This window comes from Beta vulgaris, chromosome 4 (assembly GCF_026745355.1).
Source record: "Beta vulgaris subsp. vulgaris cultivar EL10 chromosome 4, EL10.2, whole genome shotgun sequence".
Lineage (NCBI taxonomy): Eukaryota > Viridiplantae > Streptophyta > Magnoliopsida > Caryophyllales > Amaranthaceae > Beta > Beta vulgaris.
Genome location: NC_079205.1, coordinates 46,442,000 through 46,586,178, shown reverse-complemented (window position 1 = coordinate 46,586,178; position 144,179 = coordinate 46,442,000). Strand labels below are relative to the sequence as shown.

Below are 144,179 nucleotides of genomic sequence, written 5' to 3'. Positions count from 1 at the left end.
GTTGTTGTTGTTGTTGTTATTTCTTCTTTAACTTCATTTCTAGATAGAAATTGTGAGTGATGATGAAGAAGATGAAAAGAAGCATCAAAAGTTGGTTGTGGAGGAGAAGAATAAGTAGCAAAATTAGAATGATGGAGAGAAAAAGGAAGAGAAGAAGCAGCAATAACACTATTAGTTGATGAAGTTGTTGGTGTTGTTCTTGTTCTTGTTGATGTTGTTGCTCCTGCTCCTGCTGCTAAGAATTGATAGAACTGGTCAGTCATTCCATCAAACATTTTTTGTGCATTCTCTATTTTCAAATTCTTTTCTCTAAAGAACAAAAAGGACTTTACCACCTTCTTCTTTACTTTTCTATCTTTTCTTTTTTTTTCTCTCAAACAAGATTATAATTTTTATCTTCCTTACCAAAATTTCTTACAAAACACCAAAAAAGAGCCCACCTTATTACTCTCCTTATAAAAGGGCCCCCTACCAACAAGGGTTTTGTCATCTACCTATGCCCTAAATTTATGAGGAACTTTAAGGTAAGTGAAGGGCACTTCCTTAGAAAAAGACAAGAAAAGATGGGATATGATTTGGGGGTGTCCTACAATTTTAGGGGATGTGGGTGTGGGTGTGGGTGTATATGTTAAGGGATATGGGGGGCTAAGAAAATGATAGATTATTTCATTTTTGAATTTAGAAATTAAAAAAAAAAAAAAGTTTTGGGTTACATTTGTGTGTAATAAGTAATAAGAATCCTATGCAAGAAGGTGATGGTGATGATGGTGTAATTAACGGCAAGAGATAGCAGAACACGTGAAGACATGCAGGGCATGGGACCTATATATTTATGTTTGGAGGGGTTTTTTGAACATAGTACATACAATAACACACCCTTGTTTATTTTCTGTTCCTTTCAATATTTTATTTGATGATATCTAGAATTTTGGATTCAACTCTTATGTGGACTGAGGGAAGCACCTAGACTTTTCTACAATTATGCGAATAATAAGATTTGTTGATGTCAAATCTTGTATATATACGAATTACCTAGTGACCCTTGTGACTATGAGAGGTTTGTTTATGATTTTGATGATGCGAAATCAAACTATAGTATTGATGCTTATATAAGTTTAGTCTATGTAAGATGAGTCATTCCTGTCAAAAAAAAAAAAAAACATCGTATCAAAAAAACGGTCTCGAAAAATTTTAAAAAAATCGATAAATGGTTCTTTAGAGTAAAATACAAGTAAAAAAAATAATAGAATAAAATTCTTAATTGAGAAATCAAAAGAGAAGAATAGAATTTCTAAGTGTGATCGTAGAATTATATTAGATACTATTAAATTTCATATAAGGAACTGTCGCGATGGCTGTCAAGTTTTGTAGTTTAAGTTGTGTTCGTGTTGTATTGCTATGCGTGCCTCTCTGATGTATTATACAACCCTATAACTTAATACCCACATGGGCCAAAGAAAATAAAACATATTACATACAGACCTAAGGCCCAAAGCTATATATACTCAATATCTCTATTATATAAACCAAGGGAGGAGGTGTGGTGTCCTCTTTTGAAGTGACTAAAATACCCTCTAATAATTTAAAATAATATTGTTCTTTTTATAAAAAATTGAAAAATGAGAATCAATGAAACTTGCCATATGAGTAGGTCAAAAATGGAATATGCAATACCATTAATAACAAACTAGATTGATACAATCAATTCACAAAATCAATTACAATCTTCAACCAAAAAAAGTTAGCAACATATCGTGATAACATAGTATTTCATATTTACAAAGTTCAAACAATATTGTTTATTAACATCTATAATTGTTAAAGAACTATACTAAAGTCGCTAAAAAGAAAATTATTAAATCATCTACCAAATTTTACAATAACGGTATTGAACAGTTAAAAATCATTCAGCATTAATTTAAAAAGATAATAACATCTATAAAAGAACCTCAATAATTTACATGATTATCAAAATAATTTTAGATAAAAAAACATGTGCATTTGTATGTAACTACATAAGATTATCGATGCACGCATCGCGTGCATATGCAACTAGTATATACATATATAATCCAACATCCCCCTCAAGTGGGAGCATGAAGATCACCAATACCCAACTTGCCAAGTAAAAACCGAAACTGACGAGTCCCAAGAGCTTTGGTAAAAAGATATGCAAGTTGCTCGATATTAGAAACATGAGAGGTAACAAGGAGACCTTCCTGAATGGCATCACGAATGTAGTGGCAATCAACTTCTATATACTTTTTACGCTCATGGAATACCAAATTTGAGCAATGTAAAGAGCGGACTTACTATCACAGTAAGGAGAGCAAGCCCCAGAGTGAGAGACACCAAGGCTACAAAGAAGAGCATGTAACCATGTGTTTCAGCAGTGACATCCGCCATAGAGCGAAACTTAGCTTCCGCGAAAGAACAAGATACAGTGTTTGCGAGTCTTCCAAGAGACAGGAGAGGAGCCAAGAAAGACCATTCAACTGGTGACAGTGACATAACGATGAGTCAAAGGGCAACTAGCCCAATCAGTGTCACACCAAGCAGTCAAATGTAAATCGCAAGCGGAGGACAAAATAATGCCTTGACCAGGACACCCCTTTAAATATCGAACCACCCTAAGGGTGGCCTCCCAGTGCCGATGACGAGGCTGATGCATGAACTAAGCAAGAACATGACAACATATGCCAAGTCAGGACGAGTAAATGCAAAGTAAATAAGACGCCTCACAAGACGACGTTATTGAGTAACATCCAAATACAGAGGCTCCTCAGCACGTGGCAAGTTATGATTCTGCTCTAAGGGAGTGTCAGCAGACTTAGCCCCAAGGAAACTAGTCTCAGAAATAATATCAAGAGCATACTTGTGTTGAGACAGAAAAACCATCAGGACTGCGAGCAACTCACCAAGATATGCTTTGAAAGAAAACAAACCATCAGGATCATTATAAAAAATAATGAGATCATCAACATACACAAGCACATTCAGGCGAACAGAATCACGGTAGTAGGTAAAGAGAAAGTAATCAGAATAAAACCGAGAGAAGCCATACTGGCGCAGAGAAGTAGCAAGTTTGGCGAACCAACACCTCGGGGCTTGACAAAGACCATAAATAGACTTTTGGAGCTTACGTACATGTCCAAGATGGTTAGAATTGAAGCCAGAAGGAAGTTTCATATATACCTCTTTATCAAGATCACCATGAAGGAAAGTATTATGAACATCCATTTGATAGTATTATGAACATCCATTTGATGAACTTCCAATTATGGACAGCAACAACAGCAAGAAAGGCCCGAACAATGACCATACTTAGCCATAGGAGCAAAGGTCTCATGATAATCAATCCCTTCAACTTGATGATTGCCCAAAGTAAGCAACCAAGCTTTGAGACGTTCAACACTACTATAAGAATGATATTTGATTTTGTAGACCCATTTACACCCAAAGTTTTCTTGCTAGGAGGAAGAGTACTCATAACCCAAGTCTGATTATCCTCTAAAGCACTAATTTCTTTTTCCATAGCCTCCCTCCAACCAGAATACTCCATAGCCTGTTTAAAACTTTGAGGCTCAACACCCTCATCAACTTCTGCAAGAAAGGCACAGTGGTAGATAGAAAAATTATCGTAATTCACATGAGCTATAGGATAAGGAGTAGTACCTGAGGGACAAGGAGCATGTGATGAACCTGGAGGGGGGCTCGTAGCATCCACATAATTCAGAAAATAATCTTTCAAAAGAACACTAGGCTGTTTCTCCCTATGGTTGCGACCAAAAAGAGAAGCGGAATAGGTATCAGAGCCCAAGGTTGAACCCGGACATTTAGTAGCAGTAGACCCAGAAAGAAGTGTGCCAAGACAAGATGTAACCGGGTCAAGAGGATGTGGATCAGAATGTGCTGAAGGCAGCGCAGGGTCAAGAGGGAGAATTGGGCCGTTAGGACGAGATGGGCTGGGATTAGGGGACGCTGAAGTCAGCGTTGGGTCATGGGAGTTTGAGTCTGTCGCGGGAGAATTAGGTGTGCTGGAATTAGGTGGGGGTTGGGGTGGGCTAGAATTTGAGTGGGTTGGGTCATCCGAAAGAGGGGGAAACGAACCATTTGGGGAGGACAAGCCATTGTGAGCAGAAGAAGTATGAGAGGGAGTAGAAGAGGAAAGATAAGGAAAAGAAGACTCAAAAAATTGCACATCACGGGACACGAAAATCTCTTCGGATGTCAAATCATACCCTTCCTTGCCCATAGGGTACCCCTAAAACACACATTTACGACTCATAGGGGGTAAACTTATCCCGTTTGGATTTTTTTATTATGAACAAAGCACAAACATCCAAACACACGCAAAAGGTCGAATTCAAGACATGACCAAAAATCATCTCATAGGGGGTTTTATTTCCCAAAACACCAGAAGGAGTACGGTTAATCAAATGCACAGCAGTAAAAACACACTCACCCCAAAACCCAACAGGTAAATTATCCTCAAACATCAAAGCACGACTCACTTTCCATATATGTTGATGTTTGTGCTCCACTCTCCCATTTTGTTGAGGTGTCCCAGTACAAGAAGTTTGAAAGAGAATCCACTTTGTTGAAAGAAAGGTTGCATAAAATTAAACTCAGTATCATTATCACTTCTCACAATTTTAACAGTGGTGTCAAATTAACGGGGTATCATGGCAAAGAAAGAGACAAAGTAATGCTAAACCTCGGTTTTATTTTGCAATAAATACACCCACAAAGCACAGGAGTAATCATCAATAATTGTCAAGAAATAAATAGCTTCACAAGAGGAAGGTACACTATATGGCCCCTATAGATCACAATGTATCAATTCAAACAAACTACTAGCTTTATTGGAACTAACAGGAAAACTCTCACGTGTTTGCTTTGCTATAGGATAAACATTATAAACGTTATTCGATTTCTTCCTAGAAGTACTAGAATGAATAACAGGAAGCATCTTTACAACTTTCTCTGAAGGATGGCCTAACCCTTGATGCCATAAATCAAACTCACTCACATCGGGAACCCCAACGACTTCCACCACAGCCACCTTGCGGAAATAGTAGAGGCCCCCTCGTCGTTCACCTGCTCCAACCAGAGTCCCTGAAGGTCGGTCCTCTATAGCACACAAAGAAGGAGTGAATTAAATAGTACAATAATTATCATACACCAAATGCGATATAGAGATCAGGTTACAATGAAACGCAGGAACAAACAACACATTGCGTAAAACAAGAAAATTAGAAAGGTAAACATCAACCTGTTTTGTAGCAACAACTGAACTCCATCTGGGAGCCCAACCGGGGGACCCTTAACATCACGCACACTACACAAAGAAGACAATGTGCCAGTTCCGTAGCCCGTTCCGTCGCCCAAGTATTATCTCACAATCTCACCCTTTCTCCCAAGCTACTCAAAGGCTTCGATGCTTTCTTCATAGCTTCTCTCCTGCCAGTGTTCACCCTAATAATGCTTTCACCCACTCCCCACAACCCCCTTTTTCTCCGTTCACAAATTCCAGCCACTCACACCCTGACAACTCTCCACACAATGAGCAAGATCCTTCTAACTCACCTCAATCACTTGGAGCCCACAATGCACCTCCTATTATTTTCACTCTCCAATCCCCAAGGTCGATGTTATGGCCTCGAAAACGTCTTAATCGTGGTTAGTTACAACGCAACTAATCCTTTAATGATATTGAGTATATGGATGTACGTAACTTTCTAGCCACTGACTGGGGATACAAGGGCAGAGGGTTGAGGTGGGAAGGCTGGGAACGAAAAGGTGGTTTCAACTTATGGAACAAGGAAGGGTAGGACATGGTGCTGAAATAAAAAAACTATAACAGATCTGTCAATAGCAAGGGATTTTGGGGTGGAAGCAGGCGATGAAATCACATCTAGAATGTTACACAAGCGTTCTCCTTCAACTGTAATTTCTGCAGCATCAACCAAGAAGTTTAAGTCCATGAATGGTAGTGTCATGGGAGATGATGACATGGAGATGTAATTCTCCCTTGTTCTGTCACTTACCCCACCTTCTGGTGTGGAGGCTAGCCCTCACAACCTCCCATGGGGATATGAAGTTTGTCTTCTGGAATGTAAGGGGCCTTATGATGATGATACCCTTGCCATTCCATATGCAAAGTGGTTATTAGTCCAGAATCATCATCCTTTTTTCTTGTTTTTGTTTGAAATGAATTGTATGGTTAGTGATGCTAGTAGTGTGCTTAAATACTTAAACCCAACTTTTGTTCATGGCGTGGATGCTTTTGGGTCTAGAGGTGGTCTGTTGTTATTAGGGTGGTCTAGTAACCACGTAGTTGTTAATCAGTCTTCTAAATTTTTATCCTAGTCTCTGTAACTGAAGTTAATAGAAAGCAATGGAGTGTGTGCTTTGTGTATGGTGCCCCGTCTTTACAAGATCGCCAAGAATTTTGGGAGCAACTATGGTCTCTTCTTGTTTCTTTTCCTTGTTGTTTGTGTCTTGGTAATTTTAACCTACTGCGATATTATGAAGACAAGTTGAGGGGAACCATTCCATAAGAGGGTGGGATATGTTCACACAATGGCGAATACAAACTCATTAATAGAAATTCCATATAGAGGAGCACGTTTTACCTGGACAAACAATCAAACTGGTAATGGGGTGATTTTTGAAAGACTTGAGAAAGCTTATTGTACTCTCGATTGGGACAATAATAATCCAACGAAAATTCTTCTACATGTACTAATCATTACATCAGATCATGCAATAATCATTTATGAAGCTAACAAGGTTAAGTGTGGCAACTAAAGACCATATCAAATGGAAAATTAGTGTCTGAATTTGGCAGAATTTCGTACCATTATTACTTCCTTATGGTCCATGCAAGTCTAAGGATCATCTATGTATGTTATTACAAAGAAGCAACAAATTATTCTAGATTCACTCAAGAAGTGGTGTCTTGATCATAAGATATATCAAGGCATTGACTGGAAGAATATATGTGATAATATAGCTTTGCAAAATTGGGATTTGGACAATATTAATGATGTTACTTCCTATGTCCAAACTATTCGTCATACTCAACCCTTTTTACAAGAGGGAAGACACTTTTGGCAACAGTGTACGAAGTCATTGTGGACCTTGTTTGGTGATATTCCTTCCAAAATCTTATATTCTAAGGTCAAGAAAGGGCCGATTGGTAAAACTATCTCGTTCTTGTAAAATAATGAGGGGGATTGGGTATCGCATCTAGACGAAATTAACAATCTCATCCTCAAGTCGTTAAAGGGTGTTTTTCAAGTTTCGAATTCCTAAGCATCTCTGGATGAAACGGATATGGTTTTTTGTGAGTTGGATCTCCCTACTATGCAGCAGGCTCATTTAACTTTACTAAATCGACCTTTCAAGGATGAAGAAATAAAAAAGGGAATGTTCGCAATCGGTAAATGTAAATCACCAGGACTAGATGGATACACTACAGAGTTTTTTCAAGAGCACTGGATATAGTGGGTAAAGATGTCATCAAATCCGTGCAATATTTCTTTGCTACTGGTCATCCGTTAAAGGTGTGGAATCGAACCTTTCTTATTCTACTTCATAAAGTGGAAAATCCCTGCAATCCTAACCAATTGCGTCCAAGAAGTCTTTGTAACACTACATAAATGTGTGTCTAAATGTCTTGCATGCCTCTAGAATTAATATCATTTTGCCTGATCTAATTAATCATAGCCAACATGCGTTCGTTCCTGGTAGACTCACGAGTAATAATACTATATTGTCTCATGAGCTTCTATATTTCATAAATAAATAAAATATCAGGTCCAAACACCTTTGATGCAGTTAAAATTGATATGAGTAAAGCATGTGATAGAGTTTATTAGCTGAAGAAAGTCCTCCATGCATTTGGATTTCCTGTTCATTGGATTAATCTCCTCTTTCAATGTGTGAGAAAGACAACTAGTTTACCTAGAGGGTTGGGAGGTCTTGGGATTCGTACCACCAGAACCCTCAACACTTGCCTTCTCATGAAACAAGTCTGGCGGTTTTATAAACTTTCGTCCCTCTTATTATCTAAGATTTATTTCTCAAAGAACTCTCCTGATTGTCAAGTTCAACTGCCAACGAATAGAGCACTGACCCTCTACTTCTGGGGGGTATGAAAGGCTTAAGGAATGCTAAAAATTCGCTTTTCCAATGCGCGTGGAAGATTGGTAATGGTCGTAATGTGTCTGCTTTTTATCATCGATGGGTTAATAATTGTATCCCTCAAGCCAAGTCCTCTATTACTTTACGTTAAGCCCAAAGTGTACCATGTGATCGATGCGAATACTTAGATTTGAAAACAACAGATGGTTCAAAGTTTTTTTTTCTTTTCATGATGCACAATCAATCATGGCCATGGAACTCCCTCCTATTGCAAAAAATGATTTCTTATTTTGAAGTGCTCATTCGTCGGGTAAGTTTACCCGTAAAACAGCTTATGCAATGCTTGCTAAGGAGTCTATTGGTTATAATGAGCAGGTGGTAATTTCCATCAATGTGTTCAAAATCATTTGGTAGATTCCTATACACCCAAAGTGGAAAGTGTTCTTATGGAAAATAATTCAAAACCGTCTTCATACTCGTGCCAATCTGCTTATGAGAGGCTTATCTCTTGACCCACATTGTTATCAATGTCGACAATGCTTGGAGGATCAAAATCATATCTTTCGACACTGTACTCAAGATAGTATGTTTTGTAGTTAGAATTCCCTTCAACTTAACATGATGCTTATTTCCAAATTAAACAGAATGGATCATAACATATATCCTGCACTTCCGAAGCGGGGATGGTTTCAATGGTGACCGTTTAATCAAGTTCATTATCTTTCTATGGTCTTTATGGCGTCATATAAATGACCATGTTTTTAGGGATGGCCAACATATCCCTATGACATTATAATAAAGAGTTGAGTATTTCCACTCTTTTCATCTGAAATGGTCCACTCAACAACATATCTCGGGACTTAGTGTTCTCCATCCCCTAAAACCTAATGACAAGTCACTCCCAGGATTCTTTGTGGCCAATATGGGAAAGCAAGAGTATAATACAACATGACAGATTATACTAGTTGATGGTGCTTGGACTTCTAGCAATGCTTTCATGGGAGAAGGGTGTTGTCTTCAACACAGCTTTAATTCTACCCCTCTGGTCACTCGGGGGGGTGGGGGTGGGGGTGGGGTGAACTTATGGGTCTGCAACTTTGGCTTTACATGCTATAGCTTTGGCTTGTTTTTATGCTTTAAAGTGGGCTTTTAATAATCGAATTCAACATATCAATATTTTCACTGACTCTACTAACCTGGTTAAAGCCCTGTAAGACCATGCTATTACCCAGACAGATCTCATTTGGACAATAGAAAAGATACAGATCCTTGCTAACAATCGCAACTCCTACTGCATTAATAAAGTTCCTCGCATAATGTCAAAGAAGCTGACTTGATTGCAACACTAGTGGACAATACCCCATCTGGTGCGGTCAAAATCCGGGTTACGGATGTGGTTTTAGTCCGCATCAGATGGACCCGCAGCCGCTAACAAAAAAAAATTGATGCGGTTTTGTAACAATCTGATGCGGTTTTCAAGAATGGCAGCATCAAATTGTTTGTTTTTTGAAAAATAAAAAAAAAAGTTCAGCAGCGAAATCCGTTTAGCCATTAGAGACAACGAAATGGGGCATTACAGACAACGAAAATCTAAAATAAAGTAAATGAAATTATACAAACGAAAAATAAGAAACTAACTAAATGAAATCAAATGAAATTTATACAAACGAAGTTAGTGGATTTAATTTATACAAACGAAATTAAATGAAAAAAATAAAGTAATTAATCAAATCTGAATTACATATATAAACTAACTGAAAAAAAAGAAACGAAAAATGAGACTAGATCTGAAATTATACAAACGAAATTAACAAATTCAACTTAAAAACGAAAAAAAAACCGTGATGTGTGGATGGTGGTCGGCATTTCGAGGAGGTGAAGACTAGATCTAGGCGTTTCGAAAAAAATGCGGTTGTTTCGCTTCGTATTTGGTGATGTTGGTGGCGTTGGCGGAATGTCGTTAGGGTTTCTTGGCTTGGCGGTGTGTCGTGGCTTGGCGGTGGCGTTGCCTTTGGTGGTTGGCGGTGTTTGAGAACGACAAATGTGTGGTGCTGGTGTTTGAGAACGAGGAAAGGTAGTGAACGAGAGAGGAGAGAGAGGATAGAGGAGTGAGGAAGAGCCGTGAATGAGTGAGGATGAGTGATGAAGATTAGGGTTGAGTGAGGAGGAGGGGATTTAGGGTTTAGTGGGGAGAGTTATGTGGGCTAGGGCTGTAAGGGAGGGAAATGGGCCGCACGTTTTTTTGAGAAAATCTGATGTGGTCCTAGGAACCGCGTCAGATTCTCAAAAACCGCATTAGTTGTTTTAATCTGATGCGGTCCACAAAAGGACCGTATCAGATTTTTTTCAGCTTTCCTTCCTAGTTTTTAATTGATTTTCTGAAAACCGCATCTGTTACAAAGTGACAGATGAGGTTTTTTCCACTAATGCAAGGAGATGCCTTGCAACAACGATGTCGTTTTCTACTACCATGTTTTAGTTTTCTTCTCAGCCGGTGTCAAAAAAAAAAAATTTGTTATGGGAGTTTTTAAAGATGGTACATCGATCATAATATAATTTTGCAAGTTCAAACCTATGCTGATCTGCATCACACAAAAGAAGAAGTAATACTACTTCAATTACGCTTTAACCAGTTCTAGGATGCAATAGATATGATAGTGCTAGAACTAGCATCAAGTAGCTCTCAAAATTTGTTTGTTTGTGAAGCTTACAATCAAGCAAATGTATTATCTAGCTCGATAGAAGCTTAAGCACTACGCCTATTTTGTTCACTTTATTTTCAGTTCTTATCATAATAAGTTAAGATTAGTTCAATTCAGCAAAAATAAGGTCTGACAATCTTACGAAATAAGGTCTAATAAGTTCAGATTATGATAAATTCATATAAGTTTAAATAGACAAAAATAAATTGAATAAAATATAGAAAAAATTCACAAGAGAGAGCTCAACTATTACTTATTTTCTTTTATAAGTCCCAATTATGGTCTTTATGGATTATTCCCTACAGGTCTCAAGTTTACTATCTTGTGATTTTTATAAGTCCTGAATTAGTTATAACTGGTTTAGAAGGTAAGATTTTTAAATGTTTACCATTTTCGAACACTTTCAGCAAGTGGCAAAGACCTATAAAATAGGGCCTACATTTAAAAACTTTACATTTTAAACTGTTTATAAGTACTTCAGGACTTATAGAAATCACAAAATGCTAAACTTGAAACCTGCAGAAAATAATCCATAATCAAGACCTATAAAAAAAATAGATAATACTTGAACTCCCTCTTGTGAATTTCTCTTAAAATATACCCATATACTCACGAGGCTTGGTTTTGAGCGGGATGCTCTTAGAATTAAGTCAATAATTAAACTACGACATGCTTATTATAAGACAAAATAAGGACGCATTATCATCTTAATTTACGAATAAAAATCGGTGATCAGATCTCAATATTTTAGGACAAATTTTGGAGGCGAAAAAGAATGCGTAAATTAATCAATCAAGAGAACAAATGTTTCATCGAAAACAACGTAGGGAAAATGAGATTAATTATTAATTAACATCCACCGAAATTCTTGTTTTTTCACACTGTTCTTGGAAAAGTAAAATCTGATAATTATAAATTCAGTGATGAGCCAGGGGAACATATAACATGCATGTTCTTCCTGGTGATGTCGTTAATTTATAACTCTGAATCGTGGGGTCTCGATTTCATCAACTCACAATTGTTATTATTGCTATCGACCCCGATCTGGTACTTCATGAGGTAACGGGAATAATGCATATAAAAAAAAAAACTAATACATACTGAGGTGGAAATTATATGGTTGAGAATATGAGGTGGTAGAGTCATGACATAATTTTTCACTTCAAATTTCTAAGATTTTGGGATTAAATTTAATGGAATTTATTTAAAAAAATACGTACTTCTGTATCATAATATAGTGCTTATTTGGTTTTTGCATTCTCCAATATATAACTTTGACCTTAATAATATCCTCAATTCGTATTAATAAAAAAAATATAAAAAGTTGATATTATGAAATACACATTGAGGCAAACCTAACAAGATCATACATGAGTATGTTTTTTGTATATATTAATAAAAATATTTGGTCAAAATTTTAAAGTTTAACCTCAAAGAAAGACAAACAAATACTATTATGAGACGAAGGAGTATTTCTTAATAGCTCACCACTTGAGTGTAACCGTGTAAAAGGACGTTTTAAAAGACACTCGCTCTCATGTAGTTGAAGTTTTTTTTTTAAATGCTCATATGGTTTAATGTTGTATTTGAAGATACTCATTTGACATATTGGTCCATATATTACGGGAATTCAGTACATAATTGTTTGGCCAAATTTACATTAGCTATTAAGCTTTTGGCTCCACCTATTTTTGTATAGTTATTTTAATTCAATTTTACAGTTATATAACTCTCATAACTTACTTCAATCTTATATTTTTCACTAATATACAAAACAAACACCCATTGAAAAGACAAATAGTATCATTTAGGATGTCGGATTTGATATAACAAATATTTCCAAATTTTTTTTTTTATAATTTTAACTAATTTCATTGAATAGTTAAGGTTGTGCACGAATTAATATCCAAGTCAAAGGGAAAAAGTGAGCATAAATGATGAGGAAGTATTTGACCAATGGCTTTTCTCATATTCTCCCACTCTATCTGTTTTTCTAATGTCCGATAAAGACTCAAACTCGATTATTCCCTTAACAACTAGAAACTAAGCTATCCTCCACTCCAGTGGCACAAAGCTTCATATGTATAAATATGGGGAAGATATGTCAAATTATCATACCTACTTTCACCTAGATTCACTAATTTAACAAGGAAAAGTAATGTCAATTGAAATACTAAAATAAAGCTAGACCGACAATGTGAGACAACATACAATCAATTAGATGCTTTTGTTTGTAGTTTCAATGTATGTTGAATTATGATATCACTGCCTCACAAGTCGCTATACATATACAAGACTTGTCAATTATATTGTGATGTGCCATCCTATATGGTTTTTCAATTTCTCAACAACACATGTTTCCATTGAAAAAATAACTTCTGTCCCATATTTATGTGTATCATCATTTTTATGTCACTCAATTGTATTGGTTAATGCTGTTATTTTTTTTTTCTTAATTTCCTTTTTAAATAAGAAGTTAGTTTAAAGATGGTTAACTTCTTTGAATTAAGGATTAAACCAAGAAGAAATAAAATGCTCAAACTCCATTGATAAAAAATGTGAAGCTAAGCTCATAAGATTTTTCTCTCTCTTGTTACACTGTCCTTATTATAGACTATATGAATTGAATTATAAATCTAAACTGATATGTCTTATTTATACATATGATAGAATAACAGTGGTAACACATTATTGACGTGACATAACAACGTGGGAGGAGAAGCCAACCTTTGTTTTTGAGTGGACAAATATGGGAGAAGTGACCACCCACAAGAGACCACTTTGATGACATAAGTGATTATTTAGCAAAAAACACCTAATTTCTTAAACAAGAGGTCTCTTATATTATGATAAAAGACCTTTTTAGACACGTGGTCTTTTTGCACATCCTTAAAATCATAAATATTAAAGAAAACACTTATTTTTATTAAGTGGTTATTTTGATTCCATATCCTTTTAGAGAAAATATGGATTTTTAAAATATATATATTAGCGGGTATGGTGATGAATTGTAAATTGAAGAGGGAAAAAAGACGCCTGAATTTTTTTAAACAAGGAAGTGACGAATAAACTTATTCGAACTTAAAAAAACCCTAATTAAAGGAATACTTCATTTCTTCCTTAGTAATTACAATTTACATCTCGTTCTTCTTCCTAAAGCAGCGATAGCACAGTAGAACCGCCAAATTTTGCACGTGAACCCACCCCAAATTCCTTCGCCAACTACCATCGCCAGTACTCGAAATTCGCCGGCCAATATTCCTCGCCAGTCTACTCGTCTTCGCAAGCCATTTATCCCGCCGGTATAACTTTCTCTGTATTCTACACGCTACCTTTCTCTCTCTCCTCTCTTCCTTATCCCCTCCCTCTGAATCTCTCTCCTCTCTTCGAGCTCTTGGGTTGAGCGTCTTCAAATTTTCCCGAACATTTTTTTTCCTTCTTATGTTTTGGGACTAATTTGGTGCGTTCAATTTGGGTGGGGATTTTGCAGTTATTGGAGCTTGAAGAACGAATTTCTAAGTTGGAAGGTTATTTGAAGGTATTTTTCTTGTCTTGGTTCTTCTTAGGCAGACTTAGGATTTTTACGATAAATTCTTTGCTCTGAGACCTTCCATTATCCACTCCCATGGTTGCGCTTCCACTTTTGCAAAGCATGCCCTCCTTCGCCTGCGCTTCTTCCTTCGTGTCTTATCTAGGTTTTGCCAAGTCCGAGGAAGATGTATTGTCATCCCGCCTGCCGCCTGCCGCCTGCCTGCCTCGTTGCTAAACGTAAGGTGAGTTTTTTTTTTTATTTCTTTTGATAGTTCGAATACAGTTTTATTGATTTTGTTTTTAGTTTTTAGAGATTTAGTTAATTTTGTCATTCAATTTGTGTGTTAATTATTGTTTTTTATGCTTGATTTGAGCTTGGAGGTTTCTCGCTAAATGCATGCTTGCTTAGATAATTGCTTAATTTGTGTGTTAATTGTTGTTAATTGCTGCTTAGTTGCTGCCTTGCAATACTGGTAATGGTAATTGGTATTATAGTCTTGAAAACATCCAACAGATGACTTGATTACTTGTTGATTAATTTGTACAAAGATTGTGAGAAATTAAATATCAATTAATACCTATAACTCAATATGAGCAATGTTTCTAAAACACTTAGAGTTCAAAACTTCATTACCTTATAGATTTACAGTGGCTTATGGAATGAATGTTCAGGTTAGTTTATATTGTATTATATCATTTATTTAGTAGATTCCTGTAAATTAATGAGTGCTTGAATACAAAATGGATTCAATATGGAATTATTAGTTTTAGAATTGGGAAGCGAGGTATGTCTAGCTCTTGGTTGAAGGTGAGAGCCCATCAACTGATTTTAGAACTGCATTGCACTGAGAATAGACTACCCTTAGTTCAGAATTATGGCTGATTGAACTAGAAAACAAAAAGGACACATTTCAGTAAAAGCTTAGAGCTCAATAACTGAAAGTGAACGCCTGTAACTAAAATATGGGAACACCTTATGGAACTGAACTACGGCTTCCTAATGTTTGTCTCTCTTTGCCCTTGTGGCGTCTTCTTATGGATTTTCACCTCTTAAGACAACTCATACAAATCAATGCTTTTGATAATGAATAATAATCACATGTTTCTAAAGCTGACGTCCTACTTCCTGTTGTTGTACTCTAGAAGTGATCTGGGATTATGTGCTTAGATGACTCTTGGAACTTGTCTTTACGCCCTTCGTTCAAAATTCCGGTTAAAACAGACTTAAGAGTAAAGTTCGAAAGAAAGAAGGAGAGAGAATCTTACCCTTTAACTTGGCTTTCAAAGACTTACATCGCCCTCCCCCCTATAGCTACTATGCAGGCTTCGGGAGCAAGTGCTTCGGGAATTGGGGTTCAGAGACGTATTTAAAAAAGTGAAGGTACATAGTAGGTGCTGCTATCTTTTCTCTTCCATCTTTTTTTGGGATCTATTCGAAAATCTAGGATAATCAAATAAATTCTGCATATTGAATAATCAACATCAAGTACTTGAACCTTATCCGTATATATCTACCGATCTATTTTTCCTGTTTTATAGTATGATGAGAATGCGAAGGCTATATCTTTATTCAGCAATGTGGTGAATCTCAATGATGCTATTGAAGATCTAGTGACACGTTTAGAGCATCTCCTTAGAGGAATCTTTGCTGGAAATATATTTGACCTTGGCTCTGCATAGGTACCAATACTTTGTGCTGGAAAGATCTTACAAATACAAGCCTTAGAGCTTTCCCATCATCCTGTGTAATAGCATGTATATACGAATTATGCACCAACTGCTGATGCGTTTACTCTAAACATAAGTCTTAGAAGTTGAAATTCTCCATCTATAACTAGTAGACTGTAAAATGAATCATTGCACACTATATTGGAGGCCTGGGCCTTTTTTCTATTACTAGTATATTTCAATAAGGGTTACATATTAATCCGGAATCTCTTCTTAGCTAATTTTTCAATATGTGATGTTGGCGTATTAAGTTTATGTGCTCTATATTCTGAAGCGTGCAAAGGTATTTTCAGAGGATGGGATGTCCTTCCTGGCTAGTTGTCAGATTCTTGTCCCTCGACCCTGGGTTATTGAGGACCTTGAGACTTTCAAATTGCAGTGAATATAAGAAGTCCTGGCAAAAGGTGATTACTTTTGTGGCTAAGTAGATGACAGTGATGGATCCAAAGTTAGTCTTGTGTAACTCATAATTCCTACATTGACCATTTCTTTCCATATGGCACGCTGTGATTTTTGTTAATAATTCTGGTGTAGATATCATCTTAGGAATTTTACCATTTGCAAGGGAATTACTGCGTCATGGTACACAAGTTTATTTTTGCAGGACTTGCATGTCGCAATTACCATACATACAAGTTTTCGAGCTCAGAAAAAGAATAGGGTAGTCGGTGCTAGTGAGTGTGTGTTCACTTCATCATCTGAACTTGTATCAAACTTGGATGGGTGAACCTGGAACTGATTTGAACTTATGCAAACTTTACTAAACTCATCTGAAGTCTGAAACTCTTTCTCGCAAGAAAGTTTTTGTAAGATGGAGAGAATAGAGTCTAAGTGAAATAAATCTACTGCAACTAATTAGATATTATTCCTTCTTTATTTAGGGCAGTAGTATAAAGTATAAACGGAGAAAGAATAAGTCTTGTGCTCACACTAGTCATTGGATGAAAAGTGTCATGAAGACTATATAACATGGCAATAGGTGTGATTCTATCCAGCATTCTTCTTTTCTGTACAATCGATTATGTCCTCGAAAACCATATAACATGGCGACAAGAAAACTTAAGAGTAGATGCCCAGCAACAAGAGGGATGATCATGTGCTTGCTTATGTAAAATCAGATATAATATTTGATGACCCTTTACTAGCTATGATATGTCCATTTGGTGACAAGTAGTTGAGAATATCACTTACAAGTTATAAACTTAAGATTGGATGGTAAATATTGAATATATTAGTTTATAATTATAAAATACTTTCAAGTTCTAAATTCCTAAAGTTTGCATAATCAGAGCTCTAGATGGTTTCTCAGTGCATATCAATGAGTAATTGGACTATCTTGTGATGCTTCTTTGTTAACCTAAATAAAAAATCTACACTGTAAGTAGTTTATTAATAAGTAATTAGACCACTTCCATTCTTCATCCTGCCAATAGTGAACTATGCAACACTTTTGCAGTTAGATTAGGATATATTTTATGCATACCATCTTGTTTTAACAAACATCATGAAGTTTATGCTACTGAGTTAGACCCTTGACACTTCCCTGTACTATTAACATGCAGAGTACTGAGCCCATAACAATCTCCAAGCGCTAATGATGATCTGAGGTACTACCGTACTAGTTGTTCGTTACTTATAAAAATACGTGTTTGTGGTTGTAGTCCAATTAGAACTCTTCTAGTCGAAGATAGTGTGCAAAACCTCACTGCCTTCAACTGCAGAGGCACGTTACTATAGTTGAAGCTAGTTGCAAGGGGGTGGTGAGCTGTTGCCTGAATTAGCAAATCCAAACACTTCTTGCAGGTGTGATGATGGATGCTGTAAAATCATGTACCTTTGGCCTTACTATTCAGTTTTCTTTTTTCCTTCTTTTGTTGCACGGGTTATTAGAGTTAAATATGGAAGAAAAGTTATTTTCGTTTGTTTGAAAAAAAAAAAAAGAAAGGCAGGAGAGGGTAAAAATCTTATAGTTCAAATTGCTTGATCTTCCTTGTTGGTGTGATTATAGTGAATAATTAATAGTGTAATGGATATGATGAGGGAGTGTTCACCAGTTGGTGCTTCACAAAGGCGTAAGCAATTTGATGTGTTTATAATGCTATCTCAAAGGAGAAAAAAGTCTTTGGTAATTTGGTGTGTTTTGAAGCTTAGATTCTACATGCATACATCAGAACTATGTACCTTAAATGTTCAGGTTTGCGAATATAGTTTTATAAGGGTGTAATTGATGGATTTAGATTCTGATTGTGTGTGTGTGGGTGGGGGGAAGAGAGTGTGAGAGAGAGGCTGAAAGGCATGTGGATATGCATCAATAATTGAAAGGCATGCGGATACTCCTATTAATATTCTTTCAAGCCTTTTGATTGTATTACCCCCGTCAGTCAATACTTTACAAGTAAGCATGACTTTTTTTCTATAATTAAAAGTTGTAATCTTGTTGCTTTACTCCAAGTGCTCTGAGAACATAAATGTAGGCGAGTGTTTGTTATTGTGTCTTCTCCTTAACTAAAGTAAAGAATGTATAAACTGTACATAGGAGAAGAAATGAAAACAGGCCTAGATGGATAAACAAAGTGTTTTGTTGTAAAATATTTTGCAGCTTGTATGTTTATCTTTTTAATGTTTTATACTTTGCAGTACTTTGGCGGAGTTACAAGTAAAATTTTCTCAAAATAAGCTTGATGAGCTCAGAGACTTGTGGATCAAATATGTGGATGAATATAAACAAGTGGATGAAGAATAATCGGAAGATAATGACCATTTTATTAGGATGTGTGTGTATTTTCTTTTTAAGCGGGATTAGTGAGTGCTTCTATTTTTGTGCACATGAATTGGAAGAAACAGGCCTAGGTAATCTATTTTTTTTTTATGACTTAGTTGAATTTTTGGAATATTCTAACATTATATTGATATGCATGTGATTTTGTAGTGAATGATATTGAATGAACGAAAAGGTATTCCAATTTTAAAGTCATCAGAATTATCTCGATATAAGTGCCTAGATGTTCTATATATATGTAAATTATTTGTAAATTATGAAAGACACGCATGGAGAAGGTGAAATGCATTGGAGAAGGGTATAATAATATTGAAATATTGTTTTTTTAATAAAATAAATAAAAAAGGTTAAAGAGACCACATTTTCCTTTCAGGTGGTATTTTAAGGAATGATTAAAAAGACCACCTACATATTAAAAATGATTTCTTTGTAAGACAGAAAAGACCACCTATCTGTAAAATGTGGCGCCTTATCCTTCTTTATTTTCCTATTTAAATTCATAAATAATCACTTATTTTAAGGAAGTGGTCTCTTCTATCAAATTAAGAAACCATCCGCAATAAGTGGTTACTTATCCTGAGAGACCTATGAGCTGAAGACCACCTCTCATGTGGTCTTTAAATGAGATTTTAGGGGGGGGGGGTCTCTTTAGGCTTTTTTGTAGTAGTGTATATATATAATATATAGTACATAATTAACGATTTGCGTCGGACATCGGTCCGACGGCACAGGTCTTGACACAAATAAGGAAACAGTCATCTGTGTCGGACATTAAAACGACGCAGTTGATGATATATTTGCGTCGAACGCAGCGCAACATGCGACGCACATGACGCCTCTTCCATGCATACAACAGTCATTTGCGTCACTCATCTGCGTCGCATGCCGAGCAACGAGCACAACATTCGAAGCAGATGATTACACCAAGACAATGCCAAACAACACTCATCTGAGTCGCACATTGCACGCATGCGACACAGATGAGTGATGCCAAACTATGCCAACAATCCAGCCTCAATCATTTCCGTCGCACGTGACAAAACATGCAATGCAAATTCCCATCATCTGCGTCGCATGTTTTTCCATGTGCGACGCAAATAAGTGTTTTTTGCTTTTTTTTTTTCCAGCTTCATATTTCTTTTTTTCCCAGCTTCATATTTTTTATTGTTTTTTTCATATACTAAAGTTTAAACTTCAAAAACTAAATGAATATTATATTAATAATTATGAGCAGAAAATTCGGCAGAATCTCCTTTGTAATTTGGACAACTCAAGAAATCGTTAGGAACATTTTGCATATATAACCAAAACATGTTCCAGTACATATCAAGCAACCAATATTGCAATCAAGCAACCAACAAGGTTCAATCAACAAAATATTGTTCAACCTACAAATACATATACTAACTAGTTAGTTTGCTGCTTTGACGACCGCTACAAAGTATTTTGCAAAAAATTCTTTGAGTTCATCGACCTCAGTTATGGAGTATGGCTGAGAACTTGGTGGAAAATTGTAGAAATATATTAAATTAGTCAATGTACTTGAAAATTCTATAAGTATAAATAACGAATTTACGACATACATATACCTCCTGTAAATTATTTGAATCATAGTGCAAGTGGACGATTTCAAGCCTGTATCTCATCAAGAAATAGCGCATTTCGCTCCTCTTGCTTGTTGAGCAGACTACCCCAAATTTATTATATATATTAGAATCGAAAATAAAATCCTAAATAGAATTATAAAATATGTATCAAACATGCATGAAACCATAAGAGTTTTACCGGCATAGTTATCCAAGACAATATAATTCCTTTATTGGATTCTTTAAGGCACGTGAAACTTGTATATGCACTAAGTATAGAAAATTTATAATAATTAATTACTATAAACATTTATAAATTATTCAAAATATCTTAAAATGCATGTAAAATAATTAACATGTATAACAACTATGAACTTATGTATTCAACGGCATCTTGATAGTTAATTTTCTTTCTCTCTGGAGCGAATCAAACATATATACCGCTTTCTTAGATAGACAAATGACAAGAAGAATCCAATAGTTCCTAAGGCATGAAAAAAAATGTGATGCTCATATAACCACAAGTTCATAAATAGTTTAACTAACATACTTTTGAATATACGGACATAGGATGAAATGCATATCTTGATTCACTTTCATTGTTTGCCATATAGTTGATCATGACATCTGGTTGATTGCGTATCATGGTCGTCGAAATCATACTTGCACACATGAAACCAATCGTACCATCTGGTTCAGACTCCTCTTCCAAATACTTACACTCTAAATACTTATAGTAGAAGAAACAATAAAAAAAATTATCAATGTTAATTAGTTTAGAGTTTGAGAATTCTCACATCATAAATATTCGCAAAACGGATACATTAAGCCATGATCCCGTGAGAAGTTAAAAAACATCTTGCCGCGAGAGAATGATCATTGGATCACTATTATAGTTGAAGACGGTACCCTTCATAACTTGCATACTAAAAAGCTCATATGAGGGTTGGTTACAAAATAATCGGTGCATATCCTTGACAATATCATCCATATCCTCCACTGACAAGTCGATAAAAAGATCTATGTACCTATGTGTAGACTCATCGGTGCAAGGATCACTACCAACATTTTTTCTTCTTCTTCTACATCACACCTTCCTTAGGCAAGTGTTCCTAATTCAATTCGACTTCTATTTGATTCATACTATATATGTATATAGATTATTTCATATATAAATCAAGCTTACCTAGTATATAAATCAACATATTAAACATAAGTTACCTGATTATCCGAGACTAAAAATACTAGCTCTTTCGGGCATTCTATGAGTGAACCGATAGCTTGACTGAGTTGCGTGATGAATGGAGTAGGTAGTGGAACTGGAACATCTGCATAATCTCGGAAAAAATCATCAACACTCAATTTCACGGTCGTAGGATGTGATGATGACTCTATTAGTGGATGAACGGTACCTTCAGCTATAATGATAAGCCCCGAGACATTTGCTAATGCCAAACGACACGAAACTAGACTCTTAACATCCAATGAGAACACAATGTTATTTATAATGTCATAGAAGCATAATATCATAATTTTAGAATATATAAAATAAATACATACCTGCAAAATCACAAATGGATCATTTGCCCCTAAGTGACAGATACTAGGATCAACTGGAGTGTGAGGACTTCGGATCAACGCATCTTTCCTTGTTTGATTTGGTACTTGAAGACCTAATTGCGCCGCCAAAGCCATGAGCATTTCTTGAACTAATGCATCTATCTTCGAGTTCATCTCTTGAATCGTCTGTTCTCTAACTCTTTGGCTCACTCTAGCCTCAAACTACTCCATCTCTTGATCGTCCATTCCCTACCTTTTCGAGTAGTACTACTCCGACCAAGATCTCCCCAAACATATGTAATCCCAATGCTACCCCCAGCTGTTAACACAATGGTCTGGAACAAACTCTCCTTTTTTTTCCAATCATCATTTGTCCATCATAGTCTATACCATGAATTTTCCTGATGAATCCTTTTGCAACGAGTCTTGCTTTGTAGACATAGATATTAGACATAGATATTTCCATCTTTGTCTGTTTTCGATTTGAACACCCACTTGCATCCAATAGGGTTAAACCCATCAGGCAAGTCGACCAGGGTCCAAACTTTATTCTCAGACATGGAGTCTAACTCGGACATCATGGCCTCTAGCCATTTCTCAGAGTTTGGGATCGTCAAAGCTTGTTTGTAGGTAGTAGGTTTCAAGTTCTCCAAAATCATAATTTCAGAGTTTTTTCGTTAACAGGAAATCAACAACCTCTTATTTGGAATTCTTGGTCTACTTGACCTATGCGGGGCCCGAGCTTTAAGAAAAATGTTTTCTTCAACTTCTTGAAGATTTTCGCTTGAATTATATTCAAGTGGGACGATAGGAGGTTCACGCGTTGAATACATCATCTCCTGAACATGACTTTCGTCTTGTCGGGCCGTCACTGACATAGTGTGAATAATGTCCAGTTGTCGCTCATCTCGAATTATTTTACTCCCACTTGTCTTTATAGAAACAAATTCCTTTTCAAGAAAAACACCATCACGAGCAACAAACACTTTGTTCTCTTGACGGTTATAGAAGTAATAACCACTTATCTCTATTGGGTATCCCACAAAGAGACATTTATCTGACTTGGGTGCGAGTTTGTCTAATAGTAACCGCTTTATATAGACCTCACATCCCTAGATCTTAAGAATAGACAAGTTTGGAGTTTTTCTATTCCATAACTCATATGAAGTCTTTTCTACAGCCTTTGTCGGGATCCTATTTATTAGTGTGTGTGTAGCTGTTTCAAGAGCATATCCCAAAAAAGAAATCGGAACATCAGCCAGACTCATCATTGATCGAACCATATCTAGCTAGGTTCGATTCCTCCTTTCAGATACATTATTTCACTGTGGTGTACCTAATGGAGTCAATTGTGAAAGAATTCCACAGTCCTTCAAATGATCATCGAAATCTTGGCTCAAATACTTGCCACCATGATCGGATCACATTGCTTTTATTGTCTTACCAAGTTAATTCTATCCTTCACTAGCTTTACAGCTCTTTGAATCTATCAAAAGAGTCTGACTTATGTTTCATTAAGAACACATATCCATATCTACTCAAATCGTCAGTGAAGGTAATGAAGTAATTAAACCCTCCCCTTGCCTTTGTGCTCATAGGATCACAAACATTTGTATGGATGAGGCCCAAGAGATCGTTGGCCTTTTCACCCTTTCCAACGTTGACTTTGTCATCTTACCCATTAAGCATGGTTTACATACATCAAATGATTCGAACCAAATGATGGAAGAATATACCATCCTGTTGTAACTTTTGGATACGCTTTTAGTTTATATGACCATTCGACAACGCCAAATGTAGGTTAGGTTTAAATCATTTGATTTCTATTTCTTGCTATCTATGTTATAGACTTGTACAGACCTATCAAGCACATATAAGCCATTTATCAATTTAGCACTGGCATAGAAAAAATTATTGTAGGAAATGGAACAACACTTGTTCTAAATTTCAAAACAATATCCTTCAGAATCCAAAATAGAAACAGAAATTATGTTCTTAGTTATCAAAGGAACAAAATAACAATTATTCAGTTCTAAAACAGAGCCAGATGACACATGCAGACTATAGCTTCCCATGACAAGTGCAGCAACCTGTGCTCCATTTCGAAGGCGCAGCTTTACCTCGTCGTTTGCCTGCTTCATACACTAGTGAAAAAAACCTTATCTGTCATTTAGTAACTAATTCGGTTTTTGTAAAACCGCATCTGAAAATCAACATTAAAAATGGATGGGAAAGTTGAGAGGACAATCTGATGCGGTCCTTTTATGGACCGCATCAGATTTTGGGAACTGATGCGGTCCTTTTGTGGACCGCATCAGATTTCAGTCCATGAAACAGCCCACCGAATATTTGGTGATGCGTGGCCCAAATATTTCTAACCCTCCGTTTCTAACTCTCCTCATTTCTAACCCTCCTAATCCCTTCTCTTATTTCTCTCTCTTATCTAAACCTAAATCTCATATTCAATCTAAACCAAAATCCTCTTCAGTACATGCCTTCTTTGTCCTCCTCCCAACTCAGCGATGAACCAACCACCAATGTTTCCAGATCTAAAACGAATCTGCCCTCCTCACTTCAAAACATCTCTTTCAATCTGCCTTCCCCATATCACTCAATCCGCCCTCCTCACTTCAAAACATCTCTTTCAATCCGCCTTCCCCATATCATTCAATCCGCCTTCCCCATATCACTCAATCCGCCCTCCTCACTTCAAAACATCAAGATCTAAAACGAATCTAGCTAAGGATGAAGCTAGGAAAAGCGAAAAGACGCAAAGAAGTTGCGCGAGTTAAATTGCTCGATTTCGTTCCGTTCATCATCGACCACTCTAGGTTCTTTTAATGAATGTAGTTTTGTAATTAGGGTTTCAATTGAATTTTGCCTTTTGTATAATAGTTTCGATATAATTTAGTGTTTATTATTTGGGTATTTTTGTGGTTAGGGTTTTGTTTGTTTCTATTATATGTTTTTTGGATGTAATTTTTCTGTCCTTTTTATTTCGTATTTTGCAGTTCATATGCTTAAATTTTGTCTGATGTAACTTTGGATTTCTTTGGTTTCGTTTGTTGGAGTTATAAATTTCGTTTGTTTCATTGGTTACTATTTTGAATTTCGTCCGTTGATTTAGTTGGTTTCATTTGTTTGTTGATTTCGTTCGTTCGTTAGTTACAGCGTTGTAACTTTCTTTTTTATTTTTCAAAACACACAAAATTTTATGCGGTCATTCTGGAAAATTGCATCAGTTTTTTACTATACTGATGTGGTTTTTAAGCGCATCAGTTTTTTTTAGATGTTGTTGGACCATCTGATGCGGACTAAAACCGCATCAGTAAGCCCGATTTTGACCGCATCAGATGTGCTTTTTTCTACTGGTGCTACTTCTTTTTAATCCCTTCACATCATTAGCTATATGAGAACCATAATCGGTATCAAATGCCCATAAAGAAGTAGAAGTCAAATCAATTTCTATAACAAATATACCTGAAGTGGAAGCCACAGACTTCTTTTCCTCCAAGTATAGAGGACACTTCCTCTCCCAGTGCCCTATCCTGTGACAGTGGAAGTACTTGCTTTTCGCGACAACCTTTGGCTTGTCGGTTGGCTTGGGTTTTTTAGTATAACAACAACTTGCTTGCCTCTGTCGTTTCCTGCCCATTTCTTCTTAAAACCCTTTCCTTTTTCAACGATCAAAACCTCTTTCTTTAGTTGAATCTTAGGGAAGTTCCTCTCAGCATTGACCAACAATCCATGCAGCTCTTGCAAAGTCTTTTCATACTCATTCATGTCGAAGGTCATCCTGAACTCATTGAAATTGTCAAGCAATGAATGGAGAATGATGTCAGTAGCCAAAACAACCCTATAAGGGAATTCAAGTCGTTTCATGTTTTCAAAAAGACCCATCATAGCGAAAACATGGGGGCCAACAGTTTGACCCGGCTTCATGTGACATTCTAGTATCTCCCTATTAGTCTCATACCGCTGAACTTGGGCATGAGTTTGGAACATGGCCTACAAATCTTGCATAATGGTATAAACATCCTTGGTATCGAACCTCTTTTAGAGGTCTGGCTCCATGGCTGCTATCATCATGCAAGTGATTGGTATAGACCTATCATTGGCCTGCTTAGCACGACGTTTGTCTACTTCAGTCGATTCATCAGTTATGACAGGAAGTGGGATTTCTAAGACACCCACTCGACCTTCAAACCTCAAAACGAGTCTTAAGGTCCTTTCCTAGTTGATGAAGTTTTCAACATTTAGCCCGTCCTTTTCGAGAAAAGGACGAATGTTGAAAATCGAGTTGTTGTTTTTGTTGTTATTAGACATGGTATCTATTGACAGAAAATAAAAATAAAGTTCAATTTTAATGTTTATAAAGCAACCTAAAACATGAAAATTATTCTAGGTTGAATACCTATTCAATTCTAATGTCCTATTTGAATAAGTAAATGACAAGATCCTATCAAGATGTAACACTAAGCCGACGGAGGCCTTATCTTAACGTTACATTTTCAAGGCAAGTAAACTCTTTTACTAATCATAAAAATTTATAATTTTTGTTTAGATTGGTAAACATCACATGTTTTAACCATCTCTTGCTTTAAAATCCAAAACGCTTTTGATGATTTTGTTAAGGACAACCAAACTAAGTTGTAAACTTCGCAATTTTACCTTATTTCCAAAATTAATGATAATAACCTGCGGAGGCATGACCTATTACTATTAATTAAGGGTTTAACAAGTACTTTATGTTTGGAAAAGCTAACCTTAATATTTGTGGGACCTAACTTTATTATGTTGTTGTGAATTAGTGAACTCTAGCCATTGATAACCAACATACAATAAACTTATAAGCATTTTAAATAATAATAAAATCCAAAAATAAATATGATGTAGCATGGTCCCTCACCGTATGAACTAAGCATCACGGGCTCCTTCTTGGACTTTCATGGATCTCCATCCATTATCTTAGCCATGGGCCTTCTCTTCATGGGCTCGTTTTTGGATTATATAAGTATCAAAATAATTTAAATAATACCTAAATTAAATAAATTACAAAAAATACTTAACAATACGCAAATCTTATTTAATACAAGAATACAATCACGATACACAGATTGTATTTTCTAACTTAAATTTGGGTCATACTATTCATTCATAGCAATTATATCAAAATATAAAAGCCACGTCATAATATCAGATATTATACTCCCTCTGTTTTTTATCGTTCTCACTTATCATCTTGATACTGTTCATACTTAGATAAAATCTTCTTAATTTTTTTTTTAATTTATAAGAAAAAATATAGTCATGTGGGGTCTTGCTTGATTAGTTTCAATTAGTACATTATTAATATTCAATCGTTATAATTTTTAGCATTCTGTAATTAAAGATATTTAAGTTCAAAGATGTACATTGCGAGATGTGCACAGAAAAGTGAGAAAGATAAAAAAAAAAAAAAAAAAAAAAAAAAAAAAAAAGGAGGGAGTACTTGCCAACAATTAAAATATCAAATATTCTTAATTAAAGGAAGAGGATAAAGTATTAAAGTAATTCCTAACTACCTAAAGATTCTATCCTAGAAAATCTAGCCTACTAATTTTAATTAAATTGAAGAATAAAATTATGAAACTATTTAACTGAAATCTGCTTAATATTCCGAAATTTTGTTTTAACGATTTTTTTGATTTTTTTTTTTGAAAATAATAATGTTGGGTAGCTGCAAAACGTGGCTAGCAAGCCACATTGTTGCTGCTGCAGCCACTGGCTGCTCTTCTAGACCGCCTGGAGCAGCTACTGTGTCCTCACCAGTCGGTGGTTGCGCCACCCAGCCGTGGCTACTCCTCCTTCCCCTTTAATTGTATTTTTTTTGTTTGTTTGGGGGAATTAAATTAAATTACAACTTCTTGTAAAATAATTTAGTATTCAAAATATATTAAACATAAACTCTGTTATGCCTAATTCTAAAAATTAATTTAAAACTTTATTTTAATTAATTTTAGGGCTATTATATCAATTAACCTAAAATCATATAAAACTCCTTTTACATGAATCAATTTGTCATATATAAATAATTTAAATATGAAAATTTAGATTAATTATATGACCAAAAAATTTCAATTTTTTTCATAAAATCTCCATTTTGTTTAATTTTAGCACTATTCACTAAATTAATCTCTAATTCATGTAAAATTTTCTTTCACATGTATTAATTTTCATACATAAACACCTTTAAACATGAAAATTAGATTAATAATATGAATTAGACTCTCTAAATTTTCAAAAACTTTGAAATCTAAAATTGCAGTTGAATTTAGAAAATTAGGGTTTATATTTTAAAAAATTCGACCACCAGAATTAAATTTCAAAAATTAACTTAGGTCGAATTAATTAAAAAAATTCAGCCAATATCAAAATCAAGGAAATTAAATCTCCATTTAATTAATCCAATTAAATAAAATAATCCATAATTCAATTCCTCTCCCTTAATCAAATTAAAATTAGTCATACAAGTCCAAATAAAACTAAATTTTATGACCAAAAACCTATATGCAAGAGGCTAAAACTAATACCACTGTAGAAATTTAAGTAGTATAAGTAGAATTTCATGAATCATATTCATAAGCACTTAAAATAGGATCACATGCATATACAATCAAGGATCACACAATAGTTTAGAATTAACTTTGAAGCGTGATTTCCACGAAACTTGTAATAATCCAGAGATAGGACCGCAACGTACTGTGATTCCTCTACTTGGTCTACCAATCCGGATCAACACTCCATCAATACTAGTTGGAAGAAAGAATATTTTTTCTTCTATTTCTTGGGAAAACCGTGACTTTTTGGAAGAATAGGAGAGAGAAGAATATTGAGAGAGATCTTGTATCTTTTCCTTATGATCGCCTAACTAAATATACAAGTATATTTAGGTGAGAAATCTCCTTATTCCCTCTCCCCTCTTGGTCGGCCACCCTAGAGCCCTTTTGGGCTCTAGGATTTTTCTTTTGTTGATCCGAATAATTATGTGTGACCTAATATGATCCATTTAATTGGGCTTTCGAAATCCGTCTCTAAACTTAGAGACGGATTTTCAAAATCCGTCTCTAAATTTAGAGACGGATTTGCAAAATCCGTCTCTAACTCGAATTAGCGACAAGGGTTTTAGAGAGGGACAATATCCGTCTTTAAATCCGTCTCTAAGCCCATATGGCGACGGATTTGACCTATTTAGGGACGGATTTTGTCCGTCTCTAAATCGACTTTTTTTTGTAGTGTACATGATGATTTTGAAAACTGACAACTGAAAAGTGAAAACCACTTTTTCTGGTTTTCAGTTTTTTGTTTTTTAGTTTTCAAAAAAAACTAAAAATTGAAAACCAAAAACGATAACGAACGAGTGCGTGTTTAATTTTGCAATTTGTTTGTTTATTAAACTTTAAAGATATACTTCCTCCATTCTGAAATAAATGAAACACTCCCCTCAAAAAACTCTTACATAAAAGAAAGAAATGTTTCATTTATTTTAGAATGGAATGAATAAAGAGTTAATATTTTAAATTCAATGACTCAATCATGAGAAAACATTATCAACCTAAAGAAGGAAAAAAAATATATAATAATCGGATTGGATTGGACTGACTTATGATTCAAGATAAAAGTTTCATACTAGAGTGGCCTAGACTCAGAAAAAAGTTTGGATCGAATTTGGACTTAATTTCTCGAATTCAAAAAACTTTGGACTAAATTAAAATTTGACAAAGTCCAATTCAATCCAATTCACTTACCCTCTTACTATTTTCAAGGTGGTCACAATTGGAAACTTCATAAAGAATGCTATACTAAGTAAGAATTCGGTCTTTATGATACTTTCTTTTTATGCATAAGTTTGGTAGGTTTTGTTTGCATATTGAAAAATTCTAAAGCATTTATACTATAAAAAAACTAATATGAACCCGGTGCACACTAATTAGTGTGCACCCGATCCATATCACGTGAGTTTAGGATAGTGTATATTGATATGATATAGTGTATGTTAAATGATATAGTGTATGTTAAAATGATATAGTATATGTTAAAATGATATAGTATATGTTAAAATGATATAGTATATGTTAAAATGATATAGTGTATGTTAAAATGATATAGTGTACCTATGTATAATATAATATATCTATTTTTGATATAGTGTATCTATTTTTGATATAGTGTATGTTTCTGTAATGCGTTTAAGTAAATATTTTCCTACAGGATATAGTGTACCTAGTTATGATATAGTGTTCCTATAGGATATAGTGTACCTAGTTATGATATAGTGTACCTCTATATGATATAGTGTACGTAGTTATGATATAGTGTATCTATTTTTGATATAGTGTACTTATGTATCATATAGTGTATCTATTTTAGATATAGTGTATCTATTTTTGATATAGTGTATCTATTTTTAATATAGTGTATAAGTGAATACTTCTTAATCCGTCACGTGCCTAGGCTTGGTCCACACTATTTTTAGTGTGAACCGGGTCCATACAAGACGGATTGTTTATACTCTATGGTGGAGAGTTGCTGGAACATTTATAGTAAACCGACTTAATTATATTACATTTACCGTATATTTTTTAGGAAGTATAAATTTTTAGGAGTTGTGAATTATGAATGTATTTACACTAAAAGATATTTGAAAGCATTATTTTTGTGTTGCTCGGTTGGGATGATGAGACATAATCATTATATCTTTCATTACATAACTATTTAAAAATCATTATATCTTTCATTACATATTAGTTCAGTTCAGTTCAGTTCAAATCATGCTTATATTTAAAAATCATTATATCTTTCATTACATATTAGTAAAAATTATAATAATTGAATATTAATAAAGTACTCATTGAGACGAATCAAACAAGACCCCACATGACTATATTTTTTCTTATATATTGAGATCAATCTAAAAGATAAGATCTTGTTATCTGATCAGTTCAGATCAGATCAGAAAAAATAAGTTCAGATCAGATAAGTTCAGATCAGAAAATTTCAGGTGAACTAAACATAGCCATAGTCACATTTTGCGAGGGAAAAGAGTATAAAAATTCTTGTTAGAATAGTTCACATTAACGATTACTTTATTATTTTCATCTTCGTATCTAGTACATTTTACCGTAAACTATATCATGCTGTTATTTATTAGTGAGTCGCTAAATAACTTCTAGAAAATCATATCAAATACTTTGACTTTCAAAACGTTGCAAGTAAAAAGAAACGAAGGAAGTACTTGATAAGAAGAAGCCGAAGAGCTAGCCGGCCGGTCACTCAATGTACATCAATTTCCTCTATATTTCTAAGATCTACTAGTATTGTTTCAAAAAAAAAACTAGTTATTAGGCCCGGGCTATGCCCCGGGTAAGAAAAATTTCATTTATTAATATTTTACTTTGATATGATAGCACTAAATACAACTTGGTCTAGTGGTTAAAACTTTAGTACACGAACTTGAGGTCACGGGATCAAAACCTATACTATGCAATTTCTAATTTTTTTTATTGTACATAGATTACATGAACTAAAACTCCTTAGGGAGAGCGCCACGTGGCACCGTTTCTGGTTTCCGCACGCCTTTTAATATATTAGTATAGATTCTATAGTTTTATAATAGCTATTTGGACAAAGCTACCATTTGAATGTTTTTTTACAAAATTTCCAAAACTTTACTAAAGTATACAGTTTCTTGTTATATACTCCCTCCGTTTCCTAAAGATCTTCCCTCTTTCCGTTTAAGGGTGTTTCCAAAAGATCTTCCCTCTTTTGCTTTATTCCTTATTTGGCAAAACAAATTTCCCTATTGACCCTCTCATGTCACTATCATATGGTCCATCATTACATTATTAATTCAATTTTACTCTCTTTCTCTCTCCTACTTTAACCCTTTTTATTTGTTTATTTATCTTAACCCCTTTCTCTCTCCTACTTTACTCACACCATGCCCCCACACAACTTGATTTTCCTTGGTATCTGTAGGAACAGTAAGTGGGAAGATTTTTAGGAAACGGAGGGAGTAATACTCTATTTCAAATAAGAAAGGTACCCAACCTGCACGCAATTAAGAGTGAGTCTACCTTTGTTGGAGAAGTTCATTCGTTTAAATGCGAGGAAGAAAAGAATAACTTACAAAAAGTTTATTCTCATGAAAGGGATTATTCGAGGTAGATTGATTTGGATTAAAAGCAATAGTAATAACTTGCAAAAAGTTCATTCACTTAAAGCGAGAAGGAATAAATTGTGAAATATTCATTCGCTTAACATCGATGTTTGGGCCCATTTCATGGACTAGTCCATCTACGGTGAAATTACTAAAATACCCCTACCTCTAGGGAACACAATCCTCCACCAGCTGGAGCTGACTAAAATGCCCTCTTTATTGGAGGTCATATCCTCTATAAATAGGGGTTGTCACATCAGTCAAAGGTATTGAACGAAGTATTCAAGACCTCTAGCCGACATACCACATTTAACACCCCGACCCATCCGGGGTCGAGTGTATTGTCACCAATACGCATACAGGGCCAACAACAATCCTCAATAACCAACACAAGTTCTTTCGGTGCATTTTATCCTCACTCATACGCACCATGAGAAAATTCCCATGAGGTAACCTATCCCTGGACTACTCCCAACTAAGCACACTTAATTGTGGAGTAACTAAAGAAATGAGCTCTCTAAAAGAAAGATGCATCTTGTTGGAATGAGAAGCCTGTTAAATCCCTTTAAAGCAATCACTCAACCGACACAGACTAACTGTTGCACCTTGTAATACATGTCTCGTTCATTTAGTTTCTTTAACTTAACTTAATAGTACCAGTACATATGTTCCTATCAAAGGAACAGACAAACATTCTCTTTTCAATTTGTAATTGTTCCTTACCATAACTTACTCGTTCCTTACATAGGTTCCACAAGATAAAAGTCTCTCTTGCTTCTTTTGCTACAATGCATCTCAAGTATCAGCTTCTTTTGCTACAATGCTAAAATCATATCCATATGAATTAATTCCAATGGTTTTATGTTGCTCACAACAGTTTTATATTTGAAAGATGATCTAATATGCTTTCCGTTTGCATACGCCTCACAAACTTGATTAACATGAAATTTTATAGATGGTAATCCCAAAACTAGATCTTTTGATCGAAGTTTATCAAGTAAGGAAAAAGCTTGTATTTACAAGGCTTTTGAACCACAAAAGAGAATCATCTTCAATAATACTAATGCATGTCAAATTATTTTTAAGAACAAGATCAAGATTCACAATATATATGTTCATTTTCCTTGTTCCTTTCAATCGAGGCAATCGTATATATTATAGTTAGAACTCTTTGTAAACACTTCCATATTATTCTAGGAACAGGTAAAGCTTTTTGTTTTTCAACTTTACATATATTTGTTCTTATCAACTTGTAGCTGGCCTTCCCCATGCCAGATTTTCACGTAAAATGAAATAAAATGGCAGTACCTTCAAAAATACAGTTGTAACTGTACAAACATCCAATAAGACCAACAAAATGCCAAAGAAGACAAGAAGTAGAGGAAAATTTATGAAAGCACCAATTCCGCAAATTTGCAGCTTGATTTGCCAACTATATACTACCTCCGTTTCTTTTTAATTGTTACACTTTGACATTTTACACTATTCACAAATTGCACTTTGACCCTCGTTTGTGATTTATACGTGAACAAAAACATAGTCATGTGGGATCTTGTTAGATTCGTATTAGTATGTATTTTATTAATATGTAGTTTTTATATTTTGTACAAATACAAAATTAGAGATATAAAGGCTCAAAGTAGTGCATCGGCATACGTGAAAAGTGTAAGTGTAACAATTAAAAAGAAACGGAGGTAGTATATACAACTGGTGTCTGGTAGCAATTGGTAACAAGGAGAATTACCAAAAAGACATATAGCATAGAGAATCTAAATGTGTAACAATACAGTATACAAAGTGCATAAAAAAACTGTACGGTGACTTTTACTATAGAGATACTAGCCTTTTGTGCACGCGATGCGTGCGATGATATTTTTAGGCCTAATATAAAGTAGTAAACAAACTGAAAATGCAAGTTAGTATGTAAGTTCACCTCTATTTTGTGAATAAGATTCTTCCATGTTCTTTTTCTGTTGTCATTCATTTTTGTGATTTTGAATATTTTTTGTTTCTCAAGTCTTATATGCGCATGTTCTTTTATAATCAGTATGATGTTCTTTACTATATATCGTCATGTTCTTTTTTTTTGGTTTTATTCATTTTTGTAATTTATAATAGTTTTTTATATGGATTTCAGTAATTTCTCTATGATCCCAAAATTGTAACCGAAAAGTATAATACAATTTTAGTTTTTTTTCCTTGTCTAACTTCTAAATTCTGATTTCACGAATTGATATTTAAAAAATTTCATCATTTTAATTTTTTCTCCTTTTCTAAATTTCACACTTTGAGTTTCAATTATATTTGAAAGGAAATTTAAGTTTTTCATACACAATCTGATTTTGCATGAAATGGTCGTTTTTAATTTTTCTCCTTTTCTAAATTTGAACACTTTGATTTTCAATTATAGGTGAAATGAAATTTCAAATTTTTCATACACAATCTGATTTCGCATGAAATGATTTTTGCAAAGCATTTTATAGAAATAAAATACCGTTATTTGTTCATTATTTATACTTATTTATTAAAGTGTTTTTAAATAATATTTGATTGTAGTTCAAAGAATCTTATTTCTACAAAATGGAGGTGAACTTAAATACTAACTTGCATTTTCTTTTTGTTTACTACTTAGAAATAATTAGGCCTAAAAATGTCATCGCACGCATCGCGTGCATAAAAAGCTAGTATGTGTAGTCGTCAATGATAATAACATGAAACATATTTGTTGATCAGTGAAAGTAGAAGCTAATCAAGCAGGTATTTTATTTCTATAAAGTTATAATAAGAGGAAACTTTAATTTTCCTCATATAAGCTAATCAAGTAGAAGCTAATCAAGCAAGTATTTTGTAATTTAGAAAGGAAAGGGGGCAAAATAGTCAGTTCAAAAAAGGACACCGTTGCTCCCCCCTTCCCTTATGTAATAGAGATAACTTATAAGTAGGGGTGTTCAATGTCGGATATCGGATCGGATCCGATCCGAAAATTCGGAAATTCGAAAATTTCGGATCGGGGAAATTGCGATCCGAATCCGATCCGAAAATTTCGGATATCCGAACTTTTTGGATCGGATCACCGGGTTTTCGGATCGGATACCGGGTTTTTGGATAGGATCACCGGATTTTCGGATCGGGTCCGTTGAAATTTTTGACAAATCCCGATCCGTATCCGATCCGAAAACCCGATTTTTTTTCCGGATACCCGATCCGAAATATCCAAAATCTTAAAATCGGATCGGACATCCGAAATTTCGAATCGGATTGGTGGATTTTCGGATCGGATATTTTTGCACACCCCTAAATATAAGGATAGTGAAAAACTGAAGATAAACGGCATAATTTTTTTTTCCTACAAATAATTTATAATCAATTACCATTATAAAATCACAACAATAATCTATACAAATATATTAAAAGGCGTGCGAAAGCAAGAAACTGTGTCACGTGGCGTTCTCCCTAGGAAATTTTAGTTACGTAATCCATGTACAATAAAAAAATTAAGAAATTGCATTGTATAGGATTTGATCCCAAGACCTCAAGTACATATACTAAAGTTCTAACCATTAGGCTAAGTTGTATTTAGTATTATTATCATAAAGTATTATGTTAATAAATGAAATTGTTTCTTACCTGGGCATAGCCCAGACCTTTATTCTAAAAAAATGTACTACCCCCACCCACCTATAAATAGAAGAAGTGCAATGTCTATCTGATATATCTCAAAATTTTGATTTATCAAGCACTATTATAATATAAAAAAAAACATACTCCTAATTAATACTTAAAATCCCTTTTAATTAGTGCTTCTGTAGCATCAATTTGCATTTCTATGATACTATTGAGAGATATATGAGTACCAAAATCTTTTTAAAATTTTTAAAGGTTATCCTTGAGATCTTTTAGATAGAGACTTGTAAAACCTTCATTTAACGGCTAGATACATCGTAACTGTCGTGTTCATATAGCACAACATCCCTTTAGAACTCAAAGAATGACAAATAGATCTTATATAGAAGTAGTTATCAGAATTGCATTTCTAGGCTACTCTTGTAAATATATTTATGCTCAGAATATATATGTGCTTCTGAGAAGAACATTCACTATTGCACAAGATTAGTGTACCAATATATTTTTCCACTGATTCAGCTAAAAGAGCTTTCAAAACTTTGAATCGGCTAGATACATCGTAACTGTAACAGCCCGAATTTCCCGACCAGCTTCCAAAGGATTAAGCACAGCGAAAGAGACTCTAGTCGAGGTGACCCGGACTATTACCATCACACTCACCGAACTATATCGGAGAGTGTGGAACTCAATTCCCAACTCTATTCAAATAAATTAACTATTATAACTACGCTCTGATTCTCAGACTCTATTCCCACAAATTTCTACAGAAAATCCGGCAGAGTTTCCTTTGAAAATAGGACAACGCTAAAGCGAAATAAATGATTTAAACCTGTTTGCAAATTCAATTTATAAAATATTTCCAAATCCCAAAGCTCAACAACCTCAACGCTTTCGCGGAGCAACAATCAATAGAGAATCAGGAGCACTAACGACTCTTAAATGGAAAGATATATTATAAATAATAAACGACTAACTATTACAAAGTCAAACGTCCTCACTTCGATAGCAACTATAATACTGCTCCAGCTTGTATTAGCTTCAACTTGCAAAGGTTAACTTTCGGCTTCACCCTGAAACATTTAGGAAAACTGCCACCCACCAAGTGACAGGCCACAGAAATGACAAAACAACATATACACATCAGCAAAGCTGAGAACTAACCCGTAAACAAGAGTAACACATGCTTTGGTGGTTTTTACTTGAAAACGACTCTCACACAATCAACATAAGTTCAACAATCACACCAATCATCGCATACTTAGCAGCAAAATTCTTGTTGAACATACATATTACATTTCCAAATTCCACGTTCCATAATACATCATCAATTACATAGTAACAAACACAATAAGGTGGCTCTCAACAATGGCCATGTTTCTATATTCTCATTTAATCAACTTTTCAACTCAATTACTATATTTTCACAAAATCAGATCGTTTCGCATGAACGCGAGTGGAGAGGGGTACCACGCAGTACCAGCTGTCTCCAAACTACTGAGGGTCGTCACCCTGCCTTTTATTGTTCTGCTTGCAAGACTTACCCGGACATGTCCTATAACGCCAGGAATTCGCCCTTCCTGGAAGGCAACAGCTAGGGACTCTATCCGCCCTAACTCGGGTTGCCTTTCATGCCTCACTTTCATATTTATAAAATAAGATATTTAATGATTCATACTTGAATCCTCAATACTCATAACATAACACCATATTCGACCTTATCTAGTCTTAACTCATATCTGAATCATTTCCTCATTATCATACAAAATCATATTTTAAGAAACATAGTATTTTCGAAAAACTCCAATGACCGAACAAAAAGGATACTTTTATAATAATCCAATAGCAATTCACAACTAACTCATAGAGATGCATCGATAATCATGGGAATTACTATAAATGATATATGATATTTAATATTCATATAACGCACACAGGAGCATTTAAATATATATTGCTGAACATAAAGGTTCGTTACATCCACTCTATAACAATTATGCGAAACCTCCAAGCATGATGACTTGATTTCCCATATCATCTTGAATTATATACGCCTACATAGCCATCCTCCAACAACCACCTCAAAATAACATCGATAATCAATAACCAAACTTAGACTAATCTGAACTAGAAACATAATCATAACTAATTCCCGATTTAGAAATTATCAACCTTCAACATCCCAATTCCATAACCATAACTCTAAATTATATAACTAAACCAACTAAACATAACTCACAACCTTACCTAAATGAAGAACATAATTTGGCTACCAACAAATATATTGAGAATATAAAGCTAGCTCGACACATAAATAAACCTCAATAAACTGATTTCTATCTTGAACTCAAATCCTTAACCAATCGAATAATGATTCCAATATTATAATCTCCTTCATAATTCCGAATCATACTCCATCCCAAAATCATCCTCCAATAATCCAGACTATTAAAGTAATTAGCAACTTGTATCCAACCTAGTGATTTCCCCCATAGATAACCATAATCATTTAACATATAACTATTATAAATACTTATTTGAAATCGACACATATATGCTTTGCAATTCCAATTACCAACATAAACACAACTGGTAGGAATTAATCATGTCAACAAATATCTACAACAATATTACTAAGTCTCTCAGTTAGAATTAACTAACGAGAGTTAACCAAAAACACACGACTCAAGTTTCATCGATCATAGGTTAATTATAAGTAACAAAATATAATCCAAGTTATACCATTAGCTGAGTTCTTATTAACATAATCAGCAATAAAACCAAGTAGAGATCATACTCATGGTCATACATAGCGAGTTTATCTCATTAAAACAATTTCATTATCTAAGTGGAACTTCTTCAAAGTAATTCATAACTTACTTTGATTTATGTAGTTAAACACACACACTAATTCGCTTTAGTGAATCACTAGTCAAATAAGCCGACTTTAATATCTTATTCCGTGTATAGTTATTAAACCAAAATACTTTATCAACCACATCTTCATTAATCGAATCCATAGTTATAAAATTAACTCAAGTACTCTTCACATTACTAATAAGGACTAATTAATTCTCTTTCTAAGTTAATAGGAGAAAACTAATTAAATTAACTCAATCAACTTTCTTAACTAAGACTGTTTCACGAGTTTAATTACAAATCTTTGATAAGGAGACAATAACACTAATATATTCAACTACACTAACAAATTCCATTAGTCGGATTAAGTTCAGGTTATAAAGAGTCAATCAAACTAACTTACTCATTTAGTACTCCCCAATATAACTAGGATAAAGATTAATGGTAAAATTATGTAACAAAAATAGCTTGGAACTTATAACGTCATTTCCTAGATTTCAATTTTAATAAACTCAACTCCGAACGACATACGTAAATGAAACACCCACCAACCATGACTTCTCTTTACTCGTTTCAAGAATAATTAAATTAAAAGAATTAATTGTAGGCAAAATTGATCTAGTTTACTAAGGCTACAAAACCCAATGATACCATAAACTGATTTTATACTCCAAAGAATCAAATTAGTACTTAGGTACTCTTAGAATTGACAACAACAACAGCACAACAACAGTATACCACCAAGCATTAAAACAACAACAATATATCTTCCTCATCATCATCAACAACCACAACAACAACCAAGACAACACTTACAACCACTAGGAGTAACACAAACAATACCAACAATGACAAATAACAACTTGAGCTTGAATCACTAATCAAGAATTCTGAAATTTAAAGAAAAATAGACAAGAGGTGTGTACCTCTGCTCTTGTGAGCAGCGAAGAACAGAGAAGCAGAAGGATGGAGGGGTTTCGAAGCTTCGGCACCCAGCGGTGGAGCACCGACGAACTACTAAGCACCGATGAGAAGAGGAGAACGACGGCAACAGTAGCACCAGCGATGGCAAGGTGGCGCGGGATGACGCGAGGGCAGCGTCGAGCAGCGCGAGCAAGGGAGGGAATCAAATCTTAAGGAGAGCGAAGAAAGGACGCAGCAGCATCGAAACAGAGAAAGGAACGGCACGAAACTCCGGCAACCTCAGAAAACGCCGGCGAGGCGCGACGCAGGTGAGAAAGAAACACAGGGGTCAAGGTTTCACCGAGAGAGGAGAGAGAGTGTGAGGTTTTTGAAATTTTGGGGTTTCACAGGTTTGGGTTTTGGTTTTCGTGGGTTTTCTCACGGGAAAATGACGAGGAAGATCAAGATAAGGATGGGTTTATTTCTTTTTGGGTTTGCACTTATAAACCGACAAGGGAAAGAAAATTGAAGAGAAATCGACTTTGACTTCCTATTTGACTAAATACCACACAATTTAATCGCACATAAGACCCAAAATAATTTTAATAATAATAATAATAATAATAATAATAATAATAATAATAATAATAATAATAATAATAATAATAATAATAATAATAATAATAATAATAATCTCATATAATTAAATTAATAAATACATTACAGCACGGCAAAATAATTCATACTTCAACTCAAATAAAATAAGAATTTTCGAAACATAATTAACTTAATAAATATAATTAATATTTAATAAACGCTCTTAAAAATAGGGCTATTACAGTAACGAACACGGGGCCCCAAAATTATAAAGGCCCCAAAATATATTATTTTGAAAATTTTACTTCATATTTAAAGAAATCACATTTGTTTCCCGCCCTTAATAAATTTGTCAATGATTTATCTTTAGATTTTTAACGTTCTATCTTTAGAACTCTAACATTCATCTTCATTTTCTATAAATTAGGGGTCCAATTTTCATGTTAGAATCGGGGCCCCAAATTCTTCAAAACGGCCCTGGTCAAATGCAACATACTTCGAAATTGTAGAGGACTTATATAGTTATATCAAGATAAGGGGTGGCACTTCTCCTTGTCCATTGAGCCATTATAATAACTAAAAATTGTGTTGGTTGTCCATATCGTGACCTAGATTACTAGTCTCAAAACCTATCAGTGACATCCCATGATCCCAAAACTAAAATCTTGTTGGATTTGCCACAATCGTAGGATATGCTAATAAATAACTTTTCTATAAACATGTTGACCACTCTCATATCTAAATTTAATTCTAAAAGTTCCAATTATAGATTTCAGTATCATTTGCCGAGACAAGAGCTCCATTTGCAGTCACGCGAAATAACATTCTTCAAATAGTTTTTGTAAATATAATTAAATTCATTGGTGATAGATATAGTAGTTACCCATGTCCAAAAAAAAAAAAAAAAAAAAAAAAAAGATATAGTAGTCCACTAGCTCTTATGCAATTAAAAGATGTTTATAAGTGATGGAACTAATTTATGAATAAAACACACCTAATGTTGGATCATATTTACGATAAAGTATTGTCGTCACATTTCCATGAATTTTTTTGCAAAAACTACTAAACTCATTAACATTACCGTCATTAAATCTCCTCTACCAACAAACCATCAAAAATCAAAAAAATTGCTTACATCATATGGCCCTAAAGCCACTCTAAGACCTCTTCTATCAATGGTTATAGCTTATTAACTTCTTATTAATAAGACCCTAAAAGACTAAAACCCCTCTACTTTCACTTTTTCCTCTTAGGGAAAAAAATAACATCAACTATGGATGAATATTTTGCTCACGTAATTCAACCCCAATATACAGAGAATACAATCCATTCCAACATGTACACCTAAATCCAAACCCCCTAAGTACATTCATCATGTTCATACATCACGTGCATGGTACACCCAAAGCTATTTTTGCTAATTTGTTCATTTGGAGCTCTATCTCCCCACATTCAACTCTATAATTTTCCCATTTCCCCAGAACACCTTTCCGAAGAATAAGGCTTCCGACCTCGCGTAATAGGAGCAATTAACATCATCACCTTCTATACAACACCCGTTGTTTCTAATAAGAGGGGTGGTACTGATGATATTGTAGGAACTACGTTGTCGAGTTCCGGAACTAGGGTGGCTTACCATGCTGTGGTGGGTTTCCGCAGGCTGTTGCGAGTGTTTTTGGTGGAGTTGTTGCATGTTAGTTCTGTCGTTTCTAAGAGTCAGTTGCTCAAATATTATGTGCGCATCTGATTATTTTTTGGGTGATTATTTGGGTGATTATTTGGGTGGTACGTCGTTGTCAGCTATGAAAATTTGGACGGTAGGATTGCTTCCATATGATAATGCTAATGTGGAAATCCCTTTTTTTTGGCATATAGGAGTATTCATGAAGATAATGGTATCAATTCACTCCTTGATCATCTATTAAGTTTGTCCCATGTGTTGCTTTGATCTGGAGAATATATAGAAGTGGATTGTAAGATGACAAGTTTTGGCACAAGTAGCAATTCTTTGATGACTTGACATTATTTTTTAGTAACTCTTTGTTTCAAATTTATGATTGAGAAATATCAACATTTTTATGCATGAACAAGCTCCAAATGTGTTAATAGTAACAAATTGGAATTTGATTGATTGGTATTTTATGTTGTTATTCTATAATGAACACTAGACCAACTACAAAGAGGGGGTGAATTGTAGTTGAGGGGAAATTTTCGAATTCAGATTGCAGAATTAAAGTAACTTAAAAACAAAAGAGAAAAGGCACACGAGATTTTTACAAGGAAAACTTCCTAGGCCCAATAGAAAGAAAAACCTTGACCACGAGAGATTTTGACTCAATACTCTCTTTACTATAATAGGCCAAAAGACTCTCTTTTACAACCTATTAATGGACCCTTCTCTGTTCCTCTAGGGACTTGTTTCCAGTCACTCAGTTTCCCCTGAACTGATGACACTCACTTGACTTCACTCGAAGTCTTCTCTATTCTCTCTTTCTTTCTCTCTCTTGATTACAAAGATATTCTTAGAATTTTCTCTCACCCAAACACTAATAATATTACAATGATATGTGATTATAGGAGAAGAAGAAAATATAAAAAAAACTTTCTAAGTTAAGATAAACTTTTAAAGCTTGAAAGTCCTTTTTAATTAATTTCGAACAAGCTAAAACTTTCTCCTTAAATAGCTTCTGTACTATTTTCTTCACTCCACGTTCTCCCTATTGTACACTTGCTAAGTTGTGGGAATCATGGCTTTTTTTTCGCTGCACATCCTCCATGATCTTTGCAACGGGAACAACTGAATTCCACTATCTGTTAGTGGACACAAATCCACAGTAAGTGGACGTTGGTGGTTAGAGATCTTTAAGTAGTTTGTTCCACATTTTTAGCCATGCTTTACTCCACCTATGGCACGCAACAAGCAATAACTTTGCATCTAATAACACAAAATATTTTTCACAAAAGATTCTCAATTACTAGATTTATCAATAATACCATATAATATAAATCAAAGTGTGAAAATAAAATATCTTGATTAGATTAACTAAATAATCTCTCTCCACAAGATATATATATATATATATATATATATATATATATATATTAACATTACATTATTTTTGGATTTTTTATATTCTTTTAATAAAAACTATATGACAACCTAAGTATTTGGCATTATCAAAACATGGAATACAACATATGTTGTAATAAAGGATCATACAATAGTTAATTGCAAATTCTTAGGGCTTCTCTGTTGTAGTTGTTGATATATCCAAGATAATTTATCAACTCATTGGCTCATTTGAAATAATATTGACCAAGACATGATGTAGAGAATACAGTGAGGGTGGATCATGTACATAATCAATGGAGATTTTTTCAACCGTGATGTATCTCTAAGTTTAGGGATAATTTATAAGACACTAATTAATGAGTATTATTATGTGAGTTCAAATACGTAAAATTAGGAAGGTACTTTAGTTTCTCATTATCTTAATTGATGCGGATGTATCCCACATCAGTCGCCCTCCTCATATAGAGGAGAGAGAAGCTCTTTGTGGAACTTAGCTCCCATGCACATGATTTTAGGGTATTATATTACTAGTTTGATTGACAATTTATTCACTATAGTGTTTAGTTGAAAAATGGTTTCCCTCAAAAAAGCATAAATTAGATCCTACATGGACATGATTGTAGAATAATGAGCATCGTATGGATAACTCAAAACTCATGTAAAATATAATGAAACACACGTATCAGTAAAGAAAGGCAAAATAAAAGAACATCCAATGAACATTTACGAGTTCTTCAAAATTGCAAGTCCATTTCAAAATTCAAATTTCAAGCAGTAATTGTAGGCACATTTTTATTACCTACATGGATGAGTGTGTACTTCACTAACTCATTGTAAAGATTTTTTAAAAAAACATTTTCGAAATCGCCATTTAATCATCTGTAAGAAGAATCATAAACCTACTTGGATATTTAGATAACCATACGACAACTGAGGGACTCATGAAAAATAGATAGTTGCTATAATACGAAATTAATTGGAATTCCTTTGTCGCCTGGATCTTATGTGATGATCTGCATGAGGAACAATCTTAAAGCTTGAAATACGAAATTAATAGAGATTCGAATGTGTTTGAATGAGTTTTCATGTGTTTGAAGTGCTTTTGTAGAATGTAAGATATCGTAGGAAAGTCGTGGTCAAAACCATCGTCAAAAAGGCATGTCTATTTATAAGGAAATAAGTCCAAAAATCACACAGAAACGGTAACATTAAGCTTGTGTTAGGCGCAAAGCTGGTGAATGTAGCGCTTCACCATGTGCTTGGCCCATGAAGCCTGCACCTAGCGCAACACTCTCACGTCAATGCAAGCTGCTTTTGCGTTTTTTGTTTTGTTGACTGTTTCGACGTTGCGCGAGCGTATCCTGGTACACGTGACGCTATGCAGATCTGAGCGGTTTTCTGATATTAAAAGATTTCTTTTATCTTTGATCAAATATTATATTTTAGGCTCCCAAATCAGTTTATCAGTGAAAATCTTAGTTACATAATACTCCCTCCGTCCCATAATATAAGTCATGATTCTGTTTTTACACGGGAATTAAGGTAAAGTGGAATCTTATTTTACTTGAATAGAAAGATTCAATTTTATTGGGAAAAACTTTCATCGTTTTTTCTTTTTAACAAAAAATAAAAACTGAACATAGATGTTGCATGGTTTAATGTGTAGAGGAGTTCAATGGGGTAAAAGATTTCATGTTATCATTAATAATGGTGCATTGAAAGCTGAAATTATGAGAACCTTTTGGAAATTAAATTAATTTAATGAGGGTGTTTTGGGCATAAAAATTGATTAAAAATAGAAACATTACTTATGTTTTGGGACACTTTAAAAGGAAAGGGGACTTCTATCATGGGATGGAGAGAGTATATTTTAGAAAATAATTATCAAGAACAACATTTATTAAAAAGACAATTAATTATCAAGAATAATAAATTGGGCTTTATGAAAATGGGCTTTAAAATACAAGTAACTATCATAATAATTAAGTGATCTTTTAGAAGTGGTCTTGAAATTATATAAATCAAATAAATAGACTTTGACTTCTTAAAATAATTTTGGGCGCAACTTATCATATGATGTTCCTTTGTACCGGACCAATAAGGACAACGACATGTTTCATCATTAGGTGTTAAATGGGGAGACACGGTTTTGTGTCTACAGTAATGCACATCTAATTATTGTTAGATAAACATGTGATATTGTGAGTTGAACATTTGCGAGTTATAAATGATCATTGCAGGATTTTCCAAAATCAACATGTTCATTTCTAAAATTCAAAAAAAAATAAACATTAATGAACATCTACTTATCGTTGGATGAAGATATATTGTTGTTAATTGAAAATTTGCAACTCATTAGTGAACATTTGTGATTTTTTTTCAAAAAGTTTGTTTCTAAAATCCAGAATATTTATTAAGTGGATATAACGTTGTATTGTTGGAATGAACATTTTGAAAAGCTTGAAAGAACATTCGAAATAGATCTAATCCTTAAAAATTAGAAACGTTCTTTTTATTTGACTTAATGTTTCAAACTTGATGTTCATTTTGTTCCGGTGATTCATGCACGTAGTGCTCGTCCTATTACCATGTGTACCATCTACACTTTGTTCAAAACGTAATATTGATGAAGCGAATTAGTTTTTCTAAATGCAATCCCCTAAAGACCATCTACATCTATACAAATATATTAAAAGACGTTCCTATTAAAGAGACCGTTCCATGTGGCACTCTTCTCAAGCTTCTGATACACATGTTTATAATCTCATTTAAAAATATTTATAATGTGTAGTCACTAGGGTTTGAACACATGATCTTTGAAATGAAATGGAAGAGTTTAACCATCAATCCACTACAATTTAAATGATTAATATTTGGCAAAGCAAGGCTTGTCTAGAGATGCTGAGTTCCTAGCATAGCTTTGAGAACTTGTGTTCGTGGAAATCCCTTCGGCAGGCTTAATTTCTTTTTTAGGGCCCTTGATTGTATGTCCCCTTTATCACTTTGATAAGAGCTGTAATCTTGATTTTTTTTTTTTTTGATAAGGAAAAGAAACTTAGGATGACCTCTCAATCTGGAGGCCAACCTAAAACATCCTTGCGGACGTACAGGGAAAAATCAAAATCAAAAGGGGGATAGATGTACTGGAGCCCAGACACATTATGGCCCCTGCTTGCTAATAGATCAGCAACTTTGTTGGCTTCCCTAAAGCAATGCTGAACCTGAAAAGACCCAAACAAAGTCATATTAGCCCTAATATCAAGAATAATATTATTGATTTCCCAAGGAACCTTCCAGATTTTTCTAACAGCGTTAATAACAGCCAAATTATCACCTTCAATTATCAAGTTAGAGATATTAAGGGATAAGGCAGCAGAAATACCCTCCTTAAGGGCCCAGGCCTCAGCTTGGATAACAGAAGCACTATAGCCAATCTGCTGAGACCCAGCAAGAATTGCCTCACCAGCAGCATTTCTAATGACAAACCCCAGGGAAGTCGAATTGGAAGAAATTTTAGAGCCATCAAAATTCAACTTAAAAAAATTCTGGGGGGGAGGGGACCAGACAGTTCCAGGCTCAGACCTGGCAGAAACCATCCTAGCCTGCGGCCTAGGAGGAGGGGAAGGACTTGCAGGATCAGACAGCAGGGCTTTGGACCAATCCGAAACAAACTGAGCAATGATAGAGCTTGCTTTTCGAGAAGAGACCACCTCTTCATTGAAAATAAGTTTGTTCCTAAAAAACCAAACAAACCACCAGACAAACAAGAAACTAGCCACCTCAGCTTTGCACAATAAGGAGAGACAAGCTTCTAAGGCAGAACGAAAAGAAGATAAATCAATAGAAGCTAAACAAGGAGGAGGTTGGCCCATCCAAAGGAAGCTTTAAGATGGGAAAAAATATCTGCCGTGAAAGGACAAGCAAAACAAAGGTGGCCAATTGTTTCACTTGCATTGGAACAAAACACACACTGTTGGGGAAGAAACACATGACTTTTCTCGAGCCGGACTTTAGTCGGGAGACCATCATTACAGGCTTTCCACAGGAAATTTTTGATTTTTGGAGGAATAAACAGTTTCCAAATCCAATTATATTCAACTTTTTCTAACTCAGTGCTAATCAAACCTTGAGCCAACAAAGCTCCACCTTTAACAGATTATTCAGCATCTGCAGTAAGACCCCAAACCAGAACATCCGACTGGGGAGAAGACGACAAATAAAGAGAAGCTATATGAGACACTATGTGGGGGGGGACCAGAGACAACAGAAGCTGAGAGTTCCAATGACCATTTGCTGTTAAGCAATCCTTAACCAAGAAATTTGCGGTCTCCGGAGTGGGGGTAATGATAGAATTCAGAGGGTATTGGAAAGCCCAATTATCAGACCAGAACTTAACGCTAGCACCATCACCAATCTGCCATCTTAAACCTTTTTTAAATAAATCACGTAGTCGAAGTAAATTACGCCATTGCCAAGAGGCTGACTTTGAGATTTTGACTGTGAAGAGAGAGCGATCTTTAATATAACGTTTTTGGATCAGGTTAACCCAAAGATTATTGTCATTCTTTATAATGCGCCACAGTAGCTTCATTTAGAGAGCTTGGTTATTGACTTCCGCTTTCCCGAAACCCAAGCCTCCTGTTACTTTTGGCTTACAAATTTTGTCCCAGCCTATGAGGTTGGGGGATTTAGAAATAGGATCCTTGTAACAGAAAAAATTCTGGTAGGTTTTATCCAACCTAGAAAGAATTGAATTCGGTAAAAGGAAACTCTGCATTTGATAACTTGCCTTCGACGCAAGATTAGATTTTATAAGGATTGACCTACCCGCTTGGGAAAGAGCATTAACCTTCCACTTTGGGAGTTGGGCAACCGTTTTATGAACCACCGAGCTAAAGGTTTCTTTTGAGCTTTAGAGTGAATAATTGGGCACCCCCAAGTAATCTCCTAAATCGAAAGTTTCTGTCATTTGTAGGATAGAAGCAAAATTTGATTTTTCTTCCTCCGAAACATTGGATGTGCATTGGAAGGAGGATTTATGGTAGTTCACTAATTGTCCTGACATAGAACAGTACTTATCTAAAATTTGTCGAATAACCAGACAGCTATAATTAGTAGCTTTGGCAAAAATCATTGTATCATCTGCAAAGGTGAGAAAAGGCACCTTCATCCGTGACTTACCAATAGGTCACTAGTACAGAATAGAGGATTTGCGTCCCCTGATTTGCGTCGCACAGACACGGAAACGACGCACAGTTGGGATTTGCGTCGCATGTAAGAGGAGTGCGACGCACAACATGACCCATTTGCGTCGCACCTGCTTTACATGCGTTGCAAAACCCAAATGTGCGTCGGATTCCCTGACTCATGCGATGCAAATCGTCTTTACATTAAAAAAAAACTGACATTAAAAATATTTTTGGAAAAATGTGCGTCGCACATACGGAGCATGCGACGCACATTGCTCATGTGCGTCGCACCTACATAGCATGCGACACACATCAAACGTTTTCAGCATATAACTAGCACCTACATAGCACGCGATACACATTAAAATGCCTTAAACCCTAAAATTTCTCTCACCCTCACACTCACACGCACTCTCTCTCTCATTCTGGCGTCTCTCTCTCTCATTCTGGCCTCCCTCAAATCCTAAAAAAATCTCAGTTTCACCACATACATGCTCTGAATCTTTCTCCATTTCCGCCGTCAATGTGGCCTATCACTTCCTGCGAAAAAACCTCAAAAAAATCTATATCTAACTTGAATAAATCTGGATTCGCAGCAACAATTTTCTGTGAAATTCGTCGCCGAAACAATCTTTCTCAGTTTCATCCCTCTCTCTCTCTCTCACCCTCACCCTCTCATTCTCCCACTCTTAACCGCCGCTCCGTGCCGTGCCGTGCCGTTTGCAGATTCTCCGGCGAACAACGAAGAACCGCAACGTGCGTCTCCGGCGAACAACGAAGAACCGCAACGAACACTCTTTCTCTCTCACTTTGACTGGTTGTTTTTTTTTCCTTTTAATTTTTTAGATCTAATTTTATGTTTTAATTGTCAAATCTGAAAATTCTGTTTTTCATTTGGAGATTTGTGTTTGATTCTTCTCGAAATCTTCTTCGTTGGGAAACGTATTTGAAGAAAGAGATTTGAAGAAGAACAAGGTTTTAGGCGATTTGTATTTTTTAAAAATATATTTAGTGAAATTTCTGTCTGTTAGATTTTGTTTTTTTTTTAGGTTTAGTATTTTAGATTTGAAGAAGAACGAGTATTTTTGTTTTTTTTAGGCGATTTGTATTTTTTTAAAATATATTTAGTGAAGTTTTTTTTATTATTATCACTTGTTTCCTCGAATGCAGTACTAAAGCATTATGCTTTGGTCCTGCTTTTTTTATTTTGTACAGTACCTTATTTGCGTCGCACATGGCGTATAGTGTGACGCAGATGCCTGATTTGCGTCGCACTCCGTGCTATGTGCGACGCAAATTTCCCCTATATCCTGCCTGTAGTGTGTAGGTTGTTGGGCTTGAAAGACCAATTTGCGTCGCACCGTATACAACGTGCGACGCAAATAGCTAAAACATTTGCGTCGTTTTCGCATACGACGCAGATCAGTTATACGTCATTTGCATCGAGTGCTTTGGCGTCGCACCAGAGTCTGACGCAAATAGGCGCCTCACATCTGACGCAAATTGTCTTTTCTGTACTAGTGGGTACTCCAATAGGCTTAGTAGGACCAGTGGCAGCCGAAGAAAGAAACCTAGCAAGTAACTCAGCACAAAGAATAAATAAATACGGGGACAAAGGATCACCTTGTCTAATCCCACGGGATGGAGAGAATTTATCCCCCGGAATCCCATTCACTAAGACCGAGAAAGAAGTGGAAGTTATACAGGCCTTGACCCAATTCACCCACTGAGCAGAGAATCCCAGCTTTTCCAGAGTGGTGAAAATATAATTCCATTCCAATCTATCATATGCTTTTTCCATGTCAAGCTTAATTGCTATCCACCCAGAGGCACCAGATTTAGCCTTAAACGATTGAAAAATCTCATGGGCGATTAAAATATTATCCTGAATTAACCGGTCTGGGACGAAGGCCCCCTGAAGAGGGTGGATGATTTGACCCATAACCTCTTTAAGACGCGAGGTTAAAATCTTTAGAAATGATTTTATAAATGGTAGACCACAAGCTTATAGGTCGGAAATGATTTGCTGATGACGGATTGTCTATTTTCGGGATTAGAGCCAGAAAAGTATGATTAATTTCTTTTAAGATTCTACCAGAGTAAAAAAAAAGGCCTGGACCGCTCGAATAACACTGTTTTCAACTAGAGTCCAATATTTTTTAAAGAAAAAAGGGGGAAACCCATCAAGTCCCGGGGATTTATCCGGGGCTAGACTAAAAGTAGCACTTTTTATTTCATCACCAGAAACCAAAGAGGTTAGAAAAGTGTTATCGTCCATAGATATTATCTTATCTAATAAGAGAAAATCATAATCACTATGAAATGAGGTGCTACTATCGGAAGAAAATCTCTCCATAAAGGATCTAGTTAACTCTTGCGAAATATCGTCTGAATTAGTGATAGATTCATTATCTGAGTTAGAAATTTCTTTAATTACATTTCGGTTGCGACGAATAGTGGCATGCGTATGATAATAGGAAGAGTTTGTGTCACCGAGGGTTAGATAGTCTATTTTACATTTTTGTTTCCAATAATCATGACTAAAGGAAAGAAGATTAGATCGCTTTTGGAGGAAAATATCTTGTTTACAATTGAGCGATTCATTAAGCGGATCTGTTACAAGAAGATTTTGAATATTTTGTAATTTCTCATCCACTTTTCTTAATTGGCGAAAAATATTACCAAATTGGCTTTGATTCCAAATCTTAGATTTTTCTTTTAATAATTTACATTTTTGAGTGAGCCTAAACATGTGTGAGCCAATAAACTGAGTACACCAAGTTTTTTTAACTAGGGTATCATAGTCCTTTCTACTGCACCACATTTTCTCAAATTTGAAGGGAGGAGCTTTAGATTTTTAAAAGGAATATATTCAAAGTTATCTGGCAGTGATCTGATGAAGTAAAAATATTATGACAAATCTTGGCCTGAGGGAATAAACCTAGCCATGAAACAGAAGCTACTCCTCTATCCAGGCGCTCATGGATGTTATTAGCTCCACCTTTCTTTTTTCTCCACGTAAAGGATGGCCCTGAAAAAGGTAATTCAATGCAAGGTAGACTATTAACTAGATGATGCATATTAGAAAATCTAGCCATAGCAGGAGGAGAGCCCCCCAATTTATCTGAAGCATTAGAAATCTCATTAAAATCTCCTAGAATAACAAATGGCAGAGAGATAGTGTGAACATAAGAGATCAACTCAGTCCAAAATTCTTGTTTAAAAGCTTGTTTAGCAGGTGCATAGATGAAAATAATAACGTAATTAACATTAAGACTTGTGATAGTAACTAAGCAAGATATGAACCTTGAAGCTTTATATAAAACAGAAAAATTAAAGGGATGGATATTACAATTCTTCCACATTATCCACAACCCACCAGAAAAACCTACAGTTGGAACATAATCAAAAGAGTGGAAGCCACATTGCTTAACTAAAGCTTGAGTAGGGGGAGATTGAGATTTGACTTCACATAGCATAAGGATCTAACATGGTTATGAGAACAAAAGTCCCTTGTTTCTACTAAAGCATTTTTTCTAGCACATCCACGGATATTCCAACAAGCAATAGTCATTATTTAAACACAACAAAGGGTTAAAGAGTTGTCCATGATCATAAAAGAGAAGACCTAATTCCTCTTCCTCTTCAGGGCAGATGAAGCATCATCTTCATCCTCCTTGTCTTCAATTCTCCTTTTAACTGACCCAGATTGAGAAGAGAGCTCAACTGGGTTAGCTGCATCAACACCCATCCTGCCTAATTCCTTGATGATTGAGTTATCAGAATGAAGGGAATGAAAAGAGTTCTCAGCCAGGGGATTAAAACCACTAGCAGAATCATCATCCTGCTCATCTATACAGAAAGTTTCATCATCATCAGCAGCACAGAAATAACCATCATCAGTAGGAACTTCAGGGGGGGACAAGAGCAGAGAACTGATTGTCATCAAATAGGTCAGATGGACAGAAGACCTGAATAGGAGGGGAAGGTAGGATGAGAGGTGCAAGCCCAGATGCACCTACAATCTTACCCTGAGCAGGGCCAGCAGGAGAAGAGACTAGAGGTTTCAAATAGGGAGCCTCATCATCAGAGGAATCATCAGAATGCAGAACTTGAGAGACCAACATCTTACCCTTAACTTTTCCATGAACATCAGCAGGCTTATTTGGGGCCCTTGGGTCAGATCTTTCAGCATCATTAATTACCACACCTTTAGCTACAGGGGTGGGGAGGAGACCAGCAGCAGATAGCTTAGAAGGGGACTTCTTGGGAAAAGACTTTGAGTTAACAGTCTTACCAAGGTGCTTGGGCTTCACATGCACCACATGTGCTGTCTCAGCTGTGGTGGCATGTAGTTGTTGCCCAGCAGCCTTGGCAAGAGTGTCTTAGAGAGCTTTCTGTTTTGGATTCTTAATAAGTTGGATGGTAAGTTCCTTTTTAGGGGAATTCAGCAAGGGACATATATCAATAGCATGATCATACTCACCACAAAAAGAGCAACCAGAGGAGAGATCCTCATACCAGATCACATAACCATGCACAAAATCTCCAACTCTACTAACTTCAGCAAACTCTAGCAGAAGACCCTGGATATCAACTCTAACACATGCTCTAGCAACGCGAATTTTATTTCTAAGCAAGGAACGTTGGTCCAGTTTGATAAGAGCACCAATGTCATTAGAAGCAAGCATATTAGCAATAAGTTCAATAATTCTGTAGGGAGTCTAGGTATTCTAACCCATAAATCAACCCACTTAATCTCTTCTAAATAAGGGTCAAAATTACGTTTCCAGGGAGAGAGCACAAATAAATCACCTTGAATGTGCCAGGGCCTCTCACTCCAAACAAGCGAGAGGTCCTGGGGGTTAGCAGATCGCAGCAAAATCCAACCATTACCCATTTCTAGGTAATTAACCTCACCTTTTACAACTCGCCAGTCAGCCTTTGTCCTTGCAATGATGGTGCGCAAGTACAAAGGTGCATACAGCATTTTACCAAGCAAGCAAGACTTAGTTAACTCATCAATGTCTTTCTGAACTTGAGGGAGGTTGTCAAGAATGAGGGCGTCATGAAAAGGGGGGGAGGGTGGATCATTTTGAAGGGGTGGGGAAATAACAAAAGGAATAACAGGGAGGGAACCAGCTAGCCCATTATCAGATAAAGACTTAGTAGACATATTTTTTGAATTAGGTTTAGTGTGTGAGAGAAGAGCATCTTTAAAATTACTCGGATTCGCCGTAATAAATGAGAACGAACTTGCAGACAGATTAAGAGCTAAAAAACAAGAAAATGAAAGGCAAAGGAGATACTAGTGTGAATGGAAAGAAATGACCTGAGGATTCCTTAAATAGGAATTATGCGCCAATGAATTATGGAGGCCAGAACCTGTTCCTTCAGCCAATTGAATGACAAATTCCATCACATTAAATGCACTACCAAAGAACTGCAGGTAATTAACACCAAGAGGAGCACGCTTTCCTTTAACCAAAATTAGGGGATTCGCCAGAGAAGTTAACAAGCCACCTAAACTCACTCTAAACTGACAAAATTCAAGAGAGAAGCAGAGACAACTCTCACTCACCATTAATGCAGTAGATCATAAAACCCTAGGGAAGCTAGCTAGATCTGATTTTAAAAAAGGAAAACCAAATCCTTTAACCCAATTAAAATTAAATTGGGAAGATTTATTAACAAATTCAGGCAGAAAACCAGAGAAGCTGAAAGGATTTGGGGCAAAATAGGACAATTGCCATGATTTTGCTATATTATAGTTATAGCCTTCAAATTGAATTGGGGAAAAAGTAGACACCTCACAATAAATGCTCGAAAAGTAGCTGACGAGAAGCGAAACAAGGAAAAGTAATCTCGCAAATGATTTTCGGGGAAGAAACTGGTGATTAGCTGGAATCACTTTGAGAAGGGAAGAAATTTATTTGAGGAAATTTCTAGGGTTTGTATAGTTATCGTGGGCTTGGTTTTCTTTTGGGGCTAGAGTGTCTCTTTCTAGAACTTTCTCTCTCATCTTTTTGCTCTTAGAGGAGGATAATAGAGCTGTAATCTTGATGTACTTGGGCCTGAGGCCTTATAAGCTTAAATGCCGAAATAAAAAGACATCCAAATTATCAAAAAAAAAAGTAAAACATAATAAAATCTTACACCTATATATAATTATAAAGACATAGACAAGCTTTTTGATCTCTAATAATTTTATTATGTAATAACATTATCTTACCCTAATTCCATTGAAATTGTTATTTTTATCTCCAATTCCTTAGAAGTTTTATCTAAAAACAACTTAGGCACAACGTCCATTTTTCAATTTTCCATTTGACAGAATATTATGAAAAACTAATAAAACCAATTATGAAATTTATGAATGATAATACATTTATAATTGTAACTGACTCGAAGTATCGCCCGAATACTAGTTATTATTTATAAAAATAGTGTCACATATCCTCCATATTGTTATTACCTTCCCATTTCTTTTTTTCCTATGTATTATCATTTTTCCTTCTTTGTAACTTTATTATGGGGGAAATAACGATATATCATTCCAGTTGAATATCTATTGAAAAATGATTTTAATTACTAGAATATGTCCAACCAAATGGAGCCTACACATATATTAAGTGTTTTCTCATCAATCATGAATCTTTGTTATATACGCCAAGTCTTGAAAAGTTTGATATCCATCTAAACTAATTTAAATGTCTTTTTTACTAATTCAAAATTTTATGTTAATATACTATGTCTATTATACGGAAGGAACATTTTTTTTTTTAGGTAAAATGAAGTCTCTTGCAAGGAGAGGGGGAAATTGGGGATCCCTCTTCACAAAAGATGAAACTCGATCCAAGGATCTCCGGGATCAGATGTGATATCAATACCACTAGGCCCCTCACACACACATTAGGATCCAAGGATGCTCATTACACGGTTACATTAGGGGCCCCTTTCGGGAACCCCGTGGTAAGATGAATTTCCTCTAGGCTACCCTCACACAGGATCACTGACCCAGAATCCCAACAAGCTCCAAACACACACACACAACCCCCCCCCCCCTACAACAATATTAAAATTTTTGCTTCCGCCAAGATTTGAACCTTGGTCTCCCATCTGGGAGATAGGAAGTCATACCATTGGACCCAAATATATGAGGCCAAGTTGTCAATTTACCCTGTATGACTTAAATGTGAGTATTTTTCCAGTAGTAAACTTGTTGATAATGACTTCTCGCTTCACAAATACAACAAGATGTGAGTAATTTCCTTTCATCGGTGACCAGTGGAGGATCCAACGTGCGTTCAATGGGTTCAACTGAACCCACGAGGATCCGGTAAAAAAACAGGAGAGAATTGGGGAAAAAAAGGAAAATAGATAAGATGTATATAGGAACATGAGGAGTATTTTCATGGAAAGCAATTTGGGCTCAGTTGTAAAGCGCGATTTGTCTTCTATCTCACGTCGCGTATTCGAATACTATAGTGTTGCTTTAATTCATTGTCTTTCTTTTCTTTTTCCTTTTTTCCATTTTTTATCTTTTATAATACAACTTATGTTATATTCTTGGTTGTTTATATATATATTCTCCCTTTAATTTTTTTACTCTCTTTATAGAACTATAAATCTCTCCATCCTAAGTACAATTAAAATAAAAGACAATGAATTTGGAAGAATTCTATAGATACAAATTAAAATTATTGATGAGCTCATTATCACTCAAACTAAAACACAAAGATCTAGTTAGTGTTGAATCATTGTTAATTACTCACTTTAGATTTCAAATTTGTACTAGTCATTAAAATTTCATATTTTATTTCATAATTTTGTGTCATCTATGTAGTTTTGAGTATTTAACCTTTAATACTTAAATGATAGGTTAACTTTATGAAAATGTCTTGAATGTCAATTCGTAATTTGTAACACTTTGTAGTTTCCTTAGTTTAATAAGAAATTGATAGCCTTTTGTTAGTACTACTTTTAATTATATTTTTTTTAATGTTGTAATCATGAATATAAACTCCGCTAAGTATAATTATTGAAAGTTTTCCTTTTTTAAAAAAAATTGTAACTCTAGATAGTAAAACTTAATTGGGCACTTATATTCAAATACTACGAACCCACGTAGCTCAAATTCTGGATCCACCACTGCCGATCACTCAAAGTGCGAGACATTAACGAAGAGTTTCACCCAAACCATACTCATCAGGTACTTCGATGTTGGATTATGCTCCAAAACTAGTCAAATAGTTTTCCTAATAGTTAGGATTAGTTGCTAATAATTAGTTAATGGATTAACAAGTAGTGGTCTACATAATGATCTATTTAGTGGGATAGCAAGTAGCTAGTGGGTTAAGTAGTGGGCATGTTATTAGTAGTGTTTTATATGCCTATTTAAAGGTTATTTTGTTTAGTTATTGATGTACATGAAAAATATATTTAAATGTAGTCTTTCTAATTCTCTTCAAGTTTCTCTTTCCTCCTCTAAAAATTCTACATGGTATCAGAGCATCAGGTTAGATCCAAAAAAAGAAAAAAAAAAGTAGAGAGAAATAAAGAAGAAAAAGACGAAGAAAAAAAGGGGAGAGAAAGAGTGTTAAAAAAATTTAAATAGCTTACCATGAAACTAAATCTCCCATAAACAAGCAACTATCTAACAACTTGAACGTGGAGTGCTTATGCTAGATTAGTGCCTCCACTTCTTTAGCGACCAACTCACATGAGTAAATAACTATTAAACTGGTTTTCTAGAACCCACTACTTAGCACTAATTAATTAGAAATATGCATAAACATAGAATAATATTTTTGGAGCATAATCCAACACACCCCCTTGCTCCAAAATTTCTAAGAGCCAACATTAAACATTCTGTCACAATTTTCTTATCTCTTGCTCTCTCCCTTTCTCTCTTTTTTTTATTATTTTTTTTCATCTCTTTCCCTTTCTCGGATCTAACCTGAAGCTCGTGATACCATGATAAACTTATAAGAGAAGTGAAGCAAGAGATAATTAGGAAGTAATTCAAAGTTAATTGATGGCGGCCGGTGATTATGTGCACCGACAAAATTTGGAGATGATGAGATGTGCATCATATTTGAAGAGAAGTGCTTCATATAATTGTTTTATTAACTTTGAATTAAGAGGGTATATTGGATAATTAGGAAGTAATTCCAAGTTAGTTGTTCGACTTCCCTATATTTTAGGAATAAATGTTTTTGTTGATTAAGTTAGTGGTCAGTTTAGATTTCTAGCTTAAGTTTAGTATTTATTTGTTGAGTTTCATGGTATAGTTAGTGGGACATGTTCCTCAGTTATGTAGTTATGTTGCTTTCCTTAGTTTAACAACTTAAGTGTAAGTGTCTATTTAAAGGCAAGGTTTCTACGTAAGGAATTGGTGTGCAAGCAAGTATTTCCATCTTATATATCTTCCATTTGCATATCTTCTTCCTATATTCTACATGGTATCAAGAGCATCAAGTTAGATCCAAAAAAAGAAAAAAAAAGTAGACAGAAATAAAGAAGAAAATACGAAGAGAAAAAGGGGAGAGAAAGAGTGTTAAAAAAAAATTTAAAAAAAAACAATAGGAAAAAATTTATGAGTGTTTTATGTGTTTAACCAATGCAAGTAATGGTTTTACATAGATGTGTGGATGCTTTCCTTTTAGCCCATGGAATTAATTTTGGTTACTATAAAAAAGAGAGAGTAAATATTTCGGGTGATGGGGCAACCTTCACAAGAAAAACAGATAATTGGCAATCTGATAATGGTGGAAGTCCATAGTCAATGTAGACACGGTTTTCGGAATTTTAGTATTGGATGTGGTCAAATTTGCAAAACTACGTCGAAGAGAGTTTATGGAGAGAAGTGTTTCATTCATTCATTGAAGGTTGATGAGAAGTACATCAACAAATTTGAAAATGGTAATGAGAAGTGCATTACATTAGGAAGAGAAGTGCTTCCATGTTAACGGAGAGAAGTGCTCCATGAAAATTAAGAGAAAAAAAAAATCGAAAGTCCATCCTGCGGGAAGAATTACAAACAAGCAAAATTGTGACAAAATGTTTAATGTTGACTCTTAGAAATTTTGGAGCAAAAAAGTGTGTTGAATAATACTCCAAAACTAGTCAAATAATTTTCCTAATAGTTAGGATTAATTGCTAATAATTAGTTAGTGAACTAACAAGTAGTGATGTACATAATGGTCTATTTAGTGGGATAGCAAGTAGTAGATTAAGTAGTGGGCATGTTATTAATAGTATTTTATATGCCTGTTTAAAGGTTATTTTGTTTAGTTATTAATGTACATGAAAAATATATTAAAATGTAATCTTTCTAATTCTCTTCAAGTTTCTCTTTCCTCCGCTAAAAATTCTACATTCGAAACAAAGGCATGCTAAAGAAAAGACAATTTCAATTGGCCACTTGTGAGTACTTGATGCATCCAATCACGATTCCATAAAGGAACAGTTATAATTCTTTTCCTTGCATTCTACTTTGTCACATTATCTTGTACACTTGCAGAGTTACATTGCTCATAAGAACACGAGATTATGAGCACACAAAAAAGAATGGACTTCACTTAGCACTTGAACTTCTTTAACAAAGTGAAACCCCGGTAATGCTTACATGGGAGAAAATAAATGAACGATTACAAAACCCCTGGCCATCCATTACCATCCCCTGACAAGTAAAATACATGTAATCATCTTCTTGGCAAGTTTCAGAGTCTGGGTGATGAAGATGGCAGAAACTGCCGAATCTTAGTCTGCAGTCTGCAATATCAAGACACAACATACCATCAAAATTTACTCAATTGAGCACAATTTATTTACTGTTGTCGCTGTTCAATTTTGAATTGATCACAATAAAACAAACTAATAAAGAATGCCGAAAAGCAGAACCACAAACATATTTCAAACTCGAGTTGGCTCATGTGAGCTTTGAAGTGATTAAAGCATGATATCCATCGAGCATGATATCAATCCAGAAAGTATTACCTGATTCTGCGCATATTCCCCTTAATTAATTGCATCTAATGTATACCGTTGCTTCATGCAGCTACACTTGGTCATTCAAAGTCTTATGAAATGCGACCTGTAGTGATATGGTTCTTGTGAGGTAAGATACAAGCAATTACTAATAAGGATTGCTAAAGTATCTCTATTGACACATTGACCTTGATAAGGAAATTAAGAGCTGATAGGCATAAAACACAAAGATTTTGCGGAAATAGTAGAGCAAATAAAAGAAGGTAAGTGTCCCTCAGATTGACATCAGAAAATTGAACTACGTACAGATGTTGATGTTTTTAGAAGCTCCCTTATAGCCATTGTCGCATAGCAAGATGAGGGCAGGGTTAAACTGAGCTTGAGAGCTGTCTGCATGACCTCTAAATCAGAGCCCTCATTTGCACTATCTGCCACAGTGTCACTTGGGGCTCGATCATTGCATTTATCTGATACATTTATGGGATCAGATGAATTGACCTCACTGCCATGGGCTTTTCCCTCCATTTGAATCCGGTTTCCAGACTCGGACTTTGCTAGAATGTCCAAATCTGTATCTGCCAAAGGCGCACTGGGATCCCTGTACTTCAGTAATTCCCTGGAAAAGGACCATGTAAATTCTTCATATACACAACAATTCTGCTGCTACATAACAGACCCACAACTTATCCAAAATGAACAAGAACACAGGATTACCATTCAAAATCAATTGGTTTCTGGAGAACACGTCTATAAGCTCCACTCATACTTGTTATTGAGAACTCCCTGCGAAGAAATATAAAATCTTACCAGATAGAAAATGTGGGACATGTGAATTCACTGGGAGTTGTTCTGATTTCTACTAGTATGCGATGCAAGCTCAAAAGAGTTTAATAACATACTTGACATTGTGCGCACACTCTGCCAAGCTGATTTCATCCTATCAAAAAAAAAACACAAAAATAGATTTAACTAAAAGACCGTCCTATTATTGTTATAACAGAATGCTAATATGGATATACAGAACTTCAAAAGCACAGATACCGAAAAACACCTGTCACTGATCCAGAAAGAAAACCAACCAGAACCCACCCAACAATCTAGTCCTGAAAAACAATTTTCGACCCGCTATCTCAAACTAAAATTAATGGAAAATTGAATTGACACATAAGCAAACCGCTAAATAACCTGGACTGAACCAACTGAATTGACCCATTTGACAAGTTCAAGAAAACCCATTTCTATTTCCCTGAGTTACAAATTGAGTGGATGAGGACAAAAGTATAGACCAGCAGTTGGTCTACTCTATTGCATTTGAAAGAAGGGTAGACAGGTTGGTAGCAAGAGAACACAGGAAAGCTACAGAAAGGATATGCAAAAATTTACAAGGCATTCTTGGTTTCATGTGGACATGATATCTTTCCTCATCAAGCATTATGACTACAGATGGAATTACTTTAAGTATTTACTATGGAAGAAGTAAAACTTGACCACAGATACAAATCAAATATTTACTACCCTGGAAGAGAATGAAGTATAAGAGTCAGAACTAAAGCAAGAACTGACGGTTGCTTTAACTCCAAATGAACCAGAATGCAGATCAGAATACAGCACTCAAACAGCACGACTAATTGTCACACTAACGCAAAGCCAAAAAGGAGTCTAGGACAGGAGAAATCGGGCCCTACTTAAGCCAAACAATGGCACGTGGATATAATTTTGGCAGCACCATCAAATATAAATTTAGTCATACATTATGAACCACTCTGGAGTCTGGACAGAGCAAGCTTGCCATTCAAGCGTGACCACCAGTCGGGATACGCTTTCTTGGGTTTATTTTTGCCAAGTGTATATTTAACTGCATAACGAAATCATCCAAATTCTTTGCCAGACATCAGAGTCTTACGCTAAAGAGAGAACTGAAGTTACAAATACTTCAAATTAGCAAGGTATGAATGGCAATTTATTTTGACATGCTTATAATATTCATATGTTTTCACTTTATTCTATTAGAAAGAACCTGATCCATGAGGCCACTTTGTCTGGGATTATCAATTGAGTAGACATACCTTCCTAGCCAGGTCATGATAGACATCGGCAACATCATTTGCTGGATACATTACCCTTGAACTGTTACAGTATGTGTGTTAATGGGGATAGCATATCACAATCTCATGCCATACCAGATATAATGCAGATCTACAAAGTTAATTAACATGTAACTTACCCAGGCAGTGGAAGAACAATATCATCGATTGTATACTTTTGTTTGAGCAAATCTTCCTCGTCAACAGCCTGGCCAGAATTTAAATTATTATGAAACTAGACAGAGCACACAACGATAAGCTTATTGACCAGTATAACCACTCAATCAAAAGAGCCAAGGCAATAATTCAACAATCGCCACGATATAAAACAATATAGGGCTGCAAAAATGTCTTTAAGCAACAAAGACTCAGTCAGGAGTAACAGCAAGTTCCTTATAACAAATAAAAACTTAAATGTCAGGACTGGGGGAATGTTCTAGGCCCTGCATATGGCACAACATTTGATCACATACTTTTATTGCTTACATTTAAAGATCTTCAACAAGCTAGCATTCATTTTTAGTCTGTAATTTCTTAACTCTAGTTATATAAACCAAGGCAGCTTCATAGTCACTGACAATGCGCTCTTCCCTTTACTTTACCCTGATTATCACTTGTCAATGATTCCCACTATCAGAAGAACCACTACACAACTACTACCAATGAATAATAATTTGTTCGTCTCAATTAATTTCCAGTAAGTAAACATCCAAAACTTTAAGATTCTTGATGTCCTTGATCTGCAACCTCTTCAAGCTATTCAAGTTCAGTGTAAGGAGAGACATATTTGTCTTTCTCATTGTGAAGTAGAAGACAGTCTTAGCATTTTAGATACAGGGTGAACTCTCTCCTCATTACAACGCGGAAAGAACCCAAGTGAATACGTATCACAGATATAAAGGCATTTAATGACAGGATATCAACATCGACATATGCAATGCAATATTTTGGTATTTAAATATATCCACAATACCAAGTTCGAACACAGATTTTGTAGAAGTAACACATTGATTCAAGAAGATTGAATTCTCAACTAATAATTCACTCCATATTAATATTAAAGAAAGACACATAAGATTCCTTCTTTCAGATAAGATTGGTTGCATCCAATGAGTCACATCTTAGTCAATATCTCTATCCTTCTGTAAAACTAACCCAAACTACCTAAAACACTCACTAATGGAGAACTCCTTTCCCAATGTTACTACATCTTTCATTACCTCCCCCTGATTAGTATTACTAATGTTTACAGCGTAAACACTACACTCTCGAGATTTTGATGTTGGCCTCCATCGATTAATCATTAAATGCAGCATTAATCCTACCCCTGCTTGTCTACCAAGGCACCAATGCAATATCATCCAGAAACAATATACATCATGGTATCTCATCCTGTATAGACCATGTTCTTTCACTTACTAGTGTTGTGAAGAGGAAAGGATTCAGTGCAGATGTGTGATAAAATCCTATTGTAGTAAGGAAATCCTTCAGTCTCCTCTACACAACCTTGCATTTATTTTCCCGCCCCAATACATATCGTTATCTAAGTCAACACAATTACATGTTATAACCTTCTTCGGCATTTTCCATGTCTCTCGATACCTAATTACAAACCTTCTCTAGGTCAATAAAAGTCACATGCAAATCCTTCTTACTCACCCTGTATATGGCTTATATGGTAGATCGTCCCAATATAACACAAACTGGTTCTCCAAAACGCTCGTACGTTTCCTCAATCAATACTCTGTCCCTCTCTTCCACAATTTCATGGTATGACTCATAAGTTATACCCCAATAATTGCAATGGTCTAGGGCATCTCCTTTGTTTTTGTAAATTAATACCAAGGTGTTTTTCTCTGATCTTCCGGTATTAGTTCGTCCTCCAAATCTGGTTGAATAAGTCTGTCAATCAACAGCAAAATATCTAGGTATCTTCAAACCTCGATAAGAAGAACACCATCTTGACAGTTGTCTTTAATTTCATTCTCTTCAATGTCCTCTGTACGACTGTACCTCTATTCTTTATGTCTATGTTTACGCATATACTCCAGTTGACTTCCTACTTCTCAATAGAGTAGTACTCCCTCCGTCCTTTATTAGTTTACCCCTTTTGACTTTTCACATTTATCGATGTAAAACTTTGAGTAATAATATCTCTTATTATGTATTTGTAAAAATTATAAAAATTTAATATTTCAAAACTACATATTGAGACGAATCAAACAATATAACATGATTATATTATCCTTACATATAAAGTACAAATGATGGTCAAAGTAATAAAGATGAATAGTGTTATAAGTCAAAGTGGGTAAACTAATAAAGGACGGAGGGAATATCTTGCAACACTCATTTAACATATGCTTAAGAACTCCTCGAAATGTTCTCTGACATCCTCCATCTTTCATTGATCTCTTTATCTTGGATTAGAATCCTTCGATTTCTTTCACTCACCACCATACGGAGATCCTTGTTCAGCACTCGTCTTCTTTTTCACCATCCCTCAGGTCTAGTTTTTCATGTACCTTCTGATATATGTTTGACTTTTCCTATTGTATGGCTAAATTATTTTCAACTTAGCGTCCTCAAATTTTGCAATGATTCATTCCTACACTTTCCAATGGCTTTTTCTTTTCTAAACGACTGCTTTTACATCATCATCCCCATGTTGTGCTCCTCTGCATTGTGTTCTTTTCCCTTTGATTATTCTGGGAGCTATTGAACACTCCAAATGCTTAAAATACTAATTGAAAATCAAAAGTTTGATTGATTAGTTTACTTGGATAATGGATACTATAATCTACGTAAGAATTCTAGGTACATGGTGATTCTAATTGAACCCACATTCAAGCGACACTTTACAAGCGTAATACAATCTGCCAACTTTGGATTTAATAGGTTGAAATATATATTAAATCTAAAAAAAATTGACCTGAACACAAAACCACAATATTCTTTTGATAATTCTAACACAAGCGTCAATATGTACTTCAAGAAGAAAAGAAAAGGTAAGGGCACCATTACCATGTAAGATGTCTCTATATTGGAAGCAAATAACAACCATAACAGAACACAAAAGGATATCAAATGGTTGCACTTACTTTGACTGGAATATTCTTTTCATCAGGGACATCAATTATGTCAACCTCTTCCAGATTGATATTGTTTTCTGCCTCATTAGATAGTTCATCCTCACATTCTGTAGGCGCAGAAATTATCTCACTGGAATCTTCTTTGCAATACACTAGATCTCCGACAACAACACTTTTTGATCCTGGCAAAAAGTTGGGCAGTAAAGTATATAGTGTAAGAAACAAATGATTATCAAGGCAAGTAGGATACGACAGAATTTTCTGCAAACATAACATACAAAGGTAGCAAACCACATACCATACTTCTGCACTCTAATGCTTGCTGCGTGGTTCCACAGGTAGCTTTGGTAACTGTGCACATACCTGAACAGCGAAATAGTAGAACATATGTCACAGTTCCAGTTTTCACTATTATGGAATATGACATAATTGCAAGGTTAATGACAAACCTCCTAAAACTAGCACATGAACCAGAAGATTCGAGCATCTATATGACCCTCAGCTTTATACTACCCCAAGGATACAGAAACAACCTTCCATACTTGTGGTTACAGCATTTTCCAAACATATAAACTAGAAAACATTATGTCATACCATTATACCATTATACCATTATACCATTATAACTTAATAATGGTATAACTTAATAAGGGACTCAGCATTTTCCAAATTAATTGCAGCATTTTTGTATTTGCCAATGTATCCTCTCGATCTCTCTCCTCATCACGTGAGTCCCTCTCCTTATTTCTCTCTATCTCTCTCCTCCTCATATGCACTCCTTAAAATTTGTGCCTCCACCCCCACCCTATGTTGCGACTAATTTTGGACAGATGCAGCAAATTTTAAGAAAAAGAAAATATGAAAAAGAAGCGAGTTGTAGCTTTAAATTAAGTTGATAGGCATTACTAACAACAGAAACACAAATCAGCTGGCAATTCCAAGGCTTCAAGCAGCTATAGGCCTATAGCAAACCAACATATTAAAAATAATCAGGAGAAAATCATACAATCGTCTCCCCCTCTCCCTGCCCAAAAAAAATTATAATAAGAAACACAAAAGGAAGGAAGCTGTAGCTTTGAGTTAAAGGACATTGATAACAGCAGTGACACAACTCGGCTACAATCAATAGAAAAGAATTGTTATGTAGATAGAACCAAGTAATTAGTTGGACAGCCCAGAAAACTACTTTGTAGCTAAGAACTAAGGATGCCTATATTAGAAACTGTCAGATCAGCAGCATACATCACAATTCACAGCCAGCATTACTAAACCTAGATCTCCCCCCCCCCCCCCCACACACAAATAAAAAATTATTAAAAAAAATCCTGGAACCTTGTGATGTGAACATGCCTACTATTAAAGTAGTATGTGCCACATCTTGCAGTGGTACACCTAAAAACAGAGTAGCAAATTTAAGTCCACATAACAAGTTACATGTACCAAAACATACTGCATTCCTACATTTTGGTGTTACTAATCACAACATCCGAAGTCATGCAATAACCATTTAACATAGGTAGAAGATACGCTTTTTTAAGCTTTAGGTTATTACATATTACATCCAGAGGCTCATATAGAAATATGAGCTTTTCATGATTGTAGAAGCTCATTGCATTTTGGATCAAGAGTCTAATGGAAAGAACATCTACATTACTAGAGCAAGGCTGTGTCATCCAGTAAACCTGAATTGGCTTTAAGCAGGCACCTCTTCAAAGGCATCGAGATTATATTGTCGTACAATTTACTAATGTGCTAGCTGCTTAATGTTACAAAGCATTGTCAAAGTACATTATTCAATCAAAAGGCGTATATATTATTCACCGGAAGCTCTACCCGTAGAGTCTTATGTTGACAGAATAACAGATGATTAATCACAAGCCTGCATAAATAGATATACATAAGCCGGCTTTAAAACTTCTCCACAATACAAATTTCTGACAGAGAACAGTAAATATTGGACACACAGTACCACTTACATCATTCTCATAGTTCTAGGGATACCCTTTAACGCCTGCAGATAATTTCCAGGACATTTCTTTAGACATAGCAGCTGTAAAATTTGAAAGAGGGAGTCAGATACTGCTGTAAAATATGAAATATTGTAGCAATAGATGTTGTAATAGCAGAAACCATCGATAAAAGAGAAATAAGTAACAACTCATAATATGAGAAAATAAAAGGATCATCAGACTTAATTAGAGCAGGCAAAACTAATTTGAACTGGAAACCAACCAAAATTTTAGACTCTAAAACAGAACTTTATGACCTGAACCAGATTAAACAACCCGCATCTGGTAAACAAGGAAAAAATTGACTCAACCCCAAAGGCCAAAATCAATCTGAACAACAATGTTTTTACCATGATTTCAGACCACAATTAAACCCGGTCTGAAACCTACTTAATCAACCTGCTTAACAGATTTATAGTTATGCAATAGTCTCTTTCAAGTCTAAACTGATTATTCTATGAAAGATTATTTTATCGAATCACACTGCAAACAGCCATACAGAAAGAATGACAGGGATGCACCTTCAAGGTTGGAGACATGGAATTAAGAATCTCCAGCATGAGATCATAAGTCAATTTTTAACATTCAAAGAGGTTTAAATTTAGCAATAAAAAACACAAACATCTTTTTAGTAGCATCAAACTGTTCGTCAAACAAATAGAAGAGCATCCATCATCCCAAACTAATGCACACCTGTTGAAAAAGAAAATTGAACAACTACATAATGTAATAGAGTAGAATATATGAATCCAGTCAGGGTTAGTAAGCATGCACTTACAACAGATCTTTCCGCAACCATATTATGTGGTAATCGCCTCAGTGCTCCTTCAACATCATTGCTTTCCTTGTAATGTTCTCGAACCTTTCTTACAGCTTCCCTTTGTAATGCAATATCTCAGTCAAGGAAGACTCCTGTTGTTTCAAAATATAGTACAACTGAAAGAAGTTAACAAGATCAATTGTCCAGTAAAATTAAGAATTAAAAGCAAGGATATCCCCCTCCCTTGGATCAAGAATCAAATCAACTGCAGCTTTCCACTCTCCACGAAGTAAAGCTGCTCCGATAAGATGAGTTGGTACTGAGCCTCTTCCAAACCTCTGTAATTATACATGGATATGTTGTTCTAATTAGTTTACATATCATCAACATTAATAGAAAAAACAAAAGTGTAACATCTTTCTAGGGGAAAAAAGGTGAGCCAAATAGTTCCTAGAGATAACAGTGTATGAGGGACTTCAGCTCAGCAGTCTACAATATCACTACCTTGAGAAGAATTATAGGAAGCACACAAGAGAAAACCACGAATGCAAAAAAAAGAAGTGAGTTAAGCAGTAACATAGAAAAGCAGCAGAAATACCTGTAGACCAAAATAGTTAATAAATCCATGCTTTCCCAAGGCATCTGTAGATGCTCTGATAGTGTCTTCAGAATCAGCAGAAAGGCCTCTGAGAAGATCAGAAAATTCTAACACAACATACTTGAAGACAAAAGGACAAAATGAGAGCATAAGAGTCCATAAATGACATCTTACCTAAGAGTTATTGTGAATCTATTGCCAAAAAGCTGCCCAAGCTGAAGCCCTTCTTGGACATAGCTAAAAGGTTAAAGATAAGTATCATTACCTACAAACAAACATATTAAAGTAGATTCAAGAGAGAAAAACAATCCCGAAAAATATATATACCAGAAGTCGCCAACTCTTATACCAATCAGCTTTGCATTGAGGGATGCCAATCTACTAGCACGCTGCTTGAACATAGTTACCTGTGAAGCAAGATGAAATCAAATACATTGTCTCAAAAATATGTTCCTAATTCAATTAGCCAACATATGCTCCAGCACTGTGAAAAGGAAACAACACACCCAGTCGACAGTATAAGCAGACAGAAGCAAACCTTTTCAGCTAAGGAGTAAATCAGGCAATAGAGCAAGCACAAGCACAAAGATACACATGCACCCCAAGCTCAGTCATCTGAACATACTACCTCCGTTTCCTAAAGATCTTCCTTGTTATTGTTACTACAGATACCAATGAGAATCAAGTTGTGTGGGGTGTGGGGTGGGTAAAGTAGGAGAGAGAAAGGGGTTAAGATAAATAAACAAATAAAAAGGGGTTAAGTAGGAGAGAGAAAGGGGGTAAAATTGAATTAATAATGTAATGGTGGATCATATGATAGGGACATGAGAGGGTTAAAAGGGAAAAAAAAATTCAAATAAGGAATAAAGTAAAAGAGGGAAGATCTTTTGGAAACGCACTTAAACGGAAAGAGGGAAGATCTTTAGGAAACGGAGGTAGTAGATTGCTAGTGTGACATAGGAGACCACATGGATTAAAAAGGTTTACCTAGTAACTGGATGTCAAAAAGGAAGCAGATGCATAGACAAGATGTCTAGAAAAACGTTTATAAGGAACAGTTTAGAGTGAAAATGACAGAACAGATGCTGACATCCTGCAGTTATGGACAAGAAAGTTCCCTCCATGAGAGGACTTCACCTAAGATGGGAAAATTCTACACAATCTTACACAAATGGATAAAAGGGTTGACCCATGCACAATCCCAAAAATTCCGTCCATGCTTGTCATTGTTCCGTTAGATGAAATTGTAAGAGTCTATTTGCATGGACTTAACTACGAAAATCAGATCCCTTCAAAAAAAATTGAAAGAAAATGAAAAACTAAAACCAGATATGGGTGCGGATCCAAGAGTCTGATGCAGTAATGCTTAAACTTTTGGATACGGGAACACCATTCCGAAATTTTGATACAGGTAGGGAGATACTTTTCACTTTTAAGATATACCCATCTTAAAGATAGTTGTATCACGGCTCCTTAGACTGCTGCTTCAGGAGCATAGAGCTTTACTAACTCACAGTTTCACTCACGTTGTTTCTTAATGGCATAAGGAGATGATTTTAATTGTAGGGAGAAGCTAAAAAAACTTAAGGAGTTGGAAATCTGGAAGTCAATTGCTATGTGAAGGACAAAGCGGTAGAAATTCAAGAAAGCAAAGTAAAAGAAAGGAGTCCATCATGCTTGAAAAAAACTGAACAGGAATCCCAAATCAAGTCTTCCGGTGAGAGATCTAACTTGCAAGTGTCGTAGAGGTGTGGAGTCTGCAGCTCTGCAAAAAACCAAAGGAGTAGAATCTAGTAGAGTTGTACTGAATTTGGCCTTAAAATATGGATCTTTCATTTGAGTATAGAAGGAAAGTATCAACTAAACTATCAAAGATTTCCCATGATCAGGCATCGTACTAAGAACAAGTTGCATAAATGAACCAGTTGCAATCTCACTTGATAAAGCTAAGGACTATTAGAAATTAAGCATACACAGTAATGACCTAGATGAGTCTGCCAAAGCATAACCTACAAGACAACCACACCGGAGAATAAAAAAAGCATACACAGAAAGAGGACCTAGATGAATTTATCAAAGCATAACATACAAGACAACCACACCTGAGCATAAGCCAGAAACTACACATTAACCATACCAACAGCACATCTACCACATGATTAGGTACCATAAAAAATAAAAATTATATATAAAAAAAAAAGAGACCCCTGAGTAAAACCAGCAAAGATGACAATCCAAAATAGCTAACAGTCATTTGAAGGTCCAACAGAATTGGTCTCATGTGGACAGAGTACGGGGAGATGACACTGGCTTTAAGAACATTGAAAAGTAGCAAATAATATCTCATTGGTTTCATGTTTATAGAAAAAAAAAATACATAGAGCTTGAGAAAAAACCTGGTAAATAGGTTTTCAAACTGATTTAGTTTGTGTCATATTGAGTCGTGAAATAATGAACTCGGTTCCAATACAATTCGGAACATTTTGATTTTGGTCAGAGTCTATTTCCATATAGTTTCAATCAATCAATAGTTTTAAGGTCATATTTGCTTATTGTGCTTCTCTTTTTAGGAACTTTTTCCTTAATTTCGCTTCTTGTGTTGTTTCCTTCTCTCTTAATTCAATTCATATTTTAGTTAAACAAGTTACATGTTGAAGTAGGTTTTGTCTCCCCCTCCCCTTTGATCTTTGTGTGTAGGAATTCAAGTTCCTACAAACCTAAAGAGGAGCAAAAAGGAGAAATAGAGCATGGAGCTCACACAGGAAGCAAAGCTCGCCGGGGTCTTAAGAGCCCACCCAGTGAAAAGCGCCCGCACGGTGAAAGCTCCCACCCTACCTGTAGCCGAACATCCCGCGCGATTTCTCAATTTTACTTGTCTAGTTTAAGTTTAATAAAAACCTCACCTTTTGTTTGACCTAGCATACTTGTAGTGAATTTACCTTAGTGAGACCCCGTGAGATTCAACCCTTACAATATGATTATTTTAGGTGGGTAGTTAGGTTATTTGTTTAAATAGGATTAGTAATGACCCAATATCTCTTCTTCTTCACATTCTCTGAGCTCACTCAAATTTGGTTTGGATCAGGTTCATTTCGGTTTGGGTCAAAATGGGATTATGTTGTCCCGAGTGTTGTACAAGTTGGGTTTGGATAGCTTGGATTGGGTAACGGTATACAGCTTAAATTCGCCAGACCTAGAAATTAGAATGGGTTGGACATAACTCATTCTAAAAGTATACAAGTCAGTAATATCTACAAGGTCAAGGTGTATTGCCTAGTAAAAATTACCATTCAATACCAAAAATGTTCGGTACATCGCACTTTTAACTACAATTGCTCAAATAGGGTATTTGCAATCCAATACCCTATGATGATACTCTATGTGCTTTTAACTACAATTGCGAATATCCAATCTAATACCCTATGATGATACATACCACTATTTTAATTGGTCCCACCCAAAGGAGAGCAATTCGAAGAGTCAGGCCCAAAATTATTTTAAAATCATAAAGCCTATTTATTTGTTTAAAATATTTAAATCTCATTTTAAATCCCAATCAATTATTCTAATAATCAATTGTATCGAGCCCATAAATTAATTATTTTGAGCTAAATCCTTGAAAAGCCCAATGATTTATTCATGAAATTAATTGCATTTATTTATTATTTTATTAAATAGTTTTTGAAAAAAATAAATATTTTCAAGGATATTATAAAATAAAGGATTTTTGTTGAAACCATATTTTATCTTTTTAAGTAGCTGGTTTTCGGATTTAAGAAGATATTATTTGATAAAGATACAAAGAATCTTTCCCCTCAAAAAAAAAATACAAAGAATCTTTAGAAAACCCAGTTAAACAAAGAACCGTCCAGATTAGAGCTCCGTCGGGCAGGACTTCACGTACACGCAAGCTCTTGAATTGCGCTTAGCGCAAAGCTGTGTGTGAGACGCATTCACGCATAGCCTTTGCGTGTTATGCAAAGGCATTGCGCGCCGCGCAATCTTTTGCACGATGAACATCTTCCTTTCTTTTTTCTTTTTTTAAGTTTTCCTATAAATAGGCCAACGTTATCCACATTGGAGACACTCTCAACTCTCATACTTTCATATTCAAACACATAAACACATACTCATACTTTAATCGATCTTCATAAGTTTTTGTTGAAGGCTTCACGATTGCTCAATCCGAAGGTTGTTATTCTCTCATACCCAAACCACACCGCCATATTTCTTAGGGTCATTAATCCTTCCTTTCTTATTTATTTATTGAAGTTACTAACAATTTTTTCATGATGTAGATCTTTAATAAAAAATCGTTATTTGTATATTCTAAATCTCCGCTCCTTTTTGCTTATATATTTTTATGGTTGTCATGCTTATGCATTCATCACCAACATATTACTATTGCTAATCAAGACCTAAGAAATTAATCTAACGCCTAATAGACAATTGGACAATTGAGTTAGGGACTAATTGCTTAATAACATGCCACTAAAAAAGTAGTTTTTTATGTGTTATTAGAGTAATCTTTTTTTGGATGTTGAAATATATTATTTGGTTGTTCTTTTGCATAAAATTTGCTATGAATCGATATTTAGGGTCTGTTTTCTTCGGCATAAAACAGCTGAACTGAACTGAACTTATTGGAGCTGAACTGAACTTAATTGAATTAAATTAAATTGAATTAAATTGAATGTAATAAATATACAAATAATATTTTAAACAATAATAATATGAATATTAAATAATAATTATAATGATAAGTAATAATAATGATATAATAATAGTATTTTGGATATTTTTAAATGATAGTTATAAATAAATAATATTAATAATCATAATTTAATAATAATAATAATAATAATTAATGATAATAATGATAATTAATAATAATTATTTTATATTATTTGTATTAATATTTAATACTTGATGACGATATATAATAACAATAATATCTAAGAAGTAAATTAATATTACTATTTTAATAATTATATTTAATAATATAAAAATATTTAGTAATAAAAATAATGATTGGGTTGGACCGCGAAAATTACATCATAAACCGTCTTGACACGATTTGATTGGTTTATGGGCTAAAAAAAGTGGATTTATTTGTGCTTTGACCTAAACCATGTTCCTCCTAATAATAATAGTAATAATAATGAGTAAAGCTATCATAAACAAAATAATATATAGAAACAACAACAATAATAATAATAATAATAATAGTTAATAGTAATGATATATATTTAAATAATAATAATAATAAGAGTAATTAGTAAAATAAATTATACCAACATAATAATAATATTTAACAAAATGGTTATAAAAGAATGGAGTTGAGCTGAACTGAACTGATTGGAGCTGAACTGAACTGAAAATAAGTTGGGGAGAACAGGCCCTTAGTAGAGGTCAGCAATGGGCGAACTCAATTTTTGGTTCATGACTACTAATGAAATTATGACATGGAAATCTACAATATTCTATATTGGATAAGTCTCAAAGTTGTCCCTAAGGTTTCCCAATATCAAATTAGGTTTATGAGCCTTCCTTTATAGACTTGTCGGCGACATCGAAATGTTTTTCAATAAAACCCTTCCATGAAGTAGTCAAATACGTAATCACGCCGCGTAGACGAATAAAAACACGCCTACACCCACCAATTTGTCTGAAATTACATATACAAGTAAAATCGTGAGGCCTTGGCACCTCTAAGGTTGCATGTAGCACCAATGAATTACTTATGGAGTCACCAAACTTGTTTTTTTAAGCTATTGAAAAGAAAAACAATATACATAGAAATTTCTAAAGAATTTTCAAATTTGGAAAGATGCCATAGTATAACATTGATTTTAAGTGACCCACCATAACAATTCAAATGAGTAATATATCAAGTTCAGGTGTAAAGGAAATATACCTGTTGAGTAGACACGGAACGCTTATCTTTTGTACCAGAAAATCCAAATGTCTTAGCCTACAAAACACAGAGGTAGTGAGTCTTAGTAAAGATTTGATGCCTCAAAATGTCCAACATGTATAGAGATGCAATTTGCATATAACTTAACATACTCTACACAACTATACTCGTTCATAAAAACTGAAAATCTTCAATTTGTCAAAATATTACATGCCACTTAAATGTCATTTAAGCAAATGGAATGGAAAAAAAAAGGTAATGATACCTGGACTCCTAGCATCTTGCCAATCAACCTGAGGACCTCTTGAGTATCCTTGTTCTCCTTGTAAAGATGAAACCTACATGTAAAAGATTAATAAAGGGTTTTAAAAAGCACACAAGAAGAAATAAATCATACTCAGGTGGAAACTGCAAGTCCCTGAATGCAGATTACAGGGAAATATCTTCAAGTCCAATCTTATCAAAGGGATAGTGATGTGACATGAAAACCCAATTCAAGTCAAGTACAAGAGTCGGGCGAGTATAAAAAAGGGTATAAAACCAAAAGGCTTCTCTTGCAAAATCCAAATTACAGATGAAACTAGCGCTGACAACCAAAAGCACCAATCCTCTCTCTTAAAGTAAACTGGATTTATGGTCCGGGCTGTATAATTTGTTAGGTTATCCAAATGAATATAAATATAATTAATATCATGTACAATGTACATGTAATTTAATAAAAAGGTTTTATAATTCTTTCATCCTTTAAAAGAGTTATCAATTGTGTCAAATGACAAATCATACTTCCTTTATTTTTTAATAGTTACAACATTTTGATTTTCACGCTTGTCAATACACAACTTTGACAATTACTATTCCTAATTATCTCTTTGTGAAAATTATAAAAAGTTGCAATTATGGTGTCAGTATAGGTTGGTAATTATGGTGGACCATTGTGTGCGTTTAATAACTCAATTGAAAGGCACCCTATATTCGTTTTTCTCGCACCAAGCTAGAGAGAGAAGAAATGGCTGAAGTGGGAAGTGTGATATTTGGATCCAGTTCTCCTTGATGATGACTATAATGTCAAAGGTGCTCCAACTTTTAGCTATCTCGCTCAAAAAATGGCGTTGATGATTTTTAAGTCAATATCAGCAGCGTCTCGGAAAGCACGGACGAGCCACATGCAAAAGAACAAGAGACGAACACATGGGTGATCTCATTGTTCTTTTGATCTAGCTTTTCATGGTAAAAAAAAAAAAACAAAGAAAAAAGAAAATTGCTTAGCAAGTCAAGAGTCATGCAGGACCACTCACGTAAAATTTGTCTCAAGGACTCGGTATAGAATAATCAATAGACTTTTGATCAATGAGTAACTATAATTTGGACCAGTCTCATCAATTTTTCCAAAAACATATCGACTTTTTCAATATATTAACACATCTAAGCACAAAAGTGGGAAACAAAGATCATCAATCACTAGTTCACTACTCACTCACGCCAAGTCCCCAACACTTTAAAAATGACACTCGTTGCATTATAAATTTTTATAATAATCATCACGTTCATGCATGCATTTGAATATAAAATTCCAATACAAATAGATCAAATCATAACATATTTCCATTTTTTATAATAATCATAGAATTTCATTCATTTCATTAGATCAATTATTTTAATACTCCCTTTGTTTCTTATTGATGTTCCTACTTTCACTTGCACATTTGCCAACGGATATCTTTGACTATAAAAATATTTAATCACGTATTAGTAAAATATTTTAAAGTGTGACATTGTTAAGGAAAAATTCATATGAATATTCTAAAAGTATGGCTCATTATCTCATAATAACCCCAACTATTGGAGGTGTCTTCTCAAAATAATCCACTAACCTGAAAAAATCTATTTAAAAGGTCAAAAAATAATGAGTTAAACTCTAGTCGGCTAGATAGCGGGAGGCAACACAAGAGAGGAGCAAGAAAACAAAAAAAAACTAATAAAAAACTAATTAAATATGTTGATGGACACATGAGATCATTTTAGGAAAGTATCCCTCATAGTTAGGATTACTCTAGAATAATCTATAATTGGGATTATTATGAGAAGACACTCATAGTTTAGATTATTCTTATGAATTTTTCCAATTATTAAAGTACTTGATGAGACAATATAAGACCTCACATGACTTTGGTTTCCTTATAGACTGGAAAAGATTTAGAAGATTTTATGTTGTATTCCATGTTTTGATGATGCAAAATAATTAGGTTATTATATAGTTTTTATTTTGAAAAATACATATAATCCAAAAATATTGTAATGTTATTTTTGTATATATCTTGTGGAGAAAATTTATTTAATCTAAGTCAAGAGATTATTTTTATGCACTTTGAATTTTTATTATAAGGTATGTTTAACATTCTAGTAATTAGAATCTTTGAATAAAAGATTCTTCAAAGTTATTAGATATTTGTGTTGTTGTAATTATGCAAATTTCAGTTGGAATAAGTGTGGCATAAAAGGTGGAAAATAGATTGAAGTGTGTGGCTGAATTTGTGGAACAACCTGCGTGAAGTTAGCGAACTGTTTCAACCCACGACTTACATGAAGATAGCTAATTGCTTGAAACTCTCCAACCTCCTGAACCACGTGCTGAATGTAAGCAACTAACGGCTGGAAATCCTCCCAAAGACGGATAATGGAGGTTGTTAGTTACCGTTGGAATGTTCATGGAGAAGATCTCCACAACACTACAAGCATGCTAATAGGAGAACCTGGAGCATTATATTTTCTGAAGAATAAGATTAATTGCAGCAGCTATACAAGGGAAAAATTACCGAAAGAAAACTTAAGACTTTCTTTGAGCGAAAATTCAATATCAACTTAGAAAGTTTTCCTGTAATTTCCTCTCATATTCTACGAACATACTTTTGTAATATTCATAGTGTTTGGGCGAGAGAAAAATCATAGCATATCCTTGTAATCAAGAGAGAGAAAAAAGAGAGAAAGAGAAGACTTTTAGTAAAGTCAAAGAGAGTATCATTGATTCACGGAGAATTGAGTGACTGGGAACAAGTTCCTAGAGTAACAGAAAATGGTCCATTAATAGGTTGTAAAAGAGAGTTTTTTGGCCTATTATAGTAAAGAGAGTAATGAGCCAAAATCCCTCATGGTCAAGGTTTTTCTTCCTATTAGGCTGAGGAAGTTTTCCTTGTAAAAATCTCGTGTGTTTTTTTTTTCTTTCGTTTTTTAAGTTATTTTAATTCCGCAATCTAAATTCGACAATTTTCCCTCAACTACAATTCACCTACGTTACTCCGACACTCTCTTGCACCCCTCGTGTCGCGTGTCGACTCGACACGACGCGCGACACGCCTGGAAATGGGCGTCGATACGGGTATCGGAAAAGTGTCGCCTATCGAACACTCATTTGGCAAAAGTGAGAAAGAAATGTAGAGAGAAAAGGAGGAAAAAATCAGATCTAAGGTTTTTTTCTCAAAATTTTCGAACTCTTAAACCTAAACTAGAAACTAAATCACCCAACGTCGTCGACCACCATCTCCGGCAACTCATCCTTCGTGTTTTGTGCTTCTTCGCATCTGCTGGAGATTTCTGCCATGAAAGGAGCTTTTTGCTGTAGAAAAAGATGCGTGGTTTTTATTTTTTGTTGTAGGTGACCTAAGTGTATTGTACTATATTTTTACAGAAAAGGAGATGGAGTACACTTTTTGACAGTTGTACTTCTTTTAAAAATAAAAAAAAAGCAAAAGGTGACAGCTTTCTCCTTTCTTTTTTTGTGTACTTGTTAGCTTTCTTCGCTCCTTTTTTATCTAATCTTTGAGTTCTCAACCCTTATAATAACAATTTAGTTATTAAATCAAATCTTTTTTTTTAATTTCATAATTTTTTTAATATATTAGTTATTACAATTTAACTTTTTTTTTATCAACATAAGGTGTCGGGAAATTTTTCCTGACACTTTCAATGATAGACGTGTCTATAATATTGGTCAAGACTAGGGGTAGGAATGAGCCGAGCCCGAATAGTGTTAGGCTGTGCTCGAGCTCGAATTTCGAAAACAAGGCTCGTCGAGCCTCAAAAACGGAGCTCGGTTGAGCCTGTGTCTTTGAATGTGAGGCTCGCCTCGAGCTCATTTAAGATTTGGCTCGAAACCGACTTGGTTGAACTTAGAAAATCAGGCTTTAAAATTTTACGGCCTAACTTAATCTTGTCAACTCTAATCTTTTATTCATTAAAGATTTAGATGCTGAAGAGTCAGTCCTAACAACTAAGCTAGGCCCAACATCTAAAACTATCTAAACATTTGTAGATACATCCATATTTATACCTGTGTCTTTGAATGTGAGGCTCGCCTCGAGCTCATTTAAGATTTGGCTCGAAACCGACTTGGTTGAACTTAGAAAATCAGGCTTTAAAATTTTACGGCCTAACTTAATCTTGTCAACTCTAATCTTCTATTCATTAAAGATTTAGATGCTGAAGACTCAGTCCCAACAACTAAGCTAGGCCCAACATCCAAAACTATCTAAACATTTGTAGATACATCCATATTTATACCGTTGAATTCCCAATACACTTGTTATTAATTCCTTCGATGTGGGACATATGGAAGTTAAAAAGCAAAATCATCCAGGTTAAGATTTGTAAACTACTTCAGTTTGTTATCCCAACCACCCATTCTAAAACAAACTTTCCAGCTACCTTAGTGGATCGTAATAGTTTTATATTGCATAGTAATTAAATAGTGTTTAAGTTATCACAAATTCTTATATACGGCCGGCCACACCAGAAATTAGCATTTCTTCTTCCACGTGATTCTCTTGTTAATTACATATCAAACTCTTCTCTCTCATGGTTGAAGCCGACGATGACGTTACTTCTCGAGGACCTCTTCAAGACTCTTTGACATTTTCTCTCTCCTCAATTCATTTATTCTATTTTCTCTCTCCTGAATTCATTTCTTCTATTTTCTCTCTCCTCCATTGAAGGAAGCTTCACTCATTCTCTCTCTTCTTCTTTTCTTTCTTTTCTCTGAAAAACTCTTGCATTTGATATCTATCTTGTATTTTCACTCTCCTCTTTCTAAATGTTATCTTTGAGGGGAAAAGAGTTTAAAGATTGAATTGGATAAGTTAATTTGGGGATTTTAAATGAAAGTTAGTTTACGTTTGCTTCGATTTGGGGATTTCATATCAGTAACCTTATTTATTCATACCAATAATCTCATTTGTTCATATGAGTAACCTTAAAATATTGTTGGAATAACCTCATTTAATCTTATGAGTAACCTCGTTTAATCATACTAGTAACCACATTTATTTATACGAGTAACCCCAATTGTTCACACAATTAACCCCCCTATTTATTAATACGAGTTACTAACCTCATTCGTTTATAAAGAGTAACCCTATTTATTCATATCAGTAACCTCATTTAATCATCGGAGTAACCTCATATTGTTCACATAAGTAACCCCATTTTATTCGCATCAGTAACCCTAATTGTTCATACTAATACAAGTAACCTCATTCGTTCAACAAGAGTAAGCCATTTATTCATACTAGTAACATTATTTAATCATATGAGTAATCTCATTTTGTTCACATAAGTAACCCCATTTTATTCGTATGAGTAACCCCAATTGTTCATACTAAGTAACCCCCACTTGTTAATAAAAGTAACCTCATTCGTTCATAAGAAGTAACCCAATTTATTTATACTAGTAAACTCATTTAATCATATGAGTAACCCTATTTATTCACATAAGTAATTCCATTTTGCTTATAAGAGTAACCACATTTCTTTATAGGAGTGACACCCTTTTATTGTTTAAAGTAACCACATACTCATACAAGTAACTCCATTTGGTCATAAGAGTAACTCCATCTGTTCATAAGAGTAACTCCATTTGTTCATGAGGGTTTGTGCATAAGGGTCAACTTCAAAAAGTCATATCTCACAGCACACTAAAGATTCAAGTTAGAGATGAAAATTTGGCTCGATAGATTTCCAACGCATGGTCAAAAGCTCGATTCTGATGAGAAACGAGTGATATATGACCATTTGAGAATGAGCTGACAGGTTGTCATGGTGTCGCGCGCGGCGACACCTGTAATTTCGCGTGTGGTCGGCCACACGCAAGACGCGTTGTTAAGTTATTTATTAGAAGCTTATAAGATTTGTGCGGTCTATTAATTGTCAAATATTGTCAAAGTATAAATAACTTTCATCAAGAAAAGTTAGACATGGCAAACAATAATTAAGGGAAAATAAGGGTGTTGTTTGTCTTTGAATAATGTGGGACACTTGATAATTTGCATAAAAATTACCTAAGTAAGAAGTTTTCGAGCATGCTGACGAGCTTTCAAGCCGAGCCATATACGGCTTGGGCTTGGCTCATTTATATATTGAGATCCGAACTCGAGTCGATCCCACTCGAGCCGAGCTTTGACCGAGCCAAACTAGAATGGTTCGCGAGCAGGCTTGGCTCATTCCCACCCTTAGTCAAGACACTCTCTTGATCGTGTCGGAACATCGGCCAAATTTATGGAGTAGGGTGTCGGATCCTCCGATCCCTACTTGGATACCACCCGTATCTGTGTCGAAGAAACATAGCAATTCACCCACCCCCTCTTATAGTTGGTCTAGTGATAAGTCGGTTTTTAGTTGCATATAGGTAGGTATTAAGTCTCATTTTCATGAAGATTTTAGTGCACATTAGGTCTAATTGCATGATTTTGGCACTCTTCTGAACCATTGTGTTATTTCGAGATACTTTCGGGTTTCATGTGATTTTCATGTTATTGAGGCCGATTGTGACTAAGAGGAGCTAATATGGTTCGTAGATGGTTTAGATGGCGGTTTCCGAATGCGAGAAGATGAGTTTGAGTGCTTTTGGAAAAGAATGACGATACAAGGATTATCCTCTTTGCGGGACCAAAGCTCCAAGGTGCACGCCCAAGCAAGATCTCGCTTGCCCACGCACCAAGGCGCACGCCCAAGCGAGATCTCGCTTGCCCGTGCAGAATTGTAACAAAATCGACCAAAACATTCTGTTTCGCGCGCACGCCCAAGGAACTTCCTGCTTGCGCGTGCGCGGTGCTGCACGCCCGTGCAACATTTGGCTCGACCGTGCGTGCTGCTGCTCGGTTAATACGCGACTTTTAATTATCTTTTTTTTAGTTTATGTAAACGATATATTAGGTTTTATAAAACATACTTTTGAGTACCTTTTTATTATTAGAGAATAGAGTATCACTTTTTAAAGAGCTTTTGAGAGAAAACTCCATTATTGAACATTGATTTCTACAAGTTTGATTTCTACAAGTAAAGACTAAGTTTTCTTGGTTGTGTAGCTCAGAAATAGCAGATGCCTCAATCATATTCAATGCACAAACAAGTCAATGAGGTCTCAAGGAGTATCAATGCAAGTTCTAGAGAATAGTAGTCAAGGAAGAGCATCACACATGACAAGAAAGACTAAAAAAATGTTAGTATATTAGGCTCAAAATAACCTCACTAGGTATATATATTTGGCTAACAAGTAAAGTCAAGTCTCCCTTGGGAGGATCAAACCGTCTTACCACAAACCATTCAAATCACAACGAGCAAGGAAAGATCAAAAATAGTTCAGAGTTATTCAAATCATGCTTAGACTTCACATAGAAACGAGCATAGAACCAAGCTTGGTGTGTACTATCAGCAGAGATCGATCCTACATGCAACCTAGAATGCAACTAAATGATGAAACTATGTGCAAAAAGGAAAATAAAAATGCCTAAATGATGAGTATGTACAGATGATGTGGTAAATCCCTCCCCCAAGCTAAATGACACAGTGTCCTCAATGTGCAAGAAGGAAAAACATTAAGGAGAAGGGATAGAGAAAACTCATGGATGAGGAGGAGCATCATGCATGGTGTGATCACTGGAGCTGCCCGGCGTCCAGCATTGGGAGATGTGCCATGCGCGAAGATCGCGAAGTAGCTCGGGAACATCACCAAAGGTGGCTTGGAAACGCTGCATAGCAGCAACAAAATCAGAGTGAGACTCATGAAGCAGCTGAACCTGAAGGCTCCCAATATCCCCACGAAGCGCCTCAAGCTGGTGAGCATAGGGGAGCACAGGAGGGTCGTCAGCCTGAGTGGACGACTCGGGAGCATGACTAGGCTCCCCGCTCTGGTCGTCAGCAGGGACTCAAGAGAAATCAGGAGCAAAAAGCCAGTTCTCCGAGTCGTAGATGACTGTGCGCTCCGGGTTTGGAAGGTAGGCATAAGGGCGTTGCCCAACCTTCCAAACATACCCCTCCGCAGTGACCTCAGTGGCAATCCAGCCCATGATTTGGAATGCCTTCAGATCAAGGCGTGTGCTACCTGGGATCACTTAACAAATCAAGACCAAACGAAGAAGCAATAATTGAGATCATACCACCAATAGCAATATCACCACGAGATAGAGTGACCTCATCCAAAGGGTCCATAAGCCACATAGTAGGGTTCAGAAAACTAACCTCATCCACAAGACACCACACAATGTAAAGCTCATGCGAAGTGACAACCCCAGCACTATAGCCCCGGGAAAAAATGGTCAATGACAGGAATCGTTGTGCGGTGCGTAGCCGGGGCTAACAACCCCAGAGGCCGGATAGTAAACTGCCTGACCGGTGATGAGATTCCAAAAGGCGTTATCGTCATATCGCTCAGAGCGGCCGGAATGGGGGCCGTGAGATCCCTTAGTAGGCCAACCAAAAATAGCGTTTCGGTTTAGGTGGCGAGACTCGTTCATGAGTTGGAAGGTGATGGAACGAGGGTTTTTGGTGTTGGAGCGGACGACCTCTAGTGTAGAGAGGAATTCGATGGTGATGCGTTTGTAGGATAGGGCACGCATGTTGAGGAATTGGTGTCAACCTCCATAGTAGAAAAGTTGTTGAAGGTCACCATCAATGCCTAGTTCAGTGGCTATGTTAGGGTCGTAGAAACGAGTGGGGCGGAGGCGACGACCGCTAAGGATACGAAACCGCTCAAGGTGAGCCTCACATGTGAATTGTATTACTCGGGTGTCCAATGGAGGTGGGTTAATGGCGGGTAATGGGGGTGGGTCACAGGCATTGCGGAGGTGGGAAGAGGAAGTGCGTCGGGAGGGGTTCGCTCTAGATGGTCTAGGAGGCATGATGATCAGTTGAGTAGCGGACCAATAGCACCTGTTTGAGTTGATCGGGGTATTGAAGTCGACAAGGCAAAGATAGAGGTCATTGAGCGTTTACCACCTCCTAACTCTGTCAAAGGAGTAAGGAGTTTTCTTGGTCATGCGGGCTTTTACCGCCGCTTTATAAAAGATTTTTCGAAAATTGCTCAACCTCTAACTGAGCTTTTAGGCAAAGATGTCCCCTTTGAGTTTACTGATGCTTGTACTGAGGCTTTTCGAAGGTTAAAAGCAGCTCTTATTTCTGCTCCTATAATTCAATCGCCTGACTGGAATCTCCCATTCGAGATTATGTGCAATGCTAGTGACTATGCAGTGGGAGCAGTTTTAGGTCAGAGGGAGGATGGCAAATTTCATGCCATCTACTATACAAGCAAAACCCTTAATCCGGCCAGATGAACTATGCCACAACTGAGAAAGAATTGTTAGCAGTGGTATATGCGATGGAGAAATTTCGATCTTATCTAGTGGGGTCGAAGGTGATAATTCACAGTGATCATGCAACCCTTAAGTATTTGATGAGCAAGAAAGATGCTAAGCCTCGCTTGATTAGATGGATCTTGTTGTTGCAAGAGTTTGACTTGGAGATTCGAGATAAGAAAGGCGCTAAAAATGTTGTTGCAGATCACCTTTCTCGAATTGTCGTGGATGATGAAGGTGATGAGGCTCTTCCAATTGATAATACTTTTCCTGATGAGCAACTCCTAGCTCTAGCTACTGCAGAGACCCCATGGTATGCTGATATAGCTAACTATTTGGCTAGTGACACTATCCCTCATGGCTATTCGTCTCAACAAAAGAAGAAATTCTTTAAGGATGTGAGGAGGTACTTTTGGGATGATCCCTTTCTTTACAAGTCTTGTGCAGATAGGGTGATTAGAAGGTGTATTCTTGGAAATAATGTATCCCCTATTATATCTTATTGTCATGATTTGCCTTGTGGAGGCCATGCTAGTACTGATAAAACTGCAGCGAAAATTCTTCAATGTGGATTTTATTGGCCTACTTTGTTCAAGGATGTTCATCATTATGTGCATCCCTGTTATCGCTGTCAAAGGACGAGAAATCTTTCCCGTCGGAATGAGATACCTCTCAACACTATCCTTGAGGTGGATATATTGGATGTGTGGGGTGTAGATTTCATGGGTCCGTTCCCTTCTTCTTATGGGAACAAGTATATTTTGGTTGCTGTGGCCTGTGGATTATGTCTCCAAATGGGTGGAGGCTCTTGCTTCTCCCACTAATGATGCTCGTGTGGTTAGTAGATTCTTCGAGAAAACTATTTTTCCTCGCTTTGGAATTCCACGGGTTTTGATTAGTGATGGAGGTAAGCATTTTCTGGAAAATAAATTTGAAGCTATGCTTAAGAAATATGGTGTGCATCATAGGGTGGGACTTTCATATCACCCAGAAACTAGTGGCCAAGTGGAGATTTCCAACCGTGAGATCAAAACTATTTTAGAGAAGACGGTTGCGAGAACGCGAAAAGATTGGGCTGCTAAACTTGATGATGCATTATGGGCTTATTCAAGACCCCTATAGGTACCGCCCTTTATCGTCTTGTTTATGGGAAATCATGTCATCTTCCAGTTGAGTTAGAGCATCGTGCATTCTGGGCTATCAAGAGCCTCAATTTCGACTCTCAAACGGTGGGTGAGAAGAGACTCCTTCAACTTACTGAGCTTGATGAGCTTCGTCTTGATGCTTATGAGAGTTCTAGACTATACGAGAAAACTAAAAGATGGCATGACAAAGGCATTGAGCGAAGAGAGTTCAAGGAAGGGGATTTGGTTCTCCTTTTTAATTCTCGTCTGAAGCTATTTCCCGGTAAACTTCGTTCGCGGTGGTCGGGTCCATTCAAGGTTTGTAAGGTTTTTCCTTATGGTTCGGTGGAACTTTGGAACTGTCAAGATGGCACTTTCAAGGTAAATGGCCACAGATTGAAGCATTACCGAGCTGGAGATCCCATTGCTGAGAGAGTTGACATCATTCTCTCCACCCCTTCATCTGCGTGATACCTGAGGAGGTCGAGCTAATGACCTTAAAAACTAGCGCTTATTGGGAGACAACCCAATTTACTATCTTTTCTTTTCAATTTCTTCTCTTTTTAGTTAATTTAAAAACAAAAAAAAAAAAAAAAAAAAAAAAAAAAAACAAAAAAAAAAACTAGAGAGCACAAGTTTTATTCGACTAATGTTAATAATCGTGTGCCAGCAGGTAACACGCCCGAGCGACAATTCGCTCGGTCGTGCAGTCGACACATACGTGTAGGGATAGCATTTCGTCCAGCGTGCACGCCCGAGCGCTCAGACGCACGACCGAGCAAAGGCACGCACGCCCGAGCAGTTTTCCGCTCGACCGTGCCATCGAGACAGATGGTTTGGAAGTTTCTTTGGCAAATCTGCACGCCCGAGCGAAATGGTACACGACCGAGCTACAGCCAACACGCCCGAGCGAAACTCTCCTCGACCGTGCGCTCGAGACAGACTGTTTGGGACGAATTTTATGCAGGCCTGCACGCCCGTGCAGAAACCCGCACGCCGTGCGACCTGACGGCCCAGTTCCTTAAACCCCTTCTCACGGGAAATCTCTTTCATCCCTCTAAAAATTTTCGAACCCCCCCCCTCACTTCTCATAACTCTCTCTCTCATTCCAACACCTTCACAACCACTCACCTTTCCCCCCACTTTCCGGCACTCTCACCGGCGTTTTTCGCCGACCGTCACTCTCTCACCGGCGACCGCTCTTTCGCCGGCCTTCTTTCCCTTTCCCTCTTTCTTTTTCCCCTCTCTCTTTCACCCAAAATTCTGAAAACCCTAACCTTGAAATCATATTGGGGGGTTTTGTTGTGGCTCGAAATTGAAGCAATTTGGGTAGCAAGCAAGCATTTCAAAGGTTTTTGGCACTCAAGAACAGATTCATTGCGGGTATTAGACACCCACCTCAAGTTTGGTATAATCTTTCCACTCTTTTCTCCATCTTTTGGTGTTTTAGTTTTTCGCCTTTGAAATTCATTGCACTCTTTGTTTGGCATTTCTTTGTGGGTTGATTACTTGCTTATTGGCTATACGTTATCGATTTCTTGCTTCATATTAGACCTTGTTGTGTTGGCTTGTGGATTATTTGGTTGGATTTTCCCTTGGGTGATTGTGTTATGCTATTGTTGCTTGTCTCTTTGTGATCATCATGCCTCCTAGACCATCTAGAGCGAACCCCTCCCGACGCACTTCCTCTTCCCACCTCCGCAATGCCCGTGACCCACCCCCATTACCCGCCATTAACCCACCTCCTTTGGACACCTTAGGAATACAATTCACATGTGAGGCTCACCTTGAGCTGTTTCGTATCCTTAGCGGTCGTCGCCTCCGCCCCACTCGTTTCTACGACCCTAACATAGCCACTGAACTAGGCATTGATGGTGACCTTCAACAACTTTTCTACTCTGGAGGTTGACACCAATTCCTCAACATGCATGCCCTATCCTACAAACGCATCACCCTCGAATTCCTCTCTACACTAGAGGTCGTCCGCTCCAACACCAAAAACCCTCGTTCCATCACCTTCCAACTCATGAACGAGTCTCGCCACCTAAACCGAAACCAACTCAATGCTATTTTTGGTTGGCCTACCGAGGGATCTCACGGCCCCCATTTCGGCCGCTTTGAGCGATATGACGATAACGCCTTTTGGAATCTCATCACCGGTCAGGCAGTTTACTATCCGCAGCGTGCTAAGGCCTCTGTGGTTGTTAGCCCCAACTGCGCACCGCACACCGATTCCTGTCATTGACCATTTTTTGCCCGGGGCGATAGTGCTGGGGTTGTCACTTCGCGTGTGCTTTACATTGTGTGGTGTCTTGTGGATGAGGCTAGTTTTCTGAACCCTACTATGTGGCTTATGGACCATTTGGATGAGGTCACTCGATCTCGTGGTGATATTGCTATTGGTGGTATGATCCAATTATTGCTTCTTCCTTTGGTCTTGATTTGGCAGGTGATCCCAGGTAGCACACGCCTTGATCTGAAGGCATTCCAAATCATGGGCTGGATTACCACTGAGGTCACTACGGAGGGGTATGTTTGGAAGGTTGGGTAACGCCCTTATGCCTACCTTCCAAACCCGGAGCGCCCAGTCATCTACGACCCGGAGAACTGGCTTTTTGCTCCTGATTTCTCTTGGGGACCAGAGCGGGGAGCCTAGTCATGCTCCCGAGTCGTCCACTCAGGCTGACGACCCTCCTGTCCTCCCCTATGCTCACCAGCTTGAGGCGCTTCGTGGGGATATTGGGAGCCTTCAGGTTCAGCTGCTTCATCAGTCTCACTCTGATTTTGTTGCTGCTATGCAGCGCTCTGTAGATGTGCTGACTTCTCAGCACCAGGCTTTCCAAGCCACCTTTGGTGATGTTCCCGAGCTACTTCGCGATCTTCGCGCATGGCACATCTCCCAATGCTGGACGCCGGGCACCTCCAGTGATCACACCATGCATGATGCTCCTCCTCATCCATGAGTTTTCTCTATCCTTTCTCCTTGCATGTTTTTCCTTCTTGCACATTGAGGACACTGTGTCATTTAGCTTGGGGGAGGGATTTACCACATCATCTGTACATACTCATCATTTAGGCATTTTTATTTTCCTTTTTGCACATAGTTTCATCATTTAGTTGCATTCTAGGTTGCATGTAGGATCGATCTCTGCTGATAGTACACACTAAGCTTGGTTTTATGCTCGTTTTATGTGAAGTCTAAGCATGATTTGAATAACTCTGAACTATTTTTGATCTTTCCTTGCTCGTTGTAATTTGAATGGTTTGTGGTAAGACGGTTTGATCCTCCCAAGGGAGACTTGACTTTACTTGTTAGCCAAATATATATACCTAGTGAGGTTATTTTGAGCCTAATAGACTAACATCTTTTTAGTCTTTCTTTTCATGTGTGATGCTCTTCCTTGACTACTATTCTCTAGAACTTGCATTGATACTCCTTAGAGACCGCATTGACTTGTTTGTGCATTGAATATGATTGAGGCATCTGCTATTTCTGAGCTACACAACCAAGAAAACTTAGTCTTTACTTGAAGAAATCAAACTTGTAGAAATCGATGTTCAATAATGGAGTTTGATAAGTCGGTTTTTAGTTGCATATAGGTAGGTATTAAGTCTCATTTTCATGAAGATTTTAGTGCATATTAGGTCTAATTGCATGATTTTGGCACTTTTCTGAACCATTGTGTTATTTCGAGATACTTTCGGGTTTCATGTGATTTTCATGTTATTGAGGCCGATTGTGACTAAGAGGAGCTAATATGGTTCGTAGATGGTCTAGATGGCGATTTTAGGATGCGAGAAGATGAGTTTGAGTGCTTTTGGAGTTGAAGGAATGACGATACAAGGATTATCCTCTTTGTGGGACCAAGCACAAGTCCGCTTGCCCACGCTCCAAGGTGCACGCCCAAGCAAGATCTCGCTTGCCCACGCACCAAGGCGCACGCCCAAGCGAGATCTCGCTTGCCCGTGCAGAATTGTAACAAAATCGACCAAAACCTTCTGTTTCGCGCGCACGCCCAAGCAACTTCCCTGCTTGCCCGTGCGCGATGCTGCACTCTCGTGCAACATTTGGCTTGACCGTGCATGCTTGCTCGGTTAATACGCAACTTTTAATTATCTTGTTTTTAGTTTATGTAAACGATATATTAGGTTTTATAAAACATACTTTTGAGTACCTTTTTATTATTAGAGAATAGAGTATCACTTTTTAGAGCGCTTTTGGAGAGAAAACTCCATTATTGAACATCGATTTCTACAAGTTTGATTTCTTCAAATATCATTATTATTATGTCTTTTAATTTATTTATTATTTGCTTTGTTATTTCAATTATGAGTGAGTAGTTTTATAATCTAGGGTTAAGTTGAATCCTAGCGATGATTAATACATGAATTCCTCCATTAATCCCAAGTTTATGTGATTAATTATTCTTGCTTGATTGAATTGTTCTTATTTTCATTATCATACTAGGGATAGATGATTTTGAATTGCTTCCTTATATCTTGTTTTCAATGGGAATTGAATCTAGATGGATTTGTTGATTCAATCAAGAGTACGAATATCTCTATGGGAATAAGTAGATAGGATTACTAGGAATTTAATTGTGATGTCATGTTTAGTGTTTGATATTGTTTGTCACTGTGGATTCGACCCTGACTTGCTCTGCTACATAGTTAGGAAGTTAGTTAGGAAATTACTTTTGTTAGGTGCGCGACACGCCTATCATCTAGTTTTCATAATAGAATAACATTTTATGTAATTCTAAGTATTGCCAAGATTTCAAGTAGGAACATCAACAAGATCGGGGGAGTATGAATCATGCTTCCATCTTATTAGGTTTTTAAAATGAAAATATATACAATGAAAACATAAAACTTTGACTCCACAATTGAGAAATATTAGTAAGAACACACTTGAGAAATAATCCCTCGCTCTATTATCAGGGGTAATATGTTAATTGTCACCTGGCCAACATACAACTTTGACTATATATATCTTTAATCATCTATATTCTTGGAAAAAAAATTACGTAATAGGGAAAAATTTTAGTCAAAGTTATAAAATAGTACAAAAGTCAAAATATTGCAACAAAAAAGGAGTATAATTTACTTCATTAGATTAATCAAAAAGGGAGATAGCCAAGATAAGATACAAAATTCTACAATAAAAAATATGTAAAAAATGTAAAATAAAATTAGAAAAAAGAAGATATTGTCGATAATGTTGAGAATGATGATTCCAACAATCATACATATAAGCTAATATATCTTTTTCTCCATATAAAATTGTCGATATATGGTATACCATCGGAATATTCCATCAATCAGTTATGGTTCACCATCTCGACTGTCGCTGACCGTTTTTAAACTCCAATTATTTAAGAAAGAGTAATAATTGAGTAAGTACTAACACTAGGAGATATTTAGCTCATTAGAGAGATGACAATAGTGATTGACAGCACATGGGTTAAGAAAGCAACTTTGTAACAATAATTGTGATTGAGAACACATGGCTTTGTGAAAGGTAACTCTTTAGCGATAATTGTCAATGATTAAAAAACCTAAAGAATAGGGTTAGTATAAGAGAAAGGGCCAAAGGCGAAGAGGAAGGATGAGTACGAGATACAGAAAGAATGATAGAAGATGGAGGAACTCAAGGGGAGAATCTTCATTATCACATTCAAATCAAGTCATAATGAGGGAGGTGAAAAGATGTGGAAGAGATAAGAAAGAAAGAGTGGATTTTTTGATGATTTTTTGAAGAGTAATGTATGAAGTGCACGTGTCTTTTGGGTCTTCGTTGTTAGATACTTAAAATATTGAAAACATATGGAATATGCAACTAAACTATATCCCCATTAAAGATATAAGATTGCAATTACTAATTAGCATTTAATTCAAGAAACATCATCAAGAAAAATGAAATAAGAATTCAGGTAAACTATATCATAAAAATTACTACACAAAAGACGAATGATGCAATACCTGAGAAAATTGCCAAGATGTTCTGGCCAATCATGAGCACCTCTACTATCAAATGGCTTATCATCCCTTTCTTTCCGTTTGCGGCAATTTCTGCCCTTATTCTGATTCCCTGCCGAATTAGGCCTCACACGAATGCATTTTGATAAGTCTTGGGGACCATCTATTGTGTCTGTTATGAGAAATTTCAGTTTCTCCTTGAAGAAGAGGTGCACTGCCTGAAGCATCTCAAACAAAGATGCCATAAGCTTTTGCCCGGAAAAGGGAGAGTGAGAACTTCTTAAGAACGAAGTGGGAGGAAAGCGATTACTCAAACCATTACAAAATTCATTACTAACAGCATCCATGAACTTCTTCAGATCACCTTCGACCCACAGCCATTCCAAACAACAACTTAACTAGGAGGTGCGCCATAGTATTATCCCCCCTCCCAAAAAACAATTACAAAATCTAATATGGACCTAGTTTGCATTAGTTTTTTTTGTTGCTAGAAATTAAAACCAACATCTTAATACTCAAAGATACCTTTTTAAAAATGGTGACTTCAACACATAAAAGGACAACTTTAAAGTCTAATATGGTACTAAAAAACGGTCAATGACAAGGTGAATCAATTTGATACTAGAAATTTTATGATGAATAACTAATTTTCGATGTGGGGTGGAGCCAATGGATAAACATCACTTTTCTTTCTTCAAGTATTAGGGGCTATAATATGGCATCTTCTCTACCTAAATTGATATGGAATTGAACGAACCATAAAGAAATGTGAAACGGCTTGTTTCATTCGAGTGAATATAAATCATAATGTTTGCTTTAGTAAATTAATGTACCAAACAAAAATCTTGACGAAACGAGACACAATGGGTTGGTTTTTCCCACTAAATCTCCCATCATCCAGACATTCAAATCAATTTTGAGCTACATGTCAATAAAAGTGTTTCTCATGTACATTTTTTTGTTAAGTAAATTGTAGATCAGTTTCTAGCTCGGTCGATTTTACTTCTAGACATCTCTACTCCCCATACAAAGTTCAGACCTTCAGATATAAACCCAAGGAAAGAGCAAAATACATGAATTTTCCAAAACTAACATCCTCGCCTCTTAAGAGGCTAAAAGGAGTTCTTAATAAAGCTTAAAGCTCTTAAGCTCGTATGAGCTGAAGTGAGCTAATCAAACTTATGTGATTGAAGTGAACTTACCTAAGCTGGTTGCCCCTATATTCTAAACTGTCCACAAGCTTAAAATAACAGAACTGAGATCAACTTAATTAGCTTATTTGAGCTCATTAGTAAACTTATTTGAACTTGTCTGAACTTATTAGTTATTAGCCATGTACTCAGCTGATTTGAACCTAAAGAACACACTTTTTAATTGCATTCTAGAGATAAATGTGTAAACATAGTAAGGGAAGTCATTTGATAAAAAGCCATAGAGCATAGAGCATACACAAACTAAAGGAACAAGAGGCTAATTTCATAATATCAAAGCTGAAAGTGACCGCCTCGAAACAATACCGTCCGATGACCTTTGTCAGAGCTTGGAGAAAGAACTAACGGAGATATATCATGTCCAGCACCAGAAGTAATTTTCTCAACGAAATCTTTCAGGCGATCAGCATCCACATCACCAGCGAGCGACCTGAACGATTCAATTTCTTCCTTGTAGCTTTTACCTGATTGCTCAGATACATTCTCTTCCTTCTTTTCAACCAACTAAAAACATCAGATGAAGCTCAAATTTCAGAATAAAAAATCTAGCATACATTAACAAAAACACAAAGAGAACTCCCCAAATTAAACATAAATAAATAAGTAAATACCTCAGGAGGAACATTCAGTGAAGTTAAATGTACAACATTTCCATCCAAATCAACTTCATTCACAATAAAATCCGAGTACCTAAAAAACCAAAAAAAACGGGAATACAAACAGTTAAACACTTTGAGCTTCAAAAAAAAAGGAATTAAGCGCCGCAATTGATAAATTGATACCTTTGTTTAAGAATGCCGCGAAAACCAGGGAGATGAGATATGTAGCAGAGAATTCCGACATCTGGTTCTTCCATAGTTTTCAATGGAGCTTTAACAATGGCGTCGAGTGAATCGCCGGAGATTTTTCCGTCAAGTGTAGAACTCATCGACGGTGTTGTAGTCGCCAGAAGAATTGAAAGAAAGGGGTAGGGTTTAAGAAGTTTTCTGCAAAGATGAGTGAGTGTTCTCTTTTGCAGCATTTGCAGGGGGGAAGGGGTTTATGCCCTTGCGCTGCAATAAAGCATACGGTGCGTTGTAGACTTGTGAAGTTTGATACGACCTATTCTATTGGATTGAAATTTGCTTGACTCAGACTTAACTTTCAATTTAAGAGTTATGCGAAACACGATTCTAAAATTTCTTACTATGCTTTAATTATATATTAGTGATATTGATATTACTTTCGATTTCAGAGATTTTGGGGATTAAGTCTCATTCCTTGCAAGAAGGAATCCTCAATTTCCCCCTTTTTTGCAGATGACTTCTACCATAAAAAAGAAAAAAATATAAAATACAATATTTATGTACTTTCAATCTCTTTTTTCACTTTCTCCCCTTTCCTCACTTCCCCTTCCCCTTTTCTTCCACACCACTGCCACACCACAACTGTATCAACGTTGTTGTACCACCACCAACATCGCACCCCACCACCAGTGTTATGCCCCACCATCACGATCACCATACTTTGGGGAAACTCATTTGGAGTTAACTCCCCAAATTAGAACCAAATGTTTAGTGAAGTGGTATAATGACTTACAAGCCTAACGGTGGATCAAAGAGTAGACTAACCTTGAAACTTTAAGATTTTTGTCATACCCCCCACAACACATTCATCACTCCAAAAGCTAGTAAACTTCGAAAAGTGAACGTGTTTTAAGCCATGTGTTTACCTTAGTTTTCATGGAAGCTCTAGCAATCGCCCAAGTTTCCATAGAAGATGGCGAGGCTTCACAACCATATAGGTGAGAATCCATTGTGCTTCTCAATAGCAAAAAATATCTCTTCGGAAAAATTAAGAGTTTAAACAAAAATCAACCTCCACAAAAATTACAACTATGGATTTCTCAAATGCTTAGCTAGAGCACCTACCACGTAAGAATAAATCCATTAAGAATCCTTAGCGAGTTCATCCTTCTACAAGCATTACAACACAAAATGCCATAGGGATATAATATAAGTAATGCTAGTTATATATACTTCATGGGCTTGAGCCCCATCCCTCTCAACAAATCAAGAACTTGGTTCCTTGCCAACCCTTTAGTCAAAGGATATGCCAAATGTCTTTCAAAACTTACATAGTTCAAAGCAATAACTCCATTATTGAGTAGTTGCCTCACCGAACTATGTCTAAGGCGTATGTTCCTCTTCTTACCGTTATAATTGCTATTTTAGCTACACCAATTGCAGCTTGAGAATCACAATGCAAAGACAATGGGAAAGATCTCCCCCCCCCCCAATGGAATGCCGACAAGAAGACTAATCCGCTTCTTGACCTGCCAACTCAAGAGCAATGAATTCAGATTCCATGGTGGAGCGAGCTAAATATGGTTGTTTTGAGGACTTCCATGATATAACACCTCCACCCAACATAAACACATAACCACTAGTAGAGATTATTTCATTATTATCAGATGCCCAATTAGCATCACAAAATCCTTTCAAGATTATAGAAAATCGATTAAAATGCAAACAAATTTCCATGGTGCCCTTAAGATACCTTAGCAACTGATAAAGTGCATTCCAATGTTCACTACTAGGATTATAAGTATAATTACTTAATCTACTTACCGCATAAGCAATGTCGGGACGTGTGCAGTTCATCAAAAACATCACATCCCCTATTACCTTAACATATTGCTCTTGAGGCACACTAGGACCCTTTTTCTTCATGAGCTTTACACTTGCATCATATGGAGTCTTACATGGCTCCACATCATAGCAATCGAACTTCTTCAAGATTTTCTCCACATAGTGAGCTTGATTTATTAAGAAACCATCCTTGAGTTTGGTCAACTAATACCAAGGATCACATCGGCTTCACCTAAGCCCTTCATTTCAAACTTAGTAGAAAGAAAATCTTTAGTGTAATTTACAACCTCAAGGTTAGTACCAATAATAAGCATATTACAAAATGGAGATAAATACACTACTACATTAAAGGATAAATGCAACGCCAAAATTCGTTGCATTAGGGCTTGATAAATGTTGCATTAGACCTAATGCAACGGCTATGGACCACTGCATCCGCGGGCGCTGCATTTGATCGACCTAATGCAACAGACAAAGAAACCTAATGCAACGGTATTCTACAATCGTTGGGGTAACAGCCCGCACTTCCGAGCTGCTAGCTAAACACACTTAAGATACACTAATTACAATTAACGCTTAATAACCTCGAATTACATTCATTCGCAGCGGAAACATAAACTATAAAACGATCCTGGAACCTGTGGGTTATGGGCCCACAACACATCATCCTCAAAACCAATACCTGATTTTATAATACTTTACTCGAATCCCAAAACAATACAATACTGAAACATCAAATGAGAACTTAATATTCAATAATTTATATTCTATATCTAACTTCGAATCACTAATATATTTACAACTTTTATCACCAATTCTTTATTTCTGATCCACTATGTGCTCCCAATACAAACCTGCAAATTACAGAAGAAAATACAAAACAAAAACAAAACTAAAATGAGCGAAAAACTCAGTAACTTTACTTCAGCCCGTCAAAACGGTTTTGGTTCGTAAACATTTTTCATATCAGAAACAACTTGGTAATTGTTCGGAAATAATTCTTTTAAATATATCGCTGGCATAGCTTAATCACATTACATAAATCGCTGGCAAGTACAGGCTTATAACATAACTTAACATAATATTCGACCTTATCTGGTCTTAACTCATACACGAATCATTTTACTCCACCTGTACCTTGCCCACTCTTCATCTCAGTTCATAAACTAAGCCAACTAACCATTTCGAAAACGTTTTCCCATTTTCATACTCAAATCACATTTCTAGAATACTTTATAGTTTCCGAACAATTCCAATAACATAACAAAAGTATTATTCTTTCGTAACCATCAAATATCAATTCACAATTAACTTATAAATATGCATCTATAACCATGGCCATGACTATAAACAATGTATGATGTTGAAAACACAATATAACAGGGGAATGTAAATTCAGTTTGCTGAACATAAAGGTTACCTCAAATGACAATTCAATCCTTTATCGACAACATCCAATATTTCGACATTTGATAACCAAGTATAGCTCAAAATCCGAACATTATCTCCATAGCCATACTCCAACATTAACCTCAAAACAATAATAACAACAATTAACATTCATTCTTATTACCCAAACTTCCTAAACTCTTCTATAAACTAATACAACCCTTATATGCAAACTATTTCGATCCCTAACCAACTCACATTTTCGATGACACCTGATAATTCTAGTTTCCACTCTAATTTACAGAAAATATATTAAACCACATAATTTATATTTTATTGAAATCTGATTTCATAAATAACTTAAGAAATACCAATACAGAGAATAAACCTTAATTCAATCCGTTAACTTAAAGAAAAGATACAATCTTTAACTTTACCAAAATAATTGATTGATCCGCAGATTATAGTTTACTAAGTTCTTGAACTATATTATCTTAGTTATTAAACTATTCTACTAATCCAATTCACTATATCAATCTCTAACTCCAATTAACCTCATTCTAATTCACAGATGATACTATCAAATAACATGGCTTATGATAATAATTTGATTTCATAAACTAACTTAAGAAATATAAATACAATTTATAAACCTCAATCCAACCCATTAAATAAATAGGAAAGATTTAATCTTTAAGTTGAACAAACTTTTATCATATCTGATTTTCGTAACAAGATTAAGAATTAAATTTATTGACAAAACTAATTTATCAACTGATATTCAAATTGTTGTTTTCAAAATATGAAACTAACGAGACTAAATTATAAACTCAACATACTTAGACTTGTTCATAATTCGAAGAGATAAAACAAAGGATGATATAACTTCCAATCTTAAGTAAACATAATTTACATTTGTTTCTCTTATACATCAAAAGAATAAAAATCAAGAACTCAATTTCAGAACTATATTAAAATTGACGACAATTGAAATCAGAAAATTACCGATCTCACAGTAGGAATGACAAAGCGGTGCAAAATCACAAGTAGAATGGCGACGACACACATGCAGCGGCATCAGCCCGCCTAAACGAATCAGAGGAAAGAGAAAGAACACGTGACCATAAAAATGTTGAAGAGAAGATGAAGCAAAACAGCACCACCGACGGTTTGCATCGGCATCGGAATAAGAACAGTAGCGCGGCAGCATCGGTGAATCGAAGAAAGGAGTTTCGAAGAGAGAGAAATGAAGATGACTCCTTATGGGAAGGTCCGAAATTGAGAGAAAATGGAAGAACAATGAAAAATAGATGTTGAGTGAAAGAGTTCAGGTTTTAATTTTGTCAAAGAAGACACAATAACTTGACAAGTAGACACATTGGTGTCTACTCCTTGATAAGCCACGAAGACAAGAAAGTAAATGAGAGATTTGCTTTTATATATTTTTTTTCTTTTCTTTTCTATTTTAAGCTTAAAATCATTTACTAAATACCTCAATTTGATAAAATCCACACCATCATAATTGTATTTAAATAATAATTCTTAGTAATCTCTCTTTGATATAAAGCTTAGTTAAACTAATAAACACAATTACTTAATTTAAAACATGCTTAAAAATACGGGCTGTTACAGTTGCATTAGGCATTAGGTGACTAGCTAATGCAACGACCATTACAATGATGTGAAAAAGCTATTGCAACCATAATGCAACGGTTGTAATTCTATTATACTACCTCCGTTTCATATTAATCTACACACTTTGACATATTACACTATTCACAAATTGCACTTTGACCCTCGTTTGTGATTTATACGTGAATAAAAACATAGTCATGTGGGATATTGTTAGATTCGTACTAGTATGTATTTTATTAATATGTACTTTTTATAATTTTTACAAATACAAAACTAAAGATATATGTCCTCAAAGTTTTGCATTGGCATGCATGAAAAGTGTAAGTTTGTAGATTAAATTGAAACGAAGGTAGTATATAATATATAATAATAATAATAATAATAGTAATAATAATAATTATAATAATAATAATGATAATAATAATAATATATAACTCTCATTCAGACATAAATAAGAAACTTCATTGGTGATAAAAAGTAATGTATTTACATTATTACTCTTAAAAAAAATAACAATTGTAAAAAAAAATTGAAAACTAAATTATTGTCCCCCCAAAAAATATTTTAAACATTAAATTGGATTGCTATGTATACATCAAAATCCAAGTTTTATGAAGTCGGTGAGAGTTTTCATTGTATGTCATTCAATTGTACATCTTTATTTTATCCAATCTCCTCCTTTAATCCATCGCACACCTACAAGTTAAAACAAATCATTTCCGTTAACTATTAGCAAGATACTATACTCCAAATACTAGCTCCTAACACAACATGCAAGGGTAGTTTATAAAAATAACTTGAAGATCGAACTTTATAATCAGCAACATTTACCAAATTAGGTAGAAGCTTAAAAAAGATTTTTCAATTGGTTTAACATGAAATAATTTGGCTTCACTATGCAAAAATGGTGGTGTAGATTCACGGATTTGGAAAAAAGAATAAGTCCATCAACTTGAATGAAAAGAAAATGCCCCATGGAATTGGAATTCAGAAAATATCAAGGACAGAGAATGATGACTTGACAACCAACATAAATCAAACACAAGAAAGGAGAAGATAAGTTATAAACTAAAGACAATCCATGTTGGCAATATAAACCAAGTCATGAAGCAACAAGTTATTAAGACACACTACAATAGTTGCAAATGTAATATGAAATTGATGTTTGCCCCATAGTATTCAACAGATAACTAGCTTCATTGAACCTGGTATATAACAATTCTAACCCAAGATATTATTTCAAACCACCATATGTATGCAGGAATTTAAAATCATTCCACGAACGTTAGTTGCTTTGTTCTATGCAACTGTGAACAAAGCACATAGTTAAGTGTTTCATTGGCAGAAAATGGGCCCATTCAAATTAATCACAATCAAACGTCTATGTTAATGAAGCACTATACCAACATGATTTAGGCAAACTAACCTAAGAATAGGAAACAAGGGATATTACACTTGGTATTTACACAATGTAACCATTTCCAATAACTAATTCGCACAAATGTGTAATAATAATAACTTAGATTGGTTACATCCTACATAAACGACACATGTAGCAAATTCAGAACAAACTAGTTATAACAAGTGTGTAATTTAAAAAATAAAGTGAATCTATTTTATTGCTAATTAAATGTCATAATTAAAGGTGGCGAAATGAGTGGAAGAATTGTTAAATACTAAAAGAGTATTTTTCTTTTTGCAACCGACCTCGTTCCAACTATGAGTAGCTTTGTGAGTATGTCACATAGATAGGCTTATAGGAGAAGATAAAGGGGTGACTTGCGGGAAGCAAGGAGATGATCTTGAACAAAAATTATCCCCAAGATTCAAGAATGGATCTTTCATCAAAACATAGTATATTAACTCCATGGCAAATCCATAAAGTATATGGTCATCAGGAAGTGTATGTTGTTTCTAACAGTTACGTAATTCCTCCTCATAAGCAAGTTTATCCTCGGCACAACAAAAATACTTCTCTTTCAATCTTTCAACATCGGACACTTTCATATTTACGTCTGTAATTGATTTTCCAAAGTTCATGAGCAAGGAAGTGTGTCAAATCAATTCCTCCTACCTCAAATCTCCTAGAAGCAATCTGATGAACCCTTTAATGATTGGTGCAATATATGCAGGTGATAGAAGGATTAAGCAGCATAGTTTATCAGTATTAAGGCACCCTTGAATAATAGATAAATAAACATTTAATAAGCACAATAATATGCTCCATGAAAAAAGATTTAGATACTCAAATGGCTTTCAATTGATCGACATAATATAACTGCATTCTAAATGAGGAAAAGATTTTTCTGGAATAACTATCCATCTATAAATGTGTTGGAATCTTAAGGATATGTATTGAGAACCAGAACATCTTTAGTTTGTTTGTAAATTTGAACAACCCAAAAATTTTGTGTTTAACTTCCAATCTTCAAAGTGATTACTGCATTTTTTGCTAAAAGCCACTCAGTTGACAATTAGGGTAAGGCTAAGATATGAACTCCTTTTAACGCCATCAATGTCAGAATATCGATCATTAAATTCATTCTTCTATAATTTATTGATACATGAGCTGATAATGAGCATGATCTGATGAAAGTTTGATCTTGAAAATTGATGTGACTAACTTTTGGCTGTTAGATAAAAGAGATCATAATTAGAGAAATAGCTTGAAAAGCAAAATAATAAGTTTGACACTCTCTAACTAAGTTATATATATTTGAAGAGATGTACATTATACCCCCAATGCAATTATGAGTAGCTTTTTAAGTATGTCAGATTGCTAGACATATCCTGTAACTCCGAGTTCCACCAAGGCACCAATATAAGTAGACGTTAAGTTTTGCTACCCTTTTTTTCCACATAGCACATCTAGATAATTTTATTGTTTTATCTATTAAAGACCGCCACTTCAAGTTTTGTTCTTTAGTGTGGGTTGAAAGATTGACCATTGTTGGGCCCACTATTTTTTTCACATTAGCAACCAGACTACTATTTCCTATGGGATAAGAGGCATCAGTTATCATACGGAAGTTGTTGCCGTAAAAAGCGGACCCACTACCATAATCGCATGAGAAAAAGAAAGGGAATCAGTTGCAAGGAGTTGTGGCACGTCCTACATTCAAGGAAGGTTGAGCAAAGGATACAAGGGGATTTTTGTTATTGTTGTATCATATAAATAGAGGATGAGTAATCTAGTTGACTACATTAGCTTATATACTCTCACAGTTAACATTAGCTGAAACTCTTTCTCTCTCCATTAATATTTTACAAAAATATTGTATTAATCATTGTACTCGAGCACTTGTATCGACGACGACGTTACAATAGTGGATTGGTGATCAAGAAAATCACCCGTGGTGTTTTCCATCTTTCGTGTTTTTTGCGTCAATAATTGTTTGTGTTCTTTATTCTTTATTTATATTCTTATTACTCATTATTTATTTCATATCAAATTAGTATATTTTTCTTGTTGTTGGCTCCCCAATACCTTTTGCGTACTGGTACAAAATCGACATAAACTACCACTAAATTAAGGTTTCCAAATCCAACTAGCCTCTCATTTCAAAATCCCTTCAACCAACATCAAAACCTATTAGATAATGCAAATTCATCCACTAACTTCATTTTCCCAAACATATTATTCAAAAACAATTTTTCCCCGTAAGTGAGTTTAAGGTGGACCTTCCCTTTGCCAAGAACTCCCGCGGTGCTACTATTTCCCATGTAAACATGGTCTCGGCATCTTCAAATTCCATCATGAGAGCCTTCTTAGCACAAATATGTCTTAATGCTCTCATGTCCAAGATCCATTCCACCTTGTTCTCCACCAAGTTGGTTTCAACCACCACCGCGGTTATCACTTCATCCTTTTCAAAAAGATTGGCTTGGGAGCCACCATTGGAGTTATTCTTGCGGTGGACACATTGATAGACCTTGTGCCCTATCTTTCCACACACATAGCATGCCCCTTTCATCTTTTGAATCTTGTTGTTAAAGTGAAGTTCCTTTTGCTTACATTATTCTTTTTCTTACCCGTGAACCTGTTTCTAGTCATAGGAGCACTAGATTCAACCAAGTTAGCTTTGGAAGAATTCAAAAAGAGAGAATCAAACTTATCTTTGAGGAGGTTAGCCTCTTCGGTCCTCATGTGACCAATGAGATATTGAATGTTCATGTCCTTCTTGTGCTTCAAAGAATTCTGGTATTCATTCCATGAAGGTGGGAATTTCTCCAAAAGCACATTGGCTTGAATAGTTTCACACATTTTCATCCCTTCTCCTAAGATGTCGGTGATGATGTTCTCATAATCATGAACTTGATCCATGATGGATTTGTCGTCCGTCATCTTGAAGTTAATCCACTTACCAACAACATATTTTTTCTTACCGGCATCATCGACTCCGTACTTCTTTTGCAAAGTGCACCAAATGAGCTGATGATTTTAAAAAGTATTACCGCAAGTGCACGATGTCCGTTGTTAGCAGATACTTAGCAAATTGGTCGATCCAACAGGGAGAGGATTTCTATCGATTTTCGCTCTATCGATTTTCGCTTAATTATAATAAACTATCTCAGAAAAACGAATGTTTGATTTGAATAATAACTAAACTAGCTAGAAGTAAGTAATATCAAAATGTTGGTTTAATCAGTAATAAACTATCTCAGAAAAACGAATGTTTGATTTGAATAATAACTAAACTAGCTAGAAGCAAGTAATATCAAAATGTTGGTTTAATCAATAAATTAAAAGTTTATGGCATACGTTCGATCCACCATGCTCATACCATTCGAAAACACAAATTAATTCAATAACAAATAAACTAGAGGGTGAGTAATTAAGGAATTAGTTAATCCATCGGTCGGGTATTAACACTTTCAATTCAACCTATGCAGTACGATCGCTAACATATTCACAATCCCAATTGTAATGAAGCCTCTAAGAATATGATCTTTCAATTCTAATGCCTATTAGCAAATTAATTAACTCTTGATATATATTGGCCAATTAAAAGAATCAAACTATTTAAAACTTATCAATTGGAATTACTCACAACCCTAATCTATAAATCAATCAATTTCAAAGTAACAATATCATGGTATAAACATGGCTTCCCTCCCTTTGCCCTAGAAAAGAGACTACTCGCTCATAATTGAGATAACGAAAGAAAAATCAATAATTAACCTAGAATTCATGATTGAGAGATAATGAAAACAATAATAAAGCAAGAGAAAGACGATAGCAAATATTAATAAAGAAGAAAATAATGGAAGAATACCTCTAGAACTTTAATTAATGGAAAAGAAGCAAAAACTAGGGTTTGAAGGAAAGAGATGAAGAATAAACGTAATACTAGAGTTTTCTAGGAATAAAAGCATGAGAGAGAAATAAAATAAATCTCCCCTTTTATATTTTCCTCTAATCTAATCTTTTAATGAGTCAAAGAAAAGGAAATAATAAAGTAAACTAATAAAAGATGTTTGATGATGGGATGATAGTAGTGATGCCGCACGAGCTTGCGTCCAGCGTCGAACCCGACCAGTGGGTGCTGGCTGGCCAGCGGGCCAGGCAGCAATGCAGGCGCAAGAGAAGAAGCATCTCGTTGGGCGCTGGTTCGCAGCCAGATTCGTAAGGACAACTTTCGATAATTGTATCTTGCGTTTTAGGCATCGTCTAAGATATTCAAGTTTAGTTTCCAATTAAAATTGAATCACTTCCATCCAATTTGTATAATTCGAGTTATGATCAAAAGAGTGAACATGTGTCGGTTTTTATCACTTCGAAAATAATGCATTTCTTCGTTTTTAACTCAATTTAATCTCGAAAGATATGTCGTGATCCTCACATGGAAGCTATTTCACATAATATGATTATAAGAAACAAGAGAAGAATCCACGAAAATAACTTCATCGATCAAAAGCCATCATTCATCAACTCCCTTTATAAGAATTACCCAATTCATCCAAAATTGCTTCGAAAACATCCAAATAGCTATGAAACTGTATGAAACATTAAGAAACTCACAAATGAAGCGTAATATAGCACATAATAGATAATCCATGCTGATGGCAACTAAAATGCATCTATATGAATCAATATGCTTTAAAAATGCAACCTAAATATGCCTAAAAACTCTATATAAAAATGATTTGTCATGGACTTGCTTGACCGATTGATGATAAGGAGGTCAAACAAGATTTCATTCATATGATGGAGAATATGAGCTCGAACAAATTTGTTGTCCTTCTCCTTCTTGGACAATGCATCGGCCGCCTTCTTGACATCTTTCGCGGAAAGAGAGGGATATGGAGCTACCGTCTTGCTTGCTTCAATTGCTTCGATCACATCCTCATAGAGCGCATGATATATTTTAAATTGTTCAAAGAATATCAACAACTTTTGTGACCACCTCTTGTAGTTCTTGCCATCAAGAGGCTCTAACTTAGAGACGTCATCGGGAAGAGTCTTGTTCAACATTGGAATAGCCATATCCATCAACATAATAATCTCGTTTTCAAATTGTTGTATTTAAAGGTTTTCAAGGGCAGAATGAAAAACAAGATGGAAACAAATATTATGAAGTTGTTGTGTAGTAGTAAACAGACCATTGTCTTGAAAATGAGATTCGGTGCAACTGGGGTGCACAATTATAATCAACCGGGATGCACAAATCTCAACACACAATGATACTCTTGTGTGTGAGATGGAGTCACTAAAACTTATGCCCAAAAGAGAGGAAGAAAAGAAGAACAGAGAGAATAAAAATGTGTTCTCCAAAAATAAAAAAAATGAATCATATTTAGAGGATTAAAGAAGGATAAGTAACATGCCAAAGAAATCAAAGTACTCCGAGTAATCCAATGATCATAATCAATCGAATTAAATATATGACAATAAAAAATAAAAACACCATCATCAAGAGAAATTATGAATTATAGTAAATCACTATTATAAGGATAACATCTATCATTAAACCAAGTAATTAAGAGGAGGCTACAAAAGGGACCCGAGCAAATAATTTAAAAAATCTGGAAAACGTGAATTTTGGCCGTCGTCCGATAGGGCCCGGGACAGAAATGCCAAAACATTACAGAGATCCCCCGATCGGGCTAATCAACGACAATGACACGCCCACCCGATGCCATCGGGCGCCTGAAATTTCCCCGATTTTTCCAACTTTAATCCCAACACACACATCCCACAACTTTAAGTGATGGTTGAGATTTTTTTTAGTATAATGGTGTTGCTCCAAAGAGATCACTCAAACCTCCTTATACCTTCGAGTTCCGCCTCATAAACACAACAGTAAGTGTAGCCAACCACGATTTTGGAAATAACGGTGCAAGGGGGTGTTTATCAACAAGTTATGGATTGGGGTTTGTTATGAGTTATTTATTTATGTTAAAGGACTAATTAGCTTTCATCATTATTTATAAAAATTTGGTTTAAGGATAGAGGTTTTAGTCTGCCTGTGTTAACAATCTTTCAGCTACCTTCTTGGGATCATCCAAGATAGTCTATAGCAATATATTAAAAGGCGTTCCTAACAAAGGAACAGTGCCACGTGTAGGGTTGTGTAAAGACAAGGGGCGGACCGGAATCTGGACTGAAATTTTTATAGGACCGGATCTAATCGGAGATCCAGGTTCGGTCCCCAGTCCATAAAAAATAATTTCGGGTTTTCGGTCCGGTCCTATCCAATCCCGTAAAATTTCGGTCCGAAATTTATATTATTTTAGTAAAAAAAAGTGTATGTGTTAAAAAAAGTTTTAAAAGTTATAAAGTTAAAAATCTACTATTTAATAATTTACGATTATTGTTATTAAAATTATTAATTTTAAATATTTCTAATTAATAAATTTATGTAAATAAAATAAAAAATATTTATTTAAAGAAAAATAGATTATGATCTAACATGTCCGAAATTAGACTGGACCGCCGGTCCAAAAAAAAAACTCGAATTCCGGTCCGGTGCACACCCCTAGCCACGTGACACTCTTCTTAAGCTTCTAATACACATGTTTATAATCTCAATCAAAATTATTAACAATGTGTAGTTACTAGAATTCGAACATATATGACCCTTTAAATGAAATATGAGAGTTTAACTACTAATCCAATATAATTTCAATATTTAATTTTTCAAGGTAAAACATAATAAAGTCTCATATATAATTATATGTAATTATAAAATCATGTAGACAAGCTTTCGATACATAACCTTTTATTAAGTAATAGCATTTGCTTACCCAAGTTCCATTGAAAGTGTTATTTTTATCCCTAATTCCTAATAAGTTTTTATTAAACAACTTATCATGCCATAATGCCCATTTTCCAATTTGTACGAATAATATATTTGATAAATTGTAATTGACCCGGGGTAAAACACTAGTTATGCTATTACCAAGTGATTATGTTGAACCGTTGCTTTTTTGTTTAAATCAACAAAGTGTAGGTTCATATTTTCATTGTTGAAGACCTGAGAATTCTTTGATTCATGTATTTGGTATATGTTTTTTAATACATCACAATATCTCTTTATTAGTTCATTTGACTTGTGCTTCTCCTTGTTTTCGAATATATATAGGAATTAAAACTACTAAGTTGTATGACTAAGACTCTTTCAGCAATTCTTGTGCAATCACAAGTTAATGTATTACCTTCCTTTAATAATTGAATAATGTTGAGATTACTCTAATTATGAAACTCATAATATTTATAAATCCCTATCATCCATTATTATAAGAATTAAGAAAAACGGTGACAAGTAGGGAATAGTGATGCATAGGAAAACATCAAATATTTTGTATTCGTTCTCCCTTAAACTTAATGTAATTTGGAAATTAAATAAATCACCTCATATTGGGAATTCTGAAAAGGAAATTTATTTCCTTTTATCATTTTTTTTGAAGATCCTTTACATGTCGATTTTCATTGTACTAATTGATTTTCTACCTAAAACGTTTTATATGCCAAAATCCTTTCACATAGTATTTGAAAATTAATTTCTTGGAATTTTCACTTACCATGATAAACTAGGACCATTATCATTGGTTTTTTTATTGCCACTAGCTGCTCCCACAGTGAATTTACAAAATCATTATACACGACCATACATTTCTCATTCCTTAACAAATTTAAAATAAACTAAATAAATAAATATATATAAATATCAACTTGATTATCCATATTCTACACTTAATGAATATGGATAAATTATTTTTATTTTATACATTTATATAATTTCTCAACTCTAAAGGTTGTTCTTTCACATCCTAGGAAACCTACCCCAAATTTTGACTTTGTGAATGACACAAGCATTTGCTGTCACTACTATATCACTTTTGATATATTACCAAATCAGATTAAATATTTTCAGATATTGGTAACATATTATTTCAAAACAGTTTTAGCGCTAAACTTAACCTTATATATACCCTTCTTCAAGCTTGATACTACCCATACTATCTACATACTTGAATTCATACTAGAAATGGCGAGAAAGAAAGTGAAGCTAGAGTATATAGAAAATGACTCTTCTAGGAGAGTGACATACAAGAAAAGAGTGAAAGGGATAGTAAAAAAGACTCAAGAACTAAGTGTCTTGTGCGGTGTAGATGCTTGTACAATCATCTATGGGCCTTATGACCAAGCTCCAGTGGTGTGGCCTTCTTCAGAGGTAGAGGCAAAGAGAATCATCTCCAACTTCAAGAGAAAGCCAGAGGTTGATCAATCTCAGAGGCGATTCAATCAGGAGACTTTTCTCAAGCAAAGTGTAATCAAGGCAGAGGAAAGGTTGTTGAAGCTTCAAAGAAAGAATCGTGAGATTGAAATGGAGAATGTGATAAGTGACATTTTGCTTGGGAAACCGATACAACAAGTTGCACTTGAAGTTTTTGATGACCTAATTTGGGTGATCGATGATAAGTTAAGGACTATCCAACATCGTATTAGAGTAACTGGTGGAGGTGATAATAATAATAACAATAACAATAACAATAATAATAATAATCCACCTCCTAATGTGAATGTTCCTTCTCATGATGTCGGTACTTCCCGTGCTTCCCCTAACCAAGGTGATGATTGTGAGATGATGGAAGGGATTAATGATGTCATGGATCATACTCCAACTAGACAAATGCAAGCCGGTCTATCCCAAAATCTATATGGATGAATGAAGGGATTTGGATCAATGGAGTAGCAACAATTCATACATTATATGTAGCAACAATTCATACATTATATGTTTCATTGTTGCTTTCTTATTTTACTGTTCTGAACACAATTTTGTTACTTCTTTGTTTTTGTTGTTGTCACTTATTTTATTGCAACCACATGACCAATGAAAGATCTAGTTGCATGCAGTTATCTTATATGTAAAAGAATTTTATTTGTTATGGTATTATTTGCTTCCTAAAATATGTTTTTATTTCGTTTACATATATGATGTTGTACACTAAAAAAAAAGTGCATCCTACAACTTTAAACTTCACAATCAGGTTATCATGCAATAATCAAGTTCCTCTATGGAGTTGATAGACTACACCTCTATATTTTAGTAAGTCATAATAAGAATTTCGACATTATTGTAACTTGTAAGGAACATTTCATCAACCTAATCGACAAGTCCAGATCAAAAGCGATATCCAATTCATAATAATTATAAACATTTCGATTCGATACCCTTGCTTTAGAAGAGTACATTAATTTAATACACTTAATCTTTCAATTCATTATTGATTATACTACCTCCTTTTAAGAAATTTAGGATTTTCCACAATATATTTACCAAATTGCGACTAATACACACGGATTATTCGCAACGGTTGTGAATTGCGCACATCTCGTAAATAATGTGCTCAGTCGACTAGACCAAACGAGAAACAAACAACACGAACAGATATCCAGCTACATAACCTCCGAGGAAAGCAAAATGAGACAGCTGAAGCACGAAAAACAATCGCCGGTGAAGTAGCAGTTGAAATCGAGGAGAGAGACTGAACTTAACCACCACAACATAGCCTTGAAGTCGAGTATTTACCGCATCATCTGCACCATTAGAACCAGCCAAGCATTACTGCAACAGCGTTAACCACACCACCACCTATTATGGCTACAAGGTCTTTTCTTTCTTTGAAAAGTTAATTTTTTTTCAGATTTTCAGAGTAGTATTTTGTTTTATTAGAAATTGCAAATTAGAGTTTTGAATAATGCTAGTAATTTGATTTCATTTTTTCTGTATTAGCAGAATTATATGGTAACTTGATTTTGGTTTAGTCCATTCTTGCTTATTGCTGTTGGAATTTAGGGTTTACGAATGTGTTACACTTCTCGAACGAAATCATAATTGTAGAAACAAAAGTAGGCAGAATGAGAGTAAATTTGAAGATGTTTTTATATTCATTTAAGTTCTGTGCATTTTTTATTTATTGTTGGATATACAGAAAGTATGTAAGAATAAGTTGCGGAATGGTATGGATTAGTTCGTTTCGTAAATGATTGTTAGTCACTTATATAGAAACATTAGTTTCCGAATAATCGATGATGGTAACAGTGGTTACTTTTGTATGGATAATTTTGATGTTTTGATTTAGTTTAAGAGTCATTGTTGTTTGGTTTGTATGAATTTAATGAGTTTCTTTTAAGAATTTTATGAAAAATCATTATTTTGGAGTACTCTAATTATCTATTTTCCATCTCGATGCACAATTCCGGGATCCATCACTGGCCAAGTGTTGAAAATTTCAGTGTTCTAAGGGAGGTAATTGAAAGATATTCAATTACGAAGGTGGATGTTCAAATAAAAGTTAGTTTATATTTTGCAGTTTCTTTCACTTGTAGGCTGTGGCTGCTTATTCATTTTGTATAGATGTCAGACCTTGGGGAACTTGTCAATTAGAGTGCCTCGTGGTAGATTGCGAAAAGTTAAGGAAGATATGAGGGGCTAGTTAATTAAGTGCTGAATTAAACATTTTTTTTTTCAAAAGGATATTTCTCTTCCTCCTTCAAACGGGGAATGTGGTTCTCTAATGTTCTCAATCTCGTGAGTTGTGACATTGCTTTAGCTAATGTGCGTGATATGTTGTTTCTCTTTCATCAAATAATAGGCATAAATGCTCAGCTTGCTATAAGCAATATAAGAAAAAGGAGCATCTAGTGGAGCACATGAAGGTCTCATACCACTCAGTGCACCAACCTAAATGTGGAGTTTGTAGGAAACACTGCAAATCTTTTGAATCTCTCAGGGAACATTCTAAAGGTGACTGGTGTATATAAGATAATATTTGTTCTAACTAAGATTCAATTCTCCTCTTATCATTTTTTCGATCAATTGTTCAGGTTTGTTGGCAAAAGATAATTGCAGTAAAATATTTCATGAGCGTGGATGTGATCTTTGCATGGAAATTTTTGACAGCCCCATATTGTCAAGTGAGCATAAATGGACATGTCGGTTGCCCCCACCCACTCGTCTTGTAAGTCAATCTTTGATTACAACTAAAGTTCTGTTAGATGGTTTGCAAAGGAGGAGTATCTTTTATAATATATATATGTGGCACCATACCACTGCAGGGCACAGTATCATCATCTCTGATGGAACAAGAAATATCTATTCTTGACAAAAGCAATGGTAACATTGGCCCGCAGATTCACGAAGCAGTTGCAATCGACTGTGAAATGGTTGGAGGTGGTAGTGATGGAACTCTTAATTTATGTGGTAGGGTTTGCCTTATCGATGAATATGAGAACATTATTTTCCATGCTTATGTACAGCCGCAAATGCCTGTTACTGATTACAGGTAATTTCTTACGTCAACTCATGTGACATTGTGACCATGTTTTACGTACAGTTTTACAACAGTACCATTCTTGAAAAATACTGCAGATCTGATGTGACTGGCTTAAGTGAAGAGCATCTAATAGATGCGATGCCTCTAAAAGAAGTGCAAGAGAAGATTTCGGAAATCCTATACAATGGTGAGTCCATAGGAATAGCGAGGATTGATGGTGGAAAGGCTAGGCTTCTTGTGGGCCACTCATTAGAGCATGATTTGGATTGTTTAAGAATTACTTATCCTGACCATCTGATGAGGTAATGTCTTATACTCTCAAATTTATAAGCTTTAAAGATGTAGTTTAATAGAACAAGAACATGCTGACTTTTCATACTTAAAATGCTGTCACTTTTGGAGTTCTGTATGTACAGTCTAATTTTTAGATATTGTTACCTGGAAGGGTAGTGTCAGGATCCCTAGTTTCCTTTTGTATCTACTATTTTTTGTTTTCCTTTGTGCTGTTTTTGAACAGTGATTATGGAATTGGTGGAATGAGAAATGGAAAATGGAAGTTTCTAAGCAGTCTCAAATTACATCTGCATTCTATATAATGACAACTCATGAGGAACATATCCATAATGTATCATCCCAAGTGCATCTAACAAGTCTCCTTCTTGGGGCAGATAAGGAGCATGGTTGAGGTTAGATGTATGGAGCATTACCCCTCAATTGCAAGAAGTACGCTTTGTTTTAGATTTATGAGGTACTACAAAATTCACAGATAATGCTTACGCCAGAACTGTTCACTCCCAAAGTGGGGAAGTGCAATTAATCTTTTTGCATATGTTTTAGCTGCTTTCACCTTTTGGTTATATCGCCTGTGTAATTGTAATTTTGAAGAATCTTGGGGAGCTCAAATCTATATAGCTTTCCCATGTAACTTGGATGTTTGGGAGTCTGATTACCTACCATAATCACAAGTGGTGAAACTATTGCTAGTTTGGCCTTTGTTCTTTTGGCTCTTTTTAAGTCGACACCACCCTTAAGGCCTTAGTTGAATTAGGGGTCAGTCCTGACCAACTCCTTATATTTGTTGACAATTTAATTAAGAAAGAGAGAATTCATCAGCAACAGTGGAAATTCAAGTCTTGTTGAGATCAATATTCTTTCTTTTGAATCTTAACTGATTGGTTACCATGATGATGGTTTTTCCATTGTTGACGGACATCTTTCTGGAATTTAGTGACTCAATGCAACTTTATGGAAGATAAGGGTTGGGAAAATACAATACTAAATGAAGATTCACATAAAATAGAGAAGAAAACAAATGGGAAAAAGAGAGTGATGCTATCTATGTATCTATTGCTAATTAAATTCTACTCCATCCGTCCTCTATTAGTTTACCCGTATTCCTTTTAAGGGTGTCCCTTATTAGTTTACCCCTTTCTTTTTTTTGCTATTTTTGGAATAGGACCACAAACTTTTCATTACACATACATTCAACTTTAATATAAAATTATAGTTTCTCTTTCTTTCTATGACTCACAACATCATTTCTCCTAAAACTCTGTGCAAAAGAAAGGGGTAAACTAATAGAGGACGGAGGGAGTAGTTTATATGGACATCTAGCGAAAGGAGGGAAGCACAACTTAGAGTGTTATGTTCCAAGTCCTGCATTGAGATAATCTGCTATACGGCATTTTGAAGGGATCAACTTTTCTACCTAAAACAAAAAGGTCTTCCCATTTGGGGCTTAAACTTATTTGTCTTTGAGGGCCTCGATAGGCCATAGGGGTATTTCTTCATGATTCACAATTTACAACAAATACATATCCTTTTTTGTTATTTCCTTCTTTTCCTTTGTAATTAATGACAGCTACAGGGACTTGAGCAATCACGTATGCTTTATTTTATTTTTTTCCTTTTACGGAAACATATTCTCAACTTCTCAATCTTTGATATTTGCTCATGCTTCTAGGTCCTGGGCGAGGCTGGTATATATGCAATTTTATGTGTTGCAGTTTTCCAATATTAAAGCATTTGAGAAACAAGTAGACTAGTAGGGCAATAAAATCTTGATGTCCGTGGGTGTGGTTATCACTCTCTCTTGGATTTGTCTTTGTTTCTTTATGCTGGGAATGCTCTATGCTGTGAGGTCATGTTATAAAGAATCCATCTTTTTGCCCATTTTGTTTCTGGGAGAACTTTTTAATTGATTAGGCAGCTCACAGCACAATGGGCTTTCTAATAGATACAGATTTGTTCATAACCTAGGTACATGATTCCATTTTATCTGGGTCTTTCTATGAAATCATCCTGCAATTTTTTTTAAATGTATACTGATTTTTCCTCCTATGCAGGGATACCGCAAAATATCATCCACTGATGAAAACAAATTTGGTCAGCCACTCATTGAAATATTTGACGAAAATGTATCTTGGGTAGGAAATCCTCTCTAGCTGGTGTGATTCGTTTGGTTAGCACTGCACTTGTATTCTGCTCTTACATGTGGTGAATGCCTGAATGATGATTACTGCATGGTTTATTTTAATCTATTTTTTGTCTGTGTGAGGCTTATGGCCACACTTTGTATTTCTGCACCCTGCCTCTGAAGTTATCGCCAAGTTGTAATTTGTTGTAATCCTTTGTTCGGGTAACAAAATATGAGGGAAAGGAAAGGGATAGAGGAGGAAGAGGAGGGGAAAGAGAGGGAGGTGGAAGATGGAGCTTCATTTTCCCTCCAAATCTCTCCAATTTGGGAGGGATGATCATTAAAGAGGGAGGGAAAGTGGATCCTTCCCGATTTCCTCTCCCTCCCCTTCCTTCCCCCCAATCCCTTATCCGAATAAGGGAACTTGTTCCCCTCCCTTTCCCTTCCTTCCCTTTTGTCTCCATTTCTTCCTAGTCAAACAAAGTGTTAAACTGACAGTGACATGAGTCCTCTGACTCCTGATTTCTCTGTTACCTGGTACCGTTAATTTGGGTTTGTATATTGTCACCTTTTTTGAACTCTGATCAGCTGTGAAATTGTCTCGTGCGTTGTAGTATCCAAAATATTAATATCTAAGGGTTCAGGGGGGAAATCTTGAGTAATTTCAGTGAAAATGAGCTGGCAGATATTAATTGTTCTCTGGAGTATCTCTGAATGTTGTTCTGCAATGTGTAAATGCAGTTATGATATTCAGATGGGAGTGCATGATCCTTATGAAGACTGTGTCTCTGTAATGAGGCTATACAAGAGAATGCGTGACCAAGATCATCTCAAAGATTTTATTGGAGCATGCTTACCCAGTCACGTTACAGAATTTCTTACCAACGAGTTTGAGTATTGCAAAATGAAGGATCTTGAGAAACTGACACCTGATGAACTGTATGAGATGTCAAGGTCAAAGTATCGTTGTTGGTGTCTGGACCTGTTGCAGAAAGTGCGGCCTTGATAAAGAATTGTTGATACCCCTTTAGTTGAGAGCATGTATTGTCAAAACTTGAAAGCTTGTGAATAGTGACGAACTGATGACTAACGAACTGCTTTTTCTTCATAGTATCAGTTGGAACTTGGAATCATAGGGTTCAGAAAATCCATTTCCAAATTATAGCAAGTTATCCCACTATATATATCAAGTCTACAATTAGGAAGAGCATCATGTAAGCTCGAGGCGAAGTTTTTGATTTAGGACTTGCGGCCGCCTGGTTAACATACCGCTATATGAGAGTTATTAAAGTAAAATTGCGTCTCTTTTTTTGTTCTGTAGTTTCAAATGGGCAGTACTGTGTTTGATCTTCACTTGCTGTTCTCATTGTTGGCTGAATAGAAACAAACTTTTAGCCTTTCTGTCTATGGTATGAGTAAAAAAGCAAACCCTGGAACTTAGAAGGATGATTGTGCATCAATGAGATATGGGTCTGCTGGCTCTCTGAAATGTTATGCATTAAGATATGCTTAGGCGGTTTTGCTAAATTACGCCCTAAATTCTTAATGCTTAGGCGGTTTTGCTAAATTACGCCCTAAATTTTCTTAGTAACGCCCTAAATACAGTATTTTTATATTGTATTTCTATATTTCTATTTCTTCTCTTTCACCCTTTCCTTTCCCATTTCCTTACAACCACTGTCAGATCTGCCGCTGCCACCACCACCATCACAAGAACGTCGCTGGTGCCACCATCACCAACGCTTGAGATTTTCACCATCACCACCTTCTACCATCACCTTCACCATCACCACCTTCTACCATCACCTTCACCATCACCACCTTCTACCTTCACCATCACCATCACCACCTTCTACCATCACCTTCACGCCATCACCACCCGTCCTCCCCTCTCTCTCCTCAAATCCCTCAAAAATACCAAAAAGGCAAAAATGGTGGCTGCAAATTCAAGAAACAAATCTTCAGATTTTTAAACTCAAAAAATGAAGGCTTCAAAATTCAGAAATCAGCGCATGGGGATCACCTTCTTCAAACCATCTTCACACCCCAAAATCGAGATTTTCACCATTACCATCCCACTTTCACGTCATCACCGAGATTTTCACCATCACCATGTAGCTTTTTTTTTTTAAAAAAAAAAAAAAAAAACAGGGAGGCGTCTACGATGGATGCCCCACCACCGGGGTAGACGTCCATGGCAGGCGCTCAATCAAAGGAAAAGGCGCCTGCCATGGACGCATGCACCGGTGGTGGGGCGTCCATGGTGGACGCCTCCCTTTTTTTAAAAAAAAATCGGAAAAAAGGGAGGCGTCTACCATGGACGCCCCATCACCCGTGGAGGCGTCCATGGTAGGTGCCTCATCATGTGGTGAGGCGTCTGTCATGGACGCCTCCACCGGTGATGGGGCGTCCATGGTGGACGCCTTCTTTAAAGAAAAAAATTCACTGTCGATGAAGAAACAGACAAAAGGAGGGTGGGGTTACGGTGGTGGTGCGGCGACAGTGTGTTGGTCGTACGACGCCAGTATGGTGTGGCGGCGGTGGTGTGTTATACCGGTGTCCAATGGTGATGTGGGAGAAGAGGGGAGGAAAGTGAATGTAGAAAGGGAAAAATCTGAAAATGAAAAAAATACGTATATTATATGTATTTAGGACGTTACTAGGAAATTCTATGGCGTCTAGCAAATGAGCATTGTTATTACCCCGTGTTTGAAGAGTAGCATTTGGGGTTAATGTCGCTATCAACATGAAACTAGAACTATTTTCAAGACTCATTACACGGGTTGTTCTAGGTTAACTTGCTAAAATTTTGTTTATGGTAGGGCAAAATATAGTATGCTTATCCAAGATAGGGGTGTGCAAAAGGTAGGGTTGGACCGTAATTTGGACCGTAACGGACCATCAAAAATCAGGATTCTAGGTTTCCGGTCTGGACGTTGAACTTGAATTTCTTTTTTTAAAATAAAAAATAGTTTAAAGGTTAAAAAAATTCAAAATTATAAAGTTTGAAAGCTAAAAACTTACTCTTTACTAACTTTAATACTCTCCCTCTGTCCCATAATATAAGTAATGATTCTGTTTTTACTTGTGAATTAAGCTAAAGTGAAAATGTGGAATCTTGTTTTATTTGAATCATTTTTATTGGGAAACAACTACATTGTTTTTTAATACTTAACAAAAAATAAAAACTAAACATTAATGTTGCATGGTTTAATATGTAGAAGAGTTTAATAGGGTAAAAGAGTTCATTTATCATTAATAATAGTTCATTGGAACCTAAAATTATTAGGATTTTTTGGAAATTAAATTATTTTCATGAGAGTTTTTTGGGCATTATTTTTTAAATGAAAATAGAAAATTTGACTTATATTTTGGTAAACTTTAAAATGAAAGGGGACTTATATTATGGAACAGACGGAGTATTATTGTTGTTAGAACTAATAAATTTTAATGTATCTATTTTATAAATATGTATAAATTTAAATAAAAAAGTCTTTTTTAAAAAAGAATGCATATTTCGGTCCAACGGGTCCAAGACCGGTGCACTCCCCTAAATTATAGGATATGAATTTTTATGTTATTCAAATTCACGGGTCATTAAAGTAAACTTTTGTTTATGATAGCAAAATATACTTATCTAGGATATGAGCTGCCCTATTTTTTTAATGTTATCGTGATTAATATATACGTTTGTATATTCATTCACTATTTTTTTTTATCGGTAAAATTTGCATAACAGAATACAATAAACAAACACTTAGGAGTTAGGACCCACTAATACTAGCACCACTTGCTAGGTTTGGGGAATCCTTGGCTGCTACACCTGCATAAACATGCATGAAAACAAGAATAAACCAGACTAACATGTTTTTGACTTTTTGACATTTTTCCTAATATGATGAGAGAGGGCCGATGAAGGTGGAGTATTGCTTCACCGCTTGGATCATACATGAGAGACGTCACATCTGTTTATCTTCTTCCTAAACCTTCTTTTATAACTAGTGATGGGTATGACATGGACTCATCCATCCGGTCGTTTTCTCCCCATATCCAAGCATTTTTCCTCTTTGCTCGGGCCCTTTTCCTTTCTTCTTCCTTCACTATTAATGCATGATAATACAATCAATCTTTCAATTTTTGAATGTTACATTTTGTTATTCTTTGCATTTGTTATTTTGGCACAAATCATTTTGGTTTGTAAACAGGTGTGTGTAACTAGTAACTAGGTCCGGGCAATATACTGGGTTATTAATTAATATTTTCATATGTTAAATAATAGCATTTAATGTTGCATAGTTAATTGGTTAGAACTTTACTATATGAGCTCGAGGTTATATAGTCGAATCTTACACGAGGCATGTTTCCAATTTTTCAATGTATGTGGATAACATGGAATGAAACAACTAAAAGGACAATGTCATGTGATGTGTAAACTTGCTTAAGAACGCTTCTTAATATATTTGTATAGATTATTTTCCGATTTAGGGTTGTTCAATTTTTAAAGGCAACTCTGTGTCGGGTTTTGCAGAGGAATTTATTAGGATAAAGTTTGAGAACCAGCGCATGGTTGTAATAGTTTATTAAATTGAATAGGGTTGGGATTTGAGTTTCACAATCTCAAAAGTAATTTAGTGCGAAGGTAGTAGTTCGGATTAGTTCATCCAGAGTCCCTTTCGTTGAGGTTAATTTTGTAAGCTGGTCGGGAAAATTAGGATTGTTATAAGTGGTATATGTATATATACTAGCATTGGTACTCGGGCAAATGCCAAAACTTTTCGTGAAGAAGATGTATACTTTTGAAATATTCATATATATACCCAATTTGACTGTAGTTTTTGCCTAATATACAAACAATAAAGTTATTATGTAATATGTTATTGTTTTTTTTATATGTGCTTAATATATTGATAATATCAACACTATAAAAATCTTACAAAATACAAAAACAAATATGTTAATGATTAGAGTATTTCAATGTAAAATATTATCGTAAAAGTGGTGCAACTATTTTGAAATAAAAGAAGTACTCCATAGTGTTCCTTTCATTAATTTGTTCAGAATGAGTATATATTTATAATCTAAAAATTGAACATTTTAGTTTTTCTTTTTGAGTTTGATTGGTCATATGTGTAATAAACTTTAACTAAAATACTTGTAAAATATATTATCTTTAATATTTATTTTAAAGATAATATATTTTACAATTTTAGTATTTCTTGGATTTATACATTTCTTTGAACAGCTAAAAAGTCGTATACTCATTTTTGTATAACTTCTTTGAAAAAATAAATATTGAATTTAACTATTGAACGAACATATGAAATTGTTTTAGTTCACTTCATATTAGAATAAATGTCATTTATTGTCTTTTACAATTTCAACAGCTACTTTTGCCAAACACTTCTAATTAAACAGCTAATTTAATAGTTGATCGCTGACAGCTACTAGTAGACAGCTAACAGCTACCCCTAACAGTTACAGTTACTATAACTGCTAACAACTACTAGAACTGCTAATTTTGCCAAACATGCTCTATATGGCTTTTGGTATACCTTTTTATTGTACTAAGAAGTTTCATTAATCGATGCTTTTATCAACTTCTCTCCATGTTTGTCAAATAGGACAAATGTTTTGATAAATGTTTCATCATTCACTTCAACTTGTACTTTATACATGTTCATTGGGTTTGTGTTGTAACTTAATATGTCTTAGTTCAAATATACTAGGAAAATTATGTACTTGTAAAAAATAGATATTTATAAGATAAATATTAAGATGAATCTAACAATATCTCACATGACTATATTTTTTTCACGTATAAATAACAAAAAATGGTTAAAGTGATATTTGTGAATAGTGCAAAATGTCAAACATGACTAGATTATTTTCCAAACTCGTACTAGTTCCGGGTGTTCAAAGGGTAGGGTTGGACCGGACCGAGGTTTCGATCTGTCAGAAATCAGGATTCCGTATTTTCGGTCCGGTCCAAACCCGGAAACTTCCGGTCTGGACCGGTGGACATATTTTTTTTTTAAAAAAGTTTAAAGGTTAAAAAAAATTCAAAGTTATAAAGTCTGATAGCTAAAAACATACTCTTTATTAACTTTAAGATTATTGTTGTTAGAATTAATAATATTAATGTATCTACTCCCTTCCTCTCTAAATAGAGTGCTCATTTTTCTCATTTATGTTTGTCCCAAATAAATTTCTATTTCCTTACTTGGTATGAGTCTACCAATTTTAATTTGCTTTCAACTTTTATAATATCACCTATTTTCCCATATGACCAGTGGCGGATCCAGGAATTTATGAATAGTTGGTCACTACCGACTAGGTTGCACAGAATTGGCTACGGGTACGGGTACGGATACGGATACGCGTATCCATATAAGATAATCCATGAATTTAAATAAAACTACTTCAAATAAAATCAATTTATGACTAATAATAGTTCATATTCGATAAAATAGTACTAATATACTTATAACAAAAATAGTACTTTAGAAAATATTACATTGTTCTCGACGAGTTTTCATATTTTGATATCGATTTATAATATCATCCTTGCTAACCTTCAAAAACATTTCTTTCTCCACATAAGTAATCAAGCAATCATTCAACATTTGATCTCCCATGCTATTACGCAATTTATCTTTCACTTGCGTCATACTAGAAAATACTCTTTCTACACTTGCAGTTGCAACGGGAAGAACCAACACCAATTTCAAAAGCAAGTAGACCCGATCATGAGTTTCGGACTTTCCCGTCTCAACAAGTTTCATTGAAAGCTCGTGAAGACTCTTTAAATTCCAAAATCTCTCATCTCCTCTAACATCAACAATAAAATTTTCAAGTGACCAATCAAAAAATATCATTTCAGTACTTGAAAACTCATTGGGATAGAACTTGGCAAGTTGAATCAATTTTCTTTTGTCAAAAGAAGAAAAACGGTTAGTAGGATTAAAGCAAGACATACAAATAAGTAGTTCCTTACTTATCTCCGGAAACCGATTCTCAAGTTCTTGCAATTGAAGGTCAATGACACTTAAGAAAACTTCAACTCGAAAATGATGAAGATTTGTAACTTGTGGGCTCTTACCTCTAAACATTCTTCTCCCCGGAACATGATATTTCTCATCCATGTTTGGAATCTCGATGTCATATTTAGACATAAAAGAAGTGACTTTTTCCATATGAGAATCCCATCCTTCATCTCTCATCTTTTGTAGATTGATCTTGGTTACATCAACCATGGCCATAGCATTTACAATGTCTTGATCACGTTTTTGCAAAGCCACATTCAATGCATTTGTGATGCCAAATATAGAAACCATCAAGTGTGCCACAAACACAAAATCAAATGACATCAACAAGTGTGTAAGAGCTTGTGCTTTATTTGAATCAATTGCATCAGAAACTTCACCAATTTTATCAAGTGACTCAAGAATTGAAGGATACAAATCAAGCACATTCAAGATTGTTTTAAAGTGGGACCCCCAACGAGTGTCACAAGGTCTGCCTAAGCCACGTTCTTGATTTAAACCCGTTCCCGATTCAAGTTCACCTGAGGATAGTGCTTCCACAACTCGTTGAGCTTGTTTCTCTCGAAGAAATTCTTTCCTTTTAGGTGAACCACCCACAAAATTCAAGAGAGGTGCAAGTACATCAACAAAAAGCCAACCACAATCTGAATTCTTTTTAGCAAGTGCAACTTGTGTCAACTGAAGTTGATGTGCAAAACAATGCACAAAGTATGCTTGAGGACATTCTTCTAATATCAAAGCTTTGAGTCCATTGATTGAACCTTGCATATTGCTTGCCCCATCATAACCTTGCCCTCGAACTTGTGAGAAAGTCAAAGAGTGCTCCATGAGTAATGACTCAATACCACTTTTAAGAGTTAAAGAAGTAGTATTGGGAACATGCACAACACCAAGAAGACGCTCACATACTTCTCCCTTTTTATTAACATATCTCAAGCAAAGAGCCATTTGTTCCTTATCAGAAATATCGGCGGACTCATCAGCTAGAATAGCAAAAAAACCACCATTCATATCTTCAAGTATTGCTTTCGTTGTCTCTTTTGCACAAGCATTAATGATATCTTTTTGGACAACAGGAGAAGTGAGTTGACAATTGCCAGGTGCCAATTTGAAAACAACTTTGGAATATTCAGGATCATGTTGTGAAAGAAGAGTAAGTAATGAAACAAAATTACCTCTACTCAATGAACTTTCTTTTTCATCATGACCCCGAAAAGGCAACCCTTGGAGTAAAAGCCACCTGATAGTTTCAACAGAAGCTTCTAATCGCGTTCGATAAGCACTCATGGTTTCTTTTGTTTGTTTTGATAAACCAGTAATAATGCTACTCTTTTGGTTCTTGAAAAGTTCCATAGCAATCATAGCATTACTATGAACACTCTTATGACTACCAACATGCTTTTTTATTACATCCAATCTATTCCAATACTTAAAACCATGGGTAGTAAAAGCATCTCTTCCAACCGAATTGTCCTCCTTGAATAAGTAGCAAGCAAAACAAAATGCAGCATCCTTTTCAACACTATATTCTAGCCAAGGCCAAGTATCAAACCAATCCACATTAAATCGACGATTTTTCGGCCCGATAAGTGTTTGAGGAAACACAAAATTTTTAGGTTGGCAAGGTTTTCTATCAAGGTATGTTCTTCTTACTATGCTTTTATCATCAGGATGAAAATCACTCATCTTTCTCCTTTTCCCAGGATCTTGTGGAAGATTAGCAATTTCAAATTCGCTCAATCTGGGAATAAGATGGGTTTTGGAATTGTGTGATGGAGAAGAATGTTGTTCACTTTGTTGATGAGAAGGATTTTGTTCATTTAATTGAGATGGAGGAGGAAGATTTTGTTCATTTTCTTGAGGTGGTGAAAGATTTGGAGGAGATGGTGGAGGAGATGGTGGAGGAGAAGGTGGAGGAGATGGAGGAGGAGAAGGTGGAGAAGGTGGAGGTGGATTTTGAGTTGGCGTTCTTTTAACAAAAAAACTTGAAATATCCTTCGTTTTTTTCCTTTTCATTCTGAAAATTAAATTAATACTTTGAATGAGAATAAATAACACAATCGTAAATGATTTCTAAAACATTCTAATTCCTATCCTTAGTAACATATTTCATAAATCAACAATTGACCATCAATTTCCAAATCACAACACAATCGTAATGACATCCTAATCTAATTTCCAAAATACAACACAATCAAGAATGATTCAATCAAGAATGATTCAATCAAGAATGAAATCAAATTGACAAAAATTCACAAATAAACATCAATTTTCAGCAACAATTTACAACCCAACAATGATTCATGAAGAATAATTCAACAATTTTCAAGAATGATTCAATTAAGAAGGTTGAATTAGAACTTTAAGAATACCTGAAGTTTATGCCTGCTGCCGCCGCCTGCTGCCGGCCTGCCGCCGCCTGCTGCCGCCCCAGCTACCGGCCTGCCGCCCTCTGTTGCCTGTTGGTGTGTTGGTCTGTTGCAATTCGCAAAACAAAGACCCAAATCAGATTTTTTTGAGACAAATATAATATATAAACCCTAACAAAATCAAAACAACAAAATCGAAATGCTAATAACAAAATAAAACAAAACAAAATCAAGCAAATATGAAATAACAATTCACGCCATATTCACCGGAAAACTCACCAACAATTGCGACTTGCGAGTTGCGACTTGCGACTGTTGCGAGACTACACGAACACGGAAGTCGGAACACGGCTGCGGCGCGAACTGCTCGAATGAAGACTGAAGTGCGTCGCGAACTCACCGGCAAACTCACCGGGGTCCGGAGGTCGCGGCTGCGGCGCTGCTACACTTAACCCTTAGGGTTTTTTACTTTCGCGAAGGAGAAAGAGAGAGAAAAAAGAAGGGTTTGGTTAACGCTGAGAGTGAAAACGCTGAAAATGAAAAAAAATTTTTTTTTTTTTTTTTTTTTTTTTTAAATAATAGTTGGTCACGTGACCACACGTGACCAACAGTAGATCCGCCACTGCATATGACCCACATTCTCTATCATTAATAAACAATTCATAAAAGTGTACCAACTTCTATATTTAATTATGATTTAATACAAATAATATCTTACACATGATTCTTCTTAATTTTTGTACCGAAAAGAAATGGACACATCATATAGAGACAGATGAAGTATTTTATAAATATGTATAAATTTATATAATTTTTTTAAAAATACTGATTACAATTCAACAGGTCCAAAATCGAACCAAAACGGAAAAATTCCTTTTCGACCGGTGCACACCCTAGTATTAGTAATGGTAACCTGGCCAACAAGATATAAAGCCCAGCAAAAAAACATTAAAATTGTAAAGAGCCCAGAACAAAACAACCCTAAGATATCTATTATTTTCAGCCGTCTTTGGGCTGGGCCCTAAAACCTGCCTATATATAATAACAATGATCGACTTTTAGGGTTTCACTGAACTCATATCAAAAAGGAGCAAGGGAGAGTAGCAGCAAACCCTCAAACCCTCCTCCTTCATTCAACCATGGCCGTCGGGTATTTTCTCTCTCCTCAATTTCCCTATTCTTCATTCATTCCTTTCTAATTTGTTTCCTTAATGTTTTTGCATATGCAAATCTCATTGTTATTGTTTTTGCAGGAAGAACAAGAGGATTTCCAAGGGTAAGAAGGGTGGCAAGAAGAAGGCGTAAGTATTTTTTATAACCCTTATTTATTTTTAGGGTTTATTTTCGATTTACGAAATTGAATTGATTTCATTTATTTTGGGGATTTTAAATTGTTGCGTGTTTGATTAAATTCAGCTCTGATCCTTTTGCCAAGAAGGATTGGTATGATATCAAGGCACCTTCAATCTTCAGCGTTAGGAATGTTGGCAAAACCCTAGTTACTCGTACTCAGGGTACCAAGGTAATGTACTTTAAAGGTTGTTTGTAAATTCGTTTATTTGTTCTTTGATTTTGTATTAGAATCAATGATTTAAGAATCATATAACATATTTGGTTATTTTATTTCGTTCGATTTCTGTATGTTTTTGGTTACTAAAGTAATGGATTTGTGGATTGTATATGCTATGTTTTTTTATATTTTATAATCAGACATCAAAATAGTTTTTAAGCTGTTTTTGATGATTTTAGTGCTGCTTTTTTTTTTGATGATATCGTGTGTTTTTATGCTAATTTATAGTTGATACTAATTGATATTAGTTAGAGTTTTAAGTGTGCTACTAATTGATAGTTGATACTAGTAATAGACTCCACCTTTGATCGAAAACTCATGGACTTGCTTTCGTAGGCTTTCCCTCATTACCCTTAGGGAGTATGCTTAGTATTTTTAGTACTTGGTAGGTTACAAGTTTCTCTATGTTTAGCTAGTAAAACAAACATAAAACATTATATATGAGAAGTGAACTTTTTGAATTTTCTCAATTTATGCGAACTGATATGGTTTCTACTTCTATAGAATTGAGAGTGCAATGTATACTAACAGGCTTTCTTGTGTGGCTTGGTTTGTCAATATGTGCCTGCTATGTTAGACACTTATCCTTCTGTTGATGAACCAACTTTTATTTTTGTTTATCTCTTCTTGTTGGTTTTTTTACTGATGCTGATCATTTGTTTATGTAATTGTGTGTTGGTTTACTGAATGCTAGTGTTTTAATGTTGTTGCTTCAATAGCTTTGACCTTACTGTTTTACTGCTAGGAGTTGTGTTGCTTATTATTTATTTATTTGTAGTTTGGGTTAAGTTTGTCCTGCTTTGCATGAATTAATGCTCTTTCATTATGCTCAGATTGCATCTGAGGGTCTTAAGCACAGAGTGTTTGAGATTTCATTGGCTGATCTTCAAAATGATGAGGATCAATTCTTCAGGAAGATCCGTCTGAGGGCTGAGGATGTCCAGGGCCGCAATGTGCTTACTAACTTCTATGTAAGTGTTTTTGCTCTATTCTTCTGGGTAAATTCTTTTTAAAATGTAGAGGATGATATTGAGTAACTTGGTTTGGTGAACTAGGGTATGGACTTCACCACCGACAAGTTGAGGTCCCTTGTTCGTAAGTGGCAGACTTTGATTGAGGCACATGTTGATGTCAAAACCACTGACAATTTCACCCTTCGTATGTTCTGCATTGCATTCACCAAGAGACGTCCCAACCAAGTAAAAAGGACCACATATGCTCAGTCTAGCCAGATCCGCCAGGTTGGTACTCTGTCGCTCTTATTGGCATTCCTTAATAGATACACTCAGCTTGCTGGTGAGTCAATTATTGAACTATGCATTCTTGTTTGCAGATCCGTCGCAAGATGCGTGAGATTATGGTGAACCAGGCTAGTTCTTGTGATCTTAAGGATCTCGTTGCCAAGTTCATCCCTGAGTCTATTGGCAAGGAGATTGAAAAGGCTACCATGGGAATTTACCCACTCCAAAACGTGTACATCAGGAAGGTGAAAATCCTCAAGTCCCCCAAGTTTGATCTTGGAAAATTGATGGAGGTAAATCTCTTTTACTTGTACCTAGTTTCTCAGTTGAATATCTGTCTTTGGGTTTATCGAAATTAACTGTGTTTTTGATTTTGATTACTCGGTTCGCTGGTCGATAGGTTCATGGTGACTACTCCGAGGATGTAGGTGTAAAGTTAGACAGGCCAGCTGAAGAAACCATGGCAGAGGGTGAGACTACAGAAGTTGTTGGTGCCTAAACAAGTCCTTCACTATGATGGTTCATGTCTCGAGTTAAATAGACGCTGTTTAGCAAACTTTTTCTAATGAAATTTGATTAGTCGCAGTTTTGCAGTGGTTTTTTTTGTTAAAAAGAGTTGTACCGTGATTTTGTTCAAAAAATTGATTGGTTTGGTTGCCAATGTTTTACTACACTTGGTATCATCTTAGTGGCTAAATATTACATTTCTGCTTTAACGACTTTCTATTTATTCATTCCAGCAGAAATCCACGTCATTGTCGATTGCTATTTTGAACAAGCAAATACAGCATGTTTATTAGGAGTGGCCGTATGATGCTATGTGCCATCACTCATTATTCAAATAATCGAAGTTCATGTTCATTTGGCTGAACATCAAAAGCTTAAGCAACCATAATTGAAATTCTAGTTTTCTGTTTTCCTTGTTTTTATTCAAATTATTTTTACAAAATTTCATTTATTAATTACTTCCAAAATTTCATTAAAATCTAATTACTCAAGCTGCTCATACTCAAAAGGTTCTTTTCTAGTTATTGTCATTTCTCTAATGCTATCACAGCGGGGTTGTAAATTTTTCAATATTCTATGTAAGAGCCTGTTTGGTTCATTATTTTTAGGCTTCAAAAAACTGGACCGATTATCGGTTTTCTTTCTTTATGTTTGGTTCAACCCCTTAACAATCCCTTTCATTACTTGGTGGTAATGAACTTCTCCAATTTGTTACCCTCTCTTTTTCCCCTCAAGTAACAAAATTCATTAGTTAGTGGTAATGGACTATGGTTACCATTTCCATTACATGACTTGAAGCAAACACCCAATGGCCAATAGCTATGAGCTATGACCATTCTTATTACGATTTTCCTTCTTTATTTGTTTCCATTCCCTTTCCATTTCATATATCGAACCAAATGACCCCTAAATGTAATGATTCAATGTGCTCGATTGCTCATGCTTAAAAGTTTGATTTTCTATTGTTACTCGATCCTTACTTTAGTTTGTGAAGTTAGATCACAATCTGTGCGTTTTGACGAAATTGTGGAGACAGTTACCAAAGCTATGTCAATTTTTATTTCTTTTACAATCTGGCGTTGTTATAGCAGCAAGAACAACTACAGCAGCGACTGAAACAATTTAAACCTTAGCCCACCTGGGTCGAACACCAAAACAAAATAAATAAAAAGACTTGTGTGTACAAATACACTAATATAGTAATATTAGTGTAGACCAAAAGCTACACACATGTGGATTTGATAGCTTAACTGCTTAGCAAGCCCAAAGAACTCATCCCTTTTTCTCTTTCCTCTTAAAAGTAGTCAATTACAGTTTGGGTAATTATTCAGTTTGACAGCAATTAAATGTTGAATCCTTGGATTTGTAGGTGATAATGGAGATTTTTCTCCCCTGAATGCTTAGTGAACATGCATTAATCGCCTAGAAAGGGTAAAAGATACATCTTGTTGTTTCTTCAACAATATCTGATCTCTAGTGGACCTCTCAGTAGGATTTGAATCCAGATGAAGTTCAGACCATATGCTTTGCAGCCTCTGATACATTTTTCCCTTTCAAATTGCTTCACAAAATAGTTTGATATGCAAAAGGAAACTCGATTGGCATATTCCATGAATTATGGCTCCTTTTAGTGAGTTTTTTATATAGTTACCCGTTTTAACCTATAGTTACTCTTATTTGGAATATTTTACCCTTTTTTCCATACAATCACCCTTTGTCCAATCTATAATTACAGTCCTTTTATATCTATTGATTTGTGACATATTGACCTTTTTTGCATAGTCATTGTTTTCCAACCTATAATTACTCTTTTTTATATCTATTATTTTCTAAAATAATCATCATATTTTTCATATAGTCATCCTCTCTCTACACAAATAAATTAATCAGAGCAAAACTCACTATGTTAACTTAGATAGAGTGAAAAAGCGAGAGAAAGAGACAGTAAAGGGAGGCAAACCTCACACATGTCATCTACTGGTCCACACTAATAATAGTTTGGATCAGGTTCATTTAAGAATTTTGCCAACATAAGTACCCAAATACAACCAAGTAGTGCTTGGTCTAGTGGTTTGGTTTGTATCTCACAACCTTGAGATTGTGGGATCAAACCCCACTAGAGGCACTTTGGGGGTGGGGATTTCCCCTTACCATTCCCCCTACTCCCAAGGGGACTTGCCTACAAATCCGAATCGAGTTGACCTGTGCGAGTATCGATCTGGTTAGGATGCCTCCTTCTTACCTTATAATAAAAAAAATAAAAAGTACCCAAATACAATTACCCATACCACAAAACAACACTTTGGACCAATCTTGAACTTGTAAAAAGTTTACCCAAACTCTCCAGACCAATCAATCACACAACATAAAATTGTTGGATGTTGGTTAATTGCAGCAGCATATAGTATGAATTTTGTGCAACCACTATAGAGCAAAAATGACTATACTCCCGTCAGTGGCGTATCCAGGATCTTTACCTTGTGGGTTCGGAATTTGAGACATTAGTCCAAATTTTAGATTACGACCCATAACTTAGTTGGGCGTGCGATAATGCTATTATAAAAATTAAATTATTATTGTTTTGTACTTTGTACATGTATGATAAATCGTGAAAATATGGTTTATCATGAAAGAATGATCAACTTTGTCTCAAAAAAAGTACTCAAACTACATATTATTTCGAGTATTGTTTGTGATTAAAACAAACAGATAAGTCTACAATAATTATTAGAGAATAAAATATAATAATATATTGTATTGAAACGAAAAGAATTAAAAAAATTGAAGATTGGCAAAAAGAAAAGAAAAAAGAAAGGAAAACATCATGCTGTATGAATTACTAAAAAGAAAAAGAGAGATTGAGCAATAAATTAAGCAGCACAAAAAGAAAAGAAAAAAGAAAAAGAGAGATTGAGGAATAAAACAAAAAGGTAGATTAATGATAGCCGAGCATATTCGAACTCGCGACCACAAGTAGCAGAAGTGCAAAACCATCCTGCCATCACCGCTCCTTACATCTTATTACACACGTTATATATTTTATATCTTTTCCAGTTTTATTAAACTTTGCTGATTTTACCCGAATCCACTATGGGTTCAACTGAACCCAGTGAACCCATAGTGGATCCGCCCATGACTCCCGTTCAATTGTAAAAATAATGGTTAATCCAAATTTAATCAAGTAATTATACAATATCAATCTAGCTCTCGTTAATATATATACATAAATCAATTATTAGAGTAAATATATGTCAATATATTTAGTATTACTCTTTAACATTATGTAATTATGGCATGTATATAATAATGGTAAGTAGGGCTCTATGTACTCCTCATATATATGAGTCTAATTTTGGAGAGACGGTCTCATGTTAGTGTTAACGTGAGACCGCTAATGTCATGCTGACATCATGCACGTGCATCAAACTAGCAGTAGAATTAGTTAAGTGCTTGCACCTATTAGTTATGCTAGCCTTAAATTGCTTTCGGATGAATTATTTAAGCACTGAAGTATATTAGTTAAGCACTAGAGTCTATTAGTTAAGCGCTGAAGTATATTAGTTAGATCATATATTCCAGATTATAATGCAGTTTATTTATCCTAACTTTAGTATCACACATAAACATTCTCTCTTTCTTCTCTAATCCATCGAGACGCCCTAAATCTATATTGTTTTCCTCCTCCATTCTCTGCATACAACCTGTATTGGATGTTTAATTTGGATGTAAGTAAAATATTTGAGCACAAATCCGCAGTGACAATGTCCATAAACACTTGCTTTGTTTTTTCACCTAATAAAATGTTTATCATGTTTGAAGTGAAAGAAGAGTTCGACATATATTCATCACAAAGGGTAATATATAGTGCCCATTGTTAGATAATAACTTGCACTTGCAAAAACTTTGAAGAAACAGAGCAGATCACTTTTGGTATTGAAAACTTAACTTTTGCATTTGAAAGTTTAACTTTTTATTTGAAAAACATAACTAATACCTAAATGTTATTAATTATTAATTTATTGGTAATAGTTAAATAATATGAAGTAATAATTATGCTGCTAGGATTGTTGTATTTTGATGCCTTGAGAATCATGCACGTGTGTTCAACCACAAAAATACTACATAAGTATATGTGCAAAAGGTGGATTAGATATGTAAAGAGGAAAGTGTGAAAAATAGAAATGAATAGATAAACCAATGTAACCCGATGGCGATATGAAACCGCGAGAAAGTTAGTTCTACAATTTCATTCTCAAAAGTCAAGATAATGAAGAGGCAAGAAAAGCACTCCAAGAAGTCTATGAAAATACTGCTGCAATTATAAACAAAGTCTTGACTACAAAACCATAAAAAAATAAATTCCAAGAACCAAACTGAAATTGGTACAATAATTACTCCAAATGCAAGGTTGTTTTAAATTATTTTTTCAGGTTTGTCTTTTGTATTTGACATTTTAGATTTGTAAAAAAGTTGTTTCTTCGTTCATATTAGAAACCAAAATAATGCTCAATTAATCTTAACTAATTATCGAACAACACTAACTAATGTATTGAATATGTTAACTAAAAAAATTGAAAGTCTGTATAAAGATTACCAACTCTAAACTATTGTGCTAAGATACGTAACTAATTCACCAAAAATATTAACTAATTCGCCAAAATATTATCGTGAGAATTTGTGAGACGCGGTTCATTTTCTAAAAGTATATCTTTTGGGCTGATCAGGTGGTCTCACGTTAAGACTAACATTAGACCGTCTTTTTTAAGAAATTGTGCATATATATAGTGTGAATAATATACCAAGCCTCCTCAAGGAAGTTATTCAACATCTTACATGGTATCGACCAGCCCCTTGGCCGCACACTCTCACATTCTTCTTCTTTTCAGTCTTCTTTTCCTTCCTTCATACATGGCTCCCGAAACTACATCATCTTCCCCTCCTCCTCATGTTAGCCATGTTTAACATCCCGCTTTGAGCGTAACCATAAAGCTTTGATTCTCTTGGTATTGGACGTAGACAAAGTCCAGTACACCTCATGGGTCACGCGCTTCCGCAATACTGCCAATGCTTACAACGTCTTGAATCACATTGACTCATTGATACAGAAACCAACGATGTTTATGATGATTTATGGGGTCGGTTCGTTATATGCTATTGTGTGTAGATGGTTGTACCACACGAATTCGACCGATCTTCTTCATAAAATTTATGGATGACAAGTCCACGACGATGATGGCATGGGAACGCCTTCGTAATATTTTTCAAGACAACAAGGGCACTCGTGTAGTGCATCTTGAGAACCAATTCGGTAATATCCATCTTTCTCAGTTTTCTTCACTTGGTGATTATTGTCAATCTCTCAAAATCATATCTACTCAACTTGCTGCTCTAGACCATCCAATTTCTGAGGAGCGTCTTGTTCTTCAGTTGGTTGGCAAATTATCTAGCGATAATCGTATGGTCTCTACTCTTTTTCAGCAATCTACTCCTCTTCCTAGTTATGATAAAGCATATTCTATGCTTGAATTGGTCCTGGTTAGTTGCGAGAAGTCGGAGCCCCTTTCCTCTTCTTTGGATACTGAATTTTTGATAAGTGTACATGTGATCTTCACCGCCAACGCAGGGTGGTTCAGATGGTCATCAGAATGGCTATTGCAAGCAAAATGGTAATAACTAGGACTGTGCAAAAAAATCCGATCCGGTTATCCGTTGACCCGATCCGATTTTTCGGATATCCGATTCAGTTTTTAATTTTCGGATATTCGGATCGGATACCGAAAAAATTAACGGGTTTTCGGATCGGATACGGATCGGATTTTTTGACATGTCGGATATCCGTAAACCCGAAATTTTAAATTTCGTAAAAAGTTTTCAGATGGACTGCAAACAAACAGTAGTCCAGTAGCCCAATAGGAAATAACAGACTAGCAGTCACTAGTGGAAAAATGAAGAAGGGCTGCGCTGAAAAAGGCCTGTAGGGCTGCGCTTTTTGTCAGCAGCTCTTTCAATAGCAGCCCTTCACTTTTTAAGTAGGGTTGCGCTAGAAAAGCGCAACCCTTCACAACGAAGGGCTGCGCTTTTTAGGTAAAAGCGCAACCCTTCAAGCTTAGAAGGGCAGCGCTTTTTAGGTAAAAGCGCAGCCCTTCCTACCAAAAAAAAAGTAATTTTTTTTTTTTGACATTTTTTATACTCATAATCTCACATGTTCTGAAATTATACAGAAGAGAAGAGAAACGAAAATGAAAATACTAAACCCAAAACACAAAAATAAGAACGAAACGAAAATGAAACAAAGGAACAAAAACTAATATACAGAAGAGAAGAAATTATAGATCTGAAAATACAAGAACATTAATCAAAACAAAGATGAAAATACAAGAACATTAAACAAAATGAAGATGAATATACAAGAACATTAATCAAAACAAAGAGAAGTATACAAGAACATTAATCAAAACAAAGAGAAGTATACAAGAACATTAATCAAAACAAAGATTAAGAAATTATAGATATGAAAATACAAGAACTACCTCCAAAAATTAACCTAATAATGTTTAAATACATAAAACAAAACCCTAATACATAATTAAGGAAAAAAAAATTCGGAAATACTTAAAATGCCTATTTGGAGCCTTAAACGAACTCGGATGGCTTAAAAAGCCTAAACGTCACAGCATAGCGATGTGTTTGACTCGTTGGCCCGTTCCGCTTCCGAAAAGGTATCACAATAGGCAATCGGACTCCGTCGGCATGATTTGTGCAAATCATTTCAGGCCTTTTGTCGCGTTTGTTGCATTTCTGGGAGTTTTTGAGAGAGAAGAGAGGATGAGAGAGAAGGAGGAAAGGGAGGAGGGTCGTGAGAGAGGAGAGAGAAGGAGTAAGATGGATGACGGACGTGAGAGAGGAGAGAGAAGGAGGGATAATATATTTGAAGCCCGCTCAATATTTGAAAGCCCGCGATTTTTTTATTTCAAATTTTTTTAAGAAGGGTTGCGCTTTTCTTCAAAAGCGCAGCCCTACTAAGTCAGAAGGGCTGCGCTTTTTATAAAAGCGCATCCCTTCACTTAGTAGGGCTGCGCTTGTAGAAAAAGCGCATCCCTTTTGAAGTAAGAAGGGCTGCGCTTTTTCTACAAGCGCAACCCTTTACTCTGAAAGGATGCGCTTTTGCCCTTCTGTTATGTAGGGCTGCGCTTTTTTTACAAAAGCGCAGCCCTTCACTAGTAGGGCTGCGCTTTTATAAAAAGCGCAACCCTTTCTCCGCAGCCCTTCCTTTTTTTTTCCCCTAATGAGTAGACATGAATTTTCGAAAACCTGAGACCCTAGTTCTCTCTCTTCACTTCACGGTTGCCGCATGCCGGTGCCGGTGACTGAAATGGAACGGACTGCGGGTAAGTTCTCATCTCTCTCTCCTTTTTTTTGTGCAGATTTTGTGAGAACTAGAGATTTTTCGAATTTTTTTTGCACAGATTGTTCGTAAGATAGCTTTGCTTTTTGAATTTTTTTTGTTCTTTTTCTTAATCATGAAATTTTCTCTTGAATTTTTTTTTTGTCACTTGTCTACAGATTATTGAAAAAATTGATCATTAGTTGATTCTTTTCCTTCATGTGTGAGCTTTAATCAGTCTCGAGAAATGAGAGTGTATTATTTTCTTTGCCATACAAATGTAAATAATGTAATTTAAATGGGGACATGGGGTGCCCACTGTCCAATTGTCCATGGATTATAAGCAATTAAGCAGTGGGCCAATGGGCGGATCAAGTGAAATTAACGTTTCGGATCGGATATCGAATCTGATCCGAAATCCAGATACCCAGAATTTTTCGGATCGGATTTTTGTCGATCTGGAATTTCGAATCGGATCGGATTCGATATCCGATAATGCACAACCCTAGTAATAACAAGCACAAGGGCAAAGATAAGGGAAGTCACTCCTTGGGCTAATTCTTGGGCCCATCCTATGTACATTCCCCCTTGTTGTTATCCATCACAAAATGTTGGTCAGTGGACCCAATCTATGACTTCGCAGCAGCAGGGAGTTTTGGGTCCTGCCCAACATGCTTCACAACTGGCCCAGCAGGCCTTTCTAGCTCCTGGCAGATACCAGGCCACCGAAGTTCCCACATTTTTCAACACTTTATCTCTTCAACCACCGGATTCCAATTGGTGCATGGATACTGGGGCAACGTCTCATCTTAGGAACAACTCATGTATTACTTCTTCCATTGTCAATTGGCATGCATTTAATTCTCATATTTTGGTTGGTGGTGGTTCTAAAATACCAGTTAAGAGTTCAGGCACATCTTTTTTTCCTGACTCCACCCCTCCCTTCACTCTCAAAAATATTCTTTATGCCCCTAAAATTAATAAAAATCTCATCTCTGTCCACCAATTTACTATTGATAATTGTGTGTCTATTGAATTTGACCCCTTTGGTTCTTAATTATTTCATCTATTTAATCCATGGTATTATTTGCATACCTTAATGTTGATGATTGCAAAAAACATATAATATAGCCGTTTGCTCTAATTTACTTTGATATAATTTTATTATGGATAATTGATTTTAGATCAATATAATTTTATTATGGATAATTTACTTTGCATACCTTAGATCAATATAATTTTATTATGGATAATTGACGATTACAAAACCATAATATAACCATTTGCTCTAATTTACTTTTATATAACAAAAACAAAAAGAACGAAGTATAATATAGCTGCCATCTTGAGTACGATTTTCATGAACTTCACAAAATCATCCAAAATATCCCTTATGACGGCTACATCTCCCTTTGCAGTTCGTTGTTCATTGCCATTTCCAGACCTTCCCATTTGTTACTCATCTTCAACTACATCTTCTACCTTAATCCAAGAAAAAAAAATAACAAGATCAGATTTGCACTTATAATAAAGCCTACCAGGATTGTTCATTGAATATGACACCCTGATTTCACATTTTCTAAAAGAGCGACATCAGCAAGATTTGATTCCCACCCATGTAATATTCCCAGAATTTGGTGCGAAGCCCGAGTGGTAGCCATGAAAATTATGTGGAGGAAGCAGCAAATGTTAGGGATAAATAGAAGAGAGGAGGTGGAATTTTTTAGAGGGAGAAATGGGTTTGGTTTTGGAGGGAAATGATTTAGTAAGGGTAGAACTGTAATTACAGAGCTAGGTGTAATCAACCCTAACAATACATTAACGTTTTAATCCAAAGAATTGAAATCAATCATTAATGTCACGTGTTAATAAGGTCATTAGTTACAGGGTTATTTGAAATATTAGCATTTTTTTGGTCTACCACAAACAATAAGCCAAAGCACAAGGTTACTAAAGAGAATTCCCTTACTATAAACCACACAAGAAACACATGTCAATTCTGATTCCAAGTTATAGCTCCACTCACAAGTGTATTATGACCATGTACAATTAGAATTACCTTATGAAAATGCAACGATGGAAAAGGACAGAATTAATACCTGGTTAGGACTTAGGAGCCGCAGGTAAAGGATGATGGTGTGGCAGCCGGCAGGGGATGAACAATCAGATGATGGTGTGGCAGCCTGGCAGGTAGTGAACAATCAGATGATGGTGTGGAACCAGGGCCGTCTTGTACAATTTAGGGGACTTCTGCTTAATTAATTTATGGGGAACCAAAAGGTAAAAAAAATTTAAGCAAGCATGAATCACTATTAGAAATTGAGAAATGAAATTTTAAACAAGCATGAACTCACCATCAAAAATTTCCCAATTAAAAAATATAATTTAAAGTTGATAACTGAACAATTTACAACCCCCGAAAATTATAAAAAACTGTAATAAAATTAACCACAATTCCAGATTATCGAAATAGAAAAAACAACAAATTTTCTAGAATTCAGAAATTACCAAGTACTAAGAGAAGGAATGATACCACCATTCCAAAATGTACAAGTTTAAGAATCCACCATCCCAAAATGTACAAGTTTAAGAATCCACCATCCCAAAATCTTTAGGTGGCCTCCAAAACATGCCAACCTCAATATATGTTTCTTTCCCCTTCATGGCCATATTCTGGAAATTGTAAACCCTCCAAAACTTTGCCCAAATCGAAGAGAGCCTTTCTCCACTATCTTAAACCTCCCCATAATGAGAGAAAATGGTAGAAGATTGGAACAATTCAGATAATATTTCTCACACTAGGGGAAAAAACATAAAGGGCTGCGCAGGAAGGGCTGCGCTTTTCGTAAAAGCGCAGCCCTACTAGTGAAGGGCTGCGCTTTTTTAAAAAAGCGCAGCCCTACTAAGAAGAAGGGCTGCGCTTTTTAAAAAAGGCGCAACCCTTCACTAGTAGGGCTGCGCTTTTTCAAAAAAGCGCAGCCCTTCTGTAGGTAAGAAGGGCTGCGCCTTTTTGAAAAGCGCAGCCCTACTAAGTGAAGGGCTGCGCTTTTTTAAAAAGCGCAGCCCTTCTGCTTAGTAGGGCTGCGCTTTTTTAAAAAAGCGCAGCCCTTCCTGAAAAATTTTGAAATTTCGGAATCGCGCGCTTTGAAATATTGAGCGGGGATTCGTCAAATATATTATCCCTCATTCTCTCTCCTCTCTCACGTCCCTCATTATTCCTTTCCTCCTTATCTCTCACCCTCTCTTCTCTCTCATCTTCTCTTCTCTCTCAAAAACTCCCATAAACATTTGTCTCAAAAACCCATTTTAAGTTTTTCCGATTTGCACTAAACATGACGACGGAGTCCGATTGCCTATTGTGATACCTTTTCGGAAGCGAAACGAGCCAACAAGTCAAACTCACTGCTTTGCGGTGATGTTTAGGCTTTTTAAGCCATCCGAGTTCGTTTAAGCCTCCAAATAGCCATTTTAAGTTTTTCCGAAATTTTTTTTTCCTTTAAATTATGTATTTGGGTTTTGTTTTATGTATTTAAACATTATTAGGTTGTGGTTCTTGTATTTTTTTCAGATCTATAATGTTCTTGTATACTTCTCTTTGTTTATATATTTTGATTAATGTTCTTGTATACTTCACTTTGTTTTGATTAATGTTCTTGCTTGTATACTTCTCTTTGTTTTGATTAATGTTCTTGTATACTACTTCTCTTTGTTTTGAATGTTATTCTTGTATACTTCTCTTTGTTTATTTTGATTAATGTTATTCTTGTATACTTCTCTTTGTTTATTTTGATTAATGTTATTCTTGTATACTTCTCTTTGTTTATTTTGATTAATGTTCTTGTATACTTCTTGTATACTTATTGTATACTTCTCTTTGTATATTAGTTTTTGTTCCTTTTTTTCATTTTCGTTTCATTCTTTTTATTGTTTTGGGTTTAGTATTTTCGTTTCGTTTCTCTTCTCTTCTGTTTAATTTCAGAAAATGTGAGATTATGAGTAAAAAAATGACAAAAAAAAAAAAAAAAAAAAAATTTTTTTGGTAGGAAGGGCTGCGCTAGTTAGGAAAAAGCGCAGCCCTTTTAGCCCAGAAGGGCTGCGCTTTTTCCTAACTAGCGCAGCCCTTCTGGGCTAGAAGGGCTGCGCTTTTTCCTAACTAGCGCAGCCCTTCTAGCTTAAGGGCTGCGCTTTTCTAGCGCAGCCCTACTTAAAAAGTGAAGGGCTGCTACTGAAAGGGCTGCTGTCAAAAAGCGCAGCCCTACATGCCTTTTTTAGCGCAGCCCTTCTTCATTTTTCCACTAGTGTCATGGTGGAAAAAAAACCTGAAAATCAAAGAGAACTTGAGAAGGAATATGAAATAATTTCGTAAAGCAAGAGTAATTTCAGTCCGTATAACTTCATTTAAGGAAGATGGCTTTTTTTTTCTTTCTGGAAATTGGCGAATATAGTTGTAATGGAAATTGGGAAGAATTAAATTTTTGGGAGACTGAAATCAAGAAGATGGAGGAAACGAGGGGTTGAAATCTCAGAAATTGAAAGGAAAAAAGTCACGTGTGAAAACGTTAAAGCAAATAAGTATTTAGTTTTTTTTTTTTTTCACTTTGGGCAAAAAAAAAATAAAATTGGGCCTTTTTATTTTGAGGCCTTGCAGTTGCTCACCCTATACAGGGCCTTAGCCGGGCCTGTGTGGCATTGTTTTGAAGCTAAGAATAGTGCTAAAATCTGATTTTCTAATAGCCACTTTGGTGTACTAAAATAGCAATATCAATAAGAAACAAAAGCACACTAATTCTGTTACATACCAAGATAAAAAACCAAGAAAGGCCGGGTATGTTAGGTGTCCTTTAGCTAGTGGCGGAGCCAGAATTTCAAAATCGAGGGGTCACAAAAAAAGAAAAAGGATATTTAATATATAAAATTTTACAACGCAAAGACGCATTGTCTAATATTCATTGTTATACATTCCAAACTAAGAAAAAATTACATAAACAAAAATAACAAAATTACAAGTGCATTCGACGAGTCTTCATTTTTTGGAAACGATCAATAATATCATCATCGGAAACTTGAAGAAACACTTCTTTTTCAAGAAAAGTAACCAAACAATCATTCAAAAATTGATCACCCATGCTGTTTCGCAACTTACTTTTTATGTAAGTAATTCCCGAAAACACTCCTTCCACACTTGTTGTAGCAACCGGAAGAATCAACATCAACTTGATGAGCAAAAATACAAGTGGATAAGCTTCATTATTATTTGTTTCGACAAACTTCATTGCAAGGGAAGAAAGATCATTGACATCTTGGAATTCACCACTATCATCTCGCATATCTTCCATAAATATTTCAAGTTGACAATCAAGAGTATCTAAATCATTAGTTGTAAATTCGGAAGGATAAAGAGTGGCAAGTTTAAGTACCTTTTCCTTGTTGAAAAAAGAGAATCCATCTTTGCGACATAAGCAAGCCATGCATTTAAGCAACTCCATATTAACCTCATCAAAACGATTGTTAAGTTCTTGAAGTTGTAGATCAATTAATCCTATAAACACTTCCACCCAAAAATGATGAAGATATGTCGCTTCTTTAACAAAACGCCTTGATCTTCCTTGAGGAATGTAATTATCCTCCATGTTGGGAACAACAATGGCATGTTTATTGCAAAATGCGGTAACCTTACTCAAATGATTCTCCCACCCACCATCCTTCATTTTTTGCAATACTTTTTAGTCAAAGAAACAAGTCTCATGGCGTTAACAATGTCTTGATCTTTTCTTTGTAAAGCATTACACAAGTCATTAGTGTACCCAAATATTGTAGACATTAATTGTGCCATAAAAACAAAATCAAAGGATTCTAGTAAGAGCACAACACCTTGAGCTTTTGCCTTATCATCCGCATTTGAACCATTTTTTCCAATCATCACAAGTACATCAACAAGTGTAGGAAACAAGTTCATGACATTTTGTAGAGTTTTGTGTGAGAACCCCAACGAGTGTCACCAAGTCTTTTCAAAGCAAGTTCTTATTTAACCCCGATCCCATTTCAAGTTCACCCATTTCTAAGGATCGAGCAACATTTTGAGCTTGGATGTCTCGAATCATTTCTCTTCTTTTACAAGAATTTCCAACCACATTCAACAAAGTTCCAAGTGTATCAAAAAGCCAACCACACTCATTATTCTTTTTAGAAACGGCAACAAGAGTTAATTGAAGTTGATGAGCAAAACAATGAACATAGTATGCATTTGGAGTATCATCCATAATCAAAGTCTTGAGGCCATTTATCTCACCTTTCATGTTACTAGCCCCATCATAACCTTGTCCTCGAATATTAGAAGGACTTAATGAATGATCAACAAGCAACGATATAATTGCACTTCTAAGAGACAAAGCGGTGGTATCCCCAACATGAACAAGTCCAAGAAATCGCTCTACTACCTTTCCCGTTTTCTTTTCAACATAACGCAAATAAAGAGCTAATTGTTCCTTTTGGGATACATCACTAGATCCATCGGCCAAGATAGCAAAGTAACCATCACCAATTTCCTCTATAATCCGCTTAGTTGTTTCTTTGGCACAACAATTTATGATATCTTTTTGAATCATGGGAGATGTCAATTGACAATTTCCGGGAGCATTTTCAAAAATGACCTTTGAAACAACTTCATTATGTGACTTTAACCATTTCAAAAGCTCAATAAAATTTCCCTAATTAAGAGATTCTTCATCTTCTTTATGTCAACGAAATGTCAACCCTTGCCGCAGTAGATAAGACAAACAAGAAACCGAAGCTCTCAAGCGACTTTAATACTCACTTTTAATCACATTACTTACATCATCAAAAGTTTCAATGAGTGATTTTTTTTTTCTTATCTTTCCAATTCATATATTTCTCATAAGCAAGATTGTGAGCACTTTTTACACCTCCAACATGTGTCTTAAACCTTTCCGATTTATTCCGTGACCTAAATCCTCCATCTACAAATGCATCTCCTCCCACATTAACTTCAATATCATTCTTAAACAAGTAACAAACAAAACAAAATGCCGCATCTTTCTCGATATTATATTCAAGCCAGTCCCATTTATCAAACCAAGAAGCAACAAATCGACACGGACGCGGCCCACCAAGATCTCTTTGAGGAAAGTTATGAGTTTTTGGTTGACAAGGTTTTTTAAGGATATATGCCCTCCTAATCGCATTACGTTGATTTGAAGGATAATCCATTATGTTTATTCTTTTTCCCGGGTCATGAGGAAGAAGTTCAACATCATAAGCCAACTCTTGATTCTCTAATGGCACATTACCCGTATTTGAACCACCCAAATTCATATCATTTTCGTTAATTTGAGGAGAATCATAAGATGGAGATGCACTAGCATTAGATGATGGAGTACCACTATCTACCGGTGGCGTTGAAGAACATGAATTATCTTGAGATTTCATTTTCTTGAATATAAATTGTCGAAGATCGGGTTGTTTTCCCATTGCCTTTGATTTTTTTTGTTCTAGGTGTATCACTCATCGTTTCCTATATTCTATAAAATATTCAAATAATCTATGAACTAAGTATTAAACTATATGAAAATCAATCAATAAATTAGCATCATAAAGAAACTATATCATCATAGAAACTTATAAATTAATTAACACTACCTAATTTACACAAATTTACATCACACAATTTCAACATTCACAAAAAAAAATAAATAACAAACTAACTAAATTCATCAATCACTTATCACACCTTACAAATTCGAAAATTCACATAAATATGCAAATATTACAATTAATATCAACCAAATAAGATTTTAAATATACAATTTAGGTATTAGAAAATAAATAATGTGTAAAAGAATTAAAATATAAATTCTGTAAATAATTTTACAATAATACCTGATGCCTGATGGGCGATGGCTGCCGGCTGCGGGCAAGTCGGAGGTCGGAGGAGGTTGCGGTGCGGTGCAGTGCGGCGGTGAAGGCCAACGCCGGTGCCTGAATGTTGAGTGGCAGTAATGACTGGGCAGCGACTCACTCAGTGAGAGTGTGAGGTAAAAAAAAATTTAAAGCGTGAGAACTGGGAAAGGAAGGAGAGAGAAATTGATAGTTTTCAAAATTAAATGGTTTTTAATTTTTAATTTAATTTAAAATCTGATAGGAATTGGGAGTTGGAAAATTGGGGACCACTATAATTAATATATGCAAGTGGGCCAAAAAAAGCCCCATCATTAGCCGTTATAGGTGTGCTCGCATGCACTGTTGTCTGCTGTTGCGCTGCTTAGTTTCTTTTTTTTCGAAAAATATTTAATTTTTTTTTTAATTTGAGGGGTCACGTGACCCCACGTGACCCACTGTGGCTCCGCCACTGCCTTTAGCATTTAGACCACCAATGTTAGATATATGACATCATTAGTAATTCTAGGATATGGGATCAAATCAATCCATTTTTGAATTAATAAGGTGTAATTAGTTAACCAATGGTCTAGATTCTATAAGAGTAATGGACAAAACTTGTTTGAGAAAATGCAGCTTTGAGTCAGGTACATGAAGGAAAGATGTTAATAATCATTAAGAAATAAATTGTACATGTGAAGTCCTCCAATTAAACAGAAGAGCAGTTTGGCTAAATATAAGCTAAATATAGATAATAATTTAAGCAGTATTTTGTGAAAGTAAAGAAGTTAAAGACTTGCAAAGATCCATAATGTGGTTACTACTAATTACATAATTATGAACCAAGATAGTCTGATCCATTCAGGCCAAGCACCTCATGTACTGCAAACAGACACAATATGTAAATACTACTTCCAGCCATGCGAAAAACACATTCATGGAATTTCAGATGATAAACGCAGTATGAAAAACAGTGTGTAAACTTTTCAGACTTATAAGACATCAAATAGGTCTCCTCTGTTAATTAATTGCCTTTTCACTCCTATTTTTTCATTGAAGTTCCCACATGGTATGAAACCTCAATTCATGTTTATTAACCACTTAAGTTAGGCTATAAAAGGTTAGCTATTAGTTTCATATATTTTTGCCAACAAACTAACATAAATGAATCGGGAACACATGCTGGCAACATTCTTCTATCTATAAACATCGAAATACTACAAAAGTGAAACGAACATAATAAGGCATTGAAAAGAATACTTACTGGACGAACAAACATGTTTTCATCCACCGCCATGTTAGATCTACCAAGAGCATTAGAACTAACCAGGAGCATTAGAACTAAATACAATTGGACCCATCACATCAAACTCCCTCGCTAAAAGCACAGTGTTATAGTTTTGCAAACATGTTGATCTTTTCATTGAAACTGCAACAAGTAAGCAACATCAGACAATAACTTTATAATCTTGTTTCCGGGTGTTGGCAACTGGGCATATAGATAAAAAGTTTGAACAGATATATATAGCACAGTTTGTAATGATACAAAGTTAAAGAAGTTACCCCCAGCATATCCGCCAAGCGTATAAAGATTAGCAACTCTGAAATTATCCCATCCATTCCTCTTTCCCTCACTCTTTTGAAAGTGACATCATGGTAAATCAATCACAAAACTACTTTAGAAGAAACACAAAAGGCAACTTCTCTCTCCCCTCCCATTTCCTCTCTTTTCTACCCCTCCTCCTCTCTCTGCCATTGGTCTCTAAACATTCCTGAAGTGATTGTAGATGCATATAGCGGAATTTCAGGAAACAATTTTCTAACATCTATCATAAGATCACAAACATAATCAAATACACAGATCATTTAATAGGGATTAAATATCAAAACTTTAATTTGTAGCGTGATTTCCCTGTTGTATGCAAGCTTTAAAGATCCGAGAGCCCCAAGTATTGCTCCTCTAATCAGTCCACGAGCAATAGTTGAATACCAACGTTTGCTAGAACGGAAGAGTATAAATTCTCTTACTTTTGATGATATATGCGCCGATTTAGAGAGAATAGTTTAGAGTTTCACTTTCTCTCTCGAGTGAAAAGAAACTGATTGATGAATTGATTACCTAAACCCTAATATTATATCCTATATATAAGAGTTTTTTGCGGGGATATACCAGGGTAATAGGGTATCTTGTGTGGATATACCTCACTAATTTTTTTGTGTGGAGATATACCAACCTAAATTTAAGTTTTGTTAAAAGGTACCAAACACTATTTTCGACGAGAAAGTCAAATTTCGGATTTGACTTGATTAATTACTCTTTGTATAGTGTTTGATATACGATTGCTTCAGTCACATTCATTTTCCTCCAACTTCATCAATGTCACTTTGTGGCTCACTCGCGAGTTCCTACAAAGTCAAAGGCTGAATCTTTGACTTTTTGCCAGAAATCGTGTTTTTGGTACCTTTTAACAAAACTTAAATTTAAGTTGGTATATCCCCCACAAAAAAAAATTAGTGAGGTATATTCCCACAAAATGTCCTATTACTCTGGTATATCCCTGCAAAAAACTCAGAAGAGTCATAAGCTAGTTAGGAGAACTAATTTTCCTCCCATTTTCCTTTGGACCGACCCAATCCTAAATGAATTTAGACTGCTTTGTCTAACTTGTGCTACAATGTGTGATCTCATAGGATTAATCTATTTATGTTATAGGCCCAATCCATATTGTCCTATCACTAGTAGAATAAATGCTATTTGCCGTGGTTAAAAAGTGCTCTATTGCTGCGGTTTTGGGCGCGCATCAATTAAGGGGGCAACAATAGGTATTAATAATATTGTTGCGGTTTAAAACCGCAACAATATCTTCAAATATTGTTGCGGTTCTTAGGTCAAACCGCATCAATATTATAATTTTTTACCTGTTAAACACATAATATTGCTGCGGTTTTTGGACCAAAACCGCAACAATATTATAAATTAAAAAACAAGAAGGTAATATTGCTGCGGTTTATATGGTAGGACCCGCAACAATATGCACTAGACAGGTAAAAAAAAAAAATTATTCTTAAAAAAATAAAAAGAACTGAAAAGAAACCGTAAGCATTTTTGATGAAATCAAAACGAGCAAAGGCAAACGAAACCATAATCAAACCAGATCTAAAAAATGAAATCAACATCAATAACCAAACTAGATCTAAAAAATGAAATCAGCATCAAAAACCAAAATCAAACTAATTTACCAATATCTCTGCTCTTAACATAATTTATCGGAAAAAAAACGGAAAAGCGATCTAAACATCAGATCTAAATAAAAATGAAAAAAACTGAAAAAAAGAAAAAAAAATCAGATCTAAACAAAGCAGCGGAGATCTCGAATTGTGAGCGACGGCAAGGTCGACGACGAGGTTTCGGACTGAGCGACGGCGAGGCTTCGCACTGAGCGACGACGACTTGTG

General features: G+C 35.5%; 6 protein-coding genes and 1 long non-coding RNA gene across 7 annotated transcripts; 4 read left to right on the top strand and 3 right to left on the bottom strand.

Annotated features, from left to right (window-relative positions):
* Positions 1-15,709: 15,709 nt before the first annotated feature.
* On the top strand, positions 15,710-19,148 carry LOC104891125 (uncharacterized). Its single transcript, XR_789748.2, has 3 exons — positions 15,710-15,765; positions 17,675-17,719; positions 18,750-19,148. It is a non-coding gene; the product is annotated as an uncharacterized LOC104891125 (long non-coding RNA).
* A 39,727-nt stretch (positions 19,149-58,875) lies between these two features.
* Positions 58,876-92,954, bottom strand: LOC104891126 (multisubstrate pseudouridine synthase 7). The gene is made up of 21 exons (XM_010676778.4): positions 92,643-92,954; positions 92,472-92,550; positions 92,167-92,364; positions 90,653-90,867; positions 74,195-74,267; positions 73,930-73,986; positions 68,340-68,419; positions 68,187-68,249; positions 68,013-68,100; positions 67,650-67,752; positions 67,433-67,536; positions 66,622-66,695; positions 64,944-65,008; positions 64,655-64,827; positions 61,694-61,761; positions 61,536-61,596; positions 60,369-60,406; positions 60,184-60,252; positions 59,776-60,085; positions 59,479-59,575; positions 58,876-59,253 (listed from the first exon to the last, which is right to left on the bottom strand). Exons 1-20 carry the CDS (start codon positions 92,879-92,881, stop codon positions 59,540-59,542), a joined length of 2,193 nt encoding a protein of 730 aa, XP_010675080.1. The 5' UTR covers positions 92,882-92,954; the 3' UTR covers positions 58,876-59,253; positions 59,479-59,539.
* Positions 92,955-106,996: 14,042 nt separating this feature from the next.
* LOC104891158 (agamous-like MADS-box protein AGL80) lies at positions 106,997-107,686 on the top strand. The gene has a single exon (XM_010676816.2). It carries the CDS (start codon positions 107,006-107,008, stop codon positions 107,684-107,686), a length of 681 nt encoding a protein of 226 aa, XP_010675118.1. The 5' UTR covers positions 106,997-107,005.
* Positions 107,687-108,319: 633 nt separating this feature from the next.
* LOC104891127 (RNA exonuclease 4) lies at positions 108,320-114,036 on the top strand. Its single transcript, XM_010676779.4, has 7 exons — positions 108,320-108,632; positions 109,620-109,771; positions 109,852-109,985; positions 110,083-110,309; positions 110,396-110,602; positions 112,646-112,726; positions 113,458-114,036. The coding sequence occupies exons 1-7, from the start codon at positions 108,622-108,624 to the stop codon at positions 113,720-113,722; spliced, it is 1,077 nt and encodes a 358-aa protein (XP_010675081.1). The 5' UTR covers positions 108,320-108,621; the 3' UTR covers positions 113,723-114,036.
* Positions 114,037-119,216: 5,180 nt separating this feature from the next.
* Positions 119,217-121,445, bottom strand: LOC104891159 (uncharacterized). The gene has a single exon (XM_010676817.3). The coding sequence runs from the start codon at positions 121,443-121,445 to the stop codon at positions 119,217-119,219; it is 2,229 nt and encodes a 742-aa protein (XP_010675119.3).
* A 1,678-nt stretch (positions 121,446-123,123) lies between these two features.
* LOC104891128 (40S ribosomal protein S3a) lies at positions 123,124-125,655 on the top strand. The gene is made up of 7 exons (XM_010676780.3): positions 123,124-123,278; positions 123,382-123,429; positions 123,545-123,650; positions 124,532-124,669; positions 124,754-124,939; positions 125,032-125,232; positions 125,340-125,655. Exons 1-7 carry the CDS (start codon positions 123,268-123,270, stop codon positions 125,436-125,438), a joined length of 789 nt encoding a protein of 262 aa, XP_010675082.1. The 5' UTR covers positions 123,124-123,267; the 3' UTR covers positions 125,439-125,655.
* Positions 125,656-138,838: 13,183 nt separating this feature from the next.
* On the bottom strand, positions 138,839-140,318 carry LOC104908440 (uncharacterized). Its single transcript, XM_057394094.1, has 2 exons — positions 139,754-140,318; positions 138,839-139,491 (listed from the first exon to the last, which is right to left on the bottom strand). Exons 1-2 carry the CDS (start codon positions 140,316-140,318, stop codon positions 138,839-138,841), a joined length of 1,218 nt encoding a protein of 405 aa, XP_057250077.1.
* Positions 140,319-144,179: the final 3,861 nt, after the last annotated feature.

Coding starts and splice junctions, on each gene's coding strand:
- LOC104891126 (XM_010676778.4), bottom strand. CDS start 92,881: ATGCTGCAAAAGAGAACACTCACTCATCTTTGCAGAAAACTTCTTAAA. Junction 67,537..67,649: donor TCTTGATCCAAGGGAGGGGG/ATATCCTTGCTT, acceptor ATATTGCATTAC/AAAGGGAAGCTGTAAGAAAG. Junction 61,597..61,693: donor ATTGTTCTTCCACTGCCTGG/GTAAGTTACATG, acceptor ATACTGTAACAG/TTCAAGGGTAATGTATCCAG.
- LOC104891158 (XM_010676816.2), top strand. CDS start 107,006: ATGGCGAGAAAGAAAGTGAAGCTAGAGTATATAGAAAATGACTCTTCT.
- LOC104891127 (XM_010676779.4), top strand. Junction 109,772..109,851: donor TCTCAGGGAACATTCTAAAG/GTGACTGGTGTA, acceptor TCAATTGTTCAG/GTTTGTTGGCAAAAGATAAT. Junction 110,310..110,395: donor ATGCCTGTTACTGATTACAG/GTAATTTCTTAC, acceptor AAAATACTGCAG/ATCTGATGTGACTGGCTTAA.
- LOC104891159 (XM_010676817.3), bottom strand. CDS start 121,445: ATGAGTGATTTTCATCCTGATGATAAAAGCATAGTAAGAAGAACATAC.
- LOC104891128 (XM_010676780.3), top strand. Junction 123,430..123,544: donor AAGGGTGGCAAGAAGAAGGC/GTAAGTATTTTT, acceptor GATTAAATTCAG/CTCTGATCCTTTTGCCAAGA. Junction 123,651..124,531: donor CTCGTACTCAGGGTACCAAG/GTAATGTACTTT, acceptor CATTATGCTCAG/ATTGCATCTGAGGGTCTTAA.
- LOC104908440 (XM_057394094.1), bottom strand. CDS start 140,318: ATGGGAAAACAACCCGATCTTCGACAATTTATATTCAAGAAAATGAAA. Junction 139,492..139,753: donor GTTTAAGACACATGTTGGAG/GTGTAAAAAGTG, acceptor CACATAATGAAG/TTGTTTCAAAGGTCATTTTT.